General features: G+C 45.3%; 1 protein-coding gene and 1 long non-coding RNA gene across 2 annotated transcripts; one reads left to right on the top strand and one right to left on the bottom strand.

The window, feature by feature from the left end:
* Window positions 1-42389: 42389 nt before the first annotated feature.
* Window positions 42390-46559, bottom strand: LOC116596482. The gene is made up of 3 exons (XM_032353748.1): window positions 46374-46559; window positions 44238-44555; window positions 42390-43541 (listed from the first exon to the last, which is right to left on the bottom strand). The coding sequence occupies exon 3, from the start codon at window positions 43522-43524 to the stop codon at window positions 42634-42636; it is 891 nt and encodes a 296-aa protein (XP_032209639.1). The 5' UTR covers window positions 43525-43541; window positions 44238-44555; window positions 46374-46559; the 3' UTR covers window positions 42390-42633.
* Window positions 46560-63664: 17105 nt separating this feature from the next.
* LOC116596574 lies at window positions 63665-93361 on the top strand. The gene is made up of 3 exons (XR_004288186.1): window positions 63665-63717; window positions 85431-85574; window positions 93340-93361. It is a non-coding gene; the product is annotated as an uncharacterized LOC116596574 (long non-coding RNA).
* Window positions 93362-117063: the final 23702 nt, after the last annotated feature.

Below are 117063 nucleotides of genomic sequence, written 5' to 3'. Positions count from 1 at the left end.
GGCCCTCCCTGGGCTGATACACCTAAATCCCGCAGCTGGTGGTCTGGGAGTGCGGGATGTGCTGCCTCGGATCGGACTCAGGTGACCTGTGGGCCGGCTGTCTCATTAGCCCTGGTGGAGCATCACTGCCCTTTGTGCCTTGGCACTTCCTCTTCACAGCTGACCACATTCTGTTTCACGTTTCTACTGGTTTGGTACTCGAGGTTGGCAGTGGAGGCCTGTTAATATAGATTTGGATATAACTCACTCCTTTTGCATGTTAGGTTTGGATTGTGTATTTTGGGGGTAGGAAGCAAAACGCACATATGAAGAACATTGATTATTTTGTTGTTCCTGAGTGGAAGTCTATTCAAATATAATCTGTGAGTTTATATAGTTTGAGAAATGGATTTGAAATGTTTAAAATGCAAGAGAGGATATGATTAAGAGTGTTTTATATTTTCTTTGTGTTGGAGATAAGAGGAAGAGATAATAGGTTAAAGCAAGGCTCTTGAGCCCTTGCGGAGTGGGGTGGATGGAGGTCAGGGTAGTTGTGAAGCCTCCTTGGGGTACGGCTTTTGTAAACTCAGAGGCCAGGGTAGGAGTTGTGGAGTGTTGAGAGAATGAAGGAACCATCCCGATACTGGAGAGGATTTTTTTTTAAATGGATTTTGAAGGAAAATGAGAGAAATGTACTTTATTTTTTTTTAATTTTATTTAATTTTTTTCAGTGTTCCAAAATTCATCGCTTATGCACCGCACCCAGAGAAATGTACTTTAAAATAATGAGGAAAGTAGTATTGGTACAGGAATAATAAAAGAAATACAAAGATGAGTTTATCTAATCCTCTACTGAATTGGTCCAAGCATCCATCTTACCTGCTCAGACCAAAAACAGAAATGCGGATGGGTTAAGTGAGTTTCTGAAACTTAACTTGCACATGTGCAAAGCTAAACTAACGTAATGTCACAGGAAGAAAGCTTAAAAGTGTATAGCAAAAGTCTGTCCCATGGTTTCAAATGTGTCCCTCTGCAGCCTAGATTTCTCCTGTTAAGCTCAGATTCACACATCTAGCTCTGTGTCTGCATCTTCACTTGGAGGTTTGATGGGCACCTCACGTGTGTACCGCCAAAACGCTCTTCTTCCTTCCTGTGAAACTGTTCCCTTCCCATTTCCTCCAGTGATCCATGTCACAGTCAGTGACACTCCGGAGTATTACACTAATCACAAGTTACCAGTAAGAGAGAGCTCATGGAACTTTATTTTATGATATGTGATAGGTCAGTTGCCTGTTTCTTTTTAATTAAAAAAGAAATTGTCCATGTATTCTTTTGCTTAATAGCATAGAATCATCTTTTGTGCCAGAAAAGTCCCCTTGGGATTTTTTTGAACAGTGTTGGATTGATTTTCTAGATTAATATGTGGGAAGGATTAATGTTTTAAAAATAGGGTTTTTCCAGAACACAGAGTGTGCCTCCATTTTTTTCAGAATTTTTTACGTCTTCTAGGAAAATGAGTTCTTCCATTTACGTGTTGTATACTTTTTTCTTACGTTTAAAAGAACTAATGAGTTTTAATTCCCATTTTCTTTACATATCTTCTTCAATAATACACAGTTTTTGCTTATTGCTCTCATCTGTAGCTACTCTGCTGAATTCAGTCAAAATATTTTGTTATTTAAGTATCTGGGATTTTCTAGTTAATCATATCTGCAAGTACATTTTTCTAATTTTTAAAATAGCAGCTTTTTCTTTATCTTATTTCAGTAACTAAAAACAATTGTAGGCATCCTTGTTTCTTTACTGACTGTAATGGGAAATAGTATGATGGCTTCTGGGGTTTCTATCAAATTAAGGGAATTTCTTCTTGATTTGCTAAAGAATCTCTTCTTCGCTTCCCAACCCCTCTCTGCCCCCAAAGGGGTAGGTGTGGAATTTATTCAGTGAGTGAGTGAGGAGTTAGAAAACAATCATAGCTTTTCACTTAATCTGTTAATTTTTCATGAAGTGAATGATGCTGATATGTTTTCTAATGTTGCATTACCCTTCAATAATTGGTATAAAACCTATTGTTCTTTTGACAGTGGTTGGCTGATTCATTTAGGATTTATTTATATTCATAAACGAGATTGACTTAGTTTTCTTCTGCTGTTCATGTCTAGTTTTAGAGACCATCGGGATCGCTTTATAAAGTCACTTGAGTTAGCCTTTCAGGTTTTTCTGTCATGTGGAACAGTGTGTATAATGTTAGTATCCTTTGTTGATGGTTTGATAAGCACTGCTATAAAACTGCATATTTTCAAGTATTTCTTTTCAGCCCTCACAGTTTCTTCTTTAGTCATAGCCTGTTTGTGTTCTATACTTTTTTATTAAATTTATATTTGGGGGGGAAAGCAGGCAGTTTTCCTAGATTTTAAAAAAATTACTTGTCTACATACAACCATGTGTTGTATGTAGTCTGTATTAGTGTGGTGTATATATTATATAACATGTAATACATATACACACATACAAATACTGGATATCATATATATGTAAAATCTTCTGAGATACAATCACTTTTTTGTTTTTAATATTTTCTTTGACATGAAGTAGGAAGTTATCCTTGATTAGATTGCCAAACATCTTTTTTTTAAACTAGGCTTTAGTAGTATTGAGCAATGTTTTTACTATTTCATTAATTACTGCTCTTAAATTTAGTGTGTAAAATTCTACCTAATTTGGATTTATTTTGTACCTTTTCTTGCTCCTTGAGTTGAATCTATCGCAATACTAAAAACAGTACTGATTCTATAACAGCAGAATAATAGACTTGACCTTGGAAAAATATGTTTTAGTAGAAGGGGAACAAGAACTACTTTTTGAAAAAGAAAAAAATCTATAAGGAGCTGTTTTTCTATAGTAATGGAAGCGTGCACCATGTAAAGTATGAACCTTATTTTTTAGTTTTTAGCTAGTCTGATTTAACTGAATTCCCTTATGTTGTAATTCTTTAAGGGATAACCATGACCAAATATTTGCCAAGGGCTTGGTTAGGAGAATAAAGCAGCTTCTGTCTTCAACGTGCTTATTATTTAGTTGAGGTATTACATGTTTTAAAAAATGCAAGATTGGGGGCACCTGGGTGGCTCAACAGTGAAGTGGCTGCCTTCAGTTCAGGTCGTGATCCCAGGGACCTGGGAATTGAGCCCCACATTGGCCTCCTTGCTTAGCGGGGAAACTGCTTCTCCCTCTCCCTCTGCCTGCTGCTCCCCACTGCTTGTGCTCTCTCTCAGTCAAATAAATAAAATCTTTTTTTAAAAAAGGCAAGATTTTATAACGGTTGGCCAGAAGAGCAACAAAAGGAAAGTCACTAAGCTTTAGCCTGATATTAGCTCATTTAATGACAGATAAGTCCTACCACTTCCACTTAAGTCAAAGTGGCTCTGCTTTGACCTGTTTTTGTTCTCCTATTGAGATGTGATTTGAAGGTAGGGCTCCTTGGCTAAAAACATTGGAGGTGCCTATTAGACCTGTGGGGGTCGGGGACCGTGTGGGGGCTGGTGAGGAGGACATGATTGATTTCCTCAGTGTTGTCTTCCAGGTCACTTGCTTACTTTCACTGTATGTAGCTTACTCTTTTTATTGAATTTTAAATATTAAATACTTTGTCATTCTTTTTTCTTTAATAGAAGTGTAACATCCATTTATCTCTTTAAACGTTCTCAAGCTATTTCATTTTATCTTCTATTTTTCAGGCTTTTCTGGAATGCTTGTTCTACTGTTGTTGGCTATCTTTCTTAGCACTGAGTTGTGTGTTTGGAGTTTTGGTGTGCAAACTCGTGGGGTTTGTTCGTTTCCCTCTTCCATCGTCTCTGGTAGTCTGGTGGTTCCCTCCCTCAGGAGTTCCAGGATCTGGGTCTAAATCCAGGTATATGATTGTGCCCAGTAATTAATACCCAAAGAAGAGTAGGAACCTTTGTACCCCATCCCAGAGCCACCTGGTACCAACATTTTGATTTCTGCTGCAAGGAGATTTTGCTATTTTATTTATTTTTGTTTCCTCTTTTTGTGGTTTGCCCATTTTCCCTGTATTTTTGGAGAAAAGATTTGTTTGGTGTTTTGTTTTGTTTTGGTACAAACTCACCAAATCATCATACAGTGTTAAAAATTCCCGCCATCGCAGAGCGCCGTGGTATAGGTTCCTCCTCCCCAGAGGGTGCCAGAGTTAATGTGTGTGGTGTGTGTGGTGGAGGGTTAGGGTTGTCTAGCTGCCCAGTGCCCAACTCCTACTTTTGGGAGCAGTACTTTGGGGAGGGTGGCGGATGTTCTCTCTCCCCTGTTGGGTACAGTCTTTGGGGACCTGTAAAATAAAACGTCCTCCTTTCCCCCAACCAAGGACTAGGTGCATGAACAGAGCCAGGCCAGCTGGACCCTGGACTGTCTTGGATCACTGTATATTAATCAGAACAGCCAAAGGATAGAATAAGTACTTAGAGTGTTGCCCTTCTAGAGCAACTTTAGTTCCTGCAGTGAAGCCCATAGGATCTTCCTGCTTGCTCCTTTGGACCTGCGCTCGGGCCTTTCCCTTCACTTCTGTGAGATCACCTACATCCCTCTAGTAAACTCCTTTCTTCTACTATTAGAGGAGAATTTTTTTAACACCCAGGGAAGCTTGACTGGTGGACCACGTAGCCTTACAGATGTGTGTGTAATTGTTTAGATAAAAATTTTTACGTACTCTGCTTTTCAGGATGGCAGTTTGCGGTTACTTCATGCAGGTCAGACACTCCGTGTACTTGGCATGTGGATAGATGAACAACGGGGTAGGCCACATCTCAGTTAGCCAGGCAAGTGTCTTGGTGGATCAGCGCCCCAGCCTGTGCTGTTGCTGCCTGGTGAACAGTGTGGCCAGAGTGACTTCTCTATTTTCATGGGTGCCCTGCTTCCCCTGTCACCTCCCAGCCTTGTCTCTGGCCATCCAGCGCTAGTCTCCTGTCACACCTCTCTACTTGGTGTCTCAGAAGGCACTTAAACACTCTTCGTGGTATCTGCTTTTATTGTTTTTATTATTATTATTATTATTATTATTATTATTATTATTATTTTGCCTTTTCCTGCAAGACCAGCTCAATGGCCTGAAGCCTTTTCTGAACTCCCGAGCTACAGTGCAGTGCCTTCCCCCACCCCCTGCCCTAAATTCCCAGAACAGCCAACAGCTGCTCCCTTAACAGTTGCTTGCCTTGTCACTTGTGTGTCTGAGTCCAGGACATAAAGAACACCCTGACACTGTCTGACCGCATGTCAGAGAGGCTTATCGCCGTGCCTGATACATGCACACTTGCCTTCTGTCCTATGAGTGCCCATCACGGCACGATGTTCACACCATTTCATCCATTAAGTGAGCAGATCCCATACGCATGCAGGAGATATATTTCATTACCCAACACCAAAGGTAAAGAAGAAGCCACCTTCACCCCCAAAAAATATTTGTCTCTATTTTTGCCTCAGAAAAACCTTCTGAAGTCACTTTTTTCCCTGGCTGGTTCTAGTTCTTAAGGAGCTGTCAGAAACTTTCTTATGAGTTGTGAATTGGAGAGACCAAGGTCCTGCATGTCCTCAAGGACAGGAGCCTGGGCCTCTGATGACAGATTTAGCTGCCTTGTTTATAGCATACATGAAGAACTTCCTTCACTAATGAAATTCTTGTTTTGGTAGCAGGGAGACTCAGATATTTTTAATTTCTGAGAACTAAGAAAAGCCAAAATCAGCCTAACATCAATCAGAGGTCATAACAGTCTCTTGAAAATCTTGAATGGCCAGGGGCCCAGCAGTACAGTAATATTTAAATATTTAATACTTTTCTAGCAGGTGAAATTGTTTTGTACTAATGTCAGTTAATATCCATAGGAAGTGAACTGAGCTGAATATATTGTCTCTGCAAAAAATTTCTAATATTCTGAAGATGAGAATGGTAAATGGCTGCTTCCTGCCAAAGACAACCAAGAAGAGAAGATGGAAAGTATTGGAACATGGTTTATATTGTCAGGAAGGGTTTCCTATTGAGAGTTATTAAACATGAACAGGTGGCACTTCGTTAATTAGTGGGCTAGGGAGCTGGAACATTAAAATCTCGTACAACCTATAAAACAAGAGAATGAGCAATGACTGGATTTTCCTGTGGTCACAGGAAAATGTGACACATATTTGAGCCGTTTTCATGGTTTCTTTAATACGTACTTAGCATACAGCCAGCCATTCCCTCCTGTTTATCACAAGAAGTGAAAGCCTGCGCCCACATAAAGCCTTGAATGTATATCACAGCATAGCTGTGAGAGTCCCAAATCGGAAACAACCTATGTGTCCGTTAAAAACGAATGGATATAAAAATTGTGGTATATCCACTCAACAGAATGCTCTCCACCAATACAAAAGAGCAAACTATTAATACAACATAGATGAATCATGAAAATTTTACTGAGTATAAGAAGCAAGGCAAAAGTTCATACCATGTAAATCCACTTACATAAAATTCTAGAATATGAAAACAGCAAATCAGTGATGGCAGAGGAATGGGGGCGAAGTGGGGAGGGAGAAATGGGTTATACAAAGACTTGGGGAAATTTGGGGCAGTGACATGTTCAGTATATTGATTGAAAGTTCTTGTCTTAAAAACATTCTTCGTATCCTAGCTCCATCTAAATAAAACTAGTGGTGTTTGGGAGATAAGCCGGATCTCCCAAGAAGGGTGGTTAGAACGGATTCTAGATCACAGTGTTGCTGTAAGGTGGCAAAGTATACCTTGATTCTCAAGAGGACCCATCACGTTCATGCAGGTGGTGGCATTGCTCAGGTTTGTCTGGGTCGGCCCGCTGGCTTACAAAGAGTGTGTGCTAGCGGCAGCAATCACAGAGGGCCTTTGCCCAAGATAACCAGCTTTTTTCTCCCCTCTGGCTTCGGTGATTCCCTTGGGCAGAAAAGAACCCAGAGGACCTTTTCCTGGAAAGTAGGGACCAGGATGTGATTCTGCAAAGCGCCAGCTTGCTTGGGAGTTTTAAAAAGCATACTAAAATAAGGAGACAGGGGCACCTGGCTCAGTGGGTTAAAGCCTCTGCCTGCCACAATGTTGCGAGTGTGTGCGCACGTGCGCACACACACACACACACACACACTCAAATGAGCCAGGAAAGTTCCTTTGCATTTTGTTACAGTCAGAAATTCCAACACTTAGCAGTTTATTATAGTCATAGGCCTATTTCAAAAATGCAAAAACTTCAGACAACGTTTCCATAGTGTGTACGATGATATTCTGAAGCCAAAGGTAGGATGTTGGATGTGCTTAGGGAGACATTCCTACTCTCCTCCTGCAGAAATTCTGACCAACAACCTATCAGAAATTCTGGGGACTCAGTAATCTAGAAATCAGCAATCAAGGAATAAATAATAAAGGAATAAAGGAATCAGAAATATAGAAATACAGTTAACTTAAAAAAACACTTATCTGTATAGTCTTTTTTTGGAAACACAGCTATAGAAAGGTTTGCCTCCAATCAGTCCTGTACCTGAGTGTGGGTCAGTTTCCAGTTGCAGGTGCTGGGGAATGTGTCTCATCAGCAAAGAGGGCAGGAGGAGTCTTTTGGGGCACAAGATATCTGGGCCTTGTCCTGCCTTCCAGAATACAGGTGTGCAAGACAGTGTGGGGAACAAGAGCCCAGGGAAACACAGAAGAGAGGAGGGCGTGAAAGCCCATCAAAGAGAAAAGAGTTTCTTTTCAATTAGTTTAAGAGACTAAAAAAATAAAATAAAGGCCACAAGAATCCCTGAGAGAGAATAGAGTCAACGTCAGCCTGGGACCCTCTAGGCCACTCCAGGCTCTGGAACCTGGAAGGAGTGGCTTCCCCTCCTGGGAGCAGGGATGATGGCCCTGGGCATCAGGACAGATCTCCACTGGAGTGGTGATGTCACGCCATGGCATGAAAGCCAGGAGCAAGCTCTGGGGAGGGCAACAAGGGAAGGGAGGGGACAGCCCATTTCTCGGTGTCCCTTGTGTCCCAACCCCTGAGACTAGGTTGCAGGCACTTGGAAGCCATGTGGGTGGGGAGAACAGTACTGCGTGGGCTTTCCTAAAACACCGAAGGGGACATGGGGAGGTGGGTCCAGGGACACTGTCCTGGTATCAGGAGGACTGTCGCCAGTAACTGCTTCTCCCGAGGGGAGACATTGCTCGTCCAGTTGTTGTATAAACCTTTACTGATTTCCTACAATGACAGGCATCACAGTGTAAACACATATCATCTATATATTTTTTAAAGATTTTATGTATTTATTTATTTGACAGAGAGAGAGAGAGAGAGAGAGAGAGCACAAGCAGGGGGAACAGCAAAGGGAGAAGAAGCAGGCCCTGCTGAGCAGGGAGCCCAGTGTGGAACTCGATCCCAGGACCCTGAGATCATGACCTGAGCCAAAAGCAGACTCTTAACCGACTGAGCCACCCAGGCGCCCCTACATTTCATCTGTATTTTAAGAGGCCTTCACCGTCAAATAAGTTTAAAGTGGAGCTGTGTTAGGGGTGGTGAGGGCTCCCGGGCTCATCGTGAGACGGGATGGTCACCAAGGACCCTCCTCAATGAGATGACTGTTAACGCTAATATTAAAATTTAATGCATGTTTGTTGCAAACACTAATTGGCTTGTTCTGACCCCATCATCTAGCCAGCTTCACCCATGGTGTCACAACAAGCTCTGGGCTTCCCTCCAAAGCTGTGTGAGGGCTACAGGAAGGCAGTGGGAGGGAATGAGAAAGGAACTTATCAGTCTGGGGCCAGATGTTTTCTAGACGGTCTGACGGCAACACGCACATCCCCACAGCAGGCCTCACTGATAACCCGCCCCGGGCTGACTCACAACTGGAATGTTCCCGTCCTGGCTTCTGGGCAGTCAGGGGCCACAGGGGCACCCCCTCTGCCTAACTCCGAGCTCCACCCATCCTTCCACGCCAAGCCCACCATCCCTGCATGGGGAGCTGGTCACGCCCCGCCCCTACCCCTTACAGTGAATGGGGCGGGTGATGGTCTGATCCCATTTGGAGGCATGAATATTTTGATACACAAATGACAAAGGATGTCATCATCATCCTGAGCAATCTCAGGACAAAACTGTTTTACAAGTTCTTCGTCATGCTAAATAAACAAGCACAGCTTGTTAAAGTGGACTTTTAGCCAGTATGTAGGCACTGGGTAATTTTACTCCACCTTCAGGCCTCCGCTGGCCCTCTGTGGCCTCCCCTCTCTTCCTCATCCTCCCTAATTCCCCACATCAGCTCTGAGCCTCAGTCCCTCCTGCTCCTGCTGCTCCTACCTCTGCTGTCTGTCCCTTGTCTCTAATCCTCAGAAATGGAGGAAGAGTCAGAAGTGAACAACAGTAGGTAGAAAGTTATTCTTTGGATGTTGGATTCCAGAACCTGCCTCAGCGGAGCTTATCCACCTTACGCCAAGGGCATCAGTGTTCAGAGAGGAGGGGATAGACAAAGGAATGCCTGAATTGACACTGGATTCTTCCAAGGGCTGAGCTAAACCTCCAGAATGTTCTGATTTCTTTCGCTTCCTCTCTGTTTCTGCCTCGGTGCTTATGAAGCAGCCATATTAAAACCAAAAACAAAACTAAAAGCAAAGCAAAGCATGAGATCTGGGCATGCAAAGGGCTTCCAAGGCCTTAAAGAAACGAGCCATACAAAACTCACAGAGTTTTGTACAACTCTCAAGGTATCTTGCTGAGCATAGAGGTGTCTAAGACCAGTATTTAATGACCATGACCGTTAGCCAGAGGAAAGGCGCAGACCAGCCCAAAGGAATAGGGGGTATAAAGAGAGGCAATGGAATGTCTCAACCAGCAGAAAATAGATGTTAACAGGTCTTGGGCAGGGCATGAGGGAGACATGCATGGGCATCTCACTAAGTCAGAAGCAAGGAAAGTGTCAAAGGCTAATGGAATGAAGTCAAAGGGACACACGAGCCAATCTGAAAGGACTTTCACTCGCCTAAGACTGAACAGTTTTAGCACGGACATGCATATAATATCTATAATGGACAGAAACGTCATAATGATAGGGGAACAAAATGAAACAACAGAAAATCCTGCCCTTGTCACCATTAGACGTTTCAAGGGCACAACCCAGTTCTCTGACAGTTGATAAATAAATGGACAGAATCGAGCATTTATCCTATCTTTATTGAATCAGCTGCATTTCAGGAAAACCTAGTAGTTGCTAAGGAAGTCTTCCATTTTAGCAGCTAATAGAAGCAAAAAGAATGATAGAGTCCAAAAGCCCACCAACCTCAAGCACCATGAAACAATGAGTGCGGACGGAGATCATCGCAAGATGTTGGAATCACGCATGGAAGCGGATGCGGAGCTTTTTCGTGGAGGGATCAGGTCAGCGCCACCTGCGCCTGCCCAAGGGTCTTAGCACAACCAGAGGTAGCCGGAAGCTATTATATGACCCCCAATTTGCACCAGCAAATTCTCCACTGGCCTACTCTCGATTTTTCTTGCCTCCAGAGCTGAATCTGAATCTGAACCAGCCTCTACACCTGATGTCCAGTGCACAGGACATACAGGTAATGGAGAGCACCATGGGATGTGGAGGACACCCCAGGAAATTAAAAAAAAAATCAAACCTAGAACACGGAACCTTCTAGAATACGTCACTCTCTCTAAGAAATCAGTGGCATTAAAGCCAAAAGAGAGAGAAGACTGCCGTAGACCAAAAGGGACCTCAGAGACATACAACCAGATGCAATGTGTGGACCCTTTTAATCCTGATTCAAACAACCCAACTTTTAAGACACCTTTGAGATAAATGGGGAAATGAATATGGGCAGATGTTAGGTGATATGAAAGGAATCATCATTAATTTTCTTGAAAGTTTAATGGTCCGGGGTTTTTACATTTTTTAAAAGATTTTGTTTATTTATTTATTTATCTGAGGGAGAGAGCATGAGCCAGGGCAGGGGCAGAGGGACAGAGAGAGAGACTCTCAATGAGACAGCACTAAGGACAGAGCCCAAGGCTGGGCTCCATCCCACGACCTTGAGATCATGACCCAGCCTGAAATTAAGAGTCAGTCGCTCAACCAACTGAGCTACCCAAGTGCCCAGGTTTTAGTTTTATTTTTTAAGTATTTTTACCTGAGTTCGAGAAGCATGCTAAAGTGCACAAGAAAAATGATGTATCTCCCATTTGCTTTGAGACAATCCAGTACCAACAGAAGGGGAGATAGATAAAACAACACTGACAAAATGCTGAGTGATGAGTATCTAGGAGTTCATTATACTATTTTTTTTTTATTATTATTTGTCAGAGAGAGGGAGAGCACGAGTCCGGGGGTGAGGGGCAAAGGGAGAAGCAGGCTCAGCAGGGAGCCAGATGTGGGGCTCAATCCCAGGACCTTGGGATCATGACCTGAGCCAAAGGCAGATGCTTAACCCACTGAGCCACCCAGACATCCTTCATTATACTATTCTGTCTACTTTTGTATACACTTGAAATTTTCTTTAACAAAAAGTTAAGAGAAGGCAGAAACTGACCAGTTTTTTTTTTAATTTAAATTAATTAACATGTAGTGTCTTATTAGTTTCAGAGGTAAAGTTCTGTGATTCATCAGTCTTATATAATACCCAGAACTCATTACATCACATGCCCTCCTTAACGTCCATCACCCAGTTACCCCATCCCCCCACACCCCTCCCTTCCAGCAACCCTGTTTGTTTCCTATGATTAAGAGTCTCTTATGGTTTGTCTCCCTCGATGATTTCATCTTCTTTTATTTTTCCCTCCATTTCCCCTATGATCCTCTATTTTGAGAAACTGACCAGTTCTATTGAGCAAGTCAGTTCACCTATCTGGGCTTTGGTTTCCTTATGGGTGAAATCAGTTCATTGAAATAGCCAGCTTCCAGCTCTGGATTTCTGGGGTTCTTTATCCTCTCTTTGGTTTGAGCACTGCTTCCCCCCTCCCAAGATTTTTATTTATTTATTTATTTGACAGAGACAGCGAGAGAGGGAATACAAACAGGGGGAGTGGGAAAGAGAGAAGCAGGGAGCCCGATGAGGGCTTGATCCCAAGACGCTGGGATCATGACCTGAGCCGAAGGCAGACACTTAATGACTGAGCCACCCAGGCGCCCCGGGAGCCAATTTTAAATGCCTTTCTGGTTATGTCCATGTGAAGAGGCATCTGCAGTATTGGTTGCATAGGAAGTGGGGGATGGGGGGGCTCTGAGGGAAGAAAGGGGAAGGCGGAACCAACTCGTGGTTAAATGGTGATAAACAAGGGTTGACTGGTGTTTTGTTTTAGGTAGACAAGGAACTGCAAAAGGGAAGACAGATTTGTCTGATGCAACTTTCTTGTTTCTAAACTGTGTTTTTGTTTTTCGGTGTATGCTATTGGTTAATTTCTGTATGGGAACCTCGATGCTGAGGGTTGGAACTGTAAACAACTGTTTACAGTTGGCCTAACACAGAGGGAATGGCTTTCTTCAGCTCAGGTGATGTGGCTGGTTCAACCCCCCAAATTCTTACGCAATATTTTATTTTTTTGTAGCAAAATTCCAAGTGTGTAGGGAGAGTTTGCAAGGAGATGGGAGCAACTTGTGAGCAGGGCAAGCAGAGGGTAGAAAGTTCTTGATGAGAAGCTATAGATTCTCTATGTTATAAAATGTAGAAATACAAATCTGGCTTCTGGACCTTGTACTTTCTATCAGCTGAACTGTGTTTGAGGTAATACTGGATTGGGCCATATGTCAAAGGAAGTTACATCTGTTTAAAAAAAAGTCACCTTACAAAATGAATTGGGACTTATTATATTGTGGTTATTCAGCAAGCTATGGGGCCATGACTGGATTGATCTAGAATTCTTTGATCTCAGGATATCTCTAGCGTTATCTCTCCTGTGAACCGCAGACCCCTATAACCAATTGCCCCTTCAAGATTTCTACTTGAGGGTTCAACAGGCCCCTTGAGCCTTCCATACCCCATATGAAGTCATGATGTCGACGACCACCCCCAATAACCGACCTGCAGTCTCCCCTTTTCAGTTGAAGGCAACTCTATTCTTTCAGTTGCTCAGGCCAAATCTTAGAGTCACCCTTGACATCTCTTACAGTTTGTGCCCCATAGCCAATCCATCAGCAAATCTTGTTGGATGCTTCCTTCAAAATATTTTTGTTTTCCCTGCCTCCTTTGACAGAGTGAATGGGAGTCCCTGACTAGAACTGGATCACCCCCTTCACCTCCAAGGTCATGACTTCACCATGCATATCTATGTTGAGAAAATCAGGACTTACCTCTTTTGACCTTGGTGTCTACTTTCTCCTGGCACCACAAGCATCTCAGGACTCCCTGGAGAGTCCTCAGTCCTGAAACATTCGTCCTCATGTGACCTACGCATTGGCCTTTCTGACACTTTCTGGCAGCCTCTTCCAACCCCGACCCACCATGTCTTCTGGAACGTTTCGTCAGAGGTCAGCTAAGTACCCTGCGTCTTCTACCTCTTCTCTAGCTGTCCCCTTCATCATGGTTCTCTAAGCCAGCACTGCCCAAGAAAAATGTAATGTGAGCCGCATATGTAATTCTCAATTTTCCAGTTGTCACATTAAAATAAACAGAAAAAAGGCAGGTAAAACTAATATAACATTGTATGTCGAGTATACTCTTATCATAAAAAAGCAGGTAAAATTAATTTTTATAATATATTTCATCAAACACAATAGACATACAAAAACACATTTTATGTAGCTCAATATATTCCAACAAGCAAAAAGCATAAAAATATTAATGAGGTACTTTGTATCTTTTTTTCATACTGTCTGAAATCTGGTGCGCATTTTACACTTAGGGTATATTTTGCTTTGGTTTTTTTGATGGTTAAAGTGTCATGAAGTCCTACCAAAACATGAAGGCTATGTTTAACAGAAAGAATAATTTACAGTGTTTCAATTTTTAGCTTAATTGGAATGAAGTGCAATTAAATATTCAGTTCCTCATTTCAAAGTGCTCTCTAGCCACGAGTGGCTGGCGGCTGCCATATTGGACTTTGTCCATCTAAGGGAAACCTCACTTTTCCTGCTGCTCTCAAGAGCTGGGTCTTTTCTAGACTTTTTGTGTATCTGTGAGCCCGAAGGTGGATGGGCGTCTTCCTCCACACTCATCACTGCTTTCCTGGGACATTCTCCCTGGAAATACCACAAAGCCTGGGTAGATGCCTCTTTTCCTCAAAGACCTCACTTCCTGGCTCACTGTCACTTTCTTTAACACTCTCCAGTCACGATTCTTGGAAATATCAGTATCTCTAAATACTATTTCCAACAGAAGGGCTTTCAGTTCCCCACCAATGGTCTTGTCTGCTTAGCCATTTGTTCCCATGGTCAGACCCTAGACCTGGTCTGTCCACTGTCGACACCCCTTCAGAACTCGAGATGTCATGCATTCTGCTCTCCTATCATGGCTCACGCCTTTGTGCGCCTTCTGCACAACCAAACCACCTGTGCATTGATTCGTCTTCAACTACAGCCCCCTCCTGTCTTGCCCAGCTTTAAATGGATGGTCCATTGTCAGAGTCTTTTGCTCAACTGTGCCTTCAAGGTTTGCTTCACCACACCCCTCTGACTCTGTCCCCCTCACCTCCAAGTCTGCACCTGCACCCACACAACTGAAAGTGCTGGAGGAGGGCACGTCTGCCTGGCTGCCACCATAGTCACCCCTGGCCACCCTCAGTGGGTCTGCAGAGCTGGACCCAAATCCAACAGTTCTCTCTGCACCTCAACCCTGATTCTCCTAGATGGTAGTTTACTCTCTTTCAAAAAGTACAAAAGACTTCCACTTAGCTAATTCATTTTCTCCCCCAGATAGACCACTGAGGAAAGTTACCCGCTGCCACGTTTTCCTGATTTGAAGAAAGACATAATGCCCAACTTATGGGGTTAACATGAAGGCTTTACATAACTTATGTAAGTCACATATGCCAAAAGTATGCATATCAAAAAATCAGAGACATTAGTTCTAGGAAACCCCTAGGCCAAATATGTTCTGATAGGATCTGGCATTTTCCTTTTTTTTAAAGAAATTGAGAAATAATTGACATCCAGCACTGTGTGAGTTTTAGGTAGATCACATGCTGGTGGGATACACTTATATATCCCCAAATGATTACCAGAATAGTGCTAATTATTATATTTCTTTCTTATGGTGAGAACATTAAAGACCTAGTTTCTTAGCAACACTCAAGTAGATAACATGGTTTGCTAGTCATAATCACAGTGCTGAGCATTTGATGGATTTGGCATTTTCAATACACACAACAGTAAAAAGACAGGGACTTGTGATTTCCTATTGACTGAATCCCGAATGCCTGCCTGCCTGTCTTTTCATGCATTCACCATCCAATTACTTAAGTGCTATCGGTTGTGGATGATCTTGGTCCCCTCCACCCATGGTCATAAATAGGAACTGAGAAAGGCTAACTTGCCAGAGTTTCCAGAAAAGGTCTAAGCATTCATGTCCAGCCCCCTCACTGGTCCCTGCCCATCACCAAAGGAGCCATGCGTCTGGATGTGGGCTATGCGAAATCAGCCGTCTATGCTTACCTGAGATCTGCCACTCCCGTGAGTCTTCTTGCCAACAGATGGCACTTTGGGTCTTGATGTAATTTTAGTCCTACAATTATGGAAGTGGAAAATAACCCATCGGGTGCTCATGTACTGTTATGAAGACTTTTTTTTTTTTTTTAAATAGGCTTCATGCCCAAAGTGGGACATGAACTCAAGACCCTTGAAACCAAGACCTGAGCTGAGATCGAGTCAGAAGCTTAACCGACTTCTGAACCACCCAGGTGCCCCATGAAACTTTTTTTGACAATAAGTTGCTAGTTCCTATTCTTGCGTTTCCAAACTGAGGGTTATCCCCAATCGGTATCAGTACAAAATATTCTTGATGAAAGGAGAAAGACCCCTTAGGCTTCAGGGAATCATCAATCAGTAAAAACTCAGACATGAGCGCCACTTAGAGGAGCCCTCGTGTACTGGGGAGCGCCAGGAGTCAGTCTGGTTGGGTTTAGAGCCACCTGGGGCGTCGCTAGCTCTGCATCGTTACCAAAGTTCCTAACCGGTCCAGTCCTTATCTTGCCCACCTGTAAAAGTAGGCTATCCGTAATCGCCACTTGAAACAGCTGCGGTACAGTTTAAGCATAATGCATGTAGAGTATTGGCAATTTGCCCAGCATCTGACTAAATTCTCAACAAATGAGATGCAGGAAAATTGTCCAGCACAGCCAGTCTCAAGCCATGAATCCAAAGAGGAAACCTGTGCTTAAGAAATCCTTTTATCAAATATTGTTCATTTCTGGCTTCAGGTGCAAGATACATATTCTTTACCAAAAGGTGAAGTCTAACTACATGATCTATGGTCATTCTTATCCACCTAAAGAAATTCTTCATGCATTTGCGGCACATTATCATTAAAATATGCTTCGTTGTAAACTTTTAAGTGTAGGGTTTTCCGGAGGGCAGGGGTGTTGCTGGATCGTTTAATTGCAAGATAAGGAATAGGGGAAAGTCCTTTAAATGCTATGTGCATGTGCTGCCATCTTGTGGTAGTTAGGGGAACATGTCCCTGCTGCATTTTGGTGACTTGGTGAATTCTATCCATTCTGAGGGTTACATACACTCCTGAGCACATGTGTCACATCAAGACCCATAACTGCACACACAAGAAATGACTTTCACGAAGTGGGTCACTTTGCCCATGAAGTTATTCAAAGTTGTTCTACTGTAGGAGAACAGATGGCGAGACATTTTTATTCATTTTCCTCTATTTTTGAAATTTCCCGAGAGTTCCTTTTTGATGCCTAGATTATTCAGAATGTGTGGTTTATTTCTCAAGTGTGTTGGAGAGTTTCTCATTATCTTTCTGTTATGAATTTCTAGCTTGGCTGTTGGGCGACTAGCCTTTTTATTCCCTTCTGTAACTTCCTGTGTCTTCCTATACCAATCCTCCCTCCCCTCCTGGTAGGAAGGTAGGGGCCACCAAGGGACCCTCATGACCTCCCTGCCCCCCGCCTTGGAGTTAGTTGACACTGGGGAATTGCCTCTCTGCTGGCCCCAGCCCAACACCCAGTCTCAGAGGGGCCCCCCAGTGACGGCTCTTCCCCACTTCCAGGTCCTGGTTCTCTCTCTCCTCACTTCACCCCCATCTGTCCACAGTGAAGTCAATGATACACCCCAGGTTTGCGTGAGAAAAAAAAAAATCCTGAGGTTCCAGGAGAGCAGCTACAGGTTGCTAGCCCAGGTGTTCAGATGCCATGAACAGGAACACAGAGGAACAGAACCCCCAGGTGAGTGATCAGGCTTTGCAAAGAGACTCAAAAAAGGACAGGGGAGGCACTACGGCCTGGGGCTCTGGACCTGGGGATCAGGGTGGCAGCAACAGGGAGCACAGGAAACAGTGTCTCAGCAGCTTAATTTGGGGAATATGGGTAGAGGTTTGGCTGAGGGCACCTAGATGTTTCCAGGTCCTTGGCGGCCAGCAGTAGGATCAGCCTGAGAAGGACATACTACGGCAGGTAGGAGAGGCTCTGTTTATGGAAGACCTTGATGTTGGTGCGATTGTCGAGGAAGGGACTTTGCCAGCAGAGGCCTGAGACTCCCGCAGGGCACAGGGTCTCTGGGTCAGCACTGGCTGATGGCCAAGAAAGGGGCTTTCTATTATTTCCTTTTTTTAAAAATCAAACTTATTTATTCACGTAGATCGAATGAAGAACTTCAAAGAGCTTTTATTTCAGGAAACCTCCTCCCCTGACCTGTCCCCATTGCCTGCCCCCCTCCAGAAAGCCGTTTTCTGCTCTTTGAGCTGAGCTGCAAAGATCTTCTGTCCTATTCCTTCCCTCTCCCCATGCCCCCAACTCTGCCAGCTCCGGTTCTCGGCGCCCTGCTGTCTCCCCTTCTGTTCCGGGAGCTGTTAGATCTCACCAGGCCTGCATGGTAATTGGTGGCAACAATCTGGGTCATAGTCATCTCTGCTCGAACATTCTGGGGCATGTTCTCAGTAGACCTTGTTTGGCTTTTCTTTTCTTCCCAATTCTTTCACAGTTTGTTGTTGTCGTGGTTGTTATTACTGTCGTCCTTCGGTCCCGCTCTTATCCTACGTATTATTGAATGGAGGAAGCTTTTCCCAAATCAGTTTTTAGCAGGGAGTCTGTCCAGAGGAAGATTGAACACTGTGGCCCAGACTCATAAATTTCATTGAAATAAAGGTTTCCATGTATAGGTCTTTTACTCCATCTTTAAAAATGAAATGTAGTAGCCAAACTGGAAAGAACATAAATTGCATACATGAAGCAGAAAGAGAACAAATCACAGAATCTCCTTTGTGTGACTATCCCTCGGGGTGACTGTCCCTTGGCTCTGGAAACCAGCCTCTGGGCGCTCACCATCAGCCACATCCTTGGAAATCAGTACCCAGAATCGTGGTTCTCAATTGATTGCCTTTCTTTGTAGATGGATGACAATTCTTTTTGTACATTTATTTTAAAATATTTTATTTATTTATTTAAGCAAGCAAGAGAGAGATAACAAGTAGGCGGGGGGGTGGGAAGCAGGCTCCCCACTGAGAAGAGAGCCTGATCTCGGTCAATCCTGGGCTCGATCCCAGGACCCTGAGACCATGACCGGAGCCAAAGGCAGAGGCTTAACCCACTGAGCCACATTTGCAAAGAATGGAGCATTTTGTGTGTCTCTTTCCCTCATGTTGTTTTCTGGATTCCTTGGCTTTCTTACTGTATGCATAATGAAGTGTAGAGCGCTTGTTTGCACATTTTTACCTCTATGAAGGGTTCCATGGTGGTGGCTCTACCACAATTCTTCTGTTCGTGTACAGTTGGATTGTTCTTAGTTATTATTCTTAGTTTCACTCCTTTGTACAAGAGTTACCTGTCCTCCGGGACAGAGGTGCGACGTTTTATCTAGTGGTGCAATTGCAGGGTCAGAGTTACATGCTCAACATCACTGGATGAGGCTGAACTCTCTTCCAAAGTGGTTGTACCAAACCCAGGGTCAATGAGTTCCTCGCATTCTCCTTCCCTGCAAATACACTCATTTTTGCGTTCCCACTGACCCCTCCCTTTTCAGCCGGCAGACAGTGGCAGGTGGTTGTAAGGCTGCTCACGAGGTCTCTCCCCTTCCTCCTCCATCAAGGTGTTTTCAATCTCAGCAATGCCCCTCCCATATCACCCTCTGTGTTTATTTGTTGCTGCTCCCCCTCCCCCCACACCCCTGCCTTCTCCATATGTAAGTTCCAGGGGGCAGGGATTTCATCTGCCTCTTCAAAGCTGTTGTTCGGGGTTCAGAAATGTGTAAGGCACACAGCAGGTTCTCAACAAACACCTGCTAAGTGAATTAATAAAAACACAATCTAAATCAGAATTATTGCAGTAAAAACATTCAAACACGCACAACCTTAAAATCACATGAACACTTAGGAAGAGGCCCAGAGTCCAAAAGGAATCTGCAGGATTGCCTGGGAAGTGTTGGATTTCTCTCTCTCTCTGGTTATGTTCTCTGTTTAAGAACTTATTTCTGGCCATTATCCTTCTCTACCCATTTCCCAGTCCCTCTTCTGTTCACAGGCAAATTTCTTGAGATGCCAGACACAAATTCTGAATAGTTTCAGCCCAATTCCACCTGATCTCAGAACCCACCACTCTGTCCTAACCCTTCTCCCCACAGTTACTGTGTCTCCCATCCTCATCTGACCCCCACCCCTGGACAGGGTGCCCTGGGTGGACCTCTCTGTTCTCCTTGACCCCTCTTTCCCTGAGCCTCAATGACACCACCACCTTCCCATAGCTCTGGCTTAACATAGTAACTTTCCTGCATTGTCTCCCCTCACCTCCCAGTGTCCTACGTGGGATCCTATAAGCGGAGCCTGTGTACAGGACTTACGATCACAGGACTTCTTGGAGTCTGGTCCCAGGAGGAACCGAGGGAGGGACCAGGGCTGTTGCACTGTTGGGTGCAGTGAAACTGAACCTCCATCTAATCCTGGCATGCGGTAGAGTGTGAATTGCACCGTGCTATCTGTTCTGTCTTTCAATCAGGGACCGGCACTTTTGTCCCCCTCACCAGGGGCAAGCCTTTGCTGCCCGCCTCTAGGAAGGTGACTGGCATTCCTGCCACCAGGCAGCAGAAAGGATTCGAGGGTGGCCCTGCAGAGTAGGTGAGTGGGTAAGCCACTAGGCCATGCCCCCATAGTCCCTGGGACCCAGGGCTTCTGTGTCCAGGCACACCAGGACAGTTGTTCACTATGGTGGCAATGGATTTTTGTGGGGGTTTTAAAATATTTTTATTTATTTACTTGACAGACAGAGAGAGATGACAAGTAGGCAGAGAGAGAGGGGGGAAGCAGGCTTCCTGCTGAGCAGAGAGCCCTATGTGGGGTTCAATCCCCAGACCCTGGGATCATAACCTGAGTCAAAGGCAGAGGCTTAACCTACTGAGCCACCGAGGCGCCCCGGCAACAGGTGTTTTGATGAAGGAGGTCCCACGTGAAAATGAGGGGTACTTGCTAGAAGGATGAAGGGTTGGAACAGAGGGTTTCAACCTCAGCTGCTCATTGCATTAGCCTGGAGTAGGTTTACAACCCCTGATGTTCACTCCGCACTGCCAAACACTTGTCTCGGGGGCTGGGGAGGTGAGATTCCAGGGGCAAGAACTGGGGGAAGGCTCCCGGGTGGGCTTCATGGGCGACTAGGATAACAGCATGGGTACAGCAGGGCCCTAACCTTAAGTTCCAGGCAAAAGACCCTAGGAGACGCCCCTCCCAGCAGTACCAGCCGCCAGCGAGGGCAGGATTCTCATGTGGGGTCCCCATGTTATGGCTTTGTGAGGATCTTTGGTTGGGGGGTGCTGTGGTTTCAGAGGACCTGCTCCTTACAGTGCTTGGCACCTGCCTTTCTTGGCATGTTATTGATCACCGCAGGGTGCCAGACAGAGCCCCGTGGAGCTCTCAGCAAGGAGAGCGGTAGCAGTCTAAGGCTCCACCTCAGTGTGCAGCTTTCAGTGATGAACAGGTCACCGGGACTCATGTCCCAGGGACACATCGCGGTGTCGGCTATGTTGTGCGTGTGGACATCCAGAGACACAGAATGGCATGGATGCCTCTGTGCCCCCACCTGCCTGTGCACGCACACACACACATATATATATATATACCTTATTCTGTTTGTCTTGTGAACCCTGACAAGCATAACTCCCCAGGTTGACCTATAGATTCAGCACAATGCCTACCAGAACCGCAGCTGGTCTCCTTACAGAGGTTGACAAGCTGATCCTAAAATTCATGCAGAAAATCAAGGGACCCAGAATTTCCAAAACAATCTGGTGAAAGAACAGCCAAGTTGGAGGATTCACATTTCCTGGTTGCAAAACTTATTACGAAGCTACAGTAATCAAGACAGTGTAGCATTAGCATTAAGGATAGACGTGTAGACCAATGGAATAGAATCAAAAATCCAAAAAGAAACCCTTATATTTATGGTGAATTGCTTTTCGAGAAAGATGCCAAAGCAATTCAATGGGGAAAGGATAGTCTTTCCAGCAAACGGTGTTGGAACAACTGGTAGCCATGGGCAAAATAATAAACCTGGATCCCTATCTCACACCATATACAAGCAGTAGTTCAAAATGGATCAAAGACTTAAGTGTAAGGGCTACACTGTTAAACTTCTAGGAAACAAAGGAGTAAATCTTTGTGACTTTGGGTGAGGCAATGATTTGATGCCCAAAGCACAAGTGACTAAGGAAAAAATAAACTGGATTTCATGAAAATTTAAAATTTTGTACTTCAGAGGATACCACCAAGAAAGTGAAAATACACCTCAATGGATGGAGAAAAATATTTTCAAATTATATATCTGATAAGAAACTTTTTTCTGATAAAAGACTTTTATCTAGGATGCACAAGGGACTCTTACAACGCAATAAAAAGACAAAAACCAGTTAAAATTCATACATGAATGAGAATTTGAATTATTTCCACTTTTTGCCTCTTGTGCATGAAACTGCTTATGAATAGGTGAGTACCATGTGGTTTCTATGTACAATAGACTGTGTTTCAGCAATAAAAGAATGAAGTTGTTCTTGTTTTTGAGAGAGTGTGACAGTGCTTGCGAGCTGGGGGCCAGCGCAGAGGGAGAGGGAGAGAGAGACTCTCAAGCAGGCTCCAGCACGAGTCCCATTCGAGGCTCCATCTCATGACCCTGAGATCAGGTCCTGAGTCTGACCCTTAATCGATTGAGCCTCTTAGGTGCTCCTGGAATGCAGTTTTGATACATGATTTAATAAGGACGGACTTTGAAAATATACTAAGTGAAAGAAGTTCGTTGCAAAAAAAAAAAAACACATATTGTATCATCCTGTTTACATGCAGTGTCCAAATTGGCAAATCTCTAGAGAAAAGTAGGTTAGTAGTTGTCTAGGACTGGGGGACGGTGGTGAGTAGAGGGGACTGCTAACAAGCACAGTTTCTCTTTGGGATGATAAAAATGTCCTAAGGTTAACTTGTGGCGATGGATATATGACTCTGAATACACTAAAAACCAGTGTAGATTTAAAATGAGTGAAAGGGGGGCACCTGGGTGGCTCAGTGGGTTAAAGCCTCTGCCTTCAGCTCAGGTCATGAACTTAGGGTCCTGGGATCAAGCCCCGCATCAGGCCCTCTGCTTAGCGGGGGGCCTGCTTCCTCCTCTCTCTGCCTGCCTCTCTGCCTACTTGTGATCTCTGTCTTTCAAATAAATAAAATCTTAAAAAAAAAAGAGTGATCGGTATGGTATGTGAAATATATCTGGATAAGTCTGTAAATAAACAGAAAAGGGAGATCAGTAGGAAAGTGACTCAAAGAGCCTGTGGTCAGCCCCCAGGCATTCCTGCCCAGCCTCCCCTCTCTCCTGTCCCACCACCATCTCTCAGGCCCTCCAGGCTCCCAGGGTCTGTCCCTCCGGCAGGAGCTGGTGACTGTAAGGGCCTATTTAACCAGAGAGACTCCATCTCGGTTAAAAGCCATTTTAATGTCTGTGCAGTAAAACTTAAACGGACCCTGACCCCCCTTCCCCCACCCCACCACCAGAGAAACTTACTTAGAAGCAAGTCTGGGAAGCTAGTAAAATATGGTCAGCCAGTTCCTAATAACAGAGCCCAGAATACAAGGCCAGGTCGGCCAGTTCCTGATAACAAGAGCCCATAATACAAGGACGAGTCGGGCCAGGTGGAGACATCCAATCAGTAAAAAGCACACATACTTACTCTCTCCCTAACCACCAAAGAATGTAAACCCCGCCTTTTGGGCGCCAAACTTGAGCACCAGTTCTGACCAGAGTAATAGGTTGGATCAAACAGCTACTATAGGGCAAATTGTAATTCAATTGGCCACCTGCACGTGGCCTAACATGACTCTACAGTGTTACAATCTCATTGCTGCCTATGTGTGGCCAGGCTTTTGCTCTATAAAAATTAGTCTGTGAGGCTGGGAGGGGTCGCTCTTTTCTGAAGCAGCCCTGGCCGGTCAATCTTATTTCTAATGCTTCTAATGCTTGGCATAGAATAAAGCTTTGCATAACTTAACTTTGTTTCAGTCTCATTCCCTTGGCCAATCAGTCTGACTTCTAATGCTTGGCATAGAATAAAGTTTTAAATAACTGTCACCTTGTCTCAGTCTCGTTCCTTTGATAACCGACCCTAACAGTGACCAGCTGGCCGGCTGGGCCATGCCGCTCAGTCAATCAGCACCGTCCGGCAGTTGGTTCCCCGGAGACGGAATCAGTTAAACCGACAGAGCCTCCCTCAGACTCCTCTGTGGGTCAGGATTGTTCGTTGGTCTAGGCTCAGCCGGGAGGGCAGTTACTGGAATGTTCGGGGTCAGGGGCGGCGACGCATAGTCAGTAGGGTCAGGCCATGCAGGCATACAGTGTATACCGGCCCTGGGCCTGGAGAAGTGCTTAAACCTTGCTGCTTGCGGTGAGAGGAGGAGGTGAGGGTGGGGGAGTCTCCATGTGGCCGTGAGAGGGGACAGCGTGCCGCAGGGCTGGGCAGGAGGAGAGCCCTCCGGGCTCAGGCCCACTTCCAGGGGCCGGACTCCCTCCTGTGGCCTCAGGACAGGCCTCGCTGAGAATACTCTGTGCACAGACTGGGACCTGGGAGGCGGCGGGAGCGGGAGCTCGGACACAGGCATTAGGGCAGGTCCCAGGATCTGACTTGTGGGGGTGAGAAAAGCACCCACCATGCTTGGTGTGGAAGACAATGGTGTGAACCCTGATCTTACCTCTACCAAATTCGTTCCCCTGGGTCCAGGGGAGGGTGGCCTGGGAGCTGTGGCCTGGATGGGGAGGGACCCCTGTGCTGAGCTCAAGTGCAGCCTGCGGTACCCCACTGTGCTGTCGGCCAGAATGTGCCCTTGGAGGGTGGGCTGAGGGGCTGCGGTACCCTGGGCCATGTGCTTGTTCTGACACGACGACAGCCACCTGGGCAGCTGACAAGACCCCTCTTGGAGCCTCTGGCTCTCTCTGCGTTGATGTAAGGAGTAGGCCCTCCATCGGGGCGTCAGGAATTTGAGGGGCGTGTCCTGCTGAGTCACTGAGCCCCCTCTTCCTAGAGGGGCTGTCCCGGGGGGGGGATGGACCCCATCTCCCCGCTGATCCTTCAGGGGTCACAGGGCTGGCATGGTGCCCAGCAGGACGCTGCCTCTTCTCTGACAGCCCACGTCACAGGCCCGTCCAAGTGTCCAGTGAGGCCACAGGGCTCCGACAGCTTCCCCAGAGCTTCCTCCCCGATCTCCTCCGGCTTCAGCCAGAGCCTGTTCCCTTTGGCCTTGGAGCTACCAGAGGAAGATGTGGGCTCAGAAAACATGCTCACGTTGATGGGTTCTTCCAGCTGCCAAAAAACCAACCCAGTGGGGACTGTGGGTGGGGAAAGGCCTCCCTCCAGCTCTGGGAACTCCCGTGATCACACAGGCCCAACATGGAAGCTCTGGGCTGAGCATGGGGTCTGGGGGTGCACTGAGGCTCGTGTGGGTGGGAGGGCGATGAATAGGAGGACAGAGGGAGAGGTCTCCGTTCTGGGTGCTTCTATCAGACCCTCGCCCCAGCTGCCAGGTTGATCCGAAGTAAAGACATGACCCAGACGAGCTCTCTCCGCTCCTGAAGTGGCTTCAAGAGTCCATACAGAAGGGAAGGGTTGGGGAGAGTCCACTCGGGGCCAGACTGCTGGGTTCCAACAGCAGCTCCCGCATGGAGGCACCCCGTGGCCCCGAGCATTTTCTGTGCTTCTCTGTGCTTCCACGTCGTCCTTGGCAAAGCAGGCGCGGTGGGAGCATTTCTGTGTGGGAAGAAGTCTTGAGCCTGCAGTTCCTGTCCTGGGCTCCGAGAAGGGACAGGCGCCCAGGAAGCACCCCACACAGGACAGCGGGGGGTCGGAAGGGGTTCAGAGCACAGAGGGCCCTGCGGGCAGGGCAGACACCTGCTGGTCACTGGTGACCTGGCCACAGAGAATTGAGGCTCTGTCCCGTGGGCAGGGAGATCCCTTTGAGATGTCTTTGGGCAGAGTGGGGGAGGAGGGGGGGCAACAGCACAACCAGGATGGCCGGAGGCCCTGTGTGCCGCGGGGCATGGTAGGTCCAGTGCCAGGGCCATAAACTTAGGAGGCTGAGCTGAAGAATCATCTGGGCCCTCAGCTCAGGGGGTATGTTTGCTAAGCTCGCCCCTCCCCCCACCACACAAGTGTACGAGCACAGGATAACAGACCCACTGAGATGTGCCCACATTCAGACACAGCCCTGCTCTCCTCCCCGCAGCCCAAGAGCAGACTGAGGCCACCGGAGAGACTGAGAGGCTGACAGGCTCCCTGGGCACCAGGACAGGGGACCCACTCCCTCCCCCGACACCCCTGTGCTCCGCATGGACAAGGACAGACAGACAGCTCCTCGAGGGCCCATGGCCACAAGAGTCAGCCACACCAGCCCCTGCAGCTGGGGCAGAGAGGCTCAGAGGAGGTGAAGGGACTGAAGGACCCGCTCACCAGGCTCCGCCCACTCCCAGGGCCCCTCGGGTCCCCAGCACCTTCCTCCAGGGCCTCCTGCGCTGCCCACTCCTCTGAAGGTCTTCAGTGACAGGTAAGGCCTGAAGCACAACCCGGGGCTGCTGCACGGGGCAGATGGGCACCCGTTTGGGCTCTAGGGGCCGCTTCTCCTGCCTCCAGTACCTGGTCTCCCCCTACCTCCCTGGCTTTGCCCTAGGACGCCCAGCCCCCCACCCCCACTCAGCCCACCTGAGCTCTGGCCCTGCAGTTTCAACAGGCTTAAGCTCACTGGCTTTCCTGTCCCCTAGGGAACCAGACCCATGGCAATTTCCATTAACCCACTGATGGCGATAGATACGCTTGCCAAAACGGACTCGAGGCACACTGGGAGGGAACTGCACACACCCCGGGCAGCAGGGAGTCCTCAGAGCTGAGCCTGTGCTTCTCGCTGACTCTGCTCAGCGGGTGCTTGACTGTGCTGTGGGCAGCGAGTGGTCAGACTCGCAGAGGGACTGTCAGGGGTAGAAATCCCAGAGGCCGGACCCAGGGGACACTGCCCGAGTCCCTGGCCCTGCCCAGTCTGCCTGGGGAGAAGAGGAAGCACAAGGCTGGTCCTGAGATCTGCTCCCCATGCCCTACCCCCGCAGCCCTCGCCCCCACCCTGTCCATCTTGGCCTCCCATTTGGAACAGGAAGTGGGGAGCACAGAGCAACACCCAAGACCCCACAGAGGGGCAGCAGGAAGGATAGAAACGCTCAGGCCTTTAACTGTGTCCTTTTGCTAATCCACAGGTGTGGATCTGGTTTGGATGCTGATGGAGAGGAAGGAGGCGGCCCCACGGGTGGCTCCCGCCCCCCACAAGATGCCCCGCCCCTCTCCTGTGGGCTCAGCTTCAGTTTTCCAGGCTAAGGGAGGCCTCAAGGGCACAGATGCCTCCTCCCTGTCCCACGGGGACAGGACAGGACTTGACGGCCCCTGGAGAGATCCTGTGCCTTCTGGCTTCCCCTGGAAACGTGTGCCTGGCAGGCCTCCCTCGTGCTGTGCTCCTGGTCTCAGCCCTCCCTTCTGCCAGGAAAGGGCCTGGGCTGGAGGGAGAAGCCTGGAACCTACCCGCGGTCCCTACTGGGCCAGCTGGGGCCACTTCCTAAACTCCCGGGGCCTCGGCCTTCTCCTCCTCCCGGGGGAGACCCTGGGACAGCCTATGAGCAGGGAGGACAGCTGGGAGTGGGGCGTCCAAGGGACCAGGGCTGAACAGGTGATGCTCCTCAGATGCCCGGGTTCAAGGCCTGTGGCGCCACCTGCTGGCCGTGTGCTGTGGGCACCTGTAAGAACCTCTTTGTGCCTTTGCTGTCCTGCCAAGGTGGTGGTAATGAGGGAACGGCCTCTGCTGGCGTCTGCGCAGAGACCCAGGGCGCATGTGGGCGTCTGGGCGAGGGTCAGCCCTCATTCCGGTTCGCTGCGGGGAGAGCCTCAGAGCTGCATGAGCTTTCTGAGCTCGGCCATCCTTGTCCACCTCAGGCCTCAGTCCGGAGGCTGGTGGGAGCTAAAGGTCAGAGCGTCCTTCAGCAGCCTCCCGGGGAGCCAGGAGTCCTTCCCTCTGCACTCTCCAAGGCAGGGTCCTGTTGGCCTGGCCAGTGAGTCCATTTCCCAAGAAGGACTCAGCAGGTGAGGTGACTGGTGCTCTCTTTGGTTTTGTTTCTCATGACTGAAAACAGGAGTATGTGATTGTTTTTCATGCACCCTCAAGTTGTAATCAAGTTTTAATCACCCGGAGAGGAAGTGAAAGTCCCAAGTTCAATGCTAAGTCCATCTCTCCCATGAAAAGGGAAGAAGGTCATTGCAGGTGGAACATGACTGGGGGACCATGGACCTCACGGTGTCACTGCGTGGCCCAGGCCGTGAATTTGGGTTGAGGACCTCTCTCTGGAAGGGTTTCATGACCAGATCATCCTGGACATGGCAGCACAGGCATTGGGCTTCAACGTATATCTCTTGCTGGGCCATGACTTTCTTCTCATTTATTCTCTCTTCCATTCTGTTGTCTTTTGGGGCTCATTTGCTGGTTGTTCACAGAATCTTACAGAGTAACTCTCTTCCAGTGAATCCCATCCCCAGAGAGCTCATGTTGGCCTCCTCAAGTTCTTTCTGGAATCTGCTTCCTTGGAGGAGCTCTGCTGGTGTTTTCAAAAGGTTCCTTGTTGGCTTGTCTTTATTTTTTTTTTCAGAAGCTGATAATCTTTTTGCTTTTTTGTGGTGACTTTTTTTGAGCTTTTACTAAACCCGTCGTTGATCCCTTGATTGGTTTATGGAGTGTACCAGAAGAAAAATATGGTCATTATGGGCTCCCCCCGAGACTTCAGAACAACATGACCTAAGCCTGTAAGCCTGGGTGGCTTACAGCACCAACCCAATCTTGCCCTCTCCATCTGTAGCTTTAGATATTGAGGGTTCATCTAAGATTATGGGGATACTTCAGTGTTTTGGCTCCAATGGATCAAACAAGTCAGAACTGGCCTAGGTATTTCCTTTAGAAGACTCGTTTTCTCATGTCCTTCCTATTTCTCCAGGAGTAATGGACTTGTTTATTTCACTCTCTGTTGTTTCAATTCCTCTCTTGTGTCTTGATGATTAGGGAGTGTCACTAAGTAGTTGTAATCCAAGGTCCAAGAATTGGCCACTGAGATATGACCCTCCCCTCAAGAAAGTTTGTACCTGATTTGTTGGGCTTTACTTGAGGCAATGACTGGCCACCTTCCTCACCCCCATGGCATCTTATCTTCCTGAAGGAGCCATCCCGCCACACTGGTTCTTTCCCAGTGCCCCAGTGGTCCCAGATGGACTCGTCAGTAAGAGTTGAGTTTGTAGGGTGTTAGGAAGGAATGTGTCAGAAGTGCAGGGGCTGAAGAGCCTCTATGTGCCCAGACTCCTCTACACCTTGTCCGCAGGGGTCAAGTGATTACCCCGCCAACAGCCAGCTCCTATTCTAACTGAATCTCAGTGGGACATTTGCATTCACCCATTCCCTCCCTCTGTGACTCATCCACGGACATCTCCCGGGATCCACTTGCTCTCTGAGTCCCATCGCTGCTGAGGGAACCATCCTGACAACATTCTGTGTCTTCCTCCAGCTTGGCCTGTCTCCCACTCCATCCTACCTGTCCACTGTTCCCTATAGAGTCAGAAAATGTCCCATGCTCTAGAGGTTAAAAAAAAAACAAAACAAAAAACTGAGCTCAGAAAAAGTGGTCTTCACAAGTTCACATGGAGTTGGCAGTGAGGTAAGACCTCAACTCCAGGGCTTGGTAATACTGGGCAGCCTCCATGGGATTCCTGATGTCCGAGAGTCCTGATGAGAGAAGACAGGTAGGGATCCCAAGGTCCCAAGGGCTCCAAGTGTTGTCCAAGCCTGCCACCTCCAAAGCCCCACCCAGTGCACCTGGCCTGGGGTATCCTTGGTGAAAGTAAGTAAATTTTACCTGTTGCCTCTTCCATTGCTGCCATGTCTCCTCTCATCCTATTCCTTGATAAATATCCAAATGTTATCAACATAATTGGGAAATGGAGCCTGGAGGTGAAGGGCCAGACCCTGGAAATGGCAGCATTGCAGTCTGGAGGCATGGAGGCTCAGAAGCTCTGAGTTCAGGGCCTTCTAACCTTGGGAGCAGAGTAGTAGTGCCCAGGGGAACGGGGAATTGGGGACCAAGTTTATACTGGGCAACAAGATTATAGGCATAGTTTGAACGATGTGTACGTGGTCCCAGCACAAAGAGCTGGGACTGCTTGGATTGAAGCCTGGGTGCTAGAAGGTTGTCCGAGAACAGGGCAGACATGTGGACCAACATGGGCTCTCCCAGGCCCTGGAAGCCCAAACACTGCAGCAGGGACAGTGCGAAGGGGACTCTGACATGGGGGAGGGGCAAGGAAGGTGATTTGTATACATTTTCAGAATCCAATGATGAATTCCCATTTTAAGAGGCAGATAGCTCTTCAAGGTGCACAACGAATGCCTTCCTCTCCCTACCATCTGATCTCAGAATGAAGTGTTGTCATTTGAACCTCTTCTATTTTTTAGAGATGACTGCTTTCTTAACCTTATAAACTGCTTTATTAATGTGATTGAAAATATTTGGTCATACTTTTCATTTACCTGTGGCACCATTTTTGGGGGGAAGCTTTTCCTGGCCTTTTTCTCATCTTTGATTCAATTTGTGCTCCTCTTTTTTAGAGATCACATATGTGAATGAGTTGAATTTACTTGTACTCAATTTTTGTAGGAGTTTCGTGTGGGCTGTGTCCCAAACTCCAATACACTTTTGTTGTGTCTCAAGGTTTTGTGTGTGGTTGTTTTCATTCATCCAAAGGAGAATGAAAAACATAGTATCTATGCGAGGTCTTGTAATATGTATAGTAGGCTATAGTGAATACTAATGAACTATGTGTCCACTCTCAGCTTAAGAAATAAACCACCATTATCTGATGGCCTCTGTGCATCCCCAAACATTGTGTCTCCCTCTCTCACACCCAAGGTAACCACTGTCCTGAATTTTGTTTTATGAGTCACTTGCATTTCTTTATAATTTTACATTTTTGGTATATTTACAGGAGTCATTAAGTGCATGACCTAATGATATATAAATGATTTTTGTCTGGATGTCTGTCTGAGGTCATTATTGGTCAACAATACCACAAGACAAATCACCCCAAAGCTCGGTGGGATGTCCCAATAAACATTTATTTCACTGCTGTGTGCCTAGTGGGGGCAATGGAACTCAGCTGGGCTTGGGCGCTGGGTCTAGGCTGCTTCCAGATCTAGTCCACATGTTTCCAAACTGTATGACCTTCTGGTTCCCTGAGGCAGGCTTTTTGGGCTGCAAAACACAGGAGCACCAAGGGAACAAGACCAAGCATGCAAGCTCATTTGAGCTTTTAGTTTGTGTCACGTCCACTAATCACATTGGCCAAAGCCAGACCTATGGCTTAGCCCAAAGTCAAGTGTCAAAATTATATTGTGGAGTTGTTCCCTGGTAGAACATGCAGCTGTAGTGTGTTTTTATTGATGTGTCATACTTTATTATAAAGACAATTTTTCCATTGTTCTCATAATAAACATTTGAGTGATTTCCAGATATCACTAATGAAGAGAGAACTATTGTGGACAATCTTGCAAATATGTCCTACAGCCGATATGTGAGACGGGCTACGGATTATGTAACTAGTTAGCGTAGTTATCCAAAATTTTGAGATAGAGTGAAAAGAAGATGTTGTAACATTTTATTAAGTCCATTTAAATGTCACCTGATTCCCCTGGAATGAAACTTTGTTGATGGCTCTTGGAGTTGATTGGAGCTAATGTTTTCTAACTCCCTAATGTTAAAGGTTAACTCGGAGAAAACTGGTTAGGTGTGTCGATTCTAAAATTAGTCAGGAAAGGAGGTAGCATCAAAAGTTAGAGTAGTTTCACGGTGTGGGGCAACAGTCAGTTTATATCTAACTTAGCAATTTATATCTCGGCATTTTCCCCACAGGTTATATAAAAATACTCATGTCCTCTCTGAATTAGTTTTGCATTATGCTGCATTCTTTATTAATGAGTTGAGGAAAATCTTGGCATATGCTTGCCATTTATATGAGGATTGTTTTTAGCAATTTGAGAAGGACATGTTTATATATCTAGGAGGAGAATTGCTGGTTCACAGGAGAGATCATATTTAATTTCAGTAAGATCAAACCATTTTCCAAGGTGACTGGATCCAGACCCCAAATCCCACCTCCCCACTACCAGTTCAAGAATAACCCACCTTGCACCGTGGCAGCTATAGGTCTGGTTCTAAGAATAAGCTGTCCCTTTTGCATTCATCAAACCACTTCCTGTGAACGTGGCTTGCCTCTGCAGCCTCACTGGGCTCCTCTCCCTTCTCTGTTGGGAGATAATCGAGGGAAGCTCCCACTGGACCTGTGTCTCCCATTTCCCATCTGGCAAGGAAGGGGTTTGGTTTTGCAACTCAGGGGCACGTTTCACGAGCCTCTGCATTCTGCATCCTTGAACATCTTCTCAGTCTCTTCGGGGCTCGGTCCTTCTTCCACTTAGTCTGTGGTTTGTTTGTTCAGTTCCATGGACTATGTGAAAATAGATGGGTAAACGGGTCAGAGCCTAGGGCTGCTATCTTCAGGAATAAAGGCACAGTCATACCTATGGGCTGGCCATTGTTGGGAGGCAGTGGGTGGGATGGAAGAGGCTTTGGGTTCACTCCTGTCCTTTCTGCCTTGAATCCCCAAACCCACTTATCTCATGCCGTGCCCTCTCTCTGTTCCTGTGTCCTGTTCTCTTCCTTAGATTCTTAGTTCATGACTATCCCATCTTGTCTCATCCCATTCTTTCGCATTCTATTCTATTCTATCCAACACATGTCAGCAGGGCATCATCTGCACTCCAGAGGTGAGCGAGCTTCAAGTCCTGCCCTCGCTCAGCAACTTCCCAGTCCCCAGAGGTGGTGCAGCCCTTCCTCCCCATTCTGGGTCTCCAGTGCACCCCCATATCCAGCCTTCCTTCCAGCTGGGCTCAAACCCCATGCAAGTCTCATTTACCTGTAGAGTATAAGCCACCCCTACAGTTCTTGCTGGTGGCAAAGACGACTTGACCCCAGGAATTAAAAAGGATCATCACTCCCAGTCTCCCATCTGCTCACCCAGCCTTCTGTCCAGAGTCCCCTCTCACTCACATGGCCATACCGGGTCTCTGAGCACTGAATAGGCTCTGACCCACAGGCCTGAGCCAAAAATGGAACTGACATTTTGGGAGGAAGGAGCTAAAGAGAATCCTTCAGAAGTAATTCTCATCCTTTCCTGGTTGAAAATGTAGGACATTCCCACTTGGATTTTGATCTTTCAGCCAACATCCATCCATCCATCCGTCCGTCCGTCCGTCCATCCATCCATCCATTCTTCTCTTAGAGCTGGTATCGTGTTCCAGTTTGCACAGTAATATTAAGCTTACCCAGACATTTTTAGGAAGAAAAATACTTTTTAAAACATCAAGAATCTGAAGTGGAGGCTTCTTCCATCTTGGCTGCTTAATAGTGATATAAAAGATCAGATTAATGCTATGACCGTAGACTAGGATTCTTGCCTCTGCACAGACGACTCTCAGCTTTCTATCTCCAGCCCTGATTAATCTCCTGGGCCTAGATTTATGCAGTCACCTGCCTACTTGAAATCTCCGCTTGGTTGACTAATGAGCATCACACACTTTCCAAATTATCCGTTGTCATGGGACCCTCAGAAACGACCTATGCATCATGGGATTATAGGGACGCAAAATTGTAACATGCTTACAAAAGGGCTAAGCATGTAATAAATGTATCAGTTTGGATTCCAATCAGGAAACAAACCACACAGTGATTGAAATAAGGAATTCCAATATAAATAATAGTTAAGCTATGATAAAATGATGATGTAAAGAGAACTCTGTAGGGAGGGGTTCTTAGAGGGGACTCAAAGACACGCCCACGCTGCTGATCAGTCTGGCCACCACCAGAGCCAACAAGAGACGCCCTTTACTCTTGCAATGCTGCTCCCATATGATCCTTTTTTGTGTGTTCTAAAGAATTTCATACTTCATCAATAAAGTAAAACCAGTCAACCATTGCAACTTTCCAAAAGGCTGAGATCTATCAGAGTTTTAACAGAAGGAATATCCCCAAGAAAATTGGCAATCTCATTTAACCTACTATGAGCTGTAAAACTGGGTTAAATGTCAAATTGCGGCCACGAAATTGTTGCAACAAGTTACTAGTGCAGTGATCGTGCACAGATCTAAGTGCTCACGGAACAGAAGAGGTCGCCAGCGCCCCATGATAGGGAGCAGGAAAGATGTCTGTGTCCCAGCTCAAAGAGAAAAAGGCTTTCTGAGGAGGCAGTCAACGGGGAAAGAGGGACAGACAGGGTTGCGATTTCCTGAAATAAGGCCTTTTAAGTGTGATTTGATGGTTCATTCATTAGTTCTATGTGAATGTGTACCTTTGAGTTAAAAAAAAAAAAAAAAAAAAGCTGTTTTCCTATTATAAATGCCGTGCCCCTGGGGCTCAGGCCCCACCTGCCTGCCCCAGCTTCTAGGATGATCCCACCAGCGGGAAAGCCTCCTAGTGCTTCCTAGAAGTAGGACTTCCTAGAACACTGGTGGGTGCTCCCTCGGCTGGCCCTAGCTTTGCACACCGAGGACAGAGGAACCTCTGGGCTCCCTCAGCCACGCTTCCTTCTGCGGTCCCCCGTCTCTACATTTGAGACCCTGCTACTGGGTCGTAATTGACTGCCTGGCTGCTGGGCTCCAAGTCCACCACCAAGGCCAGCTCCCCTCCAATGACTCGCTGCCTGCTGAGACTCTGGGCCTTTCCCTGATTTTGTTTCAAAGAGTCCCCATGGGGCTCCATCTGAACTACAGTTTAGGGCATTCCCACCCAGGGTGGGCGAGACTCACGCTGAGATTCCCCTAGCTGTTCCTAGTTCTTTTCACACAGGTATGGCCCCTGTTATCTTTGAAAGTTATTTCACCAGCAAAAATGGGTTTGTTCAGGGGTAGCAGAGAATTGCGATTCAGGACATGTAAGCTGCGGCAAAACCACAGGCAAGTTCAACAAAGGAGAGAAAAATTATTTTACAGAAAAGGAGGAAGTTGAGAGGGGGTGCTCTGAATGAAAGTCCTTTGGAGAAAAGCAGCTCAGGGTGATGATGCTTTCTCGCTGGCCGAGTTGCAGGGGCTTCTTACAGAACATTCTGTGTGCATCTTTTCCCGTTGGGTCCTTTTCTTTCTTTCTTTTTTTTTTTTAATTAATTAATTTATTTATTTGACAGAGAGAGAGAGAGATCACAAGTAGGCAGAGAGGAAGGCAGAGAGAGAGAGAGAGGAGGAAGCAGGCTCCCTGCTGAGCAGAGGCTTAACCCACTTAACCCACTGAGCCACCCAGGCACTCCTTATTATTACCAAAGACTTTATTTATTTGACAGAGAGAGATGACAAATAGGCAGAGAGGCAGAGAGGAGGAAGCAGGCTCCTCACTGAGCAGAGAGCCCAATGTGGGGCTCGATCCCAGGACCCTGGGATTATGACCTGAGCCAAAGGCAGAGGCTTAGCCCATTGAGCCACCCAGGTGCCCCGTAATTGACCATTCTTCCTGTGGTTGACTTTCAGTGGTATGGCTCCTGCTCTGGTCTCCAGAAAGGCAGGTTTACAGCCTGCTTCTGCCTGGAGAACTTAATGTCCATCAGTGGTGCCCACCCTGGGGGAATCTACAAGAAGAGCTCTGCACAGGTGCAATCAGATGCCTTCCGTCCCCTTCCTGTACTTATGCGGTCATTCACTAGTGAAACATACATGCACTGACCTGTCTTCTGTGTGTGGCTTTCTATGTGCCAGATACTGAAGATGAAAAAGGTAAGAGCTCCTTTAGGAGCTCATGGTTCCCTCGGTGAGCAGCCATTCCCTTCTCAACCTCTTCTCCTTGCTCAGTGCATTGACACTCCAAATCACGGCGCTCAAAACATCCCACTTCCGAAAACATCGTGGTTGCTGCCTCTGCTCCTTCTGACCCGGCCCCCTTTCTCTGCCTCCTCTGAGTCTCGAGTTCTTCCCACCCACCCAACTCCTACAGCCCTGAGACAGTGGATGAAAATTGCATTTCTGAATCCTTCATTTGCTTGTGGATGGTAGGAAAACCTCATGAGTCAAAGCGGTGAACATATTTGTCAAACTTCTCCATGAAGGATTAAGAGAGTCTAAAACAGCCTCTGCCCCTTCAAAGCACAGTCCCCTACCAGGAGGAGGGAAAAAGACCTTTTGACTGCGAAGTTTCCATATGCACCCTTCAAAACATATTAGAACTTACATAAAACAATGCAACATCTCTATTTCCACCAGACAAAATACAGCCTTCTTTTTGTGTCTAAAGATATTCTCAATTGGTCTTAGTGGAGTGACCCCCAAACTCCATGCCCGAAGGGGCCAAGTCTTCCATCATCCTTCTGCCTTTTATTTCCAGTAGTTCCATTAACCTTTACAATCGAGCATGGAAGCAGCAGGAGATACCCCAGACAATCCCCCCGGGCTTCTGCCACAGCCCTCCTTGCCCCCACTGGGTAGCAGCGACCATATTGTCCTTGGAATCAGGATCAATTACACTGGACAGCAAAGTAATCCTTTATGGTCTGTTGGTTCAAGGGAATAAGGAAGTTCTTCAAGGTAGAAGTCTCCTTTTTAATAGAATAATTTCTGTGTCCCTTGATATGAATCCCTTGGGGACTAAGCCCCTAAACGATCAGAGCTCTAAGTGGCTGGGACAAGATGCAAAAATTCTGCAAGTGGGTTGATAAGTGTAATTGTCAAAGGAGCCACACCCAGTTCTACTCACTCACACCCATTCACTGCCCCAGGGATCCTGGCTATGGGAAGACAATACCATACAATGGTCTCTGCTTCAAAGCATATGCCAGGAGCAGGTAAAACAGAGCCTGTCCTTCTAGGTATTCTCTCTCAACTGATACTGCAATAAGACCTCAGCCGTTCCACCCTTCAGTTAGGCAGCCCACTTCCAGGCAATGGAATGTGGCAGGATCCCACTGCTGAGCGTCCTTTGTTGTGAAATGAGCTCCTTGATCAGACAGCGGACTGATTGCCATAAGGGTAGAGAAGGCATCCTGTGAGTATGCCGATGGTGTTGCTGGCGGGAGTAGCAAGCAAGGCAGGCAAACCCACTGTGCTTTGGGGTCATTCTGTAGTGCTGCAGGGGGCCCCTTGTGTGGTACAGCTCACTGTGCAAAACTAGCTGCAAACCAGATTCAAGTGCTTTCCTCAGCCAGGAGGTCTTAAGGAACACGTCATGAGGCCAGAGGCATGGGCTGAGGGAGAGGGTCAACGCAACAGGGGTTTGTATCAAAGGAGTGCAACCACCAGTTCTTTCAGTCTGCTCGTATCTTTCCGACTTCCTCAAACTTGATCTCTTCTATACCCTTCCCATCTGAGAACAAATGCTTCTGTACATGCCCATCCTTCTGGGTGAGTGTGTTCGTGTTGGGGAGCTCAGGCCGCGGGGTTCCGTATCACAGTTGCAAGCCAGAAACCGAATTATCTGCAGAAAAGGACATAGATGTCCTTAAAGATCTTAGAAATGAAGCTTTCATTCTCCTTGTCAGGCTTGTGAGAAGCTCCAGACACCAGTGATATTTACCCCCAAAACACATTGCGAATATCTTATTGGGTCCGCTGGAGCCGAAAGAACCAAGGATAGAACGGAGTGTTCTAGAGCCTGAATATCCTGCACAGCCTTCCCATTCTCTAGTCCTTATGGAAATGGGCAGCCTTATCAGTGTCTCTACAATGGATCCAAAAAAGCCCATGCATATGTGAAATGGGTTGCTTCAGAATCCCAAAAGGCTCACCAAGAGTTGGGTCTTTCCGTTCATGGCAGATGGTGCAAGGTGCAAAAACTTGTCTTTTGCTTTGGAAGACCTCTCTGCATGCTACAGACTCCTGAACCCCCAGAAACTTCTCTCGGGTGACAACCCCCCGAGTTTGCATGGCCTGTGTGTCTTCATTGTGTCCTACCAAAGGCATCTGAAGTACTTGCTACTTCCTGGTCACCAGATCCCATCAGCGTAATGTCAGTATAGTGGGTCATTGTTGTGCTTCATGAAATGTCAATGAAATTGAGAACTTTGTAGCTGGGTCGAGGCAGAGAACTGAATAGACCCAGCCTTGTGGCAACACTGTTAGCAGTGCGGGGTAAAAACAAACTTGCTAGTGGATCTGGCAAGTTGATGTGAAGAAAAAGGGATTAGCCTGGTCCATAACTACCTATCAAGTCCTAGAGGCCATGTGCATTTGCTCCAATAAAGTTCTTCTCTCGGAGCCCAGGATCAGAGACTCCCTACCTGGCAGAGTTCATGAGAACCAGTCTCTCCCCAGAATTCATCCACTTCCTATACAGGCCAAACTGGGGAGTTCAGGTCTTGGATGGTGGCATTAGTCTATACATTTCCCTGAGTGATGCTGTTTGGTGTTGGGTTTTCAGTCTTGCTTCTGGTCAGAGAAGGGATATTGTGGGGCCTTTCATTTGTCAAGCATACACAAAAAACATCAAGGCATGAGTGACTGGGCCCGTAAAGATGCAAAAGCCACTTTTAAGATTTGGCTGGTTTATCATGCATGTAGACGTTGAAAGGAGGACGAGCCCGAACTGCCAGCTCCATGTGGTCCTTGGACACACACCCAAGACACAGAAATAAAAGGAGCCAGAGGGCTGCGACCCAGGCTGCGGAGCACCCAACACCAAGGAGCTGATTATGAACTGCCTCTAGGCGTTTCTACATTCCATGACTCTTGAGGGGGGCGGGGCAGAAAGCCTCAGCCCTTGTGGGATGCCAAGAGGCAACGGTGGCCTTCAAGGGACATAGGGAAGCGAGTAGAGAGTGGCCCAGAGCAGCCCCTCACAGATGTTCCGTCCTCCTGTGTTTCCAGGGAGATTGCAAGGTGTTCTTCCAAGGCTCAGATGGACCTGTGATTCAAGCCTTTGCCTGCAAGGTCTGTGTGAATACATACAAGGTCGACAGGTGCCAATGTAGAGCCGTTTCTCTACATGTTCACATCCTTGGCCTTTCATATATCTGGCTAAGAATTCTTAGTAGCCAAAGCCATCCCATCTCATGCTGTAAGTAATTGCACTGATAGGGGCTTAGAACCAATCTGTTGTTGGTCTTGGGCAACATTGGACAAGAATGTCCATGCTGTGACTCCCATCAGTGTGTTAAGCCTATCTGGAAGATGGTCCACAGCCTGATTCTCCATCTGGGCTAAGCCCGTTAACTAGGATTTTAACCCAGATGCAGTCCAAGGCATTGGCAAGTACACACCCCCCGCACCAGCGGACAGGATGTCCAGGGCTCTGCAATGTGTCCATTATTACTTATGCTGTAGCATTTAGAACAATCAGTAGTCAGTGAGATGTGTACCAAAAAAAAGTATAACAATAATATCCATGTCCATAAGGTTAATCTCCCTCTGTTGTTTCAGGTGGAGCCTTCTTCTTCCTGGAGTCAGTGGCTATGGGAGGGTTCTGATGAGTCTGTGTTGGCCAGCAGCTGAGGGTCACGGTGGCAGTGCTGGGTTACATTGGCCAAGTGCCCTGTAGACCATGCTCAACGAGAGATCGTGCCACGCCCCTCCACCCCTGCCATCACAGGGTCTAACGGGTTCTTTCCCCACAACCTGGCATTGGCCTTCTCCTTCCACAGCCAGGTGATGAGTGTGACCAGTCCCTGTAGCTGTCACTCCGTCACGTTTGCAAGCCTTCTCGTGTCTTCCTCACACCATACACTCAGACTGGCCCTTATGTGGCTCAAGGGATTTTTTTTCCTTTTATACTTTGCACTATTTTAGAAAATCTCCATCACCACCTAACGTGTGGGTCACAGCAGGACCACCTTCAGTGTCCTCACCTCATACTCCTGGTCATTATCACATGCATCACTGCCTAAATGCAGCAAGGACAGCCAGCCAGCAAGAGAAACCCCCACCCTTGCCTCTTCTCTGCTACTCTTGAAATTCCACGAACCCTGTTTCCAAAATGTATGCACGGGTGGTAGGGCAAGAAGGGTTAATTATGGGGTTTGGGCATCTTAACAGCCAAGCTGGGCCTTCTGGGTCTCCTAACCTGGCCAAGAGTCTATTTTAATCGGAGGTACCACTTCTGGGAATTCCTTCATTTAGAACCAAAGTGCCTGGATTTAGCATATGCTCCCCTGGGAGCAGAACCTCTGCTGTTCATTCTCTTGATCAGTTTCCGCTTCCAGAGGGCCCAGCCCATCCTTCAATGGCACCTGCTACCTGCTGGCACAGGTCGCATCGGCTGGTGGACCCCAGCAACGGCCATCCTCCAAGGCTCCCTTCTCCTTGGCATCCCCATGGGTCACAAACAGGGGTCTTGGAGTCTTGTGTGCTCTGCTGCTATAATGTTTGTCCCCGTAAAAGAGGACACATCTTGATCCATTTGTCCCTCCACGTGGCAATTGCCCACAGGTCAGCGAAAATGCAACCAGGCGCAATTTGGGGGATGTTTCTGGGGCAAGCATCACTGCCTGCCTCTCCCTGCATTGAGCAGAGGGTCCTTTTCCGTGCAGTTTTGAGTTTTCTTCGGGGTGGAGCCCATCAGCCTGTAACTTAGCTGACCCATTGGTGAGCCAGGGTCAGATGTCCTCAGGAACCTTGATGTGCTGAAGGCCCTGAGAAGCCCAGCGTGCTGGCACAGACCCTGCATCTGAGAAGCCGTATTTGGCGGGTGAATGGATGATTTGCATGTGCAGTGAGACGCCATGAATGCCGGTTTCCTTTCCAGAACGTACCATCTCCTCTAGTAATGGAGGCTGGTTGGGCGACAGCCACTCTGTCTGAGTTCTCCTTTCTGACTCACCCCTGGATAGGGACGGCAGGTGTCACGACACTTGCCGTTACCTTTGTAGCCTTTTAGGGCCTCCCAGAGCCTAATAACAAGCAATAATTTTCTCTCCAGTGGAGTACACGGGTTGACAGTGTTGGGCACAGGCACTGAAAAGTGGCCTTCTCGGGTTGTTAGAAACAGGATTCTCCTACAAATAGGTGGTATTTAAAGTTTTATTTAATTCCTTACCGAAAGCAGCAGCAGAATGACAAAACTAATTTAATGAGGAGATGACAAACTAGGATTTATGCAATCAGAGGAAAAATTGCTGAACATAATACAAAACATTATTGTGCCAAGGGACAACATAGCGGCAAATTTCAGGGTTTATCATCTTTACCAAATACAAAAATCACAACTTACCAGTTTTCTACAAGTGCACCTCTACCTGTACGGAGTTGTAAAAGTTCATCTCTCGGTTCAGCGTCTGAACCTTGATCTTGGCTGAGGTCATGATCCCAGCATTGTGAGACCGAGCCCTGCGTCCAGGCCTGAGATTCTCTCCCTCTTCTGCTGTCACTCCCTGCCCTTGCTCGTGGGCTCTCTCCCTGCCTCAAAAAAGCATCTCATCGATAAAACTTCATTATGAAACTAACCATTAATAAGTTACATTCCTGAGTTAGATGATCTTCAGGAAGCTTGATGAAAATGCTCTAACAATTCTACTTGAAGGTTGTATGATCGTCTTTTTGCTTTGTTTCCAAGTTTGGGGTTATTTTGCTCTACAGTGATCTAATCTTGAGCAATTCTCCAGACCCTTGCCCTGGAGACAGGTACAAGCGTTTTCCCAAACAGAGTCATATTAGCAAAGCTCAAGTGTCCACAGAATCACAGAAACATGAAATAGTCCTTACAGCAGAGTACTACACAGCAGTTATAATGGAGAAGTAGAACTACATAGTTCCGAGATGGAATCATATTATGCATTCTGGTAGACTGAGTGACAAACACAGTTGTGGCTTCCTGCTGTAATAGGACAGATCAACACTCCTCCCCAGGCCTCAGGGTGGGCAAAGAATTCATCACCTCTGGATTTCAAGCTAAGCCATAGGACTCACGTCGGCCCCTGGGATGTTGTGGAGTATGACATGAGTGGAGGCTAAAATCATGCTTGCCTGCTTGGGTTTTGCTTCTTGGGCACCTGCCTTTGGCCATGTGAAGAGAATGCCTAGGACAGACAAGCGCCCCAGGAGAAGGAGATCTACATGGAGCAGGCCTAGATCCGAAACACAAACCGGGGAGCCTACCCCAGTCAAACCCAACAAACCCCTAGATGCACGTCTGAGAAATAGCATGTCATTGCGTGCTACTGAATTTTGCAATTGATTGGACTCAGAAAGACACATGGTGTGAAAATATTTCTTCAAGAACATGTAAAGCTACTTAATAAATTCTTTGAGCATACAGGGCTTGTAAAAAATACTATAAAGTAAAATAAGTGGGACGCCTAGTGTCTCAGTCAGTTAAGCATCTGCCTTCGGCTCAAGTCATGATCTCAGGGTCCCGGAATCTTGTCCTACATCGGGCTCCTTGCTCAGTGAGGAGTGTGCTTCTCCCTCTGCCGGCCTCTCCCCCTGCTTGTATGTGCTAATTAAAAAAAAAAAAAAAAAAATATATATATATATATATATATATATATATGTAATAAAGAAAAGCAAGTGATCAATAAAAATCCAGGATAGTGTTTACCCTAAGGGTGACAAAGGAGATAGGACTATTGAGAAGTACACGAAAGACTTCAAAAAGTAAGGTAGTATTCCATTCCTGAAGCTGACAGATGGGTGTATTGGTATTCATTGAGACCCTCTATACAGTACATACACACTTTATATAACCTCTCATAATCTTTCATTTTATTTAAATTGGGGGAACAAGAACTACATGCAGAAACTTAAATAAGATAATGTCTTAAGAGTGTGGGGCATAACCTTGGACCATCCCTAACACGAATTCCTAAAAAGAAAGGAGGAAAACATGTTATTAAAAAGAAGCTCAAGATTTAATCAACATTACAAATAAAGGAACAGAAAAACCAAATAAATGTGAAAGAAAACTCACAAGCAAAGTGAATGAGCAAAGCACGTTAAAAAAAATGTGAGCAAACGTTCCAATCAAATGAAAGACTTGATGAGTCAGTTCTGTCAATGACAACAGTAGGGTACAAGAGCCTTGGAGAGTGCAGAGGGAAGGACTCCTGGCTCCCCGGGAGGCTGCTGAAGGACGATCCAACCTTTAGCTCCCACCAGCCTCCGGACTGAGGCCTGAGGTGGACAAGGATGGCCGAGCTCAGAAAGCTCATGCAGCTCTGAGGCTCTCCCCGCAGCGAACCGGAATGAGGGCTGACCCTCGCCCAGACGCCCACATGCGCCCTGGGTCTCTGCGCAGACGCCAGCGGAGGCGGTTCCCTCATTACCACCACCTTGGCAGGACAGCAAAGGCACAAAGAGGTTCTTACAGGTGCCCACAGCACACGGCCAGCAGGTGGCGCCACAGGCCTTGAACCCGGGCATCTGAGGAGCATCACCTGTTCAGCCCTGGTCCCTTGGACGCCCCACTCCCAGCTGTCGGCCCTGCTCACAGGCTGTCCCAGGGTCTCCCGCGGGAGGAAGAGGAAAAGGCCGAGGCCCCGGGAGTTTAGGAAGTGGCCCCAGCTGGCCCAGTAGGGACCGCGGGCAGGTTCCAGGCTTCTCCCTCCAGCCCAGGCCCTTTCCTGGCAGAAGGGAGGGCTGAGACCAGGAGCACAGCACGAGGGAGGCCTGCCGGGCACACGTTTCCAGGGGAAGCCAGAAGGCACAGGATCTCTCCAGGGGCCGTCAAGTCCTGTCCTGTCCCCGTGGGACAGGGAGGAGGCATCTGTGCCCTTGAGGCCTCCCTTAGCCTGGAAAACTGAAGCTGAGCCCACAGGAGAGGGGCGGGGCATCTTGTGGGGGGCGGGAGCCACCCGTGGGGCCGCCTCCTTCCTCTCCATCAGCATCCAAACCGGATCCACACCTGTGGATTAGCAAAAGGACACAGTTAAAGGCCTGAGCGTTTCTATCCTTCCTGCTGCCCCTCTGTGGGGTCTTGGGTGTTGCTCTGTGCTCCCCACTTCCTGTTCCAAATGGGAGGCCAAGATGGACAGGGTGGGGGCGAGGGCCGCGGGGGTAGGGCATGGGGAGCAGATCTCAGGGCCAGCCTTGTGCTTCCTCTTCTCCCCAGGCAGACTGGGCAGGGCCAGGGACTCGGGCAGTGTCCCCTGGGTCCGGCCTCTGGGATTTCTACCCCTGACAGTCCCTCTGCGAGTCTGACCACTCGCTGCCCACAGTACAGTCAAGCACCCGCTGAGCAGAGTCAGCGAGAAGCACAGGCTCAGCTCTGAGGACTCCCTGCTGCCCGGGGTGTGTGCAGTTCCCTCCCAGTGTGCCTCGAGTCCGTTTTGGCAAGTGTATCAATCGCCATCAACAGGTTAATGGAAATTGCCATGAGTCTGGTTCCCTAGGGGACAGGAAAGCCAGTGAGCTTAAGCCTGTTGAAACTGCAGGGCCAGAGCTCAGGTGGGCTGAGTGGGGGTGGGGGGCTGGGCATCCTAGGGCAAAGCCAGGGAGGTGGGGGGAGACCAGGTACTGGATGCAGGAGAAGCGGCCCCTAGAGCCCAAACGGGTGCCCATCTGCCCTATGCAGCAGCCCTGGGTCGTGCTTCAGCCTTACCTGTCACTGAAGACCTTCAGAGGAGTGGGCAGCGCAGGAGGCCCTGGAGGAAGGTGCTGGGGACCCGAGGGGCCCTGGGAGTGGGCGGAGCCTGGTGAGCGGGTCCTTCAGTCCCTTTACCTCCTCTGAGCCTCTCTGCCCCAGTTGCAGGGGCTGGTGTGGCTGACTCTTGTGGCCATGGGCCCTCGAGGAGCTGTCTGTCTGTCCTTGTCCATGCGGAGCACAGGGGTGTCGGGGGAGGGGGTGGGTCCCCTGTCCTGGTGCCCAGGGAGCCTGTCAGCCTCTTAGCCTCTCTGGTGGCCTCAGTCTGCTCTTGGGCTGCGGGGAGGAGAGCAGGGCTGTGTCTGAATGTGGGCACATCTCAGTGGGTCTGTTATCCTGTGCTCGTACACTTGTGTCTGGGGGGGAGGGGGGAGCTTAGCAAACACACCTCCTGAGCTGAGGTCCCAGATGATTCTTCAGCTCAGCCTCCTAAGTTTATGGCCCTGGCGCTGGACCCACCATGCCCCGCGGCACACAGGGCCTCCGGCCATCCTGGTTGTGCCGTTGCCCCCTTCCCCCTCCCACTCTGCCCAAAGACATCTCAAAGGGATCTCCCTGCCCACGGGACAGAGCCCCAATTCTCTGTGGCCTGGAGGACTCCCAGGTCACCAGTGACCAGCAGGTGTGTGCCCTGCCCATGAGACCCTCTGTGCTCTGAGCCCCTTCCAAGCCCCTGCTGTCCTGTGTGGGGTGCTTCCTGGGCGCCTGTCCTTCTTGGAGCTCAGGACAGGAACTACAGGCTCATGACTTCTTCCCACACAGGGATGCTTTCACCGCGCCCACTTTGCTGAGGACGACGTGGAAGCACAGAGAAGCACAGAAAATGCTCGGGGCCACGGGGTGCCTCCATGCGGGAGCTGCTGTTGGAACCCAGCAGTCTGGCCCCGAGTGGACTCTCCCCAACCCTTCCCTTCTGTATGGACTCTTGAAGCCACTTCAGGAGCGGAGAGAGCTCGTCTGGGTCATGTCTTTACTTCGGATCAACCTGGCAGCTGGGGCGAGGGTCTGATAGAAGCACCCAGAACGGAGACCTCTCCCTCTGTCCTCCTATTCATCGCCCTCCCACCCACATGAGCCTCAGTGCACCCCCAGACCCCATGCTCAGCCCAGAGCTTCCATGTTGGGCCTGTGTGATCACGGGAGTTCCCAGAGCTGGAGGGAGGCCTTTCCCCACCCACAGTCCCCACTGGGTTGGTTTTTTGGCAGCTGGAAGAACCCATCAACGTGAGCATGTTTTCTGAGCCCACATCTTCCTCTGGTAGCTCCAAGGCCAAAGGGAACAGGCTCTGGCTGAAGCCGGAGGAGATCGGGGAGGAAGCTCTGGGGAAGCTGTCGGAGCCCTGTGACCTCACTGGACAGCTGCTCGGGCCTGTGACGAGGGCTGTCACGGAAGAGGCAGCGTCCTGCTGAGCACCACATTAGCCCTGGGATCCCTGATGGACCAGCAGGGAGATGGGGGCCATCCCCCCTGGGACAGCCCTCCAGGAAGGGGGGCTCAGTGGCTCAGCAGGGCATGGTCCTCATGTTCATGACCCCCCCGATGGAGGACCTGCTCCTCGAATCAACACAGAGAGAGTCAGAGGCCCCGAGAGGGGCCTAGTCAGCTGCCCAGGTGGCTGTTGTCATGTCAGAACGGGGCACGTGGCCCGGGGTACCGCAGCCCTTCAGCCCACCCTCCAAGGGCACATTCTGGCAGACAGCACAGTGGGGTACCGCAGGCTGCACTTGAGCTCAGCACAGGGGTCCCTCCCCATCCAGGCCACAGCTCCCAGGCCACCCTCCCATGGACCCACGGGAATGAATTTGGTAGAGGTAAAATCAGGGTTCGCCCCATCCTTTCCCACACCAAGCATGGTGGGTGCTGTTCTCACCCCCACAAGTCAGATCCTGGGATCTGCCCTAATCCCTGTGTCCGAGCTCCCCCCACCCAGGTCCCAGTCTGTGCACAGTGCACTCTCAGTGAGGCCTGACTTCAGGTCACGGGTGGGAGTCTGGCCCCTGGAAGTGGGCCTAAGCCCGGAGGGCTCTCCTCCTACCCAGCCCTGCGGCACGCTGTCCCCTCTCACGGCCACATGGCGACTCCCCCATCCTCACCTCCTCCTCTGCCCACCACAAGCAGCAGGTGTCAGGGCTTCCCCAGGCCCAGGGCGGCTCTACACACTGTGTCCCTACGTGGCCTGGCCTTGCTGACTGTGGGTGCCCCCCACCGACCCCGAACATTCCAGTAACTGCCCTCCCGGCTGAGCCTAGACCAACGAACAGTCCTGACCCACGGAGGAGTCTGAGGGAGGCTCTGTCGGTTTAACTGATTCTGTCTCCGGGGAACCAACTGCCGGACGGTGCTGATTGGCTGAGCGGCATGGCCCAGCTGGCCAACTGGTCACCAGCTCCTGCTGGATGACAGTGGGACAGGAGAGAGGTGAGGCTGGTCAGGAATACCTGGGGGCTGACTTTCTGGAGCCAGGGCCCCATCTGGCTCTCCTCTGTGGGACCCTGCAGTGATCAGGGCCACTTCAAGAAGGTCTTGTTGTGAGGTTTATGAATCTGTGTCCCTGAAAATATGCTCACCTTGCGTTGGGATAGACCATCTTAGACCTAAAAGATATTAGGGGTTACCTCTCCCAGAGAGGCTCAGGAAGGTTAGGAAGGTATCAGAATAACATTCGTCAAGTTCCATTTCCCTGTTCCCAGAAGCCCAAGGTGGCATGGGGTACCTCAGGGGATACCGCCGAGGCTTGGGCCGGAGGTGACAATAAATTGTACATTCCCCAAATTCATGTGTTATAGCCCCAGCTCCCAGTTTGATAGTTTTTGGAGCTGGAGCCTTTGGGAGGAAGTGTGAAGGGGAAGGTCTCTTGACAGGATTCGTTCCCTTAGAAGAAGAAGCAACAGAGAGCTCCTCTCTCCCTCTGTGTCCCTCACGGGAGGACAGAGTGAAGAGTCCGCCTTCTGTGAGCCAGGAAGAGATCCCTCACCAGAAACAAACCCTCGTGGACCTTGATCTGGGACTTTCCAGCCCCAGAACTGTGAGACATAAATTTCTATTGTTTAAGCCATTCAGTGCATGGTATTTTCTTAGAGCAGCCGGTGTATTCTACAAATGAGGGATGTGAATTTTTCCCCAGGAATGCCCTGTGGCATTCGGCTCTAGTTGAGCTACCAATTAGTTTTAATCGGGTATTGTGGATTTTGGTAATGGATCCAAATAGATTTAAAGTGTTTCAAATACTCTGGGAGCATCTACTAATAAAAGTTCTCCTGCAAAGGAGGGGCCTCTGTGTTAGGTATTTAATAAGACCCTCCTGATCTTCACAATCACCCTAGGAAGTGGCGTACCCATTTAACAGATGAGGAAACTGAGCTTCTGAGAGGCAACATGATTTGCCCAAGATGATCCCGTTAGGGATGATTAGAACCAAGATGAGTTTCAAGACTGTTGGCTTCAAAGACAATTCTGCTACCTTGTGACTCCCTTTTGTATCGAAACTAGAGGCCAATTGCCGATAACTGACTGATTCAAGCAAATGAATCCTGAAGGAGAGGCAGAGGTATTCCTTACCAAACACACTCTGCTTCAGCCTTCTCCCAAGCTCCCCTTCCCCATCACCACCCCCAACACTTTGGATGAATAGAACCCACCTCTGGACAGGCCTTTTTTGTCCACCGTCCCCCTCCTTCCCCAACAGGACTCATCGGTCAGGCTGCCTTAGATTTATTTTCGAATCCCCTGAAGCACACAGGCCAACGTGGGTGTCAGGGGTCCAGGCTGGAGGGCGTGATGTACCAAGGAAGGCACGGAAGGGAGCAGAGGGGGCGGTCCATTGGAAGAGGCCCCACTCTCTGCAAAGCAGACATTTTGCCTAGAGGCGATTTGGTTAGCAGCTGGGGCAGTGGATGAGTAAGGAGGAAGGAAAGGAAAGAAAGTCCTGGAGAAGGGGAAACCCGGAGGGGAGCCAGGCTCTGTCCCTCCTACATGAGAAGTTCTTTTTTCCTTAAGGAGCCAGACACTGGCTCCTCCTGAGGTGCCTCCCGGATCTCTGTGGCTGACGGCCCTTCCCGCTTTCTCTGTAGCCCCCAGGCCCTGCTGGGTCCATACGGGCCACTGTGGTTCTGCGTCTGGTCCCACGGCTGCTTGATGGTCTCTCTCACTCAATAAAACTTAAATTCCTTTGGGGCCAGAGCCATGCTTTCTTCTCTGGGGTTCCAGCAGCTCCAGTCACAGTGCGACTGACACACCAAGAGGCTGTTGGCTGGGAGTCAGCAGGAAGTGAATGTGTCCCGTACAGAGCGTGCCCCCGAGAGCATTCATAACGCAGGGGCCTTGAACGGCCCGCGGAGGCTGCAAGCACTTTGCAGCTCAGATCGGGAATTAGAGTGTTGCTATCCAGTCGGCCGCCAGAGGGCGCTCCGACTAAAAGCTCCCGAGGCCGTCCTCAGCCCTTTATTGCAAACTGCCCCCAAATTCTGGAAATCTCAGCTGTCTCCCAGAGACGCGAAGAGGGGTGAGGATATTTCCTGACTTCCATGCAGGTGGCGGCCAGCATCTCAAGGCATGGGCGTTTGCTGGCATTTCCTCTGGGAGAGCAGAGGCAAGAAAATCATCAAATTGACGATCACCTGTTTGCTGGATAAAGAACACGGCTGGATAAAAGGCAAGGCTGTTAGTGCAAAGGGGTCAGGAGCCCCGAGCTGTCTGGTGCCTGCTTTACAGACTTCTAGAAGTGTGACCTTAAGAAAATCATTCTCTTCTCTGGGCCTGTGGAATGGCCGGGCTCAAGTTCCAGCCTGTACGGGTTTGTCAGCTCCCACAACCCACAACCCTCCTGGGCCATAGGCGTGCATGCAATTTAGTCCACACAAGGGTTTAGTGCCTGCTTTCTGCCCCTCTTGGGGACTCAGGGTCGTGGCCACCATGCAAGCCTGCAGCCCCTTTATTGGTAGGAACCAATAAGGTCCTGGACATTCTCCGTATCCTTCCTGAGCTGACCCATATACAACCGGAGATGTGAACCATTCAGAGAAGCAGAAGCCACCCAGGGCGTCCTTCGGAAGTGAGCCTCAAATGGGCGTATGCAGAAGGAAACTATTCATGCAAATTCTTCCAAAACACAGAGATGATGATGGCCTATGATAAAGGACTCATTCTTGTGTGTAACAGTAGAGAAACACGGAAATGCAGGAGGCGGCGCTCAGGGTGCGGGAACCTTGGAAGAGAGACAACGAGGACGAGGGAGGGAAGGAATGGTTTCTGTAGCCTTTTATTTTAGACTAAACAGGCAGAAGGGCAGACTTCAAGAATCTGTAGCAAAATCTGGTTCGTTCTTTTTTTTTTTTTTTTAAATATAGTTGGTTCTTACATTGTTTTATGTAATTCTGTGTTTGATCCATTCTTTGGACTAAAAAGAAAACATGATTTACAGTAATTTTTAAGGGAACAGAGCCCACCAGCCCCTCAGAACACCTCAAAATGAGACTTGACCTAAGGCAGGTTTGTTTGTTTTTCCCTGTAACAGAACTTTCCATAGCTGAAGACATGTGTTCATAAAGGGTCTTGGGTTTCCCAGGCCCAGGTGGGGCAGGATAAGGGAGGGAGGGTGGCACTCTGTGGGGGAGGGACCAGTCCCTGCTCTGGATCCAAGCAGCCCTTTAGTGACTCAGATCTATGGGGCTTTGTTTTCTTCATCTGTGAAATGGGATGATGTTTATCTTCTCTACTGAGTTAGGACTTGCATTAAATGAGCTCTTTGTAAAAATAATGACCTGCTTGAAAATAATCATAGAAGCAGGGAAATAGTGTTTATTTATTTGTCAAGCTGTGAGTCCCAAGGTCTCATTAGTAACATTAGCAGTAACAACGAGAAGAAATGAAGGGAGGTTGTATGGTTGTAAGGAATATGGGGGGAAGGAAATATGAAGAGGAAAAACCTTGTGATGAAAGCTGAAACCTCCAAGGAAAGAGCTCTTCTTTCTGGATCCCGACTTGAGGCCTGTCTCTCAAAATAATGAAAATTATACTCTGTGAAAAATGATCCCAGTGGTCATTGCGATTAGAACTTAGAACAATGTTTATATATTTCACCACAGTGAGTCAATGGTTATTTCCTACGAAAGCCACAGGGCTTCAATTTCCAGAGTTTAAATAATGGGCCTACAGATATCACCAAAGCAGCACTTATTAAGTATCAATATAGAAAGAACTGGAAGAAAAAGAGAAAAACACCAAGCTTGCTGCCCTGTTTCCAACTGAGACTCTGTTCCGCAGACCCTGGGGGAGGGACACGGACTGTGGTGTTTCCTGAGGCCCAGGTTAACCCCTTAGGCTGCAGACTTCCAGCGGTGGGGGGTGGGGGACGGGGAGCAGAAACAAACAACAAGAAACAAGCAGAAACAGTGTCTTCCAGAAACTTGGCAGGAAGAAAATCCAAGCCCATCAGATGGAAGCTTTGCAGGAAGATTGTTAATGGTGTAAAAGAGTGCTGGGAGATACACCTGCAGAGACTTTCTGACGGCTGATGTTGGGGTCAGCAAAAGCAAATTGCGCCGTGCGTGGTCGATGACTTGCCCCGCCCAACTCTGCTTTCTGGGCCTGTCTTGTGTTCAGTGTCCCCCATTTCTCTCCTCTGAGGTCAGACCAAAGGATCCAGGCTTCTCCACCTCTCTCATGACATTCCTAATATAAGCGATGTAGCTCTTCCATGCTCTTGCAGGCCTAAGGTGATATCCCTTTCAGAAGGACCACATTCAGAGAGAATGCTTGAGGACAGAAGCACAGCAAGGTCAAGGGCTTTGCCATTGGACGGACCTGGATGTGAGTCCTAATCTCCACATGTGGCAGTCTTCCGCACCACAGCCCACAGTGATCTGTCTCCTGGTATCCCTGCCTTTGCCAGTTCCTCCCGCCCCAAGACTGAATCAGGGTGACCAAGGGTGATTGAACCTGGGTGACCAAGAGAGTATGGCGGATGTGACAGCATACGAATTTTGAAGCTGGGTCACAAAAAGCATTACAGCTTCTGCCTTGACCTCTTGGATCCGTCTCTCTGGGGAAGCCAGCTATCACTGTGTGCGACACTCACATCGTTCTATAGGGGGACCCTTGTAAGTGAATCCTCTTGGAAGTGGGGCTTTCCGCCTGGGCTGACATTGAACTGCAAAGTCTCGAGGGACCTTGAGTTTGAGCCCCTCTGCTGAGCTGCGTCTGAACTCCTAAATCACCAAAACCCTGAGAGATAATCGATGGTGGTGGATGTTACTTTAAATTCTAAACTTGGGGGACACCTGGGTGGCTCAGTGGGTTAAAGCCTCTGCCTTCGGCTCAGGTCATGATCCCAAGGTCTTGGGATCGAGCCCCACATCGGGCTCTCTGCTCAGTGAGGAGCCTGCTTCCCCTTCTCTCTCTGCCTGCCTCTCTGCCTACTTGTGATCTCTGTCAAATAAAGAAAATTTAAAAAAAAAAATTCTAAATCTGGAGGCAAGGTGTTACACAGCCATAGGAACAAGAACTTAACCTTTCTAAGTAGTGAGGGCAGTCAAGGCTGATACTTGTTTGGGAGACAACTGTGCAGCTATATTGTTAAAATATAGAACTATTTCTAGGCTGCTTTGTAAAGAGCCTTGGACTCAAATTAATGTGATCTTAGGTAGCTAGTTCCCCAAGGTCCTTTACAAAGGCAAATCAAATCCTCTTCAGAAGGAGGAAACATTATCCTTGGCCAGAAATTATTTCAAAAAATAGTTTACAAATACCACGTCTGGCACAAAAACAAAGACAAATGAGATGGTCAAACGCAGAATTTTTTAGGCACCCCGAAGCCATCCTTTACCCCAGAAGCTTCTGGGGTGGAAACGTTAAGCAATGGATTTTGTGTGTGGTGGCAAGGGAAAAAAAAGGCTGGAAGGGATGCAGATGGGACTAATGAAAGAGGAAAGTGGCTCCCATTGCTTCTGGAAGCCAGCTCTGGAAATAGCAGGGAGCAAACCCTTCTTCCTGGTGTTCTTTAGAGGGTAGCAGGACCTCCGTATCCAGAGGCCCCTACAGCACAGATTTCATTTCTCTACAAATTCCATGTCCAAGCTTCGCTGGAGAGTGGCGAAGTTGTTTCTTTTTACTTTTTCTTTTTCTTTTTAAAGATTTTATTTATTTATTTGACAGAGAGAGATCACAAGTAGGCAGAGAGGCAGGCAGAGAGAGAGAGAGAGGGAAGCAGACTCCCTGCTGAGCAGAGAGCCCAATGCGGGGCTCTATCCCAGGACTCTGCGATCATGACCTGAGCCAAAGGCAGAGGCTTAACCCACTGAGCCACCCAGGAGCCCAGTGAAGTTGCTTCTTGAACGTGGCCCAAACCACCTACCCATGAAAGGGACCAAGGTGTCTGGAAGATCTGTAGCTGAATGTTCCAGACTGCACGAGACCCAGAGACTCCTAGAAAACATGACTAAAGGAAAACAATTCTCCATCCCAGAAGGCGAAGACTTGGGACAGCTATATCCGATCTAGAGGGGGCAAAAAAATGTATTTTTTTTTTTTTGCATGGAATAATGTAAAATAAAATTAAACCCCACTCTAGGATATTAGCAGGATCTGTGGCAAATCTCTCCTGATACAGATGAGGAAAATAAGAGCCGGAAGGTTGAGAGAGTGAGTCCTAGCCTGCTGACCCACTCAGCGTGAGGCTCTATCCCAGTGGGCGTGGTCGCATGCGATTCCTGTCTTACTCTCAGGATATCGATACCCTGAATTTCATAGACCACCTGGCACTTCTTTCTCAACAAGCTAATCTTGGCCCACCCAAACTGAAAGGTTCAATTTGACATCATTTCAGGTATCCTCTGTTTTTCTTTCTTGAACTCAGTTTCAACATCCACTGCTTTTTCTGGGCAGACATCCATCCAAGGTCTTTCTTCTGACCCTGCCAGCTCATCATCATGGCGTAGCATTTTGGGTTAGGTGGCATCTAGCTTAGCTTATTTCTCTGTGCCTTTGTTCAGAGTTTTATACATTTATAAACTCTCACCAATAGAAGCTTCCTGCTTCCTCTTTATAAAGTAATTTTGATTAGTGATTCCCCAGTGGAGCAGATGATGTGATCAGAATTTGCCAAGTGCTCCCAGCTCCCTGAGGGGATGAGCTCCTTGTCCCTGGAAATATTTGAACAGGGTCTCAGTGATGGTCTGCCAGTCTCTCGAGTCAAGGAATTTGGTCCCCATACTGAAGGTTCCTTTCCAGGATTAATCATGATAAATAAAATCTTTTGATTTCTCACCATTTCTGGGGTGCCAACTCTGCCTACCAACCCCCAACTCCCAGCCCCCTCCTATCTCCATTCACAGTGATTTTCAATCCCTTCTCCACACCTCCATGGCAACCCCTGTCATGGTCTGGAGAGACCCAGGTTTTAATCCCAACTTGACCGCAAACTAGCTGTGAAAACCTGAGCAAATTCGCTAATTCCTGTGGACCCCAGTCTCTTCCTTTCTCCCTTCATCATTGGAACTGCTGTGGAAAAGAGCAATAATGAATATAAAGGATGAGCCGTTCTCCAACACGAAGTTCTTCAGTACCCAGAATCTTCCATAGGCTGGCTACCCTGTCTTGTGATCATTGATTCACATGTCCTCCTTCCTTTTAGCCTCCTGGAGGGCAGGGTCCGGGTCTTCTCTATCACTCTCTCCAGGGCTCCAGTCCAGAGCCTCAGGACTAACAGACACTCCACAGACTCTACTCAGATGTTACCGAGGTAAGGGACAGTGTTGTTGACACAGGGTCAGACCAGATCTACACTCTCAAGGAAGTTCTATTTGAGGAAGTGAGATAAAAAGGGGGCAAATGCCAAGTTATTTGAGCTGGGTTGTAATTTTTAGCTTTTCCTGACCTTCTAGTAGGACTGCTCCTGCTTTAGCATATGTCAAAATAATTGACCTAGATGGGCAAAAAGTCATTAAGCAGGGAAGTATTTCAATTAAGGGAGATTTTATTTGCCATGGGGTCTTTGAGAGCTTAGAGAGAAAAGAAGCAATAGTGAAATAATAGCAAGCAGACTGCTGCAATTAAATGTGATTTACCACAAGTTAAGTATCACTTTCAGATAGTGTCAAATTAAAGCATTTAGGAAGATTGCTGAAAAAAGGCTTTTTTTTTTTTTTTCTTATCTAAGTGAAATGCTGGCACAGGAGTCTTCCAAAGGGAAACGGCCAGATGCTGTTTTATATGCGTGGTGTGTTGGTGCCTAACATCTCCTTAGTGTTTTTGAATTCTACATTGTCTGCAGAATTGCCACTTCATTAAAACCGGCTCAGAAATTCCCTTTTAAATGATGCAGGTAGCTGTCAGTCCCTGTCCTGCCTCGTTTGCATTTTAGAAATGCCGGAGTTACTTCCAAAAATACCTTAATTTAACCTTAAATTTCCTGTGTGATTCAGGAAAAATGCCAGCCAGTCAAGGAAACCAGAGGGATGACATTTTACAGTCGACATATTTATCTCTTTGCTTTCACTGTTAGGAGCTAAAAATTCCTGAAGTTTGACCTTCCTGTTGTCTTGATCTATGCCCAAAACCTTCGACATAATTTTGTTTTGGTTTAGACTGTAGTCTCTTGCTACTTGGGTTCAGTAGGATTAGAGTAGCGTTCAGTAAGATGGGAGTAAGTGGGTGTTATAGAGATAGGGACAGACATGGACAAAGAAGTGGCAAGGTGGGAGACACAGTTTAATTTGTAAATTTAAAAATCCCCAATGTATATATACAAATAAAGGATTCAGCCTAATAAATTAGTATGGCTCATTCCAGCCTGAGGTCAAGGCTGAGTGTGGCTCAAGTACTAAAGTTTATTTCTCAGCTAAAAGTAATCTATAGATTTAAAAACTGTAGCAGAAAGGTGAAAAATCTTCCTAAATGGCAGGAGCCAAGGTGAACTACAGGTGTTAGTGGGCATCAACAATATTGGACATGCTTGATAAAAAATAAGTAAAAAATATGTGGGTTATGGAAAGCTTATTGGTCACAATGTGTATTAGATCTTTTATTTATATTAAAAATTAATCTTTTTATCTCTTTGTACTTTTTTCCCAAGTCAGTGAAAAATAAAATATATTTTATAGTTAATCATATGAAGTTCCTTTATTATTGATACAGTATCCAAGTGTTTGTTTAGTGGCTAAAAAAATTACAGTTCCCAGGGTGACTGGGTGGCTCAGTCAGTTAAACACCTGACTCCTGATTTTTGGCTCAGGTCAGGATGTCAGGTCCTGAGACTGAGCCCTGCGTTGGGCTCCATACTCAGTGCAGAATTTGCTTGTCTCTCTCTCTCTCTCTCTCTCTCTCTCTCCCTGTTTGCTCTCTCTCTCTAATAAATAAATAAAATCTTAAAAATACATTAAAAAATTCTAATTCCCAATGTCACTGATGTGGCAAGGGGAAATGATGAAGACCTAAGTAACTTTGGAAATGAGTGGCGTCTGTAGCACTAAAGGTAAAAGAAATTGCACACAAGCACTATAGTCTAGCTGATGACATTGTTTTCCATGGGAGTACAGGTGAGCAATTCTGATACTTCCATATATGTATATTGGAATCAAATAATTAAGCAAATGGATAACAAATGGTGGGAGCCAGATTCCTCACTTGTGGAGTGAAAATTATAGATAAGCAAGGGGATTAGGAGGATAGAATGATCCATGTCATAATGGATTAGAGTAGGAGACATCAGGTGAATTTGTATTTACTTAGTTCAAATGACTATATTGAAATGTTTATAGATGTGCATATATATGGGTTAGCATATACACATGCATTCCTGTGAGGTGACCGTACCTAAGAGAAATGAAACCCAGTAACAACTAGCACACTCAGCTCCCAGATCTTGGTTTCTACTACCATTCTCCATTAAAGGAAATAGAGCTTCTTGGAGAGATGACTGATTCTAGGACTGAGGAAGGAAATATACGAGATGAATCTGGAGCATCTTGTAGTGCTTGAAAGGAAGTGCTGAACAAAATAAAACAAAACAAAATAACAATAAGAAAACATTGATAAGAAGGTGTCAGAGGGACACAGATACCAACTGAAGATCACCTCATGCAAAGCTGGAACAATGTGACATAAATATCCATGGGTCCGTAACCATGTAAGTAAATTACTGAATAAATGAATGAATGAATGAATGAATGAGTCAGTGAGTGAATGAATGAGTGAAAAAGAGGAGAGAAGAGACAATGCAGAATTCCAAATAATTTATATAGATACTTAACTCTCAAGGAGGGGGGAGCATAAATTCTCACTCCTTAAGTGTAGGCTACACATAGAGACTTCCTTCCAAAAAGCACAGTATGGGAAAAGGGTAGGAGGGGAGCAGCAGTGACTTTGTAGTGAAGAAATCTGACAAACACTACCTCAGGTGATCAAGGTCAACATCAGCAGTGAAAGGTCACGTTGATAGTATGTTCCCTTTACTCTACAATGTGATGAACATGGCATTTTACCGCCACGTTTTTCCTCCCTAAGCCCATAACTCTAGTCTAATCATGAGAAAAACATTAGATGAATTCCAGTAGAGAGACCTCCTACAAATTACCTGACCAGCACTATTGAAACTGTCATGGTCACCAAAAAAAAAAAAAAAAAAAAAGGAAAAGTCTGAGAAACTGTCACAGTCAAGAGGAGCTTAAGGGAACCTGAAAACTAAATGCAATGTGATATCTGGATAGGATACTGAAACAGAAAAGGACATTAGGTAAAAGGTAAGGAAATCTGAATAAAGCATGGGCTTCAGCTAATAATAATGTGTCAGTATGTGTACATTAATTGTAACAAACATACCACAGTAGTATAAGATGTTAGCCATAGGGGGAAGCAGTATAAGGCATATGGGAGCGCTCTTCTATCTTCTCAATTTTCCTGTAAGTCTAGAACTCTTATTGAAAAGTTTATTTTCTAAAAAATCAAAAAAAGTGATATGGGCTATAGGCCAAATGCAAGTCCAAGGCTATGGAAGTACACAGAAAGAATATAATTGACATTGATAACCTATAAACTTGTGTAATTCTCACATGAGGAAGGTGCTATTAATATTCTCATTTTAAAGATGAGGAAATTAAATAAATAAAATCTTAAAAAAAAAAGATGAGGAAATTATGATTTAATAAGGTTTAATGAATTGCCCAAATTTGGACAGTTAGTAAGTAATAAACACAGATCTGAATTTGGAAAGTATGAATCCTGTACCCACAGAGTTAACCCTTTGTGTACATACCAACATTAACCACTGAAAATATGACTTTTGTTTTAGACAAGTTGATTTGTAGACATTTTTCTGACAGAAGCTTGAAATCAGAGACTGTTGACTATTAGACAGCCCATGGGCATTTTAAAAAACTTGTAAAACTTGCAAAAAAATCCAACAATCTCAGGAAAAAATTATCTTCATACTACAATTTTACGTGGTGTTGAAAGAGATTATTGAACTTAGAACATCGGGTTTCTGCCTGAAAACTATTTTTACTTACCAAGAGATATTGTTCAGTGGAAGCAACATTATGTCCAAGACTCTGACTTCTCATTAAAAAATTAGATAAAAGTAATTTTTTCCATGAGGACATGGACTTTTCACCATTGATTACTCTTAACATGTTATGAGTGAAATTCAGATTAGTATATAATAACATTTCAAAGGAGCCGCTTAGCCTAACACACACACACCCAAGATGCAGTCTTTGACCCAGAAGACTCCATCTCACAAATGATCATTTCCATGAAATGAATGTGATTTTCACCCCAAGATGGTACTGACAAGTTTTGCCTTAAAGAATCTAAAAACCTAAATACTGGTGGCTCAGTCAGTTAAGCCGCTGCCTTCAGCCCAGGTCATGATCCCAGGGTCTTGGGATCAAGTACCACACTGGGCTCCTTGCTCGGCAGAGAGCCTGCTTCTCTCTCTGCCTCTGCCTGACTCTCTGCCTGCTTGTTCTCTCTCTCTCTTTCTCTCTCTGACAAATAAATAAATAAAATCTTCAAAAAAGAACCTAAAAACTTAATTTTAAAATTCTCCTGTACTCCTCTTAAGGTAAAGTCATCAACAATTTCCGAACTTAATAGCAAGACCAGAGGAAGATGAAAACACCCAATAAATTGAGCCTTACATTCTACAATTATAGAGGACTCAGGAGCCCTACTGCTGTGGCTGTACCAGTGTGATCTGTGTTCCAGCTCTGAGCTCCATATTTTGATTCCTCAGCACTGGTTACAGGAGGGAGCTTTGCATGGCTGGTGCTGGATTTCCTTGGGCCTAACTTGACCATGTCATCAGACCTCAACATTATCTTTCTTCTCTCCCATTTGAGTCTTCTTTTTCCACTTTGGAAGAATGGTAGAAGATGTAGGCTATGGAGTTCATTCTGCTTTCATTTTTTATTTCTTTGGGCAGACAGTAGGTGGCAGTGGTGAGGATGAGAAGACACCTGGAATGGGGCATGGTTGACAGTAGGTCACTAAGCCACTGGTGTGGAAGAGAAACCATCATGGAAGATAAGGCCATGTGACATCTTCCCACACCAGGGAAGGCTTTCCTCACACCTTTCTGTGTAGCTCTGTGGTGGGTGGGCTGGTAGGGATGAGAAGCTTGATGGGAGTACCATTGCAACCAAGGCCGAAGAGATGACTGTGTCCACAGCCTGGGCCTCCAACATTTTAATGCATACCATGACAATCCCGGTGAGAGAAGTAATTCTCTTGACACCTATCTTGTTACAGGCTGGTATATCTCTATACCTACCCTCGACTAGGAGAGTGCCAAAAAAAAGAAAATGAGAGGTTCATGGAAGTTCATTCTAAGCCTTGGCTCTTCCCATCTGCAGTAAGACATATCACCTCTTGGCTCCAACAATGGGAATAACAGCCCTCTCCTGCCTTTGCTCCCGAGACTGGAGAATCACAGCCACACAGGGTGGGCTGGCCTCTTCCCCACACAGCTGTCAGGGACACTTTTCAAGTTCCCCAACCTCCTCTACCTTTATCTGGTATTTTTAAATACCATTGTGGGAAAGGCAAGTCCGCTTCATCAGCAAGTGTCAGGAGTTTGATGATGCTATAAAGGCATCTTGGGAACCCAGAGAAGGAGGCGTGAGTCTAATTCCTGCTGTGTTTCCCAGGCCTCCAGCAAAGCCTCCTCTCAACAGCAGGACACAGCTCAGGCAAATCACCCAATAGATGGTTCAACTTTGTATGTACTAGCTGCCTTCCTGTCCTCCTCCTCCTCCTCCTCCCCCTCATTTTCCTCCTTCTTCTCCTTCTCCTTCTTCTTCCTCTTCATGTTGGCTCCACATACAACATGGATCCCAACCGAGGGCCTGTACTTATGACCCTGACATCAAAACCTGAGATGAGATCAGGAGTCAGATGCCCAACTGACTGAGCCACCCAGGCACCCACAGACAGTAGCTTTTGCTTGTGCCGTAAGTCAGTGCCGTGGATATAGAATAATTGTGGGATGACAAAAATCCCTGGTATAGTTCCATCCAAGGCAGACCTTTCTGCCGCCCTCTCAAAGCCTCGAACACCCAAACTCACTGGCAAAAGGAATTAAGGGCTCTGGGCAGGAGGGCAAGCACATTGTTGTATGGCTCCGAGACTGGGGACCAAACTCTGGACCTTGTATTCTAGCCAAGAGCTTGGTCCTTTGACCTGTGGGCAGCACTGGAGGCCAGCCCAGGAACTGGGATGGTGACCTTGACCAGGGGGCTCTTGTCTTCTTCAGGTCCCTGAAGGAAGATGAGGAAGTGGTATAGTGAAAGCTGGGCTTAGGAAAGTGCGTCCAAATCCTGCCTCTGTCTCGGTTGGTTACTCAGCTTCCCTGAGCCTCTGTCCCCATCTGTAAGATGGGCATGATGCCAGCGCCCTGGACTGCCTTGAAGAAAGGATCTCCCGAACATGGTGCTTGGAGCCTAAGTTCTCAATACTTCTGTATGTTACACCTAACTCCATCTTAGTCCATTCTGGCTGCCATAGACTGGGTGGCTTACAAACAACAGAAATTGATTTCTCAAGTTCCAGGAGGATGGAAGTCCAAGATCAGGGTGCCAACATGAGAAGCCTCCTCTGGTCTGCACTTTGCGGACTTCTCCTTGTGTTCTCACACGGTAGAAAGGGCGAACCGGCTCTTCTGGCCTTCTCTTGGAGGAGCACAGATCCCATTCACGGAGGGTGCCACTCTCATAACCCAATTGTCTCTGCGTCCACCCCTAGCCCCAGCCCCTCTCCTCACGCCACAGGGTGAGCACTTCGAGACAGACTGGCTCTGAGACCCAAGTCCACCACAGTATTTTGAGCTTGTCCCAATGTTAAAGCTCCAGCCACAGTTTCAAAAACGAGCTTTTGCAAGTCAAGAGAAAATCAGTTAAAAATATCGCAGGGTCTAAGAAGTCAGCTCCTGAAAAGAAGGAGACAGGCGGCAGGCGCTGTGGCAGAAGGCCAATCTGGGAACAGCTTGGCAGGTGACAGGTGTGCTTTGAGCTGTCCTGCAGACTCAGCCTCAGCTTCTCCATCCATTAGTTGAGAATGATAATACCAGCCCCAAGGCGAGGCCGTTTGTGTACTTAACAAATAGCATCTCTTGGGGCGCCTGGGTGGCTCAGTCATTAAGTGCCCACCTTTTGCTCAAGTCATGATCTGAGGGTTCTGGGATCGAGCCCCACATTGGCCTCCCCGCTTAGTGGGAAGCCTGCTTCTCCCTCTCCCACTCCCCCTGCTTCTGTTCCTTCTCTATGTCTCTCTCTCTCTCTCTTTCAAATAAATAAATAAATAAAATCTTAAAACAAAAGAGCATCTCTTAATGGGAAGAAACTAGAGAGGGAGACAAACCGTAAAAGACTCTTAATCTCAGGAAACAAATTGAGGGTTGCTGGGGGGATTAGGGGGAGGGATAGGGTGGCTGGGGGATGGACATGGGGGAGGGTATGTGCTATGGTGAGTGCTGTGAATTGTGTAAGACTGAGAATTCATAGACTGTACCTTTGAAATTAATAATACCTTCTATGTTAGTAAAAGAAAAATAATAATAATAACAAGATGTAGGGGAAAAAATAGCATCTCTTAGTCTTCTACACAGATAAGGGGACAATTGAATAACCGAGAGCATGCATATCTGTCCAGAAAAAACGAAGGCCAGAACTCATGGGGAGAAGGCTCTTCGTTGGGAAGGAAAACAGGAAGAATGGAGGAGAGTCCTGAGGTCTGGGACAGAGTCCAGAGGGGAAGCTGGGATATTTCCAGAAGAAAATGTGTTGCTCAGTGGCCCTGTGCAGAGATTGTGCTCTTTGAGGGTCTGCATGTCACCCTACGGGCTGTGACAGGTGGAGAGTGGAATAATTGTCCTGTTTTCTTCTCTGTAACAGAGGCCATGAGGGACTGGCGGGCAGCCAAAACCAGGGGTGGGGCATGGCCTGGAGCTGGGTCCCCACCAGATGTAAGTCCCTCTCAGGCCCTGGGCCTTTGGCCGTTTGAGCACCTGGATGCTCTTGAGGTTGTCCCAAGATGGAGGTGGGGGGCCCCTTTGTCCAGGGCACATCTGTTTGAAATGGGGGAGCTCCCCTGTCCACCCTGGGGGTGGGGGTGCTGGGGTCTCCTTCTCTTCGGGACGCCGGAAGGCGGATTATTGATTTACCAACAACCTAGCCTTCTCTCCTCAGAACCTACAAACCCGACAGATCCACAAGCAGACCAGAGATCGCCTCTCTTCTGGGTTCGATTCAGATGTCCCTGTGGAAGCTGAGATAGAGAATGCTTAATTTTTAGAATATATTCAGTTACAGAACCGCAGAGGGGGACGATTCAGAGAAAACACACACACACACACACACACACACAAAACCCCAAGGTCTACTGACTCTGTGTGTGCCTTGGCAGTTGGCAGAGTCAGGATTTCCTAATACGGTTTTGTTTCAGCGAAGCGTCTCCAGGAGATTTCTGTCAGCAAAACATTGTGTCCCTAGTAGCCGCTGGGCCCAGAGATGATCTCTCATTTACAGCCTCTTCTTACCCCATGGCTAAGATTCACAGCGCCTTGCTTCTAAAGCCCAATTTTTAAATTTCTTATCATTTTATTTTTAAAATATTTCACTTACTTATCTACCTATTTATTTATGTGTGCAAAATATCCCAAGATTCTTTTTTTCTCCCTTGGTAAGTGAAAGAAATGTGAAGTCAGTTCTAGAATAAGGTTATAGCTAATACTTCCTCCAGATTCTTTTAAAAGAAGCCTGTGTCAAAGGTCAAGCCATGAAGACAGAAATAAATGAGGAGTTGCGGGCTTCACAGTGGGCTGGCTGGCTGAGATGCAGCCAGAGGGGGTTTCCTGAGCGAGGCAGCTTGGCCCACCAAGGATGTGGCCCCTTTCTATCAGTAAGTGAGGAATTTCCACTCGCAACAGAGGGATCGTGCAATAGCATGACCCCTTTGTCTCCTCTGTCATGAAAATAAGAATCAAGAAAGCCAGAAGGGGCATTTTGAGAATGAGCTGGAGATCTTAGAAAGCAGCATAATACTTTCCAATTATGCTGGAAACAGAATCTTTTAAAAAAAATTATCATTTTTTTTTTAAATAGAAAATCACTCAGTAGAATGCAGCTGAAATGGCTTCCAATACTCTGTGAGCCCCAGAGGATTTGTATTGGGTATATGTTCATGAATGGTTTTTTCCAAATGAGTTTAAGACAAATTTGAATGTCCCCCGTTTCTCGGGGAACGGAGGGAAAGCCAGGTGGATTATGAGATAACTGAGAACAGGTGGCTGTTGCAGATAAAACTGGACTCCAGAATTCATATTTCATTCCGTTTTGGGGGTGGGAGCTAGTTGCCCGAGGAACCGACAATGTGGTTAAAGGACTGGAACTTTCCGCCCCACCCCTGATTTTCAAGGAGAGGGGAGGGGCTGGGGACTGGGTGAATCACCACGGCCAGTGATTTCATTACTCATGCCTACTCATAGAAGCTCTCCACAAACCCTAAGTGACAGGATTTGGGGAGGGTTGGTCTCTTTTATAATATCTTTTGTAAGAAGCCACCAGTAGTGGTGAAGTTTTCCTTGAGTTCTGTGAATCATTATAGAAAATGATCAAACTTGGGGAGAGGGTTGTGGAAACCACCCACTTGGAGCCAAGTTGGGCGTTAAGTGTGGGTAATTCACCATTTTCTGCAGACAGTGCTAAGACATACATGATTGGAGGCCTATCCCCCATAGATCGCCATGGATTGTGGGCTATAGTCCATGTCCTAATTCCAAGGAAGGCTTCCTAAGAGCACTGAGGATTGTAGCCCCTCATGTGACATAGTCATAGAGAGACTGCTGCCTTGCATAAGGTAGGAACGCCGTGTTCTTTAGAATGAGTCTTCACCAAAGGCCCGATGCTGGTCTCAGGCCCTGCTGGGAGACAAGATCTGGTACTGAACAGGGTTAGTCTCATTCTCGTTTCCAGTGAGTGGAGATACACCTGCCTGTGCTTGCGTTCTCTCTCTCTCTGTATGTATGTATGGAAAGACTAGATTTTTTTCTAATTAATTTTGTCTATATGAATATGATTCAAAGGCTGGTGGAAACATAGGAGATATGATTTTGTCTGCCTTTAAAATTTGACCTAATTGCTTATTTGTGCTGAGTTTGGATTGCCAGGGAAATAAAGACATGAGTATTTATCTATATATGATTTTAGTTTCTACGTATTACAGCAAAAGGTATTTTTCTTTTTGCAAACGAGTTGAAATTGTACTAGAGAAGCTCTTAAATGATCTGTCCCGTTTCCAACAATTACATTTCCCTAGTTCTATACTAAGAATAGATCTGGATTTTTTTTTTTTTTTTTTTAAGGTCTGGCTTTAAATGAAAATCTCCTAAATGGTTGTAATTAAAAAAACAAAACAAAACAACAACCCCCCCCCAAAACCCACAACAATCTCCTATCCCCAAGTTCTGCTCCCCCAAAACTTCTTTTTTCTTTTCATCTTTTTTTCTGGTTGCTTCCTGCATTTTTCCAAGTAATATGCTTAGGCCATAATTTTATGATTTATTAACTTTAAACACCATCTGCTTCCTGTTAATGCTAGATGAGGAGTTAGTTCTATAAATGCCCCAATCTCTTCTTCTCTTTTTAATTTTATTTTAATATTAATTAAATATTTTATTTTAAATTACAATTTTATTAATATTTTTATTTTTATTAATATTAATATTTTATTTTATTTTAAATATAATTGACATTATGCTTTATTTTAAATTACTAGTCACCACTTCCATTACCATGACTTTTAAAATATTGCCCACAGCAAAGTCCTTGGTGTACTGTGAAAGCATTTCTTTTTGAAGCAGCTTCAGTTAAGTGGTTACAATTGTCCCTTTGAGGGAGATGTCAGGACCCAGCTGATACCACACCTTCTCCCAAGAGAGAAGCCCTCCCCTGAAGGGCACCCAGAGGACTCAGAGCCACCACACCAAGGCCTGACCTCATTGCTGCTGCTGTGCTCACCAGTGGGCATGGCGGAGCTCAGAGAGTTCTTGGTATCTCAGCAGACTCCCAGAGACACATATTCTGTGTTGTGTGTGTGTGGGGGGGGGGGGGGCTCAGCTCCAGTGTGGGCCTCAGGAGCAGGGGGCATGCCCTTGGATGAGCATGGCCTTCAGAGTCACAAAGATCAGAGTTTACATTACCATGGTAGACAGAATAACCACCTTCTGTGATGGTTAATTTTATGTGTCAACTTGACTGGGGTCAGGGTTGCCCAGAAGGGCTGGTAAAACATTATTTCTGGTTGTTTCTGTGAGGGTTTTTCCAGAAGAGATTAACATTTGAATCTGTAAGCCGAGCAGATTGGCCTCACCAATGTAGGTAGGGCTGCATTGTGGCATGAGGGCTGAATAGAACAAAAAGGAGGAGGAAGGGCTCATTTTCTCTTTTTGCTTAAGCTGGACAATCAGTCCTCTCCTGCTCTCAGATTGTGGTCCTGGATCTTGAGCCCTCAGACTTGAACCAGACTTTATACCATTGGACTCTTGATTCTTAGGTCTTTGAACTTAGACTGTGCCTTACACATTTGACTCCTGTGATTTTCAGTCCTTCAGACTTGGACTGAATTACACTACTGGATTTCCTGGTTCTCCAGCCTGCAGACAACAGTTCATGGGACTTCTCAGCCTCCCTACTTGCGTAAGACAATCCTTATAGATTCTTTTTCTTCGGAGAATCCTGACTAATGTACTGCCCAAAGATGCCCATGCCCTAATCTCTAGAACCTGCAAATGTTACCTTACCAAAGAGAAATCTTTGTTCCTTCGGAAGCCCTAGGTCTACCAAGGTTGGTGGTTTCTCAGTTCCTTCCAGCTTGAGGAACTCATGACCTATGAAGTATTTAAAGATGAAAGAAATAAATGTACCTGGAAGAATTTAGTGGAAACCCAACTGGGTTGTGAAAAATGGGCCAGATTTGGAAACATGAGTGTCTTCTTCCATACTTGGGTAAACTGAAATGAAGTACTTTGTAGAGATTGATGATCTGTTTTCCATCTGCTGTGTGAAGTTGATCATGATATTCACCCCCTACTTGTGGGAATAGTAAACCTCACCACACACTGTCCTGTCTCCTTGAAAGCACTGGGGCCAAGTGGCTCAGCCTGGCAATTTCCAAAGCTTTGTTCTTACAATGCTTTCCATTTTGTCATGTATGGCAGAATCTCTTTAAAATTATTTGGCCATAAATGCAAGACCATGGCCTTGTCTTTTTTACCACTGCCTTCTAAGTGAAATACATTCTTGCTAGATGTACGTTAAGATGGAACTAAAAATCCCTAAGAGTTAATACATCTTTCATGATAGAATGTGTCTATTTTGGTAAGGTGAATTTCTAACTTTAAATATGAAATTACTTGCCTTTGGAACAGGTTTTGTGCTAATGTCCTTATGGGAGATGAAAAATCAGAGTGGAACAGTTTTTGAGATTGTTAATTAAAAATAGCATCTCCCATTATAACAATTCTGAAATGTTCCAGAAGAGAATCAGCAGAAATCAACAAAATGGGGTTGGTAATGGAGGTGTATTTTCCTGAAATTTCTAGACAACATGTTTTCTTTCTCATTGAACTGGACTCCCATAGAGGGCACAAGATGGGACTATTACACAGAGAATAGTATATTTAAATCATGAATGCATGGAAGCTTTCAAAGTGTCTGTCTGCTCCTCCTAGACAAGGACTAGAGAAGAAATAAGATATATGCATTGGGTCCAGATCTTCACCTTCACCAAAATGGTGCAGTATAAATCCTGCTGAAGGGCTCTTTAGGACAGCAATTGAAATCTTTTCCAAACTACTAAGCTAATTTCCCAATTTCCTTTATTATTATTTTTATTATTATTATTATTTTAACATAGGTGCTCATCCTGCCCCTCTTTTTTTGGCCATCTGCTTAAATCTTCAATTCAAAAATCACCTTCAAGCAAAGACAGCTACAGATAAAACACCAAGTAATGATGACTATGATATCTTATTTTTAAATTTGTATTTATTCATTTTTTTAAAATCCCAGTATAATTAACATACAATTAGTTTATATATATTAGTTTCAGGTGTGCAATAATAGTGATTCAACAGTCCTATACTGTATTCTGTACTCTTAATCCCCTTCACCTGTTCACCCATCTCCCTACCCACCTCCCCTCTGGCAACTGCCAGTTTGTTCTTTAGAGTTAAGAGTCTGTTTTTTGATTGTCTCTTTTTCTCTTTGTTCATTTGTTTTGTTTCTTAAATTCCACATATGAGTGAATCATATGGTATTTGTCTTTTCTGACTTATTTCATTTAGCACTCGACCCTCCAGATCCATCCATATTGTTGCAAATGGCAAGATTTCATCCTTTTTTGTGGCTGAGTGATATATATATATTCTTTATCCATTCATCTACCAATGGACACTTGGGCTGCTTCCATGTCTTGGCTATTATAAACAATGCTGCTATAAACATAGGAATGCATGTATCATATTTAAAACAATTTTTTAAAAGATTTATTTATTTGAGAGAGAGAGAGAAAGCAGGAGGAGGGGCAGAGGGAGAGAATATTTCAAGCAGACCCAGCACTGAACTCAGAGCCTGATGCGGGGCTCAATTCCACAACTCATGAGATCATGACCTGAGCTGAAACCAAGAGTCAGATGTTTAAACGCTGAGCCACCCAGGGGCCCTGCATGTATCACAATTTAAATAGATGAGAAGTGTTGTGTTGGGGAAAGGTATAGTTTGCTAAACAGAGATAGGGACATATGCTTAGGAGCATCCTGTGGTTGTTTCTTGGAAATGGCTTTTAGCTTCGATTGCAAACATTTTGCAAAATTGTTCTATTTTGGCCAATACTAGGACAAGTCCACCTGGGCAGAATGGAATGTTTATAGACATGAATCTGAGCTATTTCTTTTTTTTAAGATTTTATTTATTTTTCAGAGAAAGAGTGTTTAGCACAAGTAGGTGGAGCAGCAGACAGAGGGAGAAGCAGACTCCCCGCTGAGCAAGAAGCCCCATGCTGGTCTTGATCCTAGGATTCTGGGATCATGACCTGAGCCAAAGGCAGACCCTTAACCAACTGAGTGACCCAGGCATCCCAAATCTGAGCTATTATCTACTAGTCAAAAAATAAGTAGTTTGTGATGCTCTCATTATTGGGCCAGACATTTTCCATGAGTAGTTCTGTCTACATAGTTGAAGATGTCACCATGAAAAGTGCCATTAACTCTTGTAGGACACCAGAGTATTCAGGGTTTTAAAGGTGTTTGTTTGTTTGTTTGTTTGTCTTACTATGATGGAGTACACAGTGTTTCAGAAGCTAGCATTTTGTATATTAAGTGTAGATTTTAATGTTTATTTCAAATATTTCCTCCAGCTGATGATCATGTTTTCTTTACCAGGTAGCAATGACTTTGGGTAATTATCTTTCATTTTAAAAAAGATCATTAGACCAGAATCCAACTCAATGAGCTGATTGGACTTCATGTTCTGGTTGACAAATAGTGGGAAAGAGGCTGGGGGCTGGTTAATCAAGCCACCCCAATACCCCAAAGCTGAGAGTCCAGGAAGATCTAGGACACAACCTATTTCCAGCTGCCATCTGAGCATTTCACCACAGAAGACTCCCTGGCAGGGACAAGAATGTTCAGGGACAAGAATGAGGCCCTACAGTGCTGTCACCTGCATGAAGCAGGGATGGAGTCAGTTCACTGTTTTATCCCCACACTTGGTGGCACTGAGAAGGTGCTCAGCAAATATTCAATAGCTGGTTTGGGACTGGCCATTTCATTATTTGCTGGCAAATGTGCTGCAGTTCTAATTATGGAACATGGTGACTTCCTAAGGGTTTCCATGAAATTTGCTTTGTGACACCTCCCCTGTTGAGTGTCTCCAAAGCACAAGTCTGAGGCATTTCGGCAACTAACATATTGAAATTTCTTGACTACTGGGAGAATGGTCTACTGTCCTCCCTCTCTGAAAGTGTAGGTTAAAAAACCGTATGAGGCCTGCACCTTTATATGATGGGCTTGGTATGGTCGAAAAACATTTAAGAAGGACAAGAAATCCTCACCAGCAATAAATGAAACTATGCCCTTGGCACATTCCCGGTACCAAGTCTCCTCTACGTTACCTGACACACTGGCTGGCCAATGGCAGGACTGAATCTCCTCTTTCCTCATTCCGGAAGATGGGATGGCCCATCCTATGCCTCTTCTCTACAATCCTTTGAGCAAGCTCTGCCAGGTCCTAGAATCTGAAAGAGCCTCTCCAACTCCTTGGTGGTGGCAAGTAGATTGGCCATCTTTGTCCTCCTACTTGGGATACTGTAAGTACAGATTGAAAGCCCCCATTTCTGTGTCTTGAATATTATAAAGCCATTCAAAAAGAGTCAACCCAGCGCCAGTGTGTCCTTACCCAAAAGACTCTGCTGAGCCCCTGGCCTGTGCCAGGTTCCACACCAGCTACAGGGGATCCATGAACAATGAAGGCACAATCTCTGCTGGCCAAAATGGCACCAAATCACATGGTCCTTAAACACAAAGAGGTGATTTAAATGGGAGCAAAGGAGGGATGTTTCTAACTCCTTCTTCACTGTTGGGTGGCAGCCACCAACACTTTCGGCTCCCTCCAGGTGTCAGCTGCCTCCCAGTGCCAGGGAGTCAAGCATAGGGATGCCAGCTAAGTGCTCCCCCCGAGATGCATGTGGCAATTAAGCCATCAGCTGCCGCAGAAGCTGCACTCTGGTTGCTTTTCTCTCCAACAGAAAATGAATCAAATTACAGGGAAGATTTCAACCCCCCCACCCCCCACTGCACTATTATCCATGCCAGGGAAATGAGGCACATTTCTCTGAAGACCTAATTGCCAATTTTAACAGAGTAAACTTGAAAATCGATGTATGGACTTTGCCTAAGAGATCGGGTGTGGGTCACAGAGCAGACCCCAACACACAGAGCAGGGCCTGGTGGGATGTCCCAGGAGAATCAATTTCACAACCAAAATCCTTAGAGATTTTACTCCATAATGATCCATTCTGAAGACGTGGACATTTTCTCTTTCACCTTCCATATAATCTGATCCCTCAGGGAGCTGCATGGGTCCTGGGGGGCCTCCTTTCTGGGGCAGGTGGCATTGTAGGGGTGTGGTCCCCTGCAGTTGAGTAGGGCTGCTGCTGGGAGGGATGTGGAAGGCGCTTGGCCCTCAGGCTGAAGGGCCCAGACACAAAGGGGCAAGATCCCTCTTGGTGTGGAATGTAGCTGAAGGCAGAAGGCAGGGGGAGTCAGGTAAGCCACGAGCAAGGGGTTGGTTATCTCGGCACAATATGTTCAGGCTCAGAAATCCAAGGGCAGGGGCGTCTGTGTGGCTCAGTGGGTTAAAGCCTCTGCCTCCGGCTCAGGTCAGATAATCCATTAGAGCAGATAACTCTGGTCCTGGGATCGAGCCCCACATAGGGCTCTCTGCTCAGCAGGGATCCTGCTTCCTCCTCTCTCTCTGCTTGCCTCTCTGCCTACCTGTGATCTCTGTCTGTCAAATAAATAAAATCTTAAAAAAAAAAATCCAAGGGCAATCAGAATTTGGCCACTGACCAGGTGGTCTCAGGGATGCATGTGTCATGGCAGAGCACAGAGCATTTTATTTCGTTTGTGAGCTTGCTTTATAACTTGAAGGATCTCTACTTATGTTCTTTCCCCAAGCCCTACAGATGTCTAAGGTGCGCCTGTGGTCCAGGGACATGGAGGGAGCGGGGGTACTCGTAGCTGTCCCTTCGGGCATCTGGATGAGACACCACAAAGGGCATTTCCCAAAGCAGTAGGTATGTCCGGTCTGGCTTGTTAATTCCGGGGTCCCACTGCAGGCACCAGCCAGCTCGTGATGAAGCCGCCGACGCTATATCCAGCCCAAATCATGTTTGTTCATTCACATTTCACCAGCCTTTTCCCTAGCCCCAGAACTGCATCTCAGATACACTGAGTACTGCATTCATTTATTTCAAATTTCCTGTGCATTCACAATGACACAAAATCACCAGCATGGACTGCATTTTTACTAACAATGGCAGAAGAGGCAAAGGGAAGCAAGGATTTATCAGTCACAAGAAGTCTATAGTCAAAGAACAAAGAATGAAAATGATCAGAGCATGATTTCCGGGGGGAAAGGGAGGGGGGAGCAGAGTCTGGCGAAGGTCCTACTGCAGAAGCTGGAGAATTTCAGTAGAGCCCCTTCAGAAAGCCGTGTTCTATTGGGACTCACGGAAGGCTCCAAATACATTAATATGACCAAATAGAAAACTACTAAGAGTAAAAGTACTGATGACCCAAGACTAAGTGGGTCTGCATAAGGATCTAAGGGAACTACTGTCTAGGGTTGAGACACGTTTTGCAGAGTATAGACAAGACACAGGCAATGGCTCTGTGACCACCAGATCTGTGAACCCTTGCTTCACAAGACCCATAGCATCTGAGTTGCCTGAGAGTTTGTTAGAAATGCAGAGTCTCAGGCTCCCTCAGTGGAGCCAGATCAGAACCTGCCCTCTAGTAAGGAGTTCCAGTGCTCATTAAGAAAGGGACCAGGCTGCTGTCAGTCCTTGGTGATGCTGGGTTTTCAGCTCTGACTGCTCTGGGCAGACTATAGACACGAGTGAGCCTTTGGCTGGAAACCACTCCTTCCTCTTTCCATCATGACTTTTTCTCCTAGCCCTGTATGTCTCTACGTCACCTCTAACCTTACTGCCTGAGATTCTCAGTGCCCTCGACATTCTCGGATTCTCGGCAGACAGGCAGAGATGGGATTTTGAGGACACCAGGGCAGAGGGGCTGCTCTGGAGACTTTGTGAATATAACATCAACCCCCGCCTCTCCACCACAGGAACTGTCCCGCCCCATCGCGACATTCCTTCTCATCCTAAGACCCCCACTGTAGTGACCAAACCTCACGTTGCCATCATCTGATGACTTCTTTTTTAAGATTTTATTTATTTATTTGAGATTGAGAAAGAACGAATGGGGGAGGGGCAGAAGGAGAGGGAGAAGCAGACTCCTGCTGAGCAGGGAGCCCAATGTGGAGCTTGATCCCAGGACCCTCCATCTGACAATTTTTAACAAAGCAAAAAAGCTGACCAGAATAGCAACAATGCTATTCAAAGATTCAGATGCCTTGATGCCATGAGAAGTGTTAAGAAAGATGCCCCTGATTTTGAGCTCAATTCAAAAGCCTTCAGAACAGAGAAGAATGCCTATTTTTGTTCCAGGGAAATTTCGCTAAAAACTGTAGAAGGTATCTCCGTTCTAAATCTCATTTAACTCATGCTTTAGGAAACCTTGGCCAGTCAAGCCCTTGGAGAAAAGTCCACCCAATTTAACCTTTCTAAGATTAGTGTCCTACTGTTTGCTTTTGCTTTTTTTACTTGATAAATCCTTGCCGTGTGTGTGTGTGTGTGTGTGTGTGTTGTGTATTTTGTTTTGTTTTCATAATCGATTTTTATATTTTTATGAAATAAATGGATTTCTGGAAACAGAACTCCAGCTTATAACTTCGTGCCTCTAGGAAATAAGGGTTTCATTTATAAAGTGTTGATTTGCAGCCATGGATCAAGAATTTAATGAACTCATAAGTCAGGTGAATTGTGCTTCCTCTCATAGCCCAAAGCCAGAATCCCTGTGTGTGGGTGGGGATGGAGGAATGGGGGAGGGCTGCCAAGCATGACCAGGACACCCAGGAACTCTAGGACACAAAGGGGCCATCTGAGGGAAGCACCAAGCCTGTGGAGTCTGGCGTTACTTTTCACTAGCTGTGTCTTCCCCTCTGTTTCATTATTTCTAAATGGAGTTATTGGTCAATGCAGTTACAGAATAATGAGAAGTGTTCAATAAATGTACAGTGAGTATGAGCTAGTAGTTACCCCTCCCTAGGGGTCAAAAGCCACGCATAACAGAGAAAACTGCCTCCCCCACCTGCACTAGACACAATCCTGGATGGATATTCATTCCTGGGAATGAAATCTTCCTGCAAGGTTATGGCAAAGTGGGACTTCTGGGGAGCCTAAGTTTCATCTTTCAGCAGTGACCAGTGGTGGATGGTCTCCAAGTGTAACCTTGGCCAAACCAAACTTCCATGCTGCCCCCTGTCCCATGTGGTTATGCAAGTGCCTTCCACGGATTACAGAATATTTGGATACAGAATATTCTGGATAGGAGAAGGCGTTTTGCAAATTTCAATGGTTTTTGGCAAGAAGCAAATAAAATCTTTCCCTGTGGCTGGCTTCACACCTATCTCACCATCAAACACCCTCTGGGGCCTCTGAGTTTAAAAATGGTCTGCTCAGAGTTGCTGAGACGTTGAACTCACCGAGGAAGTATTTTCAATGGTTCTTTGCAATGGACAGCACATGAGTCCTGTAGTAAAGAAGCCTCAGGGCCTTCGCTTCACTCTCCAGCTGTCTCCACTGAGAGGCAGAGCACCCTGGGAAGCAGTACGAGAACATTTGGGGGAGTTGGAATGTTCTCTATCTCAATGTGAGTGGTGGGCACATGAGTGAATCCATTAGCTAAAATCCTCATTGAGCTCTAAACTCAAGACATGTGCACTTCACTCATTATATTATACGTATACTACTATGTTTCAATTAAAAATTTTAAAAAGGAAGATCTAGAGAAGCTGTGGAAATCAACAAGCAGACTACAGATGACTGAGACACTCAGTGCAGATTTTCAGAAAGGCAAAAACTAACTTCTGCTTCTGATGAAGAAATGAGAGGAGTCTAAGTGCTGATCACAGGACCTCTGGAATCTCGGTTTTCTGTTTTATTTTTGATATTCATGGATATGGCTATTGACCTTAACTGAAATCCAGTGGTAAAGTTAATAGCCATGAGAGTTGAGTTTGTTGCTTCTCGGACAATCTCTTCTAACTAGACACTGAGGACGGTTCTCTCTACTTTTGGGTAATCCCCACCAAGTTTCTTCAACAGGGGCCATGAAATCAGCCTGCAGGAGTTCAGATGAATTCAAAATCGGAAATCATTAGCTGCGTTACCAGCTCCTTAAGCATTTGCTGTTAGAAACCCTCTGCTGCAGACACAGATGGTGGTTTATAAATTATTTATGGACCCAATTAGGGAAATAATTGGAGTCATCTGGCTGGTTGCCATAACACTAATGCATCTAAAGTTTTTCATCTTTCGGTTAAACTTATTCCTGCTTTCTAGAACATTTTCATATTCTAATCTGTTTTCCAGAGGTCTGTGAAAAATGTTTATGAATATTTTATAAATGTGTACAAAATTCAGCTTTTGTAAAGAGTCTTTGACTATCAGCAAATTAATCCTGCTTTTGCTTCAGCATGCTCCTACAAGTATTAGTAAAGAGCACTGAGCTCAAGTCACTTATAAAGAAATGGCTTTGAAGTCTTTATGGAGACTCCTACCTCCTCCGGAGTCATTTTAGGGATGTTTCCTAGCCTTTCTCTGTCCTCAGGGCTGCCTTCTTGCTGTTGGACTCAGTGAGATACCCTAGCCCCATGAAAAGACATCACTTAACTGAAACTAGCTTGACTGGATTTGGGTTTCTTGCACCAAACTCTTTCTATGACAGAGAAGGAGCTTAGTTAATCACTCCAAAATAAATGTATCTACTCTCCCTCCTTTGGTCCTGCTCCATTAAACACTCAAGATCCTTCATCATCTTTTTTTAAAAGATTTTATTTATTTATTTGACAGACAGAGATCACAAGTAGGCAGAGAGGCAGGCAGAGAGAGAGTGGGAAGCAGGCTCCCTGCTGAGCAGACAGCCCTATGTGGGGCTCGATCCCAGGACCCTGGGATCATGACCTGAGCTGAAGGCAGAGGCTTTAACCCACTGAGCCACCCAGGTGCCCCAAGATCCTTTATCTTCTTAATGCCCAATCCCACACTGAGACACTCCATAGTTTCCATGCTGACTTCAACCACTGGGACACCTGCCCACTCAGAGATATCTCTACCCATGTGGATATCCATGGTCATGGCTGTGTCTCTCTTAGTCTGAACCTTCTTTCCTATGAATTCTCTATAATTCCTGTTACCTGCTTGTTTGGTTCCCCTGCCCCTCTGTAGGCTCCAGGATCACTAACAATGACCCCGGCTGTGGTAAAGGCCTGGGAAAAGCCCGTTGGCTTCTGAGACCCTCCCTTCAAAGGGGGTCATCCCCATGGTGTGGATCTCAAGCTACCAGCTCAGAATTTTGATCTTCTTGTCCCAGAAGTGATGGAGCTTGGGAATGGAGCTCATACCTGTATAGCCAGAGGGGCTGACCTCTTAAGGCAGAATGTCACCATATTTAATCAGTTTCTGCAGCCTGGCCACACAGGAAGCCCAAATGCCTCCAGGGGAGCTTGGACAATAAGCAAGGAGCTTGGGCTAGCACATGGGAAGGCAGTTTGGCACCAGGAGGGGATGGCTCCTGGAAAAGCCTAGTGGAGGAAGAGCCTAGTGATGGGAGGTAGAGATCTCCTATGGATATGGCTAGCCCTTTTCTTGGAAACTCTGCTTTTTCTCATATCTCTACCTCTATATGAGTCCATCACACTATGCTAGCTAACACACTTGATTTTTAGAAGTGTGAAGAACATTGTGGTAGATGATATGATTTACTGCCCACACTCACCTTCCAAATTGAGGCACTCAGTCCCCCAGCTGCTGTGTTGTCACTTGCTGACACTTATAGCTCAGTCCCTCCCTGGGAAACTGCTTCATCCAAGGTCATCCTCCATCCCTAGGGACAGCTGGCATCTAAGGACAGGACCATACAGAAGTATAAAAGTCTCCCTCCCCCTCCCAGCTCACACTGACAGGCCATGTTAGCTCCAGAGCTCTCCATGAGGCTCACTGGGGCCAATACCCAACTTCCAACTTTTCCACCTGCCTTCTTCAGGCCCTCATAGACTCCAGTACACAAATTCCTCTCTTAGAGGCTGTTTTCTGGAAAATATGACCTAAGACAACTGCCACTCTGATACCAACCCTAATGGACTCTAAGCTAACTTCTCGCTGTGTCCTCTCTTGGCCATAACTGTGCATTTAGAAACTGTTGTTAGAAACTAATGTTCCCTTTTTTCCATACTCTTTTTCCCCCCAATGTTGGCTTCTGTATATATCTAGGGGGCCTATCTGTATTTCAAGCTCTGTAATTCTCTACCCGTGTGACCTTAGGTAAGTTACTTCTCTGTGCTTCAGATTCCTCATCTGTAGGATAGAGCTCAAAAGAAATTCCTGATAGAGGCACAGTTTTGTTTTGCTTTTGTTTTGTGCTATGCTTACAAGTGGAGAGACCATCTGTCACCATGCAACACTATTATAATACCGTTGACAATATTCCCTGGCTGTACTTCACTAACCATCGGGGAAATGCAAATCAAAACCACAAGAAGATAGCCCTCACACCTGTCAGAATGGCTAGACTCAAGAAGAATTAACAAGTGTTGGCAAGGATATTTAGAAAAAGAAATCCGTGTGTACTGTTGGTCAGGCACACAGTTTTGATTGAGACAGCAAGTAGGAACTCATATTATCAGACATGGTAGGCAGCAAATATGTTTGTCAAGTAAGTGAATGAATGAATGAATGAATGAAAAAATAAATAATATTAACAGTGTTAATTTGACAAGGTAGCCAATTTTCCTTGTGGGACTGAGACCAAAAAGCTTAAGGCTTAGCTTGCTCTTAGGTATTTACTGATTCACTCACTCATTCATTCATTAAGTCACTTATTCATTCAACAAATACTTGAGCACCATCCATGATGAATCACACAAAGAACACACAATTCCTATTCTCAAATATAATTGGGAGATAGTAGACCTTATGTTCTTAAAACATTTTAAAGTTTGCCATATGTTTTTTAAAATCTATTATCTCATTGATCTTTGCAATTACAAGATGAGGTCAGGACTGTTATTTACATGTCCAGGTGCAGTTAAACGATTTGCTCAAGACCTTGCAGGGAGAAGATGTATCTGGAATCCATTGTTTTGAATACGGGCCTTGGGGGTTTTCCATGACCACATTCCAGGCTCCAGACAGACAGATGTGAAAAATTAAAGAGTGTGTAATTAAGTGCTCAGTGATTGAGCCAAGAAACATTGCAGGCAGACAATAAGTGGTAAGAGAGTTATGTGAGGGATGGTTTCCAACATTTCTTCTGCTTTCCTGCTATAGACTATGGTGAAAACCACCTACCAGTGATGTCCATCTCTCTACAGTGCCCCTATTCCCTTTTCCCAACCACCAAGATAAACTCTGCAACCTGGATTCGTTTGTTAAGTTGCTATATCCTCACCTTCTTAGCCTTTTCCAGAAACTAACATGGCTTCCAGCTCTGAAGCCTATGTTCTTAATACCATGTTAATAGCACTAGGTAGTGATACAAGGTGAAGACTAAAAGTCAAAGATTCCACTAAGGTTAAAAGATAATTTCAGTGGAGTCTTTGATAGGAGGTGGTAGTTAGAGAATGGGATATTTGAAGTTACCATTTTAGAAGTTTGACTCTAGAAATGGATGTCTGAGGTAAAATGGAGAAGTCTTTAGAGATGATTAGATCAAGGAACTGAGGATCCAAGGCAGCAGCTGATTCGTCCATACAGAAGTAGAAATCTTTATTCACATGGAATTAAGCAAATGGTGAAGAGAGAAGAAGACCATGAAAGTAGAATCCACATTCTTTGGCAAATGAGAGAAAGTGATGAGGATGCTGGAGATTTATAATAATGAGAGAGAAGAGAGAGAAGACAAATGGAGCAATCTTCAAGTGAATAGAAGCTTTCCAGAAGAAATGGTTGGTATGTAGAAATCAAGATCAAGATCAAGAAGAAATCCAACTCCACTTCCCGGTCCTGAAGAACTTGTGCTGTGTGAAGGGAAAATAAGTAAAAAGCCTTCAGTTGGGAGAGTTATAAGCAAACGAAGGTCCTTGAAGGAGAGCCCATTCAAATCCAGAAAGAAGGAATGCTTTGTGAAGGTGTTGATGTCAGGAATACTTTGCTGGCATACCAGAGGAAGGCTTTGGGAGGGAGGAGAGGTTTGGAAGGTTGGTCTATATTAGGTCACAGACTAAACAGTACAAGAATGAGTGAAAGATGGTGGATACTGCTGAGATGGGAGTTAGGACTCACCCAGAAGCCCAGATGCATGGATCCAGCTCCCCACTGCTTCTCCACCTAAAGCTTTATGCATTCCTCAAACACAGCTTCTTCTTCTTCCTCCTTCCTTCTCCATCCCAATTTCCTCTTCCATCTCAGTCAATGGGACCTCATTCATCCAGAGCCCAAATCTGAAAAACAGGAATTATCCATCATGAATTTATTTTTTCCACCACAACAGGTAATAAGTTATCCACTCTTGCTGCTTTTATTTCTTGAATATTTGTTGAATATGTCCCATATTCATTCCTGCTAAGCATTCTCTCATCTCCTGTCCAGATGGCTAGTTGCCTCCAGCTTTGCCAATCTCTAATTCCTCTTACACTTTTCCAAAGTGACCTGATGAAAACATGAGTCTGAGGCATCACTACTGGCCCACTGGTTCCCTGCAAGATGATACTGGGGACCCTCAGCAGAGCACACACAAGGACTCATGGCCTAACCTCTGCAATCTCATTTTCACCAGTTCTCTGCCCTGTCCTTTACTATCTAGAAATATCAAATTTCTTGGAATTCCCCAAACACCTCATAGTTCCCCACTCCTGACCTTGCCCATGTTGTTCCTATGGCCCCTGTGGAAGCTGATTCTTTCAGATATGAAGAATCGGGCATACTATGGTTGCCTTGGGAAAGGTGCTATTCTCTTTCAGAATGGAATTTACACTGAGCGGCATGTCCTCATGGCAGGACTGGAACCAGGACACTGACCTTGTGGAGACCAGAATGTGGCTCAGGAACTGAAATGCCCTTTTGGGTACTCTTGTACTATTTTGTTCCTCCCTATCTGGCTATATGTACCCATGCCTTCCTACCCAGTGTTTCACCAGACAGTCACTCCAGCCCAATATTTCTGTGCTTTATCTTTTGCTCCCAGTGACTGATTACTCTTTCCCTTCCATCTGATTCATGGCTCCTGCTGCCTTGTGGCTCCTGCTTACTGCCTCCTTTTCTCTGCATGCCTTTCTGTTTCTGCTCCCTGCTGCCAAACACTCATCTCTTCCCCTCAAATTAAAACTCCCCCAAAGAAGGGTTGAGCTAGTAAGTATCCAGTGTGTGATTGTAGGGGATTTGAGGAATTGGGGGCTGATCAAGGAAAAAGACATGACTACAGAGGCAGTAACACACAGAAGTCTTTACTGAGCAGTACTTGGACATGGTTGAATGAGAGTGGATGTCCCTTATGGCATGAGACTGTCTGGAGGCTTATAGAACAGGAAACATTATCCAGAAGGAGAGGAGGGCAAGGGAACTCTCAAGGGAGGAGGGGCATAGGGAAGGGGGCTTACCTGTCTAGGTGATGTCACTCAGCAACACAGTGGGGAGTCTCTGGGTTAGGGAACACCAAGTGGCAGGTGCAGCTTGGAGCCTTATAACCACAAGGTTCTGTCTTATCAATGGGCAATAGATAGACAATGGCAGTAGATTCTGGATGTAGTTCCATAGCATATGCCAAGCAGATGGGCCCTAAATGGCTAAAAATCTGCTTCTTTGGGCTATTTTTAAAATAATATGTAAAATGTTGAGTTTGGTGCTTATGGGCTTTTGAGCTAACAAGTCTCAGCGGGCTGTGAAGACATGATTAACCCGGGAGCCAGTACACAGAGGCCATCTTTGGCTTATTTATATAAAAGGGCATTTCTCATGTCTGCACCTTCCTCTGTCTCTGGCCAGCCTGTAGAGAGGCTGTCCTTTGATTTGGTACGCACTTCTGCTCCAGTCAGCTGGGCCTAAAGTGGGAGGGCTAACGTGCACTCAGAGGCCAGTTACAAGTTTGGCAAACCCCAGACAGAGGTTTGAACCAGCCCCCACAAAAATCCCAGAAAGACTTTCATTCCTTATTATCCTTGCCTGTTACTATAACTCATGAACAAAATCAATTGCTATCATTTGAGGTGACCTCGCTAAACACCAGCCCACCATTGCCCTCGTTCTCCTGTCTCCATTGCACATACTTGTCAGATATTTTTCTTTGTCATTTAGAGAGGATTTTTTTACGTCTCATCTTTGAAACTGCATATTGTGAACTGTTGAGTCACTTCCATGTTCCCAGGACATTTCAGGTTTCCCGGTACAATGGTGCTCTATAAGTAGCTGAAAAATAGATTATTTCTAGAAAAGATAAAGAAGACTCCACAGAGGAAGTGATGCCTGAATAGTGCTTTGGAGGATTCATAAGAATGACCCAAGAGATGAGAGGGTGGTCCATAGAGAGAGAAAAAAAAACCTGAATAAAAGCCCAGAGACATGAAAGTATGAGGTGGATGAGGAACGCTAAGGAGCTTGGGGAGAGGGTGGTCACCAGAGCCTCCGAGGGTAATATCATCTGGGGGAATTCAGCCCAGACCTTCACTTTTGGCAGCACCTTCGATTCATTAATGCCAGGCAGGCGGAATTGTATTAACAGACCTAATTTAATAAGAAAGTATAAAGCTAGAATGCCAATTTCTTAATTAACAGTGAAAAGTATAAATGCCAGGCAGAACAGAATGTCTGCATCAACATGACCCATACATTCTCTCCATGTAGATGGATTTACATGTGAAACCAATTTATAAACAGAATAATTCTTGGTGAGGATGAGATTGAGGCAAGGGAGTTGGGATATGAATGCTTAATGATATCAGGCCTTGATCAAGGATCCAGCAGAAAACAGATGGCATGCTTGAATTGGATAATCTGGGGGACAGCACAATACCACCATTATTTCCTGTGGGCTAGAAAGGGTGACAGAGGAGAGGCAGCTGGAATTCGGAGAGAGAGATTTAGGAGAAGCCAAAATGCTGAAGCTATGGCCTTAAGTCAGGACAGTCAGCACGGAACGGAGCTGGAGAAATCAATAATCCAACCTCACCCTCCTTTCTATTTCTAATCTCCTGACTATGTTTCCATTAACTAAACCCAGTATAAGCCCAGAGGGCAAAGGAACCCAGAGATGTAGTCCATTCTAACCAGCCTCCCAAGGTCAGAGTAGGGTAGAGGGGCCAACTGAGACTAATCTGCATATCCTATTCACCAAACAAAGATGTATCTGTGACAAGGAGTAGACAAGCTGCCTGAGCAATGCTTGAACCAACATTGTCAGTTCTTTGTTGCAAACTCACCTTCCTATCATCTGCAGATAGTATCCCTACCGCTTATGAATGACATATTTTCTTCATAGGTCTTTAAACATGGACATCACCTTCACTTTGCCTGGGATTGTTCTGGATCACATAGACAGGCTGTTTACTCTTGCTGTTTCTGGTCGTGGAACTATTTTTATCTCTAAGGAGATTTTCGTGTGTCATTCTCATCTATTATAAGTTGATATTTATAGTTTAACTGCTAGAGTTTCTGGAGTGTCTTACTGCAGCTTCTCCCACTTTTATGACCTTGGATTATTTTCTGTAGGCATTGGGGATGGAAATCATTAACTGCAGCCACCGGAGAGCAAGATGTTTGAGAGAAATCAGTTAGGAAATTATTTCATTGACAATGGGGATGGAAAAGTGATGGTTTTAAAAGTTAAGCAGAGATGCCAGGACGTAGGGCATATAAGAGAGAGAACAGGTGACTAAAAGGAAATTAATTTTGTCTTGCACTGTAAAGTTTGAGGAGCCTGAAGGACAGCCCCAAAAGGATCTTCCCCAAAACTGTTCTTGTTCATTGTTTAGACTGCTGCATTTCCAAAATCTCGGGTTAGGTCAAGCTCAAAGTTAACTTTTCAGCACCACAACTGAGGACAGCTCCTAGCCAGGTTCTCACTAAGTCACCCTGTGACCCTCAAGGTGCTAAACAACTCTTTGGAGGATCATATCCATAACCTTGGGCAATAAGAAGCATGACTGTTCAACCACACTTACTTGACTTCTTTATGATGGTCCAAGGTAACTGGCTCCCCAACTTGGGATTCACTTGAAGATTATACATACATTTCACCACTTCTCTTTATCTGCAATACTATCTATGCAAAATTTTCTTGGGTGTTCTATGATTATCCAGATATGCAAACTAAGTTCCACTGAAAACTGGAAGTTTTACATTTCCTACATAGATGAATATGTGATTCTTTAAAAAAAAAAAAAGATTTTATTTATTTACTTGAAAGAGAGCACACAAGCAGGGTGAGGGTCAGAGGGAGAAGAAGACTCCTCACTGAGCAGGGAGCCTGATGGGGGACTCAATCCCAGGACTCTGGGATTAGGACCTGAGATGAAGGCAGACAATGACTGAGCCACCCAGGTGTCCCGGATATATGATTCTTACTGGCTCCAAAGAAAGGTAGGAGGTATTTTAGTGGAGCCTATAATCTAATTGGATGGACAAAATATTTACACGTTAGAATGATAATTATATGAAGCAACATTGGCATTCTAAGGAAAGAGAAACTACCACTGGAGATGGCTTGAAATAAGAAGCTTGTAGGACATGAAGTATTCAGTTATGCTGGGAAGAGAAGGAAGGCCAGTCCAGGTGAGGTGAGGGGCCTGGACAAAGCCTTGAAAATAGGGATATCCCATGTGTCCCATATGTTATCAGAAGATAGCGCGACTATCAGTGAGAAAGTATCTGTAATTAGACCATTGAGTAGATGTGGTAACCACAAAAATCAAAACTTGAGGATGTCTGTGGCCTTTGGCTCCTCCTACATCCAACTCTAAGAAAAGTAACAATAAGCCTAGGACATAAGAGCTGAAAATAGGGGTTTTAAGATCACTTTAAAGTTATTGGGACCTGCTACAAACAAAACTCCATGGACACAAAGATGAGTGTCTTTGAGTACTTTCATTTTTATTTAATCCATTTGATTACTAAAATACCTTTGTAAGGTCAACAAAAAGGAAATGATATGTGCAGTGTCTGGAGGAGAATGGTGAGCACAGAATTTAGATGGCTTGAGTAATGTCATGAGGTTATTTAGGACTAAGTCAACACCATATCTGGGTCTCTTTTTCCCCACTGGGATATGACTGAGCCCAAACTTCACAAGCACTCCCTCGCCCGCCTAGAGAGTGCTGGATGACCAAGAGAGTGACAAATGGTGTTTACTGAATACTAGTAATATTGAGTACCTTCTGTGCTAGGAAGTGCTGAGATTCATCTGAGAGCAAGAGAACCATGGTCCTGGCTTCATAGAGGTTGGTTTAGACTTTAGCTATCTCTGTCCTAACTGTTGATCCATACAGTGGTAGAGGTAGACTTGCAAAGGCAAAAGGCCTACATGGTAGGAATGCTGCCATATAGGGTACTCACATAAGCTGATGTCTGCCTTTTATCCTCTTGGCTCTTTGTAATAAGCCAATTTGGAGAGAACTCCCCTCATTCTCAAACCCTACGCTCTAATTGGCTTGATCCACCATGTAGTCATCTACATCGTTATGTCCCCAAAGTGAATTGATGTCACGTTTAAAGAAGGGTAGGCATATGGGATTCCCTTCCTTTAGGTCCACAGTCAACTGGTGATTATGCAGGGGTTGTAATTGATCCTCCGGGATTCTCCAGGCTTCTGTAACTCAGTCCTTTTACCACTGCTTGCTTTTTTAGCCACTTAATTAGCACAGTTACTCAAGAGTAGTTAAGGATAGTGAAGGGAAGGAAGCTCCACCACCAAATTTTCTAATCACAATGCACAGCCAGACCTGTTAACTGCATGATGTCTACGAACTGATTCTTAGTCAAGGAAGGTATTAAGGCAGACATCATATCTTATATTGAACCAATATATTGTTTCAGTAGTAAATAAATATTTTTAAATAATAATGAAAAAGCAGTGAGGACACACAAAATTGTCTGAGCAAACTACAGAATTTAAGAATTAGCAATCTGAGATCTATTCCATCACTTCAAATTTAGAAGGACCCTTTCTATTGACTCTGCATTTATAACCTTTATTGAGATAAACACTCCCATTTCTTAGTATATTTTTCTACATATACATGCATCCTTGAAATGCTGGAAGGGCCTAAGTGTCTCACCAGACTGAACCTGTAACCTTCCTAGGTCTAATGTTTTCCTTTAAAATATTTTCTCCTGGGATGCCTAGGTGGCGCAGGTGGTTAAGTGTCTGCCTTTGGCTCAGGTTATGATCCCAGGGTCCTGGGATTGAGTCCCACATCAGGCTCCCTGCCCAACAGGGAGTCTGCTTGTCCCTCTTTTGCTCCCCCAAATAAATAAAACAAAATCTTTAAAAAATTTTTTTCTCCTGCCATGCATATGAGCCTAACAAATTGTTAGGCAGAAACCAGGGATCTCTCGTTTCACCTTGTATTTCCAATAATTACCTATTTAAACATTCTGAAATAATTTTTTTTTTAATTCCCCCTATGATTTTCCACAAATCTTTTATCTTTCCCCGGATGTGGAGATGCTCAAGTAAGTCAATGCCCTGAGCTTACAGTGCTTCTAATTCCTTGTCGTCAGGCTGCTGTCCCATCACCAACTAATGTGATCCCATATCCATGACAGATTCTTTTCCTAAGTATTTTTAAGAGTCGCAGTGTTCTTTTCAGGGAAGGTTGCATTATCTGAGTTCCTCTAGCAACTGGTTCTTAGAAGTCAGTTAAAAGTGGAAGTTCAGTAGGAACGGCTCAGCTGCTATCCACGTTGTTCTTATCTGTTGTTTACGATTTGATCATGGCCCAGACCGGGAGGCTGCCGCTCAAGGAATTGGGGCACTGGTAGAATAGAATCAACAACCACAGGCTTTCTGCCCAAACGGCTCCATATTTTCTGTAGATTCAGAGCAGTACATCACTGTGGAAAGACGATCAGCTCATAGATTACAAATATTTTTGTTTATCTGTTTTCTAGCAAAAAGTTTTCTCAGCTGACTCCCTGGCTAGAAAATTGGAAAGAAGAAAATGGTTAGAGAATCCATTTTTAACCTTGGCTGTACATTTGATTCAGTTGGGGGAAATTTTTAAACCCCCAGGGCCCAGGCTGCATCCCACATCCATTGGTCAGAACTTCTGCGGGTGTTTCCAGGTTTCTGTATTTTTTTAAATCCTCCCAAAAGATTCTCAGCATGCAGACGAATTTGAAAACTACTATCATCCAAATACTACTGATGCCTGGGCCCCATCACCAACATTCAGACACGAAAGATCTGGGGCACAGCCTGGGGGTTGGGAGCCCTATAAGCACCCCCCCCCCACACACACACCCAGTGATTCCAGTGATGGAGCCAGGCAGAGAACCACTGGTTTAGAGGTGAAGAGAGCAAGGCAGTGGCTGTGTAAAATGAAAGGTGTTCTGTGTGTGTTCCCTCTTCTTGTCTGTCCTACTCTCCACCCTCTCAAGGGAAACTATATATTAGGAATGAGTGTCTTGGCACAGAGCTTTTCCTTATCAAGCTATTGAGGGAGGGCTTTGTGATATACCGGGGAGGTGGGTAGATATATCTACTATGTAGATTTGCTGAGGGTTTCCAACAAAAGATGCCCTGTAACAGTGTAAGCTATCTCTGATGGTTTTAGGCTCTCAGGAAAGAAGAAAAAGATTCTACCTGGAGTGGAGGGGCCTCACACCTCACCACCTCTTCTTCCCACGTAGGGACTTTGAGCTGCCTTTGAGATCCCAGGCAGAGATCCCATCAGAGGCCACCACCAGCTCTTGAATGGGTAAGACTCAGGGAAGACGTGGGTGGGAACTTTATGGTTCTTCATGCTAAAAAGGAGGAAAGAGTTTGAATCTCGGGGAAGGATGAAGAGGGAGAGAAACACAGAAGACAGAGGACTGAGCAAAAGAAAGACAACTGGGAAGACAGAGGCCATGTGGATAATCAATTTGGTGGCATATCAATATTTGGACTTTTCCAAGCTCTATGATTCACAGGAGAGCCACAACTAGAGAAGATCTACAAAGGTGATATTTGGAGCAAGACCTCAGGCCTCCTTCACATCTGTAGATGTACTGATCTTCCGTAAATGTTTAAGCCAGTACTTAGACATGTGGACAACAGAAAACAGCAAGGATGTCATGTGGGGAAAAGAAAACCAGACAAATGTAACTACCTTTGTTACATCTGGCCATATCTTTCCCGATCTACGGAGCTTAGCAGCTCAAACACAGAACAATGTTCAATTTGATGACACCCTCCAATACCTATTTTCAAGCATAAAGCAAAAGTTGAATTCTTGAGAGTAAACAGTGCATTTCTGTGTTCTCTCTGAAACACACGTGCCAGAGGAAGCCTCTCATATGGGCTCTTTTTCTTCCTGCCCTGCTCAGCTAGTGGGTTTGACCTTGGTCCTAGGTGGCATTCTTGGTAGACAAGGGCTCACTGGTCTCAGTCTTTGGAATGATGAGATGACCAGGGGGCAAAGAAGATTGAGGGAGGTGGCTAGCATTAAAGGGTTGTGCCATTATTGGCTTCAAAAATATTCTTATCCTTGGGTTGACTTCTCTACTGATTCTTTGGTTCAAAGTCAGTGGTTAGACTGCACCATGACCAAGAAGACAACCCCATCCCCACCCCCATTGCTCCACCTGTTCTACCATCTCATCTGCACTCATGGCATTACTCATTAGGCAGCATGATTTGCAGGGCTTCCCTTCCACTTTTGATTAGCTTGTTATCTGCCTTTGAAGCTAAGCCCTCATTAATGAATCCCCCAGATGAGAGACTAAGCCTAGCCATTGCCAGCATATCCGTCCCTCAGGGAATCCTTTACTTCCCATCAGAAAGGGGCAGACATTTGGCTTCTGTCCAGCCCAAGGCTTCACAATTCCACTTTGATAAAGCCTTGGAGAGTCTCTCTCTCTCTCTCTCTCTCTGGGAATCCACTTTCTCAATCATAAGCATTTCAGAGCTAATTACACTGATTTAATGCACCTGGCTTTCTCCTTCACTTAAAATCTCAATGGGAGAGAAATTACTCTGACCCATCACCATTTATTGGAAAGCCGGAGAACCAATGGTGAATAGTCAGTTCCAGAGCACGTGCTGGGAGGGAGGGAGCAGCAGTCACCTTCAGCTCCAAGGACAGCTTGCTAATCTCCTGGTGCTAAGGGGTCATAAGTCACCCTGAGAGTCTTAGCACTGGGACATCTGTGGGCTAAGGCTGTTTTTTAGTGGTTTAATGTGGGTGGATCTTCTTTCCTCAGTAAAGGACAATAGATCACAAGTTAGTGTTGTCTCTATGGGAGCCCATAGAAAGGATTGATAATAGGAATGGATTCTGAAGCCAGGTATCTCTGGATTCAAGCCCTATCTCCATCATTGACTATGAGCAGGACTTTAGATAAGCAGTTCATCTCTCTAAGCTTTAGTTTCTTCAGCTGTAAAATGAGGGTACTATTACTTAGTCACTACAGCGGTGGCTCTCAACCTTAGCTTGTAATTGGAGCCACTTGGGCCTCACTCCCAGGGATAGTGACATAATCAGTACAGCTGCATCTGAGGATTAAAAGATTTAACTCCCCACCCCCCCTTCCCCACCCTGGTGTGGTCAGGATTGAGAAACATTATCGTGAGAGTTTATTTGGAGGCTGAACCAAGATGGCGCCTAGAAAGCCTTGCTCTCAAAGTGTGGTCTGTGGACCTGCAGCATTGGCTCTAACAGAGAACTTGTCAGAAATGTAGACTCTTGGGTCCCATTAACATGGGAAACAAAGGCAAAAAGAAAAATCGAATTTCTTTACTACCTAGAGTCCACTGACAAGTCCTTGAAATGGGCCGAGTGACCTTCCTCTAGGAACATAGCAGCTTCCATGTTAATACTTTGCTAAGGGCAAAAGACAGTCTTCGCCCAACCCCTAGGATCCTGTGAATCTACTTTAACATAAAAAAATTTCTATGGAGGGGGCCTGGGGGCTCAGTGGGTTAAAGCCTCTGCCTTCTGCTCAGGTCATGATCTCAGGGTCCTGGGATCCAGCCCCACATCAGGCTCTCTGCTGAGCAGGGAGCCCGCTTCCCACTCTCTCTCTGCCTGCCTCTCTGCCTACTTGTGATCTCTCTCTCTGTCAAATAAATAAATAAAAACTCTTTTAAAAATTCCTTTGGAAACTTCCTTTATCTCTATCCCCCTCCCAAGATACACCCCCCATGCATCTGTCCCTCTAATATTCATCTGAAGGGTGTCATGAATAAGGTTTTATTAGACAGTAATAAATTACTTTTCTCAACAATAGCTCACCCCCTTGAGGTCCTGGAAACCTTGCTTCCAAAATCCTTAGAGACTTACGCTACCCCTAACCCACTCCCAACCTGAAAGTATATAATGGGCCACTCCTCATGATCCCAGGGCAGCTCTTCCTGCCCCGGGTCCTGTGCTCATGCTTGAATAAAACCACCTTTTTTGTGCCAAAGACACCTCAAGAATCCTTTCTTGGCCGTCAGCTTCAAACCCTAACTAATGTCTTTCCTATATCACCATCAGACATGCTGAATCAGAGTCTGCCTTTTAGCAGGATGCTCAGGTGATTGGTGTACATATTTGTACACTAATTTAATTGGTATATGATTGAGAAGTCCTGCAATGAAGCACCTAGCATTAGCCTGATACGCAGTAGGAGCCTCTCAGAGGAGGAGATGATTTTGTAACAAGAGGCTCAGGGTGGGGGAGGGGGAGCTTAGCCATTCTGAGCTTCCCCCCCCCCAACTGCACAGTGGGAGGTACCACAATGGCCAACACCTCTTCTTTTTTAAGGTGCTGTCAGGATGAGTCCACGAAAAGGAACCTGTTTATAAACTGTCAAACGCTATAATAGTCAGAGGACCAAAAGCTACTCCTAGGACAGTTTTGTCACTTTCCCTCTCCCCTTGCCCGCCCAAAGGACCCTAAAACCTGAACCTCATTTGTCCTCCTCTTCCTGGGAAGAGCCTTTCTCGTTGAGAAGGCAAAATCAACCAACGTCATGGAGGAATGGAAAGAGAGAGGAGACCGGAGGGGGAATCAAAGAGTGTTGAGACTGAGACTAAGGTAACAAGGTGATCCTCCAAAACAGTGGGCAGACATGTAAACAAAGCCAACGGGAGAAGAAAGTCTTCTGCGGGGGAGGGGTGGTGCGTTATTTAGAGCTCCTTCACACAGATTGGGTTTCTTTTTTAAAGAAATTTTGTTTTACCTTTTTGTCATTAGAGTCAAATTCCTGGAATAGGACGTTATGCCTAGATTTGACTACATGAGTCCTGTGGTTTAAGGGATTTAGTACAAAGACATCGGCCAGTGCCCACCAGTGAAAGGTGCCCAGGTACACTTCTGTAGTCAAAAAGTTGGGTTTATTGAGCTTGCTGCAGCAAACGGGATGGACACTGGGGTGTCCTGGGGTGTCTCTGTGGGAGGGAGTTGGGAGAAGCTTCCCATAGCATTTGCGCAGTGCTAGGAGTTTAAAGGAGGGTTTAAGGAAGCAGGGGACCAGTTTTCCAACAACTGGGCTATCCTTCACGGTCTAAGGATGTTATAGGCTTTAGTGCTTATCCAAATGTGTATTAATTCTTGTGTTGGTTCATGCTCATTCCAGGCGGAGTTCACCCATCAAAACAAAACTGTTTCTTGGATTATAAATACAATATCATCAGCTTTTCTTTTTAAATTTCCTGTGGTAGTGTTTTAGGGAAAGGGTTGTCTCAGGGTGTCCAGGCACATCACTGCAATGTATTTTGATCAGTTTCTCTATGTAACTGAAGCCCTAGAAGACTGTATGGTGGACTTTTTATACCTGTCCATTGGGGTCAGTTCAGTAAACTGTATTTTTCTACAACTATATTTTTTCCTCAACCATGTTTTTCTTTTTTTTTCTTTTGAAAAGATTTTATTCCTATCTTTATTTATTTGAGAGAAAGAAAGCGAGAGAGAAAGAGCAGGAACAGGGAGAGGGGCAGAGGGAGAAGCAGACTCCCTTGCTGAGCAAGGAGCGAGAGCTGAATCCATGATTATGACCCAAGCTGAAGGCATATGCTTAACCAACTGCCCCTAAACCACATTTTTCTAAAATTAGGAATGTCAAAGGGAAAAACCATCAAAACAAAGGAAAATTTAAAAAAATACATAAAAAGCTACTTTAAATTTAAAAAAATACATAAAATGAATGTAAATACATTCCTTTTATCAAGATTTTCAAATGTATTTCCATATGGAGTTGTGCAAAGTAGCTTTTTATGTATTTTTTTAAATTTTCCTTTGTTTTGATGGATTTTCCCTTTGACATTCCTAATTTTAACTAATTAGTTTAGCAGTTTATCTGTCCAATTGTTTTTTTTTTTTTTAAGAACCAGTTTCTCGGGGCCCCTGGGTGGCTCAGAGCTGAAGCCTCTGCCTTCAGCTCAGGTCATGGTCTCAGGATCCTGGGATCAAGCCCCTCATCGGGCTCTCTGCTCAGCAGGGAGCCTGCTTCCCCCACTCTCTCTCTGCCTGCGTCTCTGCCTACTTGTGATCTCTCTCTGTGTGTCAAATAAATAAATAAAAGCTTCCAAAAAAAAAAAAAAGAAGAAGAAGAAGAAGAAGAAGAAGAACCAGTTTTCTGGGGCCCTGGGTAGCTCAATCAGGTAAGCATCTGACTCTCAACTCGACTCGGTGGAGTGTCAGGGCTCAGCTCTGAATGTGGAGCCTGGTGGAGATTCTCTCTCTGTCTCCCTCTGCCCCCTCACCCTGCTTACATGCTCTCTCTAAAAAAGAAAAAAAAAAACAGTTTTCCTTATTAATTTTTGTTTTCATCCTTATTAATTCATCTTTCTGCTTTCCCTGATTTACTTTTTGTTCTTTTTCTTTTTTTAAGATTTTATTTATTTATTTGACAGACAGAGATCACAAATAGGCAGAGAGACAGGGTGGGGGTAGGGGGAGCAGGATCCCTGCTGAGCAGAGAGCCCGATGCGGGGCTCGATCCTAGGACCCTGAGATCATGACCTGAGCCGAAGGCAAAGGGTTTAACCCACTGAGCCACCCAGGTGCCCCTGTTCTTTTTCTTTTTAAAGTTGGTTATCCAATTCATTAACTTTATGTTTCCTTTTTATTGATTGAATTATGTATAGATAGGCTTTTTCTTCTGTTTACTGTTTATCGTTAGCTTCAAGATATCCTACAGTTCTACTTAGTATTTCTTTTTTGACTCAAGAGTTTGTTGAATAGTGAGTTTTTAAATTTTCAAGTGGGTGGTCTGCATTTGTAATTAATTTACAGCATTTTGATCAGGATCAAATTCTTTACAATTTGTGGACTTTTTGTGTGTGTGTGGCCTAAGATGTGGTCAATCTTCAAGAATGTTCCATGCACAGTGGAAAAGATATATCCTCCATTCTTGGGGTGAAGAGTTAGACTTTTATAAGACCTACTTGATTGCCATATTGCATAAATCTTCTGCGTTCTTATTGATTTTCCCCTAAGTGATCTATTTGGAATTGAGCAAGATGAGTTAGTATTATTTTTAGATGTATTTTTTTCCTTCTACTTATATTTCTTCTAATTTTTGTTTTATGGAAGCTGTTATTGGGTACATAGTTGTCACTGTGAAGACACAGTTCTGTCTTCATAAAGAATTTAGCTTTAAATTCTCTTTTTTTGAAAACGTGTTTTGGGGGTGCCTGGGTAGCTAAGTGCGTTAAGCACCCAACTCTTAGTTTGGGCTCAGGTCCTGATCTCATCAATTGTGAGATCCAACCTTGTGCTGGTCTCTGAATTCAGCAGGGATTTTGGCTGAATATAAAATGTTGGCTCATATTTTATGTTCCTTGAATGTCTTAATGATATTATTTTATTGATTTGAGACATAAAGTATTACATCAAAAATATAAGGGTAATCTGATTTTCTTTCCTTTATAAGCGGTATGATCTTCTTGCCTGGATGTCCAGGCTTTTTTCCCTTCAGTTTTGGTCATTCTGTGTTGAGTTTCCCATATACATAATGTGCCCAAACAATATGTAGTTTTGTGTCTATTTTATTTCAGAAAAATTTTGTTGAGTTATAGTTGGAGTATCTCTCTCCTCTGTTGTGTTGGCTTTCTGCATTGGGGCTTCCTATTGTATGTATATATAATCATTTTTCTTGCTTTTTTATTATCTAACTTTCTCTTGAATCATGTTTATCTTGTTTTGCATTTTTTATTTTGCATTTATTTATTTTGTAATTTTTAAAAGATTTTATTTATTTGACACAGAAGGAGAGCACAAGCTGGGGGAGATGCAGAGGGAGAAGGAGAAGAGGGCTCCCCATTGAGCAGGGTGTCCAATGCAGGGCTCCTTCCCAGGACCCTGAGATCATGACCTGAGCTGAAGCAGATGCTTAACTGAGTCACCCAGATGGGTGACTTATCTTAAAGATTTTCCTCCCTTGCAAATTTTCTCTTAAACCTTTATTTATGCTAATATTTTACTTTTGAGTTCCTTCTAATTTTATCTTCAAAGTTCTGAAATAATTTTCCCTATATTTAAGTTGTACTGTGTTTATTTCTTTCTTCTCAAAACTTCCTTTTGTTATATCATTGATTTTCTTAAATTTTCTAACTTTGATTCACACTTTTATTGCTTTTTTGTCACTTCCTTGATTGCTGTTAGTTTGTTTTAAAATATGTGGTTACAGGGGCCCCTGGCTGGCTCAGTCAGAAGAGCATGAAACTCTTGATCTTGGGGCCATGAGTTTGAACTCCATGTTGGATGTAGAGATTACTTTAAGATAAATAAGTAAATAAACTTAAAAAATTATAATTATGAAAAAAATGTGGTTCCAGTCTTTATCATCTTTGTAAGCACATCTTTCTTGCTGTCTTTATTGCTTGTGAAAGTGTTATTCTATCTTACATTCTCTTCTTTATAGTAATTTTGCATAGGAATCAAACAAACTTTTTCTGTGACTCATTTTCAACAGTGATAAAGTTGTTCACATTCTTAGGATGAAAAGATGGGCCAGGACAACTTTTATGAATTCACAACTCTCATACTCCCTGTTCTGTTGTTTGGGGAAGTGATCATAAACATGATTTCACTTCGGGATGCCTCTGCCTCTCCCCACCATACCCCACTTTTATTTAAACGTTTCCTTTCTTTTGTCCCTCTTGTTTCCAGGTGTTCAATTTGGACTCTATTTCCAGTATTTTTCTCTTTCACTGATAGAGGGAGTTTGAAGGAAGTGTCAATTATAAGGATCAGTCTTGCAGAGAACTAAAAATTGGGGCCAAGATGGTGGAAAACTAGGGCAAAGCAGGCTTCAAGTTGGGAAGAGCCCCACAGTATATCTGGAAAGAGAGGAGGGAAGGTCCACATTCCATGTCTGGACACAGAAAGGGTAGGGGGGCCAGGCAGCCCAGCAGAATGGCATGACCTTATTCCAGAGGCTACGGATAGGTCGGACAGAATGTCCCTACGTGTGTTAGGTGACTGGGATCATATGGTGGGCCTGGTCCCCACCTTTTTATCTCATCAGAACACAATTTTCCCTCTTTCCATCCAGATCCCACCTCACACCAGTTCAGATATACCTTTGTCCAAAGAAGAAAAGATAAGGGAGTTCCTCTGCTGAACACAGATGGAAATGTTCTTAAAGGTAGTGGAGCATATTTCATTTATTTAAATGTGTATTGAAATCATACTATGTGCCCAGTATTGCCTTGGTATGAGTCAACATTTGTTAAGACAGTTGGTCAGAAAGAGGTAAGATGCCATCTACAGTTTTGAAAACATTTTTTGGAGACAAGCTAATAAAAGCATGTCTATTTGGTGAGCAACTAATAAGCAACAGACATGTATATGTATCCTCTCATTTAATTCTCCTTAACAACCCTGAAAACTAGATAATATTATTCATTTTTTGTCTTTATAACTGACTCAGAGAGGTTAATTAACCAATCTATGGTCATAGTAGATCTGTCTGCTTCTAGAACCCATGTTTCTGCCATTGTGTAAATTTGCCTCTCAACTGGTCAATATTGGACAGTATTGAATAATAACCATATAATCTTGACCTCACCAACATCTCTGGTTAACCACCTGAACTAAATGGGCTAAAGCCAGTAAATTACAAAATGCCCTAAAAAAAGGGGTGGGGGGAAAGGAAGGAGGTTGGGTACTCCTGAAAGTTGTTTTGCCAAAACCACATTAAATGACCAGCCTGTAAAAATTGTTCCACTGCTTGTCCCTTCTCCCATCTTGAATGGTTCAAAGCTTTCCTCCCTCCGTTATGCGGGGCAAAGAGCAGCACCATGGAGGGCTGAGTTCTAATGCTTATTCTTCATGGCTATAATAAGGCTTGAAAAGAATAAAATAAAGCTATATCCACATATGAAAGGCACACAGTTGAATGGAAAGAGTCTGACTGATTTCTTACTATTAGATTTTTTCAAAAGCCTGCTGCTTTTGTCATCTTATTGGCACTTAGTGAAGATTGACAGTGAAAATAACTTCCCCAAATAAAAAACACTGGAGATTGATGACCTGGGGAGAAAATATCCCAATTCCATGTAAACAGAGGAAGATTAACACCAGGCACAGGTACCAAATTGAAAAGCCCAGCAAGCTGGTGCGAGAAGGCTAGCAGTGCTTTCAAAATAAGAAGTCACCCCTGGGGCTCCTCTACACACTGTTCAGTTATGGTGATAAATGTCTCCAAGAGCCCAGGCATGGGGTTGAGGGGGCTGAGTGGCCATGAGAAAGAGGTTATTAAGAATATTAATTAATATTTAAAAATATGAAAGGCTTCCCAGGTGATGCAGTCTTGATACCCTGACACCTGTTTAGAATGTTGAACCCCCAAAGCCAAAGCAATTGCTATGTATTAACCCGATTACCCACTCTAGGCTCTGATTACACATATGACTTTAATGGCTCTGTATCTGTTCCAAGAGTGTATTACTCAGCAGGACTGTGTTTTCCATTTCTTTTGTTCCTCTAAATATCCATTCCAGTGCCCTTTGTTCATGAGTTTTTACCTGCAAAATCCCACTTGGGTAGAGGACTTGGTAAAGGAAGTTGCGTCTACCCACCAGCTGTCCTAGATGAAGCAAAATGGTTTCCGATTTTGGGGGTGCTTGCCCAAGAAATGTAGATCATGTAACAATCTTATGGGAACAGATTGGACCCCTCCTGAGAGTTACACACCCACACTACCCCCATGACTCAACTCCTACCTTGTTTTCAAAATATTTGGGTACATCACAGTCTCCCCAACTAGTGTATCTCATATACCCATTGTTAATTTTATTGAGGTATAATTTCTATACAGAAAAGGGTATACATCTTAAGCATCCAGCTCAGTGACATTGAACCTGTGAGTTTCACCTGTATAACCACCACCCAAACTAAGGCTTAGAATATTTCTATCATCTTCTTTTCTGCTCTTTCTAGTCAGTTGTTTGTCTTTTAAAAATCCAGCATTTTCTCTTTGTGATACAGCGTTAGAAATCAAGAGGTCCAACAACTCCACAGCAAAACAAAACAAAACAAAACAAACCTGGAAATTTAATCTTAAAAATGGGCAGAGGACCTTCACCTTTTTACAAAGAAGACATACAAATGATTTTATTTATTTGACAGAGAGACAGCGAGAGAGGGAACACAAGCGGGAGAAATGGGAGAGGAACAAGCAGACTTTCCACTGAACAGGGAGCCAGATGTGGGGCTTGATCCCAGGACCCTGGGATCATGACCTGAGCCAAAGGCAGATGCTTAGAGACTGAGCCACCTAGGCGCCCCACTGCCACTTCTATTTTGATAACGATCTTTCCATCTCTCTCCCTTTGGGTATACACACATACAAACTTTTAAAGGTGGGATTATATCATGCAAGTTGTTTTGTTCTGGAAACTTTTCTTTTTTTAGTCTTTCTCCTCCCCCTGCCTTAGATCCCATTCTCTGCGTTTTACCCTTCCACAATTTTCTTTATACTCACCTAATCATATAAATATATGTGTTCACATAAAAAAAGCTTTTTAAAATGTTTATTTTACAGATACAGGGTAATCATGCATACATACATGTGTACATATGCATATATAATATATGTATTATATAGCTATCTACCTGCATCTTTATTTTTCTCTCTTTATAACAATAAAACCACTAGCTATCGAACACATATGTGCCATGTACTCCTCTAGGCACTTACATTTTTCTATCAACTCATGTAGTTCTGATACATATCTTTAAAATCAACAGGACACTCCCTGGAAAGAATGAATTTCCGTGTATTAAATCAATCAATTAATATGTATTCATGATGTTGTAAATATTTTCCACTTAAAAATGGATAATCATTAAAATTATCTTAGGAGTGGAATTTCTAGGGTGAATGGCATACATTTTATTTTAACTCTATTGGTTTACCCTCTTCCACGGATGGGATGACCAAGTGGTCATGTCCTATGTGTCAGGCATTCCTGTGGCCTTCTGCAGAAATGAATCCCCAAACCACATCACATCATGCAAAAGTACAGGAAATGGGCACTCAGAAAAGGGGGGAAATCTGGCACCTTCCACTCCCAGTAACTCTCCAGGCCACCCCAGCTAGGGGCCCATGCAGGAGGACCTCACACCCAGTCCTGCACCTCACCCGCACACACAAACCAATCTCAACAAGGTCCCACTCTGCAGAGTTCAGAACTCAGGCTCAGGTGGAATAGAATTAGTCACACTTGATTCAGGGATGATGACGAAATCCTAAACGAGAATCCTCTGACTATAGATATAAAGGCTATGGGTTCTGCCCTGGACAATTCAGTGATGCCAAGAGCTTCCAGGATGCATCTTCTAGACAATGCATTCTGTTTCCCCCAGGACTCCAGCAACACAAGCAGAGAACAGCCATGGCCAGCCAGACACTTTACTCTGATGTGTGGTGCTAAAGGACTCCTACATCTGATGCTAAAGGTCTCCTTGAAAGCATGACGATGGAGGAGTAGCTCACCCTGCTCAGAGAATGGAGAATAAGCTGGCAAGAGCAGAGGAGCCCTTCAACAATGGCTCCTACAGGAAGCTCTGAATGGAATCTCATACAAGATCATGGCTAAGAAGAAGAACTTTCCACCCCAGGAGGGACTGCTCGACAGCTATATACTCCCCAAGAACACTGAGTGAGACTGACTTCCCCAGACAGAAACCCCAACATCTATCTCCTAATCCAAAAGAGGAAGATGATGCTTAACCCACTTGCCTCCAACATGTCCCAGCTGCTTGATGAGGTAGATTTGCTTTCTGTGGAGCTAAGCAAAACTAAGAATCTGGTGAGTCCCAGATTCATGGAGCTGAATCCTAAGTCCCAGACACTTGCCCCCAAAGATAGTCATGGCAATTGAATTCCAACGCACTATAAATCCAGAACTTGTTGGCTAGTGTTCCAATTATTTATTGCTGTATTTAAAACAACTTAGTGGTGTAAAGCAACAACTGTCATTTTGCTCATGAATATGTAATTTGGACAAGACTTGTAGGGTGCAATTCATCTCTGCTTAACATAGCATCACCTGGAGCAACTCCACTGGGGTTGAATATCCACCTTCAAGATGGCTCCGTCACTTGATTGGCAAGTTGGTGCTAGCTGTCAGCTAGGAGCTCAGCCAGAGCTGGCATCCTGGGGTTATGCTTTCTTCCCACATGAGCTTTTCTCTTCAGGTCTTGAGCTTCCTTACAACATGGGATCTGGGTCTAAGAGTGAGCGTTCTGAGAAGTTGTGGCAGAAGCCAAACATTTTCCTCTTACCTAGTCCCAGGAGCTCCAGGATATCCTCCTTGCAACATTTTTTGGACAAACCAATTACTAAGTCTAATTTGGAATTAAGGGGAGGGGAATTAGCAGCCATCTTGCAATGGGAGGAGTATTAAAGAATTTAGTGTCATCCCAAATCTACCACTGATGGTGACCTGCACTGGCTCTTTTGGTCACCAGCTCTTTCTAGAGGAAGTCTCAGGTGCATCTAAGCTGTGTAGCATTGGGCCTCAGCAGTAGAAATCTATGCTCGCCCTGTTAGGACAGAACACAGGAGGATGATGGGAATGTAGACAGGCTTTGAAACCCATGTTCAGCAATTCATGATCTACCCCATCCTCATACCCTTATAAATCCTTATCAACAGTATGTTCACCTACCTACCTTTGGGAGCCCTAATGCCTAAGAGATAAGAGAAATGCTTTAACTCAGACTGAATACCTCCTATCAGAAAGTTGGGTAAATTAATAGACTCATGCAAAGAGTTCACAAAATCTTTGCAGAATTTTACAAATTTAACAACATGATAGTTTGATTTTTTTCTTTTTCTAAGTTAGAATAGGGCTACGGTAGAAACTGTAAGGGAATTGTCTGAACCTGCCAGTTGGATTTCAGTTCCACTAGCTGGATATGAACTTTCCTCTTGCCCAGTGCAGCCACTGACAATTTGCAGTGTAAGGCACTGATTTTAATGAAATTATTTTTGGACATCATGCATGGATTGTTTCTGTAGAGTCTGCAAACCCAAGTTGTTAAAGTTCAGACATTCATAGGCATTGAATGAAGTACTCTCTTTACCTCCATCCCTTCCCATGCACACACACCCAAGTCACCATACATTTCTTCTTGACTAAAAAACACTGAAGTAGGATAAAGGGGACTGCATCCAACTTCTTTGCGGTTGGACAGAAGAAAGAGCTGGAAGAGCCATGCATTCTCAGTTGGTTTCCCATTTGGGCCTTTCTCTATACTGAATTCTTCCAACAGAGACACACATGGGCTTTTTTCAGGGATGGTGGTGCTAGTGTTCTATACTGTGGAAGCAGTTCTGACTTCTAAGACATGACCAAAGAGGACTGAGTCTAAACCTAACAAAAATGGTCGTGGGGTGCCTGGGTGGCTCAGGCAAACAACTCGTGGTTTTGGCTCACTCAAGTCATGATCTCCTTGGTTATGGGATGGAGCCCCACACTGCGCTCTGTGCTCAGCTGGGAGTCTGCTTGAGATTCTCCCTCTCTGTCCCCCCACAACCCACCAACTCGCACTCCCTCTCTCAAATAAATAAATATCTTTTTTTAAGTTCTTGGTTTCCAGAAGATGGAACATGGGCCTACAACTCAGAAGGAAAATGACTTACTAATTTTAAAAAATTATTTACCCTTGTCTAGAGAAATCAGTAAGATCTAGGAACTAAAAAGTTCTCTTTGCCACCCAGAGAATGCTGTAAATTTTTGGAAACCAGTACCTGGCTCTCCCCCTTACTGCTGTTAATATGAAGACCTCTCCCTCCAAAATCTGAGGGTACCTTCCAGAGCTACCGCAATACACCAACATCTCCAGGAGCTGCCTCCTGCCCTCTCGTTCCCCTCTCCACCAACATCAGGAGATGTCTCCAGATCCTCTTTGGCCTTCTTCCTGTGTCTTTATAGCTCTATAAGTGGCCCCAAGTGATGGTAAAAGAGAATACTTAACGACCTTCCCAGAATTTCATGTGTTCTAGAAAATACGTCGTTAACCATCATTTTTCCCCTCCTAAATGGTTCAATGTGATTTTCTGACTTTTTTTTTTAATTGGCTTTGTGTAACAAAGGGAAGGAACACAGATGTATTCCAAGGTTGAATAAAAGTACAGCACATCACCGTAAATGGCATAACCATTTCCTCTGCTTGTAAGTTTTAAAACATTGTGTCCATACTGCTCAACCCTGGTTCAGGCCATTTTGGCCTATTCCAGAGGAGCTGTCCTCAGGCCAGTTTTCCCTGTGTGTCTTGTGGCAGGTGCCGGTGACAAAGGAAGCCGCATTCCCAACCAACCTCTTTCCTCCGTTGCTCCTAGACCCCTAACCTGGGCCCAGGCTCCGCCGGCCCCTCCTGGAGACCTGGCTGCCATGCACCTGGCTCTCTGTTGAGGCTGACAGCAGCCTAATTGCATACTTCTTTTCTCATCAAAGCAAAATTGTTGGCATTCCACAGAAGCCGTTCGCTGAATAATGCACCATCTGGTCCTCTGTGATAAGGAAATAATTGATTATTTTGAAGAGTCTTAATCCATCCTGCCTGCTGCACCTTAAGGAGAGAGAGAGCGGGGTTGGGGGGGCCTGCACTGGCACGATAGCTGTGTTTTCACTAAAATAAAGTAAGCGGCTGCAGCTTCAGAAAGCCAACATTCCCTTCTAATTAATTTTTTTAACAAATAGTGCTAAAATGATTACGCCGCGTGAGGCACCGTTCTGAGGATTTCACAAATATCAGCTCATCTATCCTCAAAACAAGCCTCTACAACAGAGGAGTCTGAAGAACGTCCCGGCTCTTCATCTGGATGCCGGTTCCTGGAGTGTGGTCAGTTTGGAGACATTTGTCGACTACGCATAGAGTGGAGGGACTTAGGGATGTCACCCTTCAAGAGAAATAAAACAAAAATTCCAGAGTGGTGGATGCTGTTACTTTTCACCCCTTTTGCAGATGGGGAGACTGAGGCTTGGAGGAAGCCAGACAGTCAGATGCTGGACTCCAGGCCCTCCCCGTGCCCTGTGCTGCCCTTGGCCGCGTGGTGTCCTTGGGAGTGGGGGCGTGGCTGGGGCAGAGGAACCAGAAGTACCAGTTCTCCGCACTGTCAGAATAGAACCTGCCAGCGAAGCAGGCCTCTTCGGGTCACCAGCCTGCTCACTGTGTATGGTGCGTTCTCCTAAGAAATAAGTTTTGACCAAGGACTGTGGGGAGACAGCCCTGGCTCGTGGAAGCCAAGCTTCCACCCGTGAGCCGGAAGGATCTGAAGGACACGGCCAGGAACGCAGTTGGCAGGGAGCTGGTGGACAGGGAGGGGGGCTCGGGGCTGAAGGTATGACACATGACCACAAAGCAGGTAACTAATTAAGCAGAAGTGGACTCCAGGGAAAGCAGCTGCGGATGTCAAGGGACTGGCCCCCTAACCAGAGTGCCCTCTACTTCCCCCAAGTTGACATTCAGTAAGAGGTGAAAAAAAGACAAATAACTTAAATAACCTTCAGAGGATTCGGGCATGCACCCATACTCACATCCCTACCCCTTCCCTACCCAGCTCAGGAAGAGCCCCACCGTCCAGCCAAGGAGGGGAAAGGCCAAGACACAAAACATTGAGGACGCAACCGGAGATGACCGAGTTCAATGTGGTTTCTTCCACATTCTCCAGTGGCCTCTTCAGATACGGATCCCGCGTTCCCAGTGGCTCTGTCAGCACTTCCCCCAGGCCAGCAATAAGCAATGACATGGAGGCACTGCTCTGTGCCAGGAACTTGACTCATGTTGGGAGAGGGGGTGGGGAGGGGTTGGGAAAGGCAAAAAGAAGAGGAAAAGGCAAGTTTCACCTTAACTGTGAGCTTAGGACAAGTAGTCACCATGCTACGCCATAGGTTCAGGAAGGAGTGTCCCGAGACCATCTGAGCAGAGACATGCCCGTTAGACCAGGAAGACTCTGAATCCACAGTACACTGGACCCCCATGTAAGGTGCCTGACCTCTTCTGCTGTCCCTGAAGTTCAAGTGCAAAAGGTTCTTTAAGGGCATGGTCCCTGGAAGTGAGGAAGTGGGGAGGAGTGGGGAAGAGCGCCAGCCCCGAGAGCGTGACGGTGGCTCACTACGGGCATGCAGAGCTCAGTCCTGCTGGGGCCCCTGGGAGACACACACACCACACTGGAATTGGCTGTCATTTTACTCACTGCCACCTCTTGTGACCAGCCCTGCCCAGGTGCCAAGCATGCTCCAGGAGGTGGAGAGTCCTGGGCCCTGCCGGAGGGAGCCCACACAGCAAAGCAGCCTTGAGCATGATGGGCTGAGGGCAGCATTGAAAGCCTCAGATGCATCTTTACACCCAGGCTGCCTTAGGGCCATGGCTCAGCCGCCTGGATCTAGTTTCATGATTTCTACGAGGTGTGTTGACGTCTGCTTTCCATTCTGGGTGGGTCCAACCCTCCACTGGGACACAAGGCCCTGCGGGAGCTCCCAATGGGCAGTGACGGGTCTGCATGCCTGACTTCCAGAATTTTCTCTGACGCACAGAGCTGGAGTAGACCAGTCTCTACAAAGAGGATTCAGATCTAGGGATTTATGCTGAAAGAGTAATTCTGACTGGAAAAGTAAGAAGTCAGCATTCCCCTTCAGCATGCTGACTCGAGGTAACCCTTTCACACACAACACATGCACACACTTCCTGTTTGCTGTGTGTCTTTTCCTGAAGTCTAAACCCCTCCCAGTGCTTTCCCCAAACCTTCCTCAGCTTGGCTTTCACCCGCTTACTTCATTTGCAGAGTTGTTTTCCTCACAGCACCATGAAGGAGGAGGGAGGGCTTAGACCAAAGCAGCAGGCAGGGAGGGCGTGGGTCAGGCAGCCGCATTCAGGATCTGCACCCCCCCCCAAAAAAAAAAAGATTCTGGTTAATCTGAAAATTCATAGAACAGGAATGCCCCTCAGCACTAACATGAAGGTTGTCCCTCAGCTGCAGGGGGACATACAGCACGGCGTACCCCGGGGGTGGAAGACTGACACACTTCGGCAGAGATGAGCCTCAGATGCGTATGCTACCCAGCAACGGCCAGACTCAACAAGTTATACACTGTATGATTCTATTTATATTGCATTTTTTTAAAAAAGGCAAAACCGTAGGGCCAGAAAACAGATCAGTGGTTGCCAGAGGCCAACAGCATCAGCCTCAGAATCTGAGTGACCTGGGGGCTGTGTGCTCAGAAGGCCCCATGCTTAGCCTAATGCCCTGCTGTTCCTGCCTTGACACTTGTAATCACTTTATCTTTGAACTTGGGCTTCGTAAGTGAAGTCTGGTGGATTGGTGTGGGTATGCCCATGAGCGGAGAAGAACCATATAATATTCCTACTCACCGCTGTCCCTTGCTGTCCCATCCATGTAGAATGTTCACGATGCCTCAAGAGCACAGAATTTCCGATCCACAGTGTTGTCAAAGTAAAATGAGAATCAAAATCAAGTACAAGGAAAGCGTGTCGTAGAACCTGGGAAGGACGACAGGCTGGAGCTGGGGTCTGGGTGGGAATGCGACACCTCGCCTCTCATGTCTACCCCCCCCAATTGGTATGGACCCCTCCACACCTCCATGATCCCTTTGCCTGACCTCCCCTATCCTGCTTGCTCTGATGCAAATGGAAAGGTAAGGAAACCTGCAGAGGAAATCTGCAAAGGTAGCCCCTTCCCATTGTCTATAAATCTTAATCCCCTAATTAGACTGAAATAATTAAGGACAGATTAGTTCACCTCTTTCTTTAGTATTTCTCCAAGGAGTTTCCTCTCCACCACTGTGGGCTGAGTGACTGGCACAGAGGAAGGAGGAAGAAAAATGGTTTTATCTTCCCTACATTTACTCCCACCAACATTTCTCATATGACTCAATTATCGGTGGAGAAACAAGCCCCTCAACACACCAGTGCGGCTGCATTCACGGCATTGAATCCCTGCAGAGCAAAGTGGTGTCATCTTTCCAAAAGGCAACTGGTGACATGTATCAAAAGCCGTGGAAAGGCACAGACCCTCTGGCTCAGGGTGTAATTTAAAGAATTTATCCTAGAAAATAGTCATGAGATGATATGAGTTCTGTGAGAAATGTAACCTTAGGGATGGCAGCTACAATAAAAAAAAAAAAAAAAAAAGGAATTAGCATTAAAAACCTACATCCTAGGCAGAAGGGGGAAAAAAAGACTTTAGAAGTACACACACACAAATATTAACAGTGTTGGTTCCGGGTAGGCTAATTTTACTTTTCCTCTTTTCAGTTCACCGTATTTCTTTAATTTTTCCCTAATAAGCTGATATCATTTCTTTTATGATCTATAGATTTTTTTTTTAATCTATAAGTTCTGGGGATGTGAAGTCTCCTGTTTTTTGAATCTAAGGAATCATTCCTGGTAGTTTATATCCTAAAAATTTAAATAGTCATCAGAAGATCTAAAAGATAAATAAATAAATAAGAAAAGAAAAACTCACAAAAACTGAAATGTTTTTAAAAAAATTTTTGCTTGGAAATTTTTAAACACACACAGAAGTAACGAGACTAATACAATGGTCCCCAAGAACCTATCACACCACTTCAAAAATTACTAATCCATGGCCGAATCTCATGTCATTGCCACCTACCCATTGCCCCTACCCTGGGATGGATTATTTTGAAGAAAACCTTAGCTATCACATCATTCTTTCTGTAAGTATTTCAGCATGGGACTCTAAAAGTTAAGTAATTTTTTTTTTTAAACGTAACTATGACCTTAAATGTATGTTCCTAAGCAAGAGAAATCAATCTGAAAAGGCTACGTGCTGCAATGATTCCAACTAAATGACATTCTGGAAACGGCAAAGCTATGAGGTCAATAGAAAGACCAGCAGTTGGGGGGTGGGGTCAGAGAGATGAACAGGCAGAGCGCAGAGGACTTTTAAGGCAGTGAGAACACTGTGTGTGTGATATTTTAATGGTGGATATACATCATACATTTGTCCAGATCCAAAGGATGTACAACATCAAGAGTGAATCCTAAAATATACAATGGACTTCGGGTCATTATGATGTCTCAGTGTAAGTTCATCCTAGGTTAAAAAAATAGTGCCATTCTGGGGAAAGATACTAATAATGAGGAAATCTCTGCATGTGTGGGGGCAGAGGGTCTATGAGACATCTCTGTACCTTCATCTCAATTTTGTGATAAACCTAAAACTGCCCTAAGAAAATAAAGTCTTTATATTAGAAAAATGATGAGAGTCCAAGCATACCTGTAGTAGGTTCCCCAAATATGTCCTCACCCTAATATGGCGCCACAGCCTAATTAGGGTCCCCTAAATATGTCCACAGAAAAAGTTTGTGAGCCCCTGTTCTAGACCTATGCTGTCCAATATGGTAGCCATTAGCCACTTGTGGATGTTGGACCCTTGCAATGTGGCTAGTGCAAGGAGGAACTGAAATTTTAATTTTGTTTAATTTAGGTGCATTTAAATTTAAAAACTGGTACTGTATTCAGTTGTGAGAAACCTTTACTTTGTGGAGGAGGAGGATGGGGTAATTGGTGATGGACATGAAGGAAGGCACTTAATGTAATGAACTGGATTCTATGTAACTGATGAATCACTAAATTCTACTTTTGAAATTAATAAAACAGTATGTATTAACTAAATTGAGTTTAAATTTAAAAATCCGTTAAAAAGAAACCTTTGTTAAAAGGTTTCGTTAAGGGGTGCCTGGGTGGCTCGGTCTTTAGATGTCTGCCTTCGACTCTGGTAATGGTCTCAGGGTCCTGGGGTCGATCCCCACATCGGGCTCCCTGCTCAGCAGGAAGTCTTCTTCTCTCTCTCCCACTCCCCCTGCTTGTGTTCCCTTTTCTGGCTGTCTCTGTCAAATAAATAAACAAGATCTTAAAAACAAAACAAAAACAAAAAAACAAACACAGAACCTGATCCAGGGGTATTCATTCAATAAACACTTACCGATCAACTATTAAAAAAAATAAACGTTTTGTTAAAAAGAAACTTTTTTGTTAAAAAGAAACTTTGGGGGTCCTTGGGTGGCTCAATTGGTTATGCAACTGACTCTTGAGTTTGGCTCAGGTCATGACCTCAGGGTCATGGGATTGAGCCCCATGTTGGGCTCTGTGCTGAGCATGGAGCCTGCTTAAGATTTTCTCTCTCCCTCGTCCTCTGCCCCTTCCCCTGCTTGTGGACTCCCTCTCTCTCCCCCCCAAATAAATAAATAAAAATTAAAAACAAAAGAAACTTTTAACTTTGGAACAAACTTTCAGCTGTAAGTTTTATGAAATCTAAACACAGATTAAAAGCTTCCAATGAAAACTGAGTACCCAAGTTAAAATATACAGTAAGTGAAAAATGCATACAGGATCTCAAAGACTTTTATAGAACCAAAGAATGTATAGTATCATGGTAATAAGTTTTGTATGGACTACATGTTGAAGTGATTTGGGATTATATTGAATTAAATAAATCTAGCATTAAAATTTATTTCCCTTTTTTCCCTTTTTTTTTTTTTTAAGATTTTCATTTTTAAGTAATCTCTACACCCAACATGGGGCTCACCCTCACAACCCCGAGATCAGGAGTTACACGCTCCCCTGACTGAGCCAGTCAGGCATCCCACTTATTTCTGCTTTTTTTAAGTGGTTACTAGAAAATTTAGACTCGTCTCTCTGACTCCTGTTGTATTTTCATTGGACAATGATGCTCTAGAACACTGTGGGAAGATAAAGCAGTATAACTTTGAAAGACAGACACTTAAAATTTTTTAAAGGGGTCAATTTCATGTCATGTATCTTTCTACAATAAAAAGAGAGTGAGGAACTTACTTTTAAAAATCTATTAATAATCCATTCTTTTATTAATTATATGCTTTCATAGAACAAAACTTGTCACGCAAGGGAAGCCTCACAGGATTTTGGAAAAGACACCAGAGGCTTGGTTCTGCTTCTTACCAGTTGTGTATCCTCTGTCAAGTTCTTTTTCCACTCTGTGCTCAGTAGCCTTGTCTGTGGCATGGCAATGTCCCTCACAGGGTTGTGAACAAGGACTGGCTTATAGGTAAATTGCCGTTATGAAGGCAAATGTCAGTTCTTATTTCAATTATCTTGGATCTCTTTGAAAATGAGCTCCTAATCATATTTTTATTATTTCCATCTTGAGTTTTTTTCCCATGTGAAATCTTCAGCCTAATGTTTGTTTGAATTAATAAGCACTCTCAAGAATTCTTTCTATTCTCTTGAATTCTTCCACTAAGCCTCACAACAATGGAAGAATTTACCATAATTGCTAATTGGCTCTAATTAAATGTGTCTGCATGAATGCAAATTCTGGATGGTAATCTGGTGTGTGATTTGTGTTTCTCAAGTGCCTCAGTGTTGACAGAGAGTTAGTACTTCTCAGGAGCACCAGAAAACATCTGGAACTACCCATCGACGAACTCAGAGAGTATACAGTTCAGAGTTACCAAGGGCTATTCACATAAAAAATTGCAACTGATATCAGGAAACCAACTCTCCCTCCAACCTTCACCAAAAAAAGGCGCTGCAAAAATAAGATTGGTCCTTGAGTGTGATGGAAATGTTCTGTAAATAGCCATGGAAAGGTGACAATTACTATAATGTTAATATAATACTGGGACAGCTTGAATTGCTTCTCGGCCTTTTGGCTAAGATCAAGTGTGAATTGCTAACACCCATCTTTCAGATAGACCCCAGTCCCTGATGGGAATGGGTCTTTAGCATAGCAGAACACCAGAGTTATACACCCTTCTGAAGGCTCAAGGATCCGCTATGGAATCAGGAACCTGACCGTGTGTCTGCCTTCCGGACACCTGGGTGCCCCCTGATGGAGTTGGGATCCTGAGAGGAGAATGGGGGTGGGGGGGTGCATAGGAAAGAGTAGAGGAGGGAGACCAGGTGCAGAAGGGGGTGTGAGCACCCACTGAGGCTCACCCATTTGTGGGATCAGAGGGAAACCAATTGGGAAGAAGAAAAAAATGTCTCCTGCCATCCTCAGTGATCTGTGTGTTCCTGACTGATGACTAATAGGATGGTTGTTTTATTTCTGGTACTGAAATCTATCAGCACGCCAGGCAGTCCAGGCATAATAATGGGATAATAACATAAACAAATGCCATTTATTGTGTGTTTTCTCTGCCCAGAAACTACATTCTTACATTATCTCACCCATGAGATAATATATTAGCTATCTATTGCTGCCTAACAAATTACCCCAAAACTTAGCAGCTTCACACAAGAAACATTTATTATCTCACGCCATCTCTGCGGGTCAGAAATATGAGAATGGCCCCATTGCTGGCTCCGGCTCAGTCCCTTCTGAGGCCACCATCATTTGAAGGCTTGACAAGGGCTGGAGGATACTCCCTTACATTCCTGGCGAGATCATGCTGGTTGTTGGAACTGTGGTGTTGCCCCATGGACCGCTTGAGTGTGGGGCTCTTTGGGTGTCCTTACAACATGACAGTTGGCTTCCGCCAGAGCAGATCCAAGAGAGAGCAAACCGCCATATGCTTTTCAATCCTTCTTCAGAAGTCCTATCCTGTCATTTCCACAATATCCTACTGGTTATCCAGGTCACCCCTAGGCTGTGTGGGAAAAGAATATACAAGGGCATGAATACCAGGAGGGAGGATTACTAGGGAACAGCTTGGAGTCTGGTGACCTCAGGGAAGTATGATTATCCCCATTTCACAGCAAAGCAAACTGAGGCACAGAAAGGTAAATCCATTTTCCCAAAGATCCGCAGCTGATGTGTGGCGGAGCTGGGATGTGAACCCTGGTCTCCTCCGGTCCAGCACCACGCAGAGGCAATGCTGAAGCCTGGACAATGATTTGGTGGAAAGGTAGGTGGGGTCCCCAGCTGTGCTTCAGGGCACAATGCACTGAAGGATTTTCTGTCTTACGGCCTGGCCATGCAATCTCCGCTTAGGACACTGATTCCGTGGCTGATCATCTTCTCAATTCCAGATACCCAGTCTGCACATCTTGGAACCCAACCTGCCAGCAAAATGAGAACTGTCTGCATCATCACATTTCAGGCATCTGCCGTGAGTAATAATAATGTGTACTTAATACCGAGTAAGAGTCCCACTGATTCATAGGCACCAAATTACTGGAGTCAACTATGAAGGCTGTATTTTGGAAGAATAACAATGCCCAGACTTCTCTTTCTATAGAGATAACTTACCAAATTTCTTCCAAATCCAAGAATCTTCCCGATTCTTTGATTATAGGAAATTAAACTGTTTTATTAATTTGCTGTTTCTTCATTTCCTCTAATATGCAGAGCTATTCATACCAAGAGAACTACTGGAGAAAAATCTAAGCTGACCGGGGATAGCCAGAGAGAAGCCCATTTCATTCATTAAGATTCAAAACCTTATAAAATGGCCCCGGATTTAGGGGCAAATACTTCAGGCAGTAGTTTGTATGCTTCCTGTTGGGTCTGTCAGCCTTTTCCAGTCTCCGTTCTGAGCACAAGAAAACCAAATTTTCTGCTGTTCTGTTTCTCTGGTTGAATGTTTTCTCACACATATAAGACAAGGATAATTAGCATTCGTAAGAAAGGTCCCAAGGCATACAGAATCCTGAACTGTCTTCTGATTTGCCAAAAGGAAAGTAATTAGGTGACAATATCAAGTATACTTAGTAACTGTTTAATTGATCCAAATGTACTATTTCCACCTAGGCAAGATAATAGGGAATTTACCGTATAAGGGGAAAATTAAGATTATATTAAAAAACAGTGCAGCTTACGAGACTTACCCTTTCATCTCCAAGCTACTTTCTCAAAAAACAATTTAAATGACGCTTTCCACTGTCGGGGTTTTTTTTGTTGTTTGTTTTTTACTATAGGCTTCCTAACATTTGGCCTTCTTAACATTTGGCCTTCCCATCTGTGATTCCTTTAGTTTAAAAAAGAAGAAGAAGAAGAAGAGGGTAGATTTGTAAGGACAACTGTCCACTAGTGTGTTGAGTCAGCAAGTGAGAACAGCTGGTCATCAGCCCACGTGAAAAACACTGGACATGACGATAAACTGTGTGGTGAGTGAGGAAGATCACCTTGTCCATCAGTCAAAAACATCTGTGATGCACCCACCGTGTGCCAGGTCCCCTGCATGCCCTGATGGATCCCGGATGCCCAGAAGCCCAGGGGAGCTTGCTGGGACCTCCACAACCACCACCCCTACCTTCTAGAACACTTTGAAGCCAATACTCTTCAACCTTTTTTGTAAACTTATGAAAGTTTCAAAAGCTCTGTCTCTCCCTCAGCCACACATTGGTATGTTTACAATCTAAATATTCTCATCTTAACTTTCAGTGGTTGAAAACAACGTAATTTCTGGCACACTGAAGAAAATGGATCTTTAAATCAAAATGTTACCTCCCTTTGTAACCAATAACCAGCTGTTTCTTAATCCTTCCAGGGAATCATTGGCTTCCTTGCTCCCTGCGCCCCCCAGTCTATCCTTGGATTAAAATACGACTAGCCTTCCTTTAAAAACTTCACTGATCTCTACTGAGATGCCTCAAAACAAATAGTTAAATACATGAATAAGTATTTACTGATTCTTCATCTGCGGCCAAACTTTGCGCTTCTACCTGACACATTGATCTCGACTCACATTCAGTTAAAAAACCCTGGCAGTGTATGTATTATATATGTGGAAAGCATATGCACATCGATGCTAGTCCATAACCACATGGATGAAAGCCCCAACACAGCACCTGGCTTTGGATGTTCTTGGGCACTGTCCTCAGGAAATGCCTGTTCAATTTTTAGTCCACACCTTTCTGTTGGGGTGTCCAGCTTTTTTCTTATCCATCTGTAGAAGTTCTTTAGGTATTCTGGATAAAAGTCCTTTGACAGACATAAATCTTATACATATCACTTCCCACTCCGTGGCCTGCCTTTTTGCTCATTGCATAGTCTTTTGTGAATAGATATTCTGGATTTTGATGGAGTCCAATTTTTTGATCTATAACCTGCTTAAGAAAGATTTTCTAGGGGTACCTGGGTGGCTCAGTTGGTTGGGCACCCATCTCTTGGTTTCGGCTCAACCCATGATCTTAGGGTCGTGAGACTGAGCCCTGTGACACCACCAACCCCCGCCCCCGCCTTTAAAAGGTGATCGTGATCTGTGACCACCCACGACCAGCGCAGCAAAGATGGCCATGACTCCTCCACGCTGGTGAGTTACTTACCAACCACTGGCCCAGCCTCGCAGGTGATCATTTCATTTGACAGCACTCTCAGCACCACACTCCCTCCTTCCTCACCTCTGCCCTGACGTGGGCTGAAGGGGTGTCCCTCTTGGCTCCTCTTAAATGAAACTATAGATTTAAACATAGGAGTTGATGAGGGAGTAACAGGAGCCCGGGCTTGTGAATCAAGAGACCTTATGTCTAATCCCAAGAAGCTGGACAAGTCCCTCAACTTCTCTGAGCTTTGGTTTCCTCAGCTGTGATGGGAGGGTTTGGGATGGAGAGTCTCAGTGACCCCTTCAACAGGGCAGGATCCTGTGAGATTCAGAACAAGGCTCAAGTTGAGCATGATGCAAAATGTTTCTGCAGTTGAAATTAGGCTTTTGGGGACGTTGTGTGTTGTGATGGCTGTTTCTCAAGCCAGCAGTGAACTTCCTATATGCAATTAAAATAATAAAATCTGAGCACCACAAAGGACGTCTGAGTTCAGCTTTTTTTTTTTTGGTGGTGAAGAAACACAGACCCAGATAAGTGATGAGCTAATTTTTTGCATCTAAGTCCCTGGACTCTCTGGTGCTCTTAGAACTATCCCATTTGGCTTTATTAAGTTCCATTTTCTAAATGGCTAAATTGGATGATGAAAATGTCACATTTGAAGTTCTCTAGCCGTGGTCTGGCATTTAACAAAAGGAAAGGATGATGTGAACTATGGTGTTTTTTACTTGCTTTTTTCCTTTTGCGGCCACATTATTCTGGAATGCAAGAGAGCACTTGCTCTGTGGTCCTCTGTAGAACTTCCTAGAAGGAGCCAAGGAAAATAACCCACCAATAAACTTGGGGACCCCTTCCCCAGCCCAGATGCGGAGACTACCGAAGGGTTGGACACCACTTCCCCAGGTAGAGTGGAGAGATTCACCTAGTCACATTTTACAGGTAAAGCTTTGGTGAGATGCCAAGAGCTATGCTAGAGAATTTTCCTTCAGCTGTATCCCAGGGGGATGGGGAACCATGTGCAGAAAATGGCCACATATGCCTCGGAATTTGCCAGAGTAAAGATGAGGGGTCTCATGGCAGGGGATGTTGATTTGTACCTAAAACAATCAAGAGAACAAATTTTGTCAACTCACTATGTAGAGTGACTGCATTGGTTTCCTATGACTTCCATAATAAATTACCACAAATGAAGTGGTTTAAAATAAAACACACTTATTCTTCTACAGTTCTGGAGTTCAAAAGTCTGAAATGAATCTTCTAAGACTAAAATCAGGGTGTTGGTAGCGTTCTTTTTCTTCTGGAGACTTGAGGGAAGGATCCATTTCCTTGCTTCTCCAGCTTCTGGAGGCCTGCTATGGCCCCTGACTTGGCCTGTTCCTGCACCTTCAAAATGCATCACCCCGACCTCTGCCTCCATCGTCCCATCGCCTTTATCTGACTTTGACCATCTCCCTCTACAAGCACCTGGAGATGACAGTGGGTTCACCTGGATTATCCAGGATAATTTCTGCATCTCCAGACCTTTAACTTCATCACATCCTCAAAGAGTCCTTTTGCCACATAAGTACCACCATCATGGTTCCCACAATTACAACATGGACATCTTTGGGGAGAGGTGGTGTTATTCTGCCTCCCACACCCACCATACAGGCTTTCTGTTGGGAAGGGAGGAAATACGCCACAGAAAATCACTGCATTCACTCATGGGCTTTGGAAAGCTACTCACATCTCTCTCTGCTGCCATTTACCCATCTCTACAGTGAGGTGCTGGTTGAAGCTGGTTCTAGTACCAACATTCTGTGGTTCTAGATCCATGCTGTCCAGTTCAGTTGCCACTAGCCACGTGTGGCTACAGGACACTTGAAATGCAGCCAGTGCCAGTGACTGAAATTATAATATTTTGGATATATTGTGTTAAATAAGGGATATTATTCAGAGTAACTTCATGGTTTCTTTTTTATTTTCTTTAACATGGCTACTAGAAAAGTTTAAACAGCCTCCATGGTACACCTTAGGTTTCCACTGAACAACACTGTTTCAGACCACCTGGCCCAACCTTTATGATAGAAATCTGGATGAGATATCCTGAGAAATGAGCCCCAGGATGGCAAACGCATGGCATGATCAACACAATTCCCCTTTCCACTCCTGTGACAACATTCACCAACCTTACTCTTTCCACTGTACCAGGATTTGGCCCCAGGATCCTGCTCAACACAGTGCTGGAGCTGGTCGCTAGCAATCGATCAGAGCTGGTACTTACATCATTGGAGGCGCATGATCTTGCAACTAACAGAAAACCCAACCCAAGGAAAAATGTTGGCTTGTGTTATAGGAATTCAGGGTGGATCTGGCTTCAAGCACACATAGATCAAGGCTTCCCTCTTTCTCTCAGTTCTGCCTTCTTCCAAATCAGCTCCATTCTCAAGTTTCACATGGGGGCTACTGGTTACTCCAGATCCCCATCAGCATGACAGCAAATCCTTCAAGAGAGTGTTTCCCCCAAGGCTCAGACAAAAGCCCTGGATTGGAGCCTCGTGGCCCTGCTTGACCTGATTTGGGTCACACGCCCTTCTTGAATTAGTCACTGTGGCCAGGGGAATGGAACTTACCAATTACGTGAACCTCTGGATTTCCAAGTGGAGTGAACTTCCCAGAAAACACGTGGCCTGAGAGTGATAGAAGAGAACCCCCAAAAAAGTTGGCAGGAGGTGTTATCACGGAAGAGGATAATGGGTGTCCATGCTGAAATCCCACTGCTGTTTCCAAACTCAGAGTCCTATTACTCATGAGATGGACTATAATGCCATCTGATAACTCCGGTTTTTGAAAAAAGTCTTCCTTATCTCAAAGATGTGGTATATACACACACAATGGAATATTACTCAGCCATAAAAAGGAATGAAATCTTATCATTTGCAACAACACGGATGGAGCCAGAGAGTATAATGCTAAGCAAAGTCAGAGAAAACAAATACCATATGATTTCACTTACATGTGGAATTTAAAAAACAAAATAGAATAAAACAAATGAACAAGGGGAAAATAGAGAAACAAACCAAGAAACAGATTTTTTTTAAAGATTTTATTTATTTATTTGACAGAAAGAGATATGAGACAGGGAACACAAGCAGGGGGAGTGGGAGAGGGAGAAGCAGGCTTCCCGCTGAGCAGGGAGACCGATGCAGGGTTTGATCCCTGGACCCTGGGATCACAACCCAAACTGAAGTTTGATGCTTAATGACTGAGCCACTGAGGTGCCCCAAGAAACAGATTCTTAACTATAGAGAACAAACAGGTGGTTACCAGAGGGGAAGTGGGAGGGGGATGAGTGAAATAGGAGATTGGGATTAAAGAGTACATGTATCATGACAAGCACTGAGTGATGTATAGAATTACCGAATCACTATATTGTATATCTGAAATTAACATAACACTATATGTTAACTATACTTGAATTTTAAAATTTAATAAAATAATTTAAAAAGTCTTTCTTTTCTGGAGCCAAAATTCACATCTCTAAACCAATGGCACATTCATTCCTATCTATACATGGGGCAATGTGGAATAGGTCTGCATCCCTTGGGTGCCACTCATTAATACATTCCACAAGTATTTATTTTTTTTTAAGATTTTATTTATTTATTTGACAGAGAGAAATCACAAGTATGCAGAGAGGCAGGCAGAGAGAGAGAGAGGAGGAAGCAGGCTCCCCGCCGAGCAGAGAGCCCGATGCGGGACTCGATCCCAGGACCCCGAGATCATGACCTGAGCCGAAGGCAGCGGCTCAACCACTGAGCCACCCAGGCGCCCCCCACACAAGTATTTATTGATGGTCTACTACTCAAAGCTTAGGGATCCAACAGTGGACAGTTGTCAAAGAGGTTATATTTCAGGAGCGAGAGACAGAAAATAAGCAAGCAACGACATAAGTAAACAGGAAATAACAATGGTTGGCCATACACCCCATTTGGATGTTCCCAATATTGTGTGGTCTTGGTATAGGGTTGTCCCAGTGCCAGACTCCTTCTGCCTCTTCCTGGTAGAGAAGGGGATCAGCATTTGACTTTGGGTCAGCCAGTCAGATGCTTTCTCACTGCATAACTTGGGTGGGAGGAAATATTTGGAGATCCTGTTAGCCTTTGTTCCAGATCTTCCCTATGTCCTGAACAGAAGAGCACATCTCTCCCCCTGCTTATTTCCTGCCCAGACCCCACCCTAACCCCTGCTATGTACCTCCAAATCCCCTTTCCATTAATATCAATCTGGTTTCTGTTGGTTGAAATCAAGTTCCCTGATCGGTACAGTGAAAATTATTTCTTACCCAAATTTCCTCTTCTTCAGACCATGATATGTTAGCATCTTCAACCTTTCCTTGAATCAGTTGATTTCCTAATCATTCTCCATCTCAACCTCTGACCATTGTAATGGAATGTAACTCATAAGTAGTCCCCATACCTTCCTTCTTCAGTGGGGATGAGGGAGGGGTTGAACACAGAATTCTATGTATATTTTGACTTTCCTCTCATTTGTTCCAGAAGAGTTTATAAACTAGATCATTTGCATTGAACAAGCAATAAGTATGTCTATTTTAATATTTTTTAAAAATTGAATATTTTAATCAAATTACACCCAGAGGGTTGTTTTTTTTTTTTTTTTTTAATATGCCTATGGAAGCACACAGAAATGAGGGCAAAGCCTTTTTTTTTTTTTATAAAGATTTTATTTATTTATTTGACAGAGAGAGATTACAAGCAGGCAGAGAGGCAGGCAGAGAGAGAGAGGAGGAAGCAGGCTCCCTGCTGAGCAGAGAGCCCGATGCGGGACTCGATCCAAGGACCCTGAGATCATGACCTGAACCGAAGGCAGCGGCTTAACCCACTGAGCCACCCAGGCGTCCCAGGGCAAAGCCTTTTTGATGACAGCAATAATTTTAAAAATTTCCCTTGTATTTTTTTGAAAGGAAATTACCATGTAAATAATTGTGTTCAGGCTTTACTTGTCTCCTAAAATATGTGGGATTTGGGGGTGGTTGTTAAAGATTTTATTTATTTATCTGACAGACAGTGAGAGAGGGTAGACAAGCAGGAGGACCAGCAGAGGGAAGCAGGTTCCCCTCTGAGCAAGGAGCCCAACACCGGGCTCAATTCCAGAATCCTGGGACCATGACCTGAGCTAAAGGTAGATGGTTAATGACTGAGCAACTCAGGTGCCTCTCTAAAATATGTTTAGTATGGTTTGAAGAAGTTTAGGTATAAAAAAAATTGATTGGCTCACAGTCCTGGGAGTCGAGCAGTTCAGGTCTTTGAGGAATAAAGACTCAGAGGTCTCCTTGGTAATGACTTTGTGTTTCTTGAATCCAGGCTTTACTCATGAGGCTCCATCTGCCTGGCACATGGTCCCCAGCCCAGCCAGTCCCCTGGTCTTTCTTGACTAACACCAACTCATCCTGCCATTCCTGGCTTCTCAGAAACCTTTCTCTGTCACCCCAGACTAGCTTCAAAACCTTATTCTACACCTCTCAACACCCTGCATGTCCCCTGATGATGATTTTTCTAACATCTGTCCTTCAACACCATGGGGGGAGGGACAGCGATGTTCACTGCCAAATAAATCTCCAACATCTAGCTATTTGACACACAGCTCTCAACACCTCATGCACTGAATTAAATTCATAAAGAAAAGTAGAAGGGAAGAAAATCCACAGGATACCAAAGAAATCTAGTCCAAATATGCTCCGGGAAAAGCAGTCAAGGAGGTAAGATCATAATGGCCCAGGGTTCCATTGTGAGCACATCTCGGTTCTGAGAGTGGCTTACTTCTGCTTTGGGCTCCTGGGCCCCACGTCACTTCCCCTGTCACCCTTTCCTCACCAGGACCAGCTCTCGGCTGGGCTTTCAGTGAGTCCCTAGGAAGAGCCCTGTTGGACTGGTTCACATACTGAGTCCAGCCACACTCTTCCACTATTCAGGTACGTGGACTTGGGGAGGCCATCTGGCCTCTGTGGGCTCCATTTTACTTTACCTGTTAAAAGAGGCAAATTGCACAAAAGGAATGCTCTTTCCATCTCAAAAGCCCAGGAATCTGATTTGGATGGAGTTGTGGCTGGATTTTCCATTAAACCTGAATCTGGGGTAATGGAAATAAAACCAAGCCTGTGACTCTCAAAAGACACATTATCCTTTCTTCAACTACCTTGTCAATTATAATGGAAGAGGGGCTGTACCTTGCCCTTTGAGTCTGAATAAACGCTGATTATGTTGGTATGTTTCTCTGTTTCTCCCTCTTTTCTGATTAGTTCTCTAAAATGCAGGTTAGGCCATGCATATGTAATAAGTATTTGTGCATTTTGGAATGAAGCTGTAATGATTTGCAAATGTCTTCATTATGAGCTTATAACATCTCCTAGATGTTCATTTTACTCCAATGAAATTACTTCCTCAAAAAGTCTGCCCACGTGTTGACTAAGTGGGCTGATGGAGAACAAATAATCACACAGAATTTTTTCTTCCAAGGAATTCCAAAGGTGATT

This window comes from Mustela erminea, chromosome 7 (genome assembly GCF_009829155.1).
Source record: "Mustela erminea isolate mMusErm1 chromosome 7, mMusErm1.Pri, whole genome shotgun sequence".
Lineage (NCBI taxonomy): Eukaryota > Metazoa > Chordata > Mammalia > Carnivora > Mustelidae > Mustela > Mustela erminea.
Note: the sequence above shows the minus strand (reverse complement) of the source record. Positions and strands in the feature narration are given on the sequence as shown.

Excerpts from the sequence above, each read along its gene's own strand:
- LOC116596482 (XM_032353748.1), bottom strand. The coding sequence starts at position 43,524 with ATGCTGATGGAGAGGAAGGAGGCGGCCCCACGGGTGGCTCCCGCCCCC.